Here is a 144179-nt window from a genome sequence, read left to right as displayed (position 1 = left end):
CCTTCGAATCGTTCGATTCGAAGGATTTAATTGTTCGATCGAACGAAAAATCCTTCGATCGATCGATCGCAGGATTAGCGCTAAATCCTTCGACTTCGATATTCGAAGTCGAAGGATTTCAATTCGAGGGCCGAATTTCGAAGTATTTTTAACTTCGAAATTCGACCCTTAATGAATCTGCCCCTTAATGTTCAAAAGAATGAGTTGCTAGGGCTGTCTATACTATATAAATAAATAAAATATCTTAATGATAAAAAGATATATATGGTTGTAAACTCTAGCAATACTTTATTACGAACTGCAGTTTTCCCAAAGAGTTTGCACCAACCCGTATTTATATGTATTTTGAAGATGTACTGAGTGTCACGGATAGAAAAATAATTGGCAATAGAAAGTCAAAAATAGTTGAGAAGCATATCAACAAATAAACTCAAAGAATTTTACCCATGTGTCAACCGTTACTACAAATAACAGCACATATCCAGTCAATGTTTTATGAAATGCATTATTATATAGGAGCAACACTTCACTAATTCTTCTTGACGAAATTCTAGTGGCTAAAAATGTGTGTTACTCACTCACCTAAGCATTATTCCAATTGATAATTCAACTGATTTGACTTGTATTTATTAATGTGTTAAAATAGCAGCACCCTTTCCAGAGAGAAACATTATATCTCCTGAAACAACTATATCTCCTGAACAATGTACAGTAGGTCTATATAAAAATATATTGCATAAAACAGCTCATATGTAAAACCCTGCTTCATGTAAATAAACCATTTTCATAATAATATATTTTTAGTAGTATGTGCTATTGGGTAATCATAAATGGAAAATTGTCATTTTATAAAATAAGGGCCGCCTCCTGGGATCCTAGAATTTACGGTGTACACAAAAAAACCATATATGTTAGGTCACATGAGCCAATTAACAGACAGAGTCCTGTCTTTTGCTTCCACACTTCTTCCTGTTACAGTTAGAGTTGCAGTATTTCTGGTCAGGTGATCTCTGACGCAGCACACAGACCACGAAATGTTGGTTCAAGGAAGATGTAAAAGGGCAATATTTACTTAAATATATACCACTTAATTTGACATAAACTGTTGCTTAAGTATTAATTTTGGGGGTATAGTTTTCCTTTAATACCTTAACCATTTGCCTTAATGTCATGATTGGCACCCTATACCCAAAACTAATTGGCACCCTACACCCAAAACTAACATCAAACTCCTGGTGGTCTCAGGCCCTCTTCTCGGCTCACTTTTCTGCCTATAGCAGCTGCATTTGGCTTCGTGAGCAGCCCTCAGCTATTCAGATGCCACAAGGACTTAGTGTAAGAAGAACAGGACGAGAGTTCTGGAAAAGCAAAGGGAGCCAAACTGTACCAAATAGCAAAACAGGAGAAGACACCAGTTAGCCAGAGAGACAATGGTTCAATAGTAGCATAGGAGGAGGGAGCAATGGTCAGTCCAGGCAGAGATCAAACACAGTCAAATTACAGGCAAGGGTCAGTCCAGGCAAAGTTCACTCACAGTCAGTAACAGGCAAGGGTCAGTCCAGGCGGAGTACAAGCAGGGTCAGATAACAGGCAAAGTCAGTAACAGAACAATCCAGAAGTGCACCCAGTATCTAGGAAACACAGGAAACAAAATAACAAATGAGAGCACCAATAGTGTAGGTTACAAAAACATGTTAAGAATGTTATTCATTAAAATACTACTAACAAGTGTGATTTTTTTTTAAAAAAAAAAAAGCATATCAGGCAAATAGCCTTTTCCTTGGTATGCAGGAACCAAGCTGCTGGATCAGGTTACATTGCACGTGGACATTAATTAGAATTCATCTTGAGTCCTGCAAAAGTAGCCAATATGTAATCCTTTCTCCTCCACTGTGCATCTGTACTATGAAACATAGACCTACAATGAGCCCTGAATCTCTGTTGGAGTTGGTTCAGATATTCAAATTTCTCCCCAATGTGCCACGTGCACCATATTGCTATGTTGTTGCCCAGTTATGGGTGCATAGACGCACTGAAGCGGCTGTAGGCATATTCCCGTGATTGCAGTGGTTGACATCCTCGCCGCTGTCCCACTAGACCACTACTGCAGCTCTCAGAATAACAGTAAACATGAATCCGCAAAACAAGGTAATACGCACATGGAACAGACGTGATAATTAGTGCACATATTTACACTTTGCACCTGGTTTGTTATTGATGTTTTGTTTATATTATTTTGTACATAGTTTAAAGCTATGTTAGTTTTGTCTAGAAAAATCATTAAACTAGACATGTAAACGTCACATTATAATGAGCCATATAATGATAGGGATCAAGTCCTGATTTAGGAGAAGAAACTTCGCATATTAGTGAATTGGCGTAGTCGTAGAGCATTTGCGTCTGCCGAAGCGGAGACTGGTGAAAATTTGTCCGGTAGTGAATCTACACCCAAGACTTGAACATTCCTTATAAGAAGGAAGCACTATAAAAAGTTATCAGAGGTTAAACAAAATGAAAACAAAGCTTTAAACATGGTGTGAAAGAAAATTATGTTGACAATATTACTGAATATGGTTGAGATCAGTTGAATATTCTATTATTTTTTCACAGACATATAATTGTTCATCTTTAGACCTTATTCCTACTTGCATAGGCACAGCGAATTAGCATAAATAATTGATGATTTGAAAACAGCAAAATACATTACTCATCTCTATTTACCTACAGTATTGATAATTCAATAAGAAATACAGTAAATGTATTGAAGTTCAACATCTCTAAACCAGCCATTACAATAAGTGTTCATATTTATTTCAAGTATTAAAGACCCAGAGATCAAGTACAGGCTAAATGGATCTTTAGTATGTACAATAAAGAAAGTGGTGCATAACATGTTAAAAGGAGAACTAAACCCTGAAAACAAATATGGCTAGAAATGCTGTAGTTTACAGTAAATACTGAACTTAAAGCACCAGCCTAAAGTTTCGGAATCTCTATAACAGTGATGATCCAGCTTCTTGGATTTTGTTAGGAGAGTCAGAGGCTCAGGGCCACCATTGAAAAGCTAAGCTAAGGGGTCATCACAAATCATCAAGCTGAAAATAAGTCATATAAGCTGATGCTACAGGGCTGATTATTAAATTCAGATGCTAATTTTCTTAACCTTAATTTAATTACTAATCAACCTTGCATTGTGATGTTTATATTTCAAATATTCAGTGCATTTGGGGAGCCAGAAGCATAACTAGAGTGTGCCGGGCCCCCCTGAAGAAAAATATTCAGAGGGGCCCAGCACACTCCGATCCCCATCCTAATTGTTGAGACTGGGCCCTTGCAACTACTTGAGCCAAAACATTGGTAAATGAAATACCAATGTAAATAAAAAAAAATTTCCACGCTGGCAGACCACAAAAAAACTGCCTATATTTTACATATCTTTGAAACAGATATTGGTTGGTTAAATGTCATTTTATAAAACATTCTAGTATTCATTACAAGCCTTATAATGGTATTATTTTCACATACCTACTCATATTTAAACGCTGTGCAGTTATATGAATATACTAAAATGTCTGATCAGTAATCTGATCAGTAAGTGTAAATCTACTAAAGAATCAGCAGAATATAGAATTCATTCATGGTGCAGCCCCTGGGTATGTCACAAGAATGTCTGGGGAAAATCACTCAACACTTAAATAGTTTGTTTTAAACCATTCTCTTTACATAAATTTATACCTAAAGGTGAATGAATCCTGCTAAAGTAGAAATGTTTTACCAACAGAGCATTAGGCTAGAAATGATCAACTTTATGCAGAAGAAATTCAGCAGGAACCCATAACAATGACATCTATGCTTGTGATTTTGCCACATAGCTATCTATCTCTTCTCTCTCATTAATTCTCATCCATGTGCCCAGTCACCTTGCAAATGATCAGTTGCCCTGATTTCCTGAATGTGTTTAATGGGGCAATATCTGGCTAAGCAGATAGTGACATTTAATCTGTCATATCTATCATTACGATGTTTGTGAGTAAAGCCCAATACTATTGTTGTTCCTTTAATAGAATTGAACTTCACTTGTTAGCAAGACCAAAGCAGGGTTTCATAGCAAAATAGCAGGATAGCTTAGAAGCCCTAAGTAAAAAAAAAAAAGCCAAAGTCAGGGATAAGCATGTGCAGCAATGAGTAAAGAATGCCAATGCCATTTAAGATTTCTCTTTTTCTCCTCTGTAATGTCTTTGTATTCTTGAGTATAGAGGCACAATCAATCACAGAGCAAGCAATACTCTTTACTGAACCTTATATGCAAGGAGAAAACCAGAATCTTTATGAAAAGTTTTACAATTCCACTGTCCACCCACGCTAACTTGATGTTAATTGTTGTGCTGTGGTTGAAACATTGGAAACACATCTTGAGAAAGGTTTCAGACCACAACCGAAACGTCGATGTGAACCAAATGTATAATTTGTACTCAACTTAAATAAATTATTGGAGAAAAAGATATCCTGAGTGTGTGCTACCTTTTGCTTTTGTATATATACGTATATATATCAACAGTGGCAAATTAATAAGGTGTGATTCCCCTAGCCTACATCCACAGGCCACTGGGTCTAGATGCATCAGAAGTGTTTGGAGGTGCGTGACCATAAACTGAGCCTGCCCCTTCTCCATTCCTGTGCTGGACTCCCCAATAGCCATTTCATCTGTTGTATGCAGACACATGTGTTGAAAAATATGAAGTGTTTGAAGATGCATGGCCATAGACTGATCCTGGTGTTACAGCGTTTGGGACATGTCTGGGCTTGAGGCACATTTACTCTATGATGGAATTCAACTAAGTAACACCAAATTGTGATATTTTTGTGCCTAATAAGTTACTTTGGGGCTTGGATACACCATAATGGATAGCTCTACTTATTTATATGCTGCATAGATTGACTTTAATGCCAGTTTTTTGCAGTACTCCTCCTGGGAACTCTTCCTTAAAGGTGTATTATGATTTTAAATCCCAATACCAATAACTTCACCAGCTGCAACTATTAAAACAAAAAATTTATAATTTTCCAAGACCTTTTGAACTGGCCATATATGGGAATATGATACATAAATCCGCTCATCAAGAAAAAAATACATGTGAAAAGAATTGCAAAATGCAGAAGAGAGAAAAAGACATACAGAAATATGAAATAAATATGATTAATGTAACAGTATTCTTGATTTAACTATTAAGGTAAGATATAGATTACAGTAATGCATCTAGCCATACATATATTTCAGTAAGATCCAGTGGATATTGTTATATATATTATGCATATTATAATGATATAAATGGAAATATGAAAGAATAAATATTCCCTAATGCTCCTTTAGGCTCTCCAGGGAAGGAAATGTTGGTGCTATTGTATATAGATGTAAAAATTCTTCTAATAATCCAATCATTTTCTTTGCTGAAACATGTTTTATTCAGAAGTGTTAGATTAACCTTCCCTGAATCAAGAAAGAAAGAAGTGGAGGAACAGATCTCTGTAGCACTGAAAGGGTTAAGATAAATATTTCCTGTGATGTATTGTTTAACTTAAAACCAGTTTCACTTACACACTATCAAACTGAAATAATTCTCCTCTTTGTCCACTGCAGCTTCATTTCTTTTAATACGTTAAAAGATTTAATTAAGTTCTCAAATTAATCGTACTTCAATTGGTGTATTGCATACTAATTACACTGTAATAAAATTAACATTGTAAGAAATATTTCTAGCCAACACTTTGTTCAGTAGACGTGTTACAATTTAATTGGGAGTCTGTGGGTTAAGTTTGCAATGCTTCTTTAAAAGTAAGTAGGATGATGTATATGGAGTGTAAATTAGGTAGGTCCATACTTTTCTCTATATACTTTTAGTGGGGACATATACTGTCATATTCATCATAAGTCAAGGAACAAGAGGAATGGAAAGGGTGATTATTGTCGGGAATTTCAGTTACTGGAGACCACAGAAGTGAAAAATAGTGATGGGCGAATTTATTTCGGCAGGCGCGAATTCCCGCCGAATTTGCGCGATTCGCCGCCAGCGAATAAATTCGCAAAACGCCCGCGAAAATTTGTCAAAAAACGGCCGCTGGCATCAAAAAAACTAAATTCATGAAACGGCACCAGCGTCTCGTTTTTGATGCCGGCGCAGTTTCGCGCGAAGCAAAACGGCGCAAATTCGCCCATCACTAGTGAAAAACGTTTATTTTGACATAAGCATTATGGATTCTGAACTCACAGAGAATCAGAACCCCCAAGCAAAGGAATTACAGAGTTTTTATAGACTTTATAAAAAGAGGGTTAGTGGAGAGATATCCTTCACAGTACAGAAAAATCAAATAAATGCTCTTACAGCAAACCAGATGGCACTGCTCTCAAGGCCAGGGTACTATTGACCAAGGCTAGCTTGAGAACAGAATCCATCCAAGTCAGGGAGGCTCACGGTGGAATCTACATACACAAATGCAATCATTTTGCCTGCTTGTATTATTAACCCTCTTCATTTATACTTATGAATTTGACAGTGTGACATTTGGGAGTCATTTATTTAGCCGTGGGGGAATAAAATGGAGAAAACATGCAAGTTATTCTTAAAAAAAGAGATCTTTTAACAAGAGCCAGATCCAGTTCTACAGTCATAGTTAATTAAAACAATAGCATTTCCACAAAATATAAAGCAAACAGGATTACCTTGTATGGATTGTGCCTTTACCCTTTTCCTTTGTCTGCTCCCCACTTTGGGGCAAATTCACTAAGAATCGAAGTTGCGCCAGGCGCAACTTCGCCGCACTTCGCCAGGCGAATTTTCGCCAGCGCTCCGCAAATTCACTAAAATGCGAAGTTGCGCACAGGGGTAGCGTAAGTTTGCGAAGTTGCGCTAGCGTTGTTTCGCTATATAAAGCGAAGTTGCGCTAGCGAAGGCTAATTTGCATACGGCGCGAAATTCAAATTTCAATGGAGGAATACGTATCTGCACTACAAATGCCTAGAAAACCTTCAAATCTGCAAATAAAAATTTTATTTTGCCCTACACATGTGCCCACTGTCTAGGTAAGTTGCCATGAGTCAGGAAAAGTAGGGGGGAGGAAGGGGAGCCCCAAAAAATGTTCGATCTTTTTCAGCCTATCAGCCATCATGTAGAAAACACGCCAGCGTTTTTTGGGACTTAGAAAAAATTTTGACTTTTTTTTAAACAATCCCTATCTACTCTATTGCGCTTCGCCAGGTCTGAGGTGGCGAAGGAAGTCTAGCGTAAAAGGTAGCGTTCGCTACACTGCGCAAGTTAGTGAATTTGCGTAGTTTCGTCGCTAGCGAAAATTCGCCTGGCGTAAGGTTGCGAAGTAACACTAGCGAAACTACGCCAGCATTCGTTAGTGAATTTGCGCAGTAGCGAAAATGGCAATCGCTAGCGAAAAAACGCTAGCGTTCGGCGCTTGGCGCCTTAGTGAATTTGCCCCGCTGTTTTTACCTATTTTATCTCTTTGCAGTAACCACTGCTGCCAACTGTTTATTCTATCAACTCTTCCCATTAGATGGTGATACATTAAAACTTGTGTTGTGTTGTGTTGTATGAAAACCGTTTTTAAGGAAGACAAAATTGTTAAAATGGGTTTAAAGGGCATGTAAAGTCTGAAATAGAATAGTGCTAGAAATGCTGTATTTTGTATACAAAATATAAACATGAACTTACTGCACTACAAGCCTAATCAAACAAATAATTTATGCTTTCAAAGTTGGCTACAGGGGGTCAGCATCTTGTAACTTTGTTAAACATCTTTGCAAGACTAAGACTGTGCACATGCTCAGTGTGGTCTGGGCTGCTTAGGGAGCGCCATAAACAAAGCTGCTTGAGTTCTGGCTGGGAAGTAAGGCGGGGGCTCCCCCTGCTGTTCATAAGTATGATTGTTTCCCTGCAGAGCAGTTAGGGACCGTCTGCCAATTCCTTTCCACAGCAGTAAATGAAGGGAGAATTTCACTGCATACAGTCAGGTTTCTTATAAAAACAGTACACATTTCTTAATTAAAGTATATTGGTGAAGAGTTTCTTTTTCATTAAAGAAAGTAAAAATGGGATTTTATTTTTTTGCCTTTACATGCCCTTTAATATTATCCATTTGGCTCTTTCATACACACAGCTTTTGGTGATCCCTTTTGATCAACACAATTCTTCCTATGAAAAGCAGGGGGATCCTTTCACAACATTAGATCTACAGACATTACTAAGCTCAAGTGTGTTCTAACGGTCAGACTAAAACAGGCTGCAATAAGCTAGATGTCTTTGGTCTGAATGATGCATTTAAACAAGATATAGCAGAGTGGGTGTTCCAGCACCACAGTGGCTACACTAGACTCTTATATTGGTCAGGCTATTAAACAGCATGATAATGTGCTTGGATTGCAGCCTAATAGATTTTTTTTATCTACCATAATTGAGGTTCCTGATGAAAGGCTTCAAAATTCACGACACTGTGGGTTACAATCAATAGCAATAGTATGTGGCATCTCAACAATATAAGTCAAATAATGTGAGACTACTGTTTAAATTTGTTTAACTTGTATTACACATAAATCGTTCAGAGCTCTATACGGCTGCTGTGCATAATTAGCGGGATGCATCTTCACAAATACTTCTAACCTTTGGGCTCCCACAAAAGCACTATCAACAAACAAACCATACTGTGAAGCCTACCTCAGTTGAAGTATCGTTCATTAGTCATAATCATGCTCTTTATCGAAATCTCTAATCCCACCGTGCTTCATTTCCCAATCTATTATCGGATCATCGTCCGCTTGTGTTTTAAGTCATTCGTGTGTAGATACTTCAAAGTCCTATCAAACCAAGTCAAAAGTTCAAAAACAACAATAAAACAACGGGCAACCGTAAACAACTTTAGTCTGCACTATCCTATTTGCTACATTTGAAATCTGCATTAATAAAATCACTGGAGGAATTGTACTAAAAAAATATGTTTTATACTCAAACTTGCAAACTATTAAAATAATGGTGATTCTACTCACTTTATAGACAGAATATTTTATTGCCGCTTCTAGTAAGCATCTGCATGCATGATTCACTGGAGTCATCCCTCTGCCTGCACATGCATGGGACAATATCACTTATACACAGGAGTTTTGTTAGTGCCCTTTTGGTTTGACTTGGTTTTGACTGATGCTTTTACATTACTGATCCAATTCCCCATGTTGCTCTATGAGAGGACTGCCATATTTGTGCAGCAGAAGTCTGTTAGTATTAGTGTGAGAAGGGACAGTGAGATTGGCAAAACAGTTTAGGAACTTCAAGTACCAGTTGCTTACAAAAGCAGACCTATCAGTGAAAGAGGATCAATGTGACCACCTATAGGTAACTTGTACATTAATATTTCAAAGAGTATTTGTTTTAGCGTCAGTGTCACTTTAAGACACTTAAAACACCACCAAGATCCTTGAATTATGAAGGATGAATAATAATTATGAAATATGTATACTGTACACATACTACTTATTATTGAATTAGAAAGCCTGTTTTGTGAGGCTTTTGTTGAGTAAAACAATTACACTTCCGTATCAGAGAGAAGCCTTGTTCAAGAGCGACTAGAAAAGCCTCCAGGCACACAGGAAAAAAGACAAATCTGCTCACTTGGAAAAGCAAAATGTACCCTGGTGGCTTCAGCTGTAAAACAAGGCATTTCAGTGTTTATATGTAAATTAAAATTATAATGAATTTTGAAGATTTTAAGGAGCAAAACCACAGTACCTTGTCAAAATTCAAAATTGTATACCAAGATTTGTTATGAAATTAAACAAAGAGGTATCTAACTACAGACTTCCTTATCACTTCCCAAATTCCCTCAGTAGTGTGAGACTCTCCATACAAAAGCCAGCTGGGACTAGCCCAAATGCCTAATACTGTGGAAAAGACCAATAAAAAAATCAGAAGGAACAACCTTGTAGGTTTTCTATAAAGTGCACAGAAAGATACCAAATATCTTTAATAGGTAGTTGGCATGGTTGTATTATACAGCTGTATTATTATTTAACTTAATTTCTATTCAATTCCTCTCCTATTCTTATTCCAGTCTCTTGTTTAAAGCACTGCATGGTTGCTAAAGTAAACAAGACTCTAACAACCAGCTGCTGAGATTCCAGACTGGAGAGCTGCTGAACAAAAAAAAGCTAAATAACTCAAAAGCCACAGACTGTTATAGAATATAAATATCGATGTCATGCTATATTTTAATTGAAAGGTGAACCACCCCTTCAAATAAAAAAAAGGTTTGCAAATTGTCTGAAATCGCTTTAAAAAAAGCTTTACTTTTAAGCTTCCTTCCTGCAATTACCAGTTTTTCACCATTTTAACACTCAAATGGTTACAGAGCTCTTAATACTGAGTTGTGTTTTATTTAGTGCTCAGTGAGGTTGGCAGAGCCACTGCTGATACAGTAATATTTGTTTTTTGTCTCATTGCCCAAAGAAAAGCTCTTTAAGACTTTCAAGAACTTTCATTGTACAAGTGATGGGTAGCTGAGACAATTTACTTGACATCCTTTCTTTTGTGATCTGTTAGCTGATGTGGATTGGCTGAGGGTTATTAAATTATACTGATTATCAGAAGTAAATGTTGACCATAGCACCCTCAAAAGCATTTCCCAAAAACTCATTCATGTGGACCTCCTGCCAAATATTAACACTGGGAATGATACATAAATGTTAATATCCAGTTTTTCTGTCATGTGAAAAATTAATCATATAAAAATTACATAAACTGCCATCTGAAATATTTATACCATTATCTCTATGTATCCAATGTCTGACATGAAATCAATATGCTTGGTCTTTTCTACAGTTATTAGCCCTGCCTCTGGTTTTGCTGCACAATATATGGCACAGCTAATTGGCATGCATTTATTTTTTGTTATTGCAATATCAGATTTAACCCTATGAATTAATGTTCACAAAAAATGTCTGCATATAGGTAGCATAAGTCATAATATTGCCATCAGACTGCAGATATGCCAAACATGTAAGTTGCAATTCATCTTAAAGCACCTGTGATGAAAAAGCATTCTCTTAATTTTCATTGCTATGTTACAGCCACCATGGCAACTATTCTCACAATTCCATAAGGACCCCTGTCATTGAGAAACACAGAATTTATCATGAGATTGTATGAGGCACTCCCGCACCCAACCTGATTTCAATAATAGACCTTTTTTTTTGTTATTATTCTAAACGCAATTTTGGCTTCTAGAATTTAGTTCCCTGTCTTAAAACCCAGGAACAACAATACAACCAGAAACAATCCACACTATAGGGTGACGTGTACCCCCTAAATAATGGCAATACAAATAACTATTCACAACATTTTCTAAATATTTTTTCAAATTTAAAGGTGAAGGAAATTTATATATCATATATTATTCTACTGCTCACACGCCTGCCCTGAAATATTTGAAGAGCGAAGAAGGGGATCACTCCATGGTGCTCGCTGGCAGAACCCTGGGTTGGTGAAGTTTTCTGCTGATAGAGCACCGACTCGGGATATGAACAAGTCTTTTAAAGAAATGTATAACTGCAGTTTACATTCCTTTAATTTTCCTGTACTATAGTGTATATTGTATATGTTCAGTAAACTTAGGTTATTGTCTAAAGGACATTATTGTATTTCCCATGATTGTTAGACGCCATACTGTTCCCCATACTAGCAACCAATGAAGTCTTAGCTACAAACTAAAAAATATTAAAAAAATTAAAAAAATATTTGAAAAATATTATTAAAAGGTAGAACTCTTGGCCAATCCTGTACAGTCTAAGCTGTAATTTGAACTGTGAACAAGGTTACCTAAGTGCTTCCCTATCTTTAACTCTATATTCTGTAAATATGTACGGTAAGTAAACACTGTATAGTGAATATCTATGCTATAAATACATTGTGTTAAGTTGAGTTTGATAATTAAGGCACGGAGTGGCAGATTTATCAACGGTCGAATTGAAAATTTAAATTTTCTAAATTTTTTATGGTCCATACTGTCAAATTCAACTACGGAGTTGTACAAATTCGAGTAAAATTTTTATTTGATTTCAAGATTTATCATACTCTGGTCTGGTCCTTTAAGAACTTGAATTCAACTAATTGCCACCTAAAACTTGCCAAATTGATGTTTAAGTGAATGAGTTCCAGGGATAAATTTGGAGTTGCTTGCAGCCTTCCAGACATGGAGAAAAAAATGGAATCAAATTTGATTTGAATTTAATTAGAATTTTTGGGTCATTTCAATTTGTATGAGTATAAATTTGATTTTATCAATAAATTTCGACTGGTCGAATTTCAAACTTATGGGAGTTTAGAGGAGTTTTTAAAAACCTTTGATAAATGTGCCTCTTATATGTTAAATAATTAATTTATCATTTCACTGTATATAATCAAACACAGATATGCACTTCTTAAAAGGTATTTTCAATTGCCTTTATAGACTTTTATCAAGAGTTTCTTTATTAAATTTGTGCTGATATTGTGCTTTTAGGGAAGGGTACATTTGTAAAGGTTTCTGCTTATTTCTTTCCCATTCCTAAGCCAATTACATTGAGAGCGTGTTCATTGGGAGTAACTGATTGTGTATTAAGCTCCCACTCATTCTTACAGGTGTTTAGACAGACCAGATGGAAATTGTAGATCATAGTTCTGTAATTAATATTTAAATATGTGGGGGGGGGAACACATTCCTATGTTCGGGATAATGAAATACCTTCAGGGAACAATCATTAAATGCAGAATAATTGCAGTTTGAAGTTTTAAATGCATTGTTTTTACCTAAAAGCATTTTAATGTACATGATTAAGCTATTTTCACAGCCCTTGTAATTACAATGCTTTTTATTCCTAAACAGGGAGTTATCCATCTACTATAGTCACTAATTAATCCCAAACACTTAAACAGTAAGACAATTACATCTGCAGATCAATAGATATTTGTGCCAGTACTAATAGATCATAGCACGTCCTGCTGCTGTCACTGGTGACATGTCAGTAAGAGCTATGCGCCAGCTGAGGAGGAGAATAACTGCAGCTACTGGAATTATTATGTGCGCAATGCATTCCCTGCTTTTACCCTTGCAAAGTGCTGAACATCAGAACTCTTCATTTGGCATTGATGTTTTTTTAATCAGTGTTCTCACTTAATTCTCCAAGCAATACAGGAAAGATTCTGATGATTCCTCATATCTTTTTAATTATCCTAGCTTAAAATACAATTGGAAAATGTTTCCTAAAGGAGAAGTATCACACACTTATACATGCCTGAGTTCATCCCTACTTTCCTACTTCAGTGCTACTGACACTGACAGGCCTCTTTGCTAAGTTTGAAACCAAAAAATATAGTTCCTATTGTAATGACATTTACTGCTATATTCACTTTTTTACTACAGGTATGGGATCTGTTATCTGGAAAACCATTATCCAGAAAGTTTAGAATTACAAACTAAGATATACTGTAACTTATCATTATTGGAAGCAAAACCTGCCTGTTGGGTTTAACTAATGTTTTCTAGTAGACTATGGGAGTTATTTACTAAACTCCTAATTCCAAAAACCCGAAAAAAATGTGTTTTTTTAAGTATAAAATCCGAATTTTTAGTAGGAAAAAAAATCTAAAATTTTCATGAATTTATCATACCCTGAGGATGGAAAAAGTCCAAATCCGAAAATCCGACATCTCAGACCTTCTGAGGTTGCATATAAGTTGCATATAAGGCGAAGTCTCAAAGATTTGCATGATCTGTGCTGGATTTCGTGCAATAAATTGAGTTTTCGGGTGGACATTCCGAAATATTCTTAAAATTTGCATTTTTCAACATTTTTTCGGATTGTTTCCCACAAATAAAATTTTCAGGGGAAAGTGTATTAAGAAAAAACCTGTGTGGATTTGGTCTGAGTTTTCTTCAGAAAATATTGAGATAAATTCTGACTTTGATAAATAACCCCCTATGGGTATGAAGATCCAAATTACAGAACGATCCATTATATGGAAAGCGCAGGTCCCAAGCATTCTGGATAATAGGTCCCGTACCTGTATTTACTGATGGCCTGAGGTTCATCTTTTCTTTGTCCCTATGATTTTCTAGACATGCATGTTCTTGCATGCTTGGACATGATGTTAATTATTGTATGTTATAGGAATATTGTTGCCATTCTAAACACAAATTTAGCCAGCCCAATGTAGCCAGTCCATTAAAATTCAACAATGGCAAGCAAGGGAGCCAGACATATGTAAAAAGAAGCAAGACAGAGGAAAAAAAACAGATTTTGAAAGCTGGCGGAACTCAGTTCAACAGTAGCAAAAACACAAGCAGCATTGCCTGGAGAGAACTATCCTAGAACAGGACTGGAAAATAAGATTACAAAAATGTATAAGAAAAATAAAATTATGAAACAAAAAGTGCAGCTTTCTAACAGAGTATGTAGATTTTAGTAGGACAAGTGTTGTCCTAGTAAAAGCTAGACAATCAAGACCCAGGGCAGAAGTGTACTTCCCCTTAGTGTTCATGGACAGACCACATCTGCCCTGAATAGCACTCTGCACTTTTGTGCTGGATAAAAAAAAATTGTCTTGAGCTGCTGAGTGCAAAAAAACTCACATACTGGTTTTTTTTATAAACACTGGGTAAATTTGCACCAGGGCAGTAACCCATGGAAACAAATCAGATGATTGCTTTCAGTGTTCAGCCTGCAGCTGGCTAAAAGAAGCTAATCACTGATTGATTGCTATGGGATACTGCCCAGTGTTTATAAATGAGCCCCACTTTGAAACCTGCCTTTCATTTGGTTAATTAACCCCAAAAAGGACACCAGTGAATATGACATTTGTGATTATTTCGCACCATCATACAGTAAATGGTGAAGTTGCCTATATGTTGTGTTGCTTGATTTTCTGTTTGGGCCTCCTTTATTCCCATTTTATTCCTTAATATTATGGTAAACTTAATCTCACACAATTCCTGCTTATGTGATAACCCAGTGCAGGGTGTTGTGAAACTGGAAGAATGCAAGCAGAGATGCCAGACTGCAGGGTAGGAGCCAGCTTTATTCCTGGCTCTTCTCGCCACACTTTCTGCTCCTCCCCTTTCACTTCCTCTTCCTGTGTCCCACATGGTGTCATTACTCCACCCAGTGCAAAGCTGCTAATGTATTGATCCATAAGGTTAAGTTCCCCTATGGTGTTAAATTCCTACATGTTTGGAAATTCTCTAGTATGGCCAGCTAAACATTGGACCTAAATTGGATAAGGGAGTGAGTCCTTTGTCCCTGTGCAGTGTGCCTTGGCAGATTCTGGTTTTGACTAAAAGGTATCTCCATTTCTTCATAAATCTGAGCTGCCATGTGCTCAGGGTCATTCTACTTTCTGATTTCACTCCAGTCAGGAGTGCAGGGACTGTAGCCAAGATGTAAGGGGTCTAAAGAGTTTGAATGGCCCTGGAGGGCTTGGGGTACTGAGCCCCAAGTTTGAGTGAGCTCAACCATGGAGGGTTTAGAGCTTGGAGGTAGTGGAGAGTCTGTGACAGCAGCTGCCTGTGGATGGATGTGGATTTGAAAGGGAGCTTCTGAGGTGCTCGCACTGCAGATAGTGCTAGGAGCTGTGCCCTGAAGAATAAAGTAGGATGTCATGCTGAGCTAGGATTAGTTTGGGAGCCAGCCTGAGGATTGAGTCGCTGTGGATGCCTGACCCATCTGTGTCCTGAGTCCTTAGATATTTGTGCCTGAGGGAGGGTAATGAAAGGCTCCAGTGTGTTCCCTGTATGAGAACAGGCATTGTAGGTGTGCCTGCTATGTGGGAGAAACTATCTCTGTCCAGCAGGAGAGGTATTTGGACAGGTAGCTCTACCTGGGGAAAGTTTAAGATCTCTTGGGGGAAACAGGACTGTGACTCTCTTTATCCACCAGGAGTGGCGTGTGGGACAATGTTGCCAGATTTCCATTTCAAAAACCAGCCAAAGACTATGAAAAAAAAACTAGCCAAAAAGTAGTGAAAAAACATTTTAAAAGTAGCCCAAAAATAGCCCAATTTGTACACTGAACAATCAATATGACAACTAAAGATAACTGCTAACTATAGTTCTATTTGTATGGCAAAAGTGATTATCACATACCAGATGCAGCGGGCTGCAGGCTGTACTACAGACAGGTTAGGACTGATAGGCTACAGCTGCAGAAAATAGAGATAGAAAAGGGAGTTGCTTTCTATACCTTTCTACTTCTATTGCATTCTGGGTATTAACATTAAACTTGGCTATAGGCATTTTCTAAATAAAAAGTATATTACCCAACATGCTTTGAGATGGCGCACTAGGGGGGCTAGTTTTCAAAGTACAAACCTGCCAAGGCTCCAAAAACTAGTCCAAATCCATACCTTGGCTAGTTTGTTCTGTGGAAACCCAGCCCAATTTGGTTGTAAAACCGCCAACCTTGCAACCCTGGTGAGGGACTGCGCCTGGTAAGGACTGCGCCAGGGTTGGACTACCACACGGTTCACCCAGGACAGGGGTTATTGATATGTGATTGTATTTTTCTCTGCACTTTTCCTTCTTATGTAAAGTTCTATTTATTTTACTGCAATGGTGTGGTTAATCATTTCTTCCTAGTGGGGCCATCCATAGGTGTATCTCCGGATCCCACTAGGTGGAGTCACTGCCGTGGAGAGAAATTCCGAGTACCCTTTCATTTAGCAAAGGGGATTCAGGACCTGTGGATGGTAAAATAAATAATGGTGTATATACTGTGGCCCAGGGTGTGGCCAAGATGGGTTACACATATTAAAATGATCATTTAACATTCTTACAGAAATGAATGGAACAACATAACAGCTTACAGCAAAATCATGCTATGAAGGGGCAAGGAAATTCAGAAAATGTTGTCATTCTGCACAGCCTTGGCACCTCATTGATTATGACAGCAACCCACAAGCAAGGTCTTTTGGCCTGCTTTCCCTCTGTATTATGTATATTACTGTTCTTTTGCATTAGTTCTGGGGAACTCGCATTTAGAACAATAATGACCCGTCACCCTATGCAAAAAAAAAGAAATGTCTGTACAGAAAAGAGAACAAAAGGACCCTGCATCAAAGATGACACAAATGGTAAGTGCTGAGTCCTTGTTTCTCCTCTCCGACCCCAACCTCGCTAATGCTGCCGTGGCTGAATGGATGTAAATCCTGCAAACAAAATTTGAACTATCTAGTAATGTTAAATTAGCTAACACAAATATGGAGATTTTAACCAAATGTAGGGTTTCATATATTTCAACATGACCAATTTATTTTATTTTATAAGGGTAAATGCTATTGTGTATAGATAATTTAAGGTAGCCTTTTTATTCCTTTAAAAGAAGATTAATATAAAGAATTCTCCTGTTTTGCTGGTTAATATGCAGCTTCCTTACAAACAGCATCCAAGGTGGATTTGAACGCAGGACCTCCCTCATGGCTGTAAGGAAGCAGTGTTAACCATGATTTATTTGTTTTTGTTTAAAAAATATATTAAATGCTTTTTTTTTATCCCATTAATTATTAATTGTTAAAATTGAATTGTGTACTGGCAGGTACATACAGAGATCATGCTTACAGACATTTGGGCCCTGATCTATAGAATAATTATTCTTTTAAAAGTCTGCCAAGAACATTGAGACAGTGTTCCAACTTATAGCATTTGTACTGGTTTTCCATGTGTGTGCTGATGTCAAAACCCAGTCTTGATTATCCCAGCTTTCAGTCTGCCTTAAATTGTTTGCCTCTCTTAGCTGAAAACACTTTTGGCTGATGGCCTTCTACCTGCTTGTCCTTTATTAAGTGTAATATGCACCCAGCCCATTCTCCCTGCAAGTTATCTATAACGTGCACCTTTTGTTGCCACCAATTTCTTGCTTGATGACTTGACAGGTTACTGTAAACTGAGCAAAAATTGATCTGTGCTATTTTCTATTTAGTTGTAGCTCTATATTATGTATTTTCTCTGTGTATTGCTATGATTGCTTATTTATGGAGCTTTGTGTACATTTTAATAAAGGAAATAGATGTTTGTGAATGCATTGTCTCCCTTTTAATCTCTGATTATTTTGCCTTCTGAATGCATACAAAGAATATTAGAGGCCCGGCGTATTAGAATACTAATACTGCTGCTTCTTCGTGAAAAAGACTGATTTTATGTATATTCTTTGTCTCTTTTCCAAATTTTCTGTCATTCTGTGCTGGTGGTTTTTTTTTTAAAGGGCATTAGAATTTAATGATGACTCCAAGCAAAGTACAGATGTGAGCTCATGTTTTGTTATACAGACAACAGACAACGTGAGAACAAGATTGCCTGGGTATATTGTTTTGTCTCTAAAACTAAAAGATATCACAAGTTTCTTAATCAGCTTAAGAGCAGTCTGAAAGGCACTGGCAGCTTCTGTACATCAATCACCACATTAGTCTATCCATTAGCACTTAACGTGTGCCCATTTCAGTCTTCACACAAAAGCCTCTGCTTTCTAAAGAGAAACTATCTTAGGGAAAAAGTTTTTATCACTCCAAATTAAAACCTCAGACACCACTGGCTGTACCACAAATTTGCACATTGCTATTGGAGAAAATGGTCATGCCTTGTTAATATGCATGCGGATTTTGTGAAATAAAGGGAAACTAAATATACTATACTATATTTATACTAGGGATGCACCGTATCCACTTTATTGGTAAAAGATTCGGCCAAATAGCGAACCGAATTCGAATCCTAATTTGCATATGCAAATTAGGGGCAGGAAAGGAAAAAGTATGCAAATTAGGATTTGGATTCGGTTCGGCCAGGCACAAGGATTCGGAGGAATATGAATCCTACTGAAAAAGGCAGAATCCTGGCCGAATACCGAACCAAATCCTGGATTCGGTGCATCCCTAATTTATACTAAATAAAGTATTCCTATAGTTCTATGTCATAGGACTGGAGAACCTTCTTGGAAATGCAGTGGATATTTGGCCATTAAACCATTCTCAAATTTGGTACGTATACCTAATGGGCTTGCTTAACTTAGCTAGGCATCAACATAGAAATCAAATCTGGCTCCTCTGCTCCAAAAACCTGAACATGTCGCTCCCTATACAGCTTTCCTAGATGGACCAGTGAACAATTTTACACATTCGTTGATAAACTTAACAACAACAACATTAATTTAAAGGTGACAGCACAAATACACAAAGAAATGGTAAACTTTTTAGATATTAAAATTTTTCGTGACCAACAGGGCAACCTAGCAACAACCCTATACAGGAAGGAGACGGCGACTAACAGTTTACTTCATGCAAGCAGTCAACACCCTCAAAAAACCATCACAGGGATTCCAGTGGGACAGTATTTGAGAATCAGACGAATATGTAGCAACCAGGATGATTTCAAGATTGAGGCCAAAAAGCTATATGAGCGGTTTCGAGAGAGGGGATATAGCCACAATTCTTTAAAAAAAGCCTACAAAAAGGCTTTAGATACGAACAGACAATCTCTTCTGGTTTCTAAAGATTCCAACAGTAAAGTGAATAGGCGGAATGGTAATGACAATACTAAACAATTCAGATTGATTGGCGATTACAGTGCAGAACACAATACAATTAAACACATAGTGAATAAACACTGGTATATATTGCAGCAAGATTCACAACTAAGAGAAGTGATTGGTGAGTCACCGCTAATAACTTTTAGACGGAGCAAAAACTTGAGAGATAAACTCACAAGAAGTCACTATACTCAAGCCTCAAGGACTACTTGGCTAACATCTAAAATGAAGGGCTGTTACAAATGTGGCGATTGTTTAGCCTGTCCTTTAGTGGCAAAAACTCATAATGTTATGCAATCACGGGATAACGTAGATTATACGATAAAGAACTACATGAATTGCAAAAGCACATGTGTAGTATACTTAATGCAATGTGCATGCGGAAAAGTATATGTAGGTAAAACGCTACGTGAATTCCGCATGAGGATTTTGGAGCATGTGGGGGATGTAAAACATAAGCGAAATACTTCGATAGCAGTACATATAAATGAATGTCATAATGGCAACATTAAAGTAATGCAGTTCTCGGCAGTAGAACAATTAAAACAAACGTCAAGAATAGGAGATGTGAACAAAAAATTACTGCAAGCCGAAGCTAGATGGATTTATGCCATGAATAGCAAATCCCCCAACGGTCTCAATGAAGGATTTACTTTTTCACCTTTTTTGTGACTTTGTGGAGTAGTTTATTGAATGGCTCCTGTGTGTATATACTTACCTTATTTCCCCACGTATAAATTTATATACAGTAATTTTTATTATACTTTATTCTAACTTCACAGTTAGTTATATTACTGACAGGGTAATATGCTGGACAATGCATACCAAGCGGTTCATTGATTTATTTATATACATATATCCCGGGCCGGAGTAGTCTCTTCATGACTAATAGATGCTCCTGGTAATTCTCGGGATATTTGCGCCGAGCACGCATGCGTAGTAGCATCTGCATTATGGTGGATCATAGAGGTGACTGGCGCGGTACACGCATGCGCAGTGGGATCGCAACCAAGCTGAACCGCACTTCCGCTAATGACGTAACACAGCGGAAGTTCCCCTAGGAGATACCGGCAAGATGGTATTTAAACTGCGACTCCACGACTGCAACTCACTTATGCCCCTGAGGAAGCCGGTGACGCGGCGAAACGCGTAGGGCAAGGCGGCATAGGTGGAGGATGGTGAGAGCAGCTCCTATCTCTCCCTACGTAGACAGGCAGGCGTCCAGCATGGGATTGGAAGGGAGGAAGGGAGGGGCAAATTAATACGGCTGGTTACTTACCTGAGCATTTTGCATGGCACTGCTTAGCCTAACTGTTTGGAATCAAACTAAGCTCTTTCCATCTGTCCACCTTTTGCGGTGTTTTAATTGTGTGTTTTATGGACATGGTCCAGCACTGTGTAAATGTATACAGTGAGTTTGTCAGTGCGGTGGTGGGGTGTTTTGGGGTTTACGCATGATGCGTCTATATAAAAAGAATTTTAATGGAAATAATAAACGTTATATTTTAGTAAGCATTGTCAGTATACTGGATCATAGCAGGTGTCCTGAACTGGGTTGCTGGGGGGCGGGACCTGATGTACTTGGCTAGCTGAGTGCACGGCTCCAACTCCACTGTTTCTATTTCAAATTGTTTCCTAGATGGAACCAAGAAAAAGAGAAGGCATGTGTTCATCAGTTAGGCATTTTCATGTAAATTAAATAACTTACAGTGTTAAAAGCCGTTTAATATCTAAATTTTATCACTGTCACACTGAATAATTCATTAGAATGATATTTTAAGGCTGCTGCTCAAGTCATCCTTGTATAGCAGGGATGTACATCTCTAATCACATAATTTGTCGTGGTGGATGAAAATTACAGCTTGGGGGGGCTACATGGCAAGAGAAATTCCACCATAGCAAAAAAATCGTAATTGACTTTACAGTCAAGGCATAGGGTATGTGTGTGTAACGTAAATGAATTAAATGTTAACTATTGAATAAAGTGGCATGGTTGTAGCTTCTAGGAAGCAATCATTTTCTTTTTGGTTTTGCAATTTCAGCGTGGATTCAAAATAATAGGCAGCTTTAGAACTACGATTTTGTTTGTATATTCCAGTCACCTTTCGATGAGCTGGAACAGCATTATAGCCGGGCCTGTGTATTTTCTAGCTATCCATAGAAGGAGTAACATTGCCACCTCATGGCATTTTACTGTATGTAAGTACAGGGTGCAGCCGTCTACCAGAAAAAAGGAATGTATTTTATTTTGTTTCATATATATATTTTCCAGTAAGATTAATCTTGGTTGGCCTTTCAAGTGAAGCTATGTTGCAAACTAAAATGCTTCATGATTTTCACTTTGTACAAAAAGTGTTCATCTAGTCTAAACTGCATAATTTAGAAAAGGAAAATCTCATCATAATTCAGCATCCATATAATTGGCTGAAAGCAGGCTTCCAACTGTGACGACTAGACATGAAGGGAAAGTGAAAAAAAAATATATGAAAGTGCTAACGGAGATTGTTGTGGAATTTAATGTGATGCCCATACACCACTTGCTGCGATGGAGAGACAGACAGCTGTGCCCAAAGAGATACTGATCAGTATTATAATCATGACGATAATCGTATGCAGGGACAGATAAACAATGTGCAGTTTGAATTGGACATCTTTTTTTTATTTAAATCATAGCTTTGAACTTTTTAGGTTAAAGCCATTTGCAGTACAAAATAGATTCAGGACACTTTAATAAGGTTAAGGGAATAAATCTGTATGTATGCCATATATGCACTTCCCAACCCCTGCTCAAGTCTTTTCTAGGGACGCACACAAGTGAGCTTCCGCCTCCTTGCCGGATCCAAGGAGGCAGAAGCACCTGAGCAGATTGGGGGCCAAGAATAACCATAAAATGCCCCCTGTTGACCGATGCTATTGTGGATGCTAGTGTCAGTGGTGAAGGGATGCTTGTAAGGCAACTCATGGGAGCATCTCAGTGCATAAACAACCATTAGAAAGATACTGGCAGCAATTTAAACAAGTGTCCCTTTAGGCGGAAGTAAAGTCTAAAATAGAATAAGGCTAGAAATGCTGTATTTTGTATACTAAACATAAACATTAACTTATGGCACCACAAGCCTAATCAAACAAATGATTTATGCTTTCAAAGTTGGCCACAGGGGGTCCCCATCTTGTAACTTTGTTATAAATCTTTGCAAGACCAAGACTACGCACATGCTCAGTGTGGTCTGGGCTGCTTAGAGATTGTAATGAATTATCAAAACAGCACAAGTCAAATAATATCTGTAAGCTGATACAACAAGACTGATTAATAATCAGAATATGCAGACTGCACTTGGTCATTTGTTGTCATGTAATCAAATGGGAATTTTGTAGTTTTTGTATTGTTTAATACAAACTTTCTCCAACTCTGCAGAACCAGTGGCAGTGGCAAAATAATTCTCCAAATAGAATCCCGGTTTACCTGTTTAAGGGGCATGTTTACTAATGTTACCCATAGCAACCAATCAGATCTTTGCTTTTGTTTTGTAACTTATAGATGACTGTTTAACTGTAATTGCTGATTGGTTGCCATGGGCAATATCTCTAGAAATCTCTCCAGATCTTTATCTCCAATGTTAGTAAAAATCTAGCGCCATGATCTTTTGTCCCTGCAGCTGGAGTTGGAACCAGTAGAGGGGATGTAAAGGCAAAAATAAAATCCAATACAAATCTCTACAGTTGCTGACTGCTCAACAGGGAAACAAACAAAGCTGCTTCAGTTCTGCATGGCTGGGAAGTAAGACCCCCCAGCTGTACATAAGTATGATTATTTCCCTGCAGAGCAGTTAGGGACAGCAGTAAATTAAAGGAAAATTTCACTGCATGCAGTCAGGTTTCTTATAAAAACGGTACACATTTTTTAATTAAAGTATATTGGAGATAGGTTTCTTTTTCATTAAAGAAAGTAAAAATGGGATTTAAATTTTTTGCCTTTACATGCCCTTTAAGAAGGGAAAATTGTATTCTAAAGTCTAAACTATGCCTTTAGTTACGAGTCTTCAGTCATCTGTGATGTTAAATAGACTTTGTTATAGCAGGCACCACGTCCCCATGTGCAGGTATTGTTCTGCTGTGTTAGAAAACTCATTTTCTTATATAAAGCTTACTGTTATTGCTATATCTGTTTTAGTACTACTATTTATTTTTCTGTTGTGTTATCAACATATACAGTTTAAACCAGGGCCGGAAATAGGGGTAGGCAGAAGAGGCAGCTGCCTAGGGTGCAACGATTGGGGGCGCTGGCAGCTACATCTTCTGCCTACCCCTAGACCGGACTCACCTGGAACTTAGCGTATTCAATGCGCCCCAAACGATACTGCGCATGCGCACCAGCGCCGTTACTGCGCATGCGCACCATCGCTGTTACTGCACATGCGCGTGTGACAGGGGAAGGCCCGGCTTGCCTGGCCCGCCTCTGGTTTAAACATTCCCTACAAGCCTACTTGTCTCATTCACAATCAAAGCAAAAAATACTGGACAATATGGCATCCTTGGGTAGAATCTATGAAGGCGTTAAGTTAGCTGTTATGTGAAGTTTTAGCCTCAATTATAGTGGCAGCCATTACAATGGATATACTTTGTCACCTTGCATATTTTCTTTTTCCCTTCTGTATACTTCCCCCCCTTCCTTTTCATTTAAAAAAGTGAAAATAAAGAATTAATAAACATAAATAAATAAATAAATAATGAGAAAAAAAAAACATTCCCTACAAGCCACTGCCAAGAATGGGTTAAAGCTTTATAACAAAGGGAAGACTACACAGTTGCACATCAATGCAATAAATGTAACATTATTTGACACAACAGATACACAACATGCATCAATCAGCTTTATTTTATTGTTGTTTTTAAACAGAATGTCCCCAAGTTACCTCATTGCCTATCCAAATTGCCTTGGAACCTCATTGCGGCACAGCTCAAAATGATGTATTTCCAGGATCACAACTAGAAATCCAACATTGTTAATGCAGGTCTACACGAGGTCAGCACAGCCGTTAGTCCCACAGACCTCAATATAAACAGTGTAAGAGGGAGCAGCTAAACCTGTCACTGTATGTTTACCAAGAAATAACACGATAGGATTAAAACAGAATACGTTACGTGCATTGATGAGAGTACTGTACATGTACTGGTGAGAAAGTAAATCAATCCTATGCACATTAATGTATATGAACCACTGAGAGGGCAAGACTGATCTGGACTGATCTGCTTATCCACTGGCAAGATTGCTTTAAAAACATTGCTTGCTAAGATCAATATATAATATATATCTTAAGCTGTTTCTGTCTGCATTGAGCTCAGAATTAGGTCTGAAGCAACTACAATCAGTTAGACAGCAATGCAAAGAGAAGCTAAAGTAGAAGTAAAACTTAAAAATGAATATGGCTAAATGCTTTATATAAAGTGAAATTAAAGTTCCAGAGGTTCTGCAGCCCTGTAACAGTAATAATCCAGGCCTTCATCTTGGGTTTTGTTAGGCCATCTTTTGAATGTAAAGTGACATTGCACATGCTCAGTACGGTCTTCATAATTGTTGAGAAGCTAAGCTGAGGGGTTGTTGTAATTTAGGTTTGTCATAGACGCTGATCCGAGAGCATGTGCTGTGAATCTATAGAAAAGATGGGGAGCTATTAGGACACGCACCTTCTTTAAGCATTAATGTTGGAATGATGAAAATTAATTATTTAGAGGTACATAAATACACTAACAATGACGACAGTGACACAAAAAGGGACTAAGTTTTACCTGTAACTTACTAGCTGCTTTCAAAATAAAACTCCCAAACAACAGTTTTAGTTTCTGTCTTAAATATATTGTTAATGGGTTGAGTGCAGAGGACTCTTGTATTTGTCTATATGTATTTTGTGGTCACAGCCTCATTGCACCCCCGCCTAATGGTTTAAAAATTAGTGGTGAGCACAACTTTCACTTGTTTGTTATAATTTATACAGGAGCAGTGGCCAGCTCCATGTTATAGCTCCCACCCTTTCCAGCTTTAGTCAGGTGATCCCAGTGGTGGCCAGTAAAAGGGCAACCATGTTTGGGAGATTTAACCTTGAAAGCAGCAAGTAAGTTGCAGGTAAAACTTAGTCCCTGTGTAAAATGTCTAATGAAGCAATAGAATTACTAATGAATCCAAAGCAAGTTGAGTGTAGGACTGGGCAGACCAGAGATGACTTTGAAGTAGTTGGCCAGCTTAAATATATTGCAATATATGAACAAACAATCCCAGTTTTGTTTAAAGAACATGGCATTTTTTAGTAGCTTTATGCACAAAATGTCTCAATGTCTTAAATATATTGATAATAAGTTGAGTGCAGAGGACTCTTGTATTTGGCCATTTCACTTTAGGCCAGTCAATGTGTTCTTTGGCAAATTATAACCTCTACAGCACGTCTTTTTTTCAACAATGGGATTCTTGCCAAGTCTTAATTTTGGCATATTCTAATTTTAACAGTACTCACAGGTAACGTAAGACCTTCTTTGGTCTCCCTGGAGTTGATCATTGTCTGTTTTTTTGCCATTTTGACTATTTTGCTATCCATTTGACTGGTAGTTTTCCTTTTTCTTCCACGTCTTTCAGGTTTGGTTGCCATTTTAAAGCATTTGAGATCATTTTAGCCAAGCAGCCTATCATTTTTGGCACTTCTTTATATGTTTTCCCATCTCCAATCAACTTTTTAATAAAAGCACATTGTTCTGAACAATGTGTGGAATGATCCACTATAACCAGAATGCACATTTTCTGCCTTCCGTCCTTATAAAGGGCCGTAATTGACACCTGTTTTTTCACAGAATGAATAACCTCACAAATTGAACTCCACACTGCTATTATTTTGAACAAGCTATGAAGAGTTTGAATACTGCTATAATTTTGAACAAGTCTCAATTAATGATCCATTACACAGAATCAGCAGCATGCATGTCATGACTGTTCGGTCTGTTGGCTTTCTATTACTCTACTCACCTAATAGTAAATTATTTGCCATGTAGAAATAGAATTTCTACCAAAAACAGATCAGGTTAGTGATGTTGCACTGCTATTATTCTGAACTGTAGTTAGAATATGGGTAGCCACCAATAATTATACAGAGAAATCTACTGTAAGTAAAACACAAAATATTGTTTAAGGCATATTTATTGGAGACATGCACTGATGGAGACAACACTCTGTTCTTCAGGGCATCACTTTCTTTTCTCTGCACCACAGCTGCATTTAGAACTATCCTACTAAAAGCCACATTCTATCCAACCACCCTGAGAAGGCACTTTGTCCCAATTTGGCCTTAAATTCAGAGATCAATAGGGCTGTGTAGTAAAGGTGCAGTGTTTGTTCTAATCATCAGTTACAACCAATCAGCAGGTAGCATTTAATAGTCACCTGTCACCTCAACACAAACAGCCTATTGGATGCTTTGGGTTACTGCATCTGAGCAAACTTTATTCCTTTTGCTACATACGGGGTAAAAAGTTAGCAGCGGTAGAGGTTCTCTGGGGAGGTTAAACTTCTCTGAATATTTACAGAAAACAAACAAAAGGAAAGAAGTACATGCAATATCCCCAAATAAAACATCCATTTTAAAGAAAACTTTGATTTGCCTTTAATTTATGGATATACTGTATTTTTTGGGAACCGGGTTTACTTATCATACTGTTAATCCTTGCATAAAAATGAATTCACTAACTAGATTCAAGTGCTGAATAAATTAATTAATTATGTCTCAAGTCACTCCTGGCCTTATTGTCTTTCAAATGTTCTTGTTTTCTCTGTGTGTTTTTCAGGTACATGCTGTGTATAAATGCAAGCAGCATTTGGCTACTTTGGAATACGTCTCATTTCTCAAGCATAATTTGTTTCTGGTACTAATAAAAAAAAATGCAAGGAAACATTAAAGTAGTTAAAAAAACAGGAGTATAATATGAGCTGTATGGGCACCATGAGAGGTTGAATTTCCTAGAGCCATTGTAGGAGCAGCATGGCCAGACACTTTCTACTCTATGCAGTTAGCGAGAAGCTGCGATGATCTGTCTGTTCTGACACCAGCTGTGGGGTTATACTGTGGGGTTATACTATTTCAGCTACACTATTGTTATATAGAAGTATTAAATGTGACCTCTGATTCCAGCCCAGCTTTAGCTAATATCTTAATTCCATGCTGCAGTCATTTAGGAGCAGCCAATCAGAGTGTTTTGTTGATCGGTATGCTCAAGGCGAATGACTATTACTATAATCTGATGTCATGCAGCATCCAGCATATGGTTCATTTTAAGCTTGCTTTGTAATGGAGCAAAAAACCACAGGATGAGAAGATCCATTTCAGGCTTAAGCAGAGGGCAAGAAAAACAGAAATAGATATTTAATGTTTTAATCCAACAGAAAGACCTTTGACAAATAATATAATCGATATTCCATTTATGATACTATCAAGGGCGATTTTACTTTGTGCTAACTGCATGGTTCAAAAATGAATACTATAGTCAATGCCAGAGATATGCAACAACCCAGGCCTTTCCAGCCTCTGCTACACAATAGATTTCCACAATTAAATTGGGTTGGGGAAAGTTGTTATAGCTAATGCTTTTTATGTTCATGAACACAGTGACCACTTGGTTAAGGCAATGAATGGTTTTTCAGGACTCTCTAATTTCATCTGAATTAGTTTTTTTTACCATACCAGGCAATTACTCAGTATGCTTGGAATTTATTGGCAGCTATGTTGTTCCCCCAGGGCAACGATTGGACTTAACTATGCAAAGAAACTACAACCTACCTATTATAAAGATTCCAGAATCTTTACCATAGGAAGCGAGACTAGATTATATGCTTTCCTTGCTATGTATTTTTCTGCTTGGTGAGAACAAGATAAAGGATGGAATTTCACTATAAAGAAACTGCTGGTGATTTTCCAACAAGTGTATATTGTTAGATGTAATGAGGGGTTTATGCACTACCTATTCCAGCCTTTTCAGCTTTCCTTTTAGCAGCAAGAGAGAACACATTCTTTTTCATAACATACCAAGCTGATTGCGAACATAAAGATATATGAGAGATTATGTCTGCTTAACAACCAAACAACATTTCAGAGTTAAAAAACCAGTATGATGCCTGATTTTTGGAAGCCGATATGTCCAATTTTCTTTCACCCATTTCAGTACTAGGTAATACTTTATATTTGTGTATAGCAGTCATGAGGAGCAGGGTAAATTATGTTAGGTAAATACTGTCAATTCTAGTTCAGCCATGAGGTTGCACTGAGTTGGGAAATCACTAGAAGGTATAAGGGAGCATGCAGGGCATCACTTGCTCTTTGGCCAATGAAAAGCAAGAGTGCATGATGGCAAGGAGCCTGTGGTAGAGCACCTCAGAGAAGGTTAGGTCAGTAGTAAGGTAAATTTGTTGGAGCTCAATGTACTGTAGGTTGTGAGAGTCAGCAGCATGCTAATCAGCAGTTTGATAATATAGTTTACATTGTGTTTTACATACAACAAGAGCTTCTTGAATCCGGCCTAACTGATGTGCAGTGGTTTCTAGAAATTCGTTTATCTTCCACAAAATGCTCTACACTGGGAAACATGATGATGATGATTTACCTAGCAAAAGAACAGTTTGTAATAAACAGATTACTTGTAATGGCACATTATTAAATCACCACAAACACATCCAATCTCTGTAAATACGTTCACGATGCAAATCTGATGAGGAAGAAAATATATTGTCATTATCTTGGTAAGATTTTCATACTGATATAATAAACGCCATGGAAAAGGCGGATAATTCTAGTTTTTGATGACCAAACGCCTGCTGCACTGTAATAAGAGCGCAACTGGTAGGTGAGATTTGAATCTTCTGCAAAACGAAAATGCCAATAAATCCAGCATAAAGGCATTAGCAAGAAGACTGAAATTCAATCAAAGCTGCATAGGTCAAATAAATAATGTGCACTCTTAGGGGCAGATTTATCAAGGGAAGTGAAAATTCGAAGTAAAAAATTCGAATTTCGAGCTATTTTTGTGTACTACTATCGAATAGACCAAAATTAGATTTGAATTTGAAAAAATTTTGACTATTCGAATATCGAAATGTATCATGTAATGTCTCTTTAAAGCTTCGACTTCGACCATTCACCATCTAAAACCTGCCGAATTGCTATTGGGGACCTCCTAGAACTCTTATTTGGAGTCATTTGGTGGACTTTGAAAAATCAGAGTTTTTTGGGGCAAATACTTCATTTCAAATTTGTTCTAATGCGCTATAACTTTGTTTCGAATGATTCGAATACAGCCTATTCACCCAAAGTTAAAAACTGCAATTTTTTAAATACATTTCTATTTCAGTGTGTTAAAAAACATTTCCAAGGGTTAATGCACAGTTACATTTTATTTCACCAACTTTAAACACTTAGAAGAAATAAAAGTGTAAATGTGGTACGTGCCAAAGTTGTTCATTGATAAACATTGCTTTCTCAAGTCCCTGACCCCAATTACCTCATTAACAACCATTAGGAGTTGTCACTGATTTGAAAACATCATGGAAGAGTCATCTGATGATCTTTTAAGCTGTGATCTGTGCCAAAGTGGGTGTTACTAAACACTATTTTACTAGAGTTCAAACCTTTGCACACACCACAATTACTACAGTGAATCTCAAATGAAATCTCTTTACATACCCTGAATTTAAGTTTCCCTGCACTTTACACCATTATTTAGTGGTCCCACCATGATTTATAATGTGTTTTTGCATCATGTTTTCCAGGATTTTACATAAACATTTTGTCCTAATGTTCCCAAAAATGTCTTTGTCCTCAATAAATGTTGTTATTATTGAAATAGAGGTTTAAAATACTTCCAGATGCATATTTTGCCATGCTTCTGTCTATAAATAGTGATTTCCAATTAGTCAGAAAATACATACAGTCATGCACAATCAGTTATTGCTTTAGGTTGTGTATGTGACAGTCAGAGAGGTCTTGCACAAGCCCGCCAATACTGTAACATTAATGCTGCAATGCTTAATTCATTAGCACAGTAAATATTGTATTGACTCCTGTGCTTATTTCCTTTGAGTGTATTTACTGGAAGAATAAGTTGTTTTAACACACTTCCATGATTTTACATTTCCCCAGATTTTACTCTTATGTAACTAATTTTCTCTTACAATATTATCCAAATATGTAACTTGGCAAGGGGTACCCAGACTTTTGCTTCATACAATGTTAAATGGTGGCACGGAAAATCGGCTGAAGTTTCTCTAACCCAGCTTTCATCCAACATGGCATCACAGGAAGGAAAGAATGGAATACAAGCTCAGCTAGAAGGACTATTCTATAACCTTTTGTTTTATGAACAGAAAATTCTGTACCAATGAAGTATGCATTATATGTCTACATATATATATATATATATATATATATATATATATATATATTTATATTTATATCATAAAAAAACGCATCCACACAGAGGAGGTAACAGGGAACTACTATTACTTAGAAGAGAATCGATGTGGATATTCAAACTGGACACTTTTGCCCAAAAGGGTTAAATAAAAACACTCCCAATGTCTCCATTCTACTAAAGAACTTTTATTGATTTTTTTACAAAATGGAAAAAGATTCTTTCTTTGAATACAATGTATCAGACTGATAGAACTCTATTCATTTATTTCACTTTAATTCACTTTAATTTCACTTTAATGTTGTTACATTTATAGATACAAAATACCCTGATATAGTATCATCCTCATATTAAATTGTTACATGATGAGGTCAGATATCAAATCCTCCTGTTGGCTATAGGCTCATTGGGTTTGAACGATAATAGTGACGGACAAACTAAGTCGTCTTGTTTTTACACATTTTTTTAACCCCAATTCAGAGTTGTGCACAGTGGTTTCGGCCCTGCCTAGGTTAACGTACCAGCATGCCAGGGACCTCCGTTGTGGGATGAGATGTGAGTCCATTGAAGCGATATGCAAATTACACCCTAGTATGGCACAAACTGACAGTTCAAGCTATTCACATTTTCCCCTGGACCACACACTGATCACCGTCAGTAGAGCCGCAATTGACCATATGATGGGATAAAGAACAGAGTGACGTACGTGAGTGCCAGTTGGTACCTTGGATACATGCCTGTAGGATCCCAATTTGGTGGCAGACAGCTCAGGTGAAATGGGTAAACGCGGAGGCATGGTGCTCGGATGTAAATTGACTATATAGTGGAGCACAGATCGGAGTGCTGATTGGGTCCAAGAAGGACGGGGGGTGTCTAGTAAGTGGACATCATGACATATCTACGAATGTACTGCCAGAGGTTGATAAGCACTGAAGGTAATATTACCACACACCCTGGGTGGTTCCTGACGGCTCTTGCTGGTATGTCCCGAATATTATGAATACAGATACAAATGTGAAACACACTCCATGGGGTTAGGGGCTCCGAAGTTGGGGCTCCGGATGTAGGATAGGGAGATGCCCTTATTATCTCTGTTTTATAATGTTTATACACGTACTTCACAGCGGACACACAGACACGCACACTTGAGATTGTTCTATAGATAACAACACACATTTTAATAGTATCTTTATTTAGAATTGTGGCATGTGAAGCAACATCTCTATACCTTATACACAAAAAATGTTTTTGACATACTTACACTATTTATATGTACACTATTCATAGACACACCCACTGATGAGGTCACTAATGAGGTGTAGTGTTTATACAAATGGCCTGTAGATGTCACTGTGCTCAGACTTATACAGTGCATACTTCCTGTCAGTTTAAAAGTGAAAGTGAAAGTTTCTGTTGTGTAATGCCTGCATGAGTCTCTGCTAATAAAAGCACTGTTATACTCTACTCATCCTCGGTTACCCAAAACATAACAGATTGGCGACACGATGGCTCTTCTACCTCTGCAGCAGCCTGCACTTTTTCTTTTTTTCTTTCAAACCCTGGTGAGCCTACCATACATTTTACTGCTTGGATCCGTATGTTTGAAAATTACATTATTGCTGCTGTGAATCCCCAGGGTAAGAAGTGCCCCAGGGAGGGTAGAAAAAGAGAGGATCCAGGATGGAGCGTTTGCTTGCGCTCCTCTTCAGAAACGGCGACAGGGCGACGGTCCATCGTGTGGCGCTCGATTTCTCCTCCCTGGCTATCTCCTATAGAAGGCAGGGAGGAGAAATTGAACGAAATTGAACTATAAATCCATAGTATTTATTGATGAACCACAGCAGAATGGTGACAGGTTAGATCTCTCTGGGGAGAATATAAAGAAAATGTAAATTGACTGAATTTAAAAAAAAAAAGAAAAAAATATTACGAATGTGTGAGGTTCTTCGCCACAATATTTAGTTGCTCTCCAAACAAAATATCAAAGTTCATTTCATTAGCTCTTAAACAAATATAATGGCAACATGACAATGATGGCTAAATTCCATTTTTACTCAATAACCGAGCCCTGGTTTGTGAGGATAAATCACACTGCTTTGTTATAGCAAATCACTCAATTAATCTATGGCTACAAATCAAACAACACACAACTCCCAATAGCTTCACACAGACAATAATCATATCACAGGTACTGCACACAAACTAAAAGCACACTGAGATATGAGTAGAGATATGAGCAGCTTAACGCAACAAGGGACTCTGTAGATTATACTTTGCAAGTGAATCTGAAATCAAAAACACCCTGCTAGCATCTTTGCATTTCCCTAATGTTCTTCCAGAATAATCACAGTACATTACCTATTTCTGCAATAAAATAAGTTCAGCAGTGAAGATATTCTACAGATAAGAAATCACCGTTTTTTAATACATATTTTGTTCAATAACTTGCCTGAAAAGGCTTCATTTGAAAGGAAAAGTCACTGTCAACAAAGTTGATAACAGCAAATAATGAAATGGAGGCTTCCACATGCAATTCTTAGGAGTACTGAGATATATTTTATGAGCACGTTAACAACAGAAGTGTCCACAAGGAATTATTCAGAAATGTAATGCTGTTGAATAATAATTTTAAGAAAGCCTGGCAGCCACTTAAAGTTGTACTTGCAGGAGAAATATGATAACTTTGATCATGTTACAGTTTAGCTCAGTCTTACAATAAACCTTATAAAACTGCTGTGACTTTTGTTTCTGTAATGTATCAGTTTATTTAGCTAAAGGAAAATTTTACCCCCTTAGCTTTAAACCGCAGGCGATATTAAAAAGTAAAAAGAAGCTTTCACTATCTGCCAATTAATATGGTAGGTATACAAACAATTTATGTATATACAGTAAGGGTATGTACACACAGCTTGTCCTTATGGTAAGCAGGGGAAACTTTTTGGAAGCATTAACCACCTCAAGTGGCAAGTGGATACTACTTGTAACAATCAACTATAGGTGATTTCGACCATATTTGGGACTAAAATTTGAAAGAACATGTGCACATTAACTGAAGCTCCTATAGTGCTTTATGCCAGGACCAGGGCAGCCATCAGGGGGGGGGACAGGGGGGAGAGTTGTAGGGGGCCCTGAGGGTAAGGGGGGCCAGGCCACGCCACACTTACTTGATTAGCTGGGCCCCCCATCTTTCTAAGAGCTGCTGACTTCGGGAAGGCATGGACGTTTAAGGACCACCAATTTTCTTATAATGAGGGGGATGGGCCCTGGCCACCAATTTTTTTTTCTCATTTGAGGTCCTAGCCACCAATATTTTTTTTAATATGTGTGTACATATTGCATGTGGAAGCCTCCATTTCATTATTTGCTGTTATCAACTTTGTTGACAGTGACTTTTCCTTTCAAATGAAGCCTTTTCAGGCAAGTTATTGAACAAAATACAGTATGTATTAAAAAACAAATGGTTTTTATGGGGGGCCCTGACCACCTATATCTTTTTATTTTCTATTAACATGTGGGAATCCTAGCCACCAATATTTTTGTTTTTTTACTGTGTGGTGGGGAGGGCGGACCTGTAGGTGGGGCTTGCGGTGGGCACAGCCCAGGGGGCCCAGGAAATTTTGTCATATGCGGCCCTGCGATTTCTGATGGCGGTCCTGGCCAGGACAGTAATGCTGACTAATTCAGACTGTTGGATTGTCAAGCCCAAAATGCATTTCCATCCATCTAGCGTTATGGTCATCTTAAGGGTGGAGAGACTAAAATATAGCAAACTCAATGGATAAAAGTAGTGTGCTGACCCATGTACACAGCTGTGGAAGTTACAGATGGGTGGAAAAGTTACAGAGGAGTCTTGGCAATCCAAAATGACTCTCAGCAAACCAAGATGGGTGCACAGGTTCTCAACTAATGTGTCGAGTCACTGTTCTCCCACTCAAAAAACCTTGTACCATAGGGATGGGTGTTAATAAATACTAAATACATCTCCTTTTCCACTCTAAAATATTTTTTTTTAAAAATGCCGATAGTACTGAGCATAAAGTGCAGTACTACCAGCTTCTATTTCACAACATATGTTCTACACATTACTTGGGGGCAGAGCGGAGCTGGGTGGTGGGGGAATCGTTTGTGTGATATGCCTGGTTAACTGGCCTGGGGAGAACACAGAGTTTTCCAGATTAATAGCAATAAAAATGAACACAAGCTTAGTAGCTCCTTCATGCTTAAGGATGTAAAATACAACCTTGTTCTTGTCCAGTGCAACATTAATTTATTGGAGAATAATAAGAGGGTAAGATATCTTTTTGGTGCCCAATCAAAAGGGAGAGCAATTTTGCTTTTAAACAAAATGGAAGGCAAGAAACAAATAGTGAAACACTACTCCTTACTAAGTAGGTGCATAGGGAGAGAAAAAAAAATATAGAGATTAAAGTCACCAGGGCTTCCCACTAAATTAGTATTGAAGATGAGTTGTGGCTTCTCTTCACTTCCTCCTCCGCCCACGTACTGGCCGAAGATGCTTCAACAAATTAGGCTTTCAAACTTGCTGGCAGTCAGCATCGACGGCTCAGCACACATGCACAATAATCATACAAAACTAATTGTATGTGTGTGTCTATACCCTGATTAACTGTGCTGCATCATAACACACAGGCAGCAGACCTTTGAAGCTGAAATGATACTCCTCTGATTTTCTTCAGCTCTACCTTTCTGGTGCTGCTGATCTGGAGACTTCCTTTCCTTTACCCCTGGCATGTACAACAGAATGTAGGGGGTACCCAAATGACCAGATGATGCAAAATACTGTGAAATTAACCCCTACAGAAAGATCTGTATTGTGTGGGGGAATGACAAGCTGAAAGCCTCCCACAAAAATTGTACCATAGAAGAAAAGAAAGAAAGTATCCCCGTCTTTTTGATCAGAAAAAACACACAAAAGTTATATATTGTCACTGTGTAATTTGATTTCAACTAAACCATTTAATCTCGTGATTCTATATCTGTTGGTTCCCCCCCCTTTTTTTTTTTTTTAATAATTCGTCCCAGTGCTAGTGCTAGTGCTTAACCTCAATTAAATAGCATTAAATAGAGTAAAACTAAGACACAATTGATTTTTCTTCTAAATATTGTATATGCTTGTAATTTCTAACTCATGAACAATTCATTTAGCATTAATTGATTATTGAAATACTAAAAACCAACTAAAACACCAATAAGGGTGATAAAGTGCCACCAGATTGTGATCAATTCACTTATGAATTAATTAAAGTGCAATTGTTAATATCTCTGATTCCAAGAAAAGGTAAGAAAAGGAAATTGGTAGAAGGGTAGAGAAGTCCCGTATTTTCTAGCTGATTGTTTTACTAACTGCGGGACCCCACAAAGAAAGAGAAGTCAGTGCTTCTGGAACTGTGGTCTCAATTCTATTTTAACTAACTGGATTGAGAAGCTATCTTTTCTAAAAAACACACAAATTCCAGAGCACTTATAGTGAAAACAGTAAAACAAGAATGCAGATATGGAATCTCCTTAATCTGGGCTAAGAGAAGCGCCCAGATCACTATAAAAAGTTTTTTAAAAAAGAACCCCCCAAGGTTTTATCTAAAATGGTATAAACCAGTGAGAATTAGCAAACCAACGCGCGTTTCGCAAAATTGCTTTTTCAAGGAAAATACGGGACTTCTCCACCCTTCTACCAATTTCCTTTTCTTAGAAGAAAAATCAATTGTGTCTTAGTTTTACTCTATTTAATGCTATTTAATTGAGGTTAAGCACTAGCACTTTGTGGGACGAATTATTAAAAAAAAAAAATAAAAAAAGGGGGGAACCAACAGATATAGAATCACGAGATTAAATAGTTTAGTTGAAATCAAAATACACAGTGACAATATAAAAATTTTGTGTGTTTTTTCTGATCAAAAAGACGGGGATACTTTCTTTCTTTTCTTCTATACAAAAATTGAATACTGACAGAAGTCAGATCCCCTCCTTTTAATCATTTTTATACATCTGAAGTTAGATCATTCCTTTTCATTGAAAAATTGTACCATAGCCAAGAAGATACTCTTCCATTTCAGACAATTTTCAGGTCTAAAAAAACTTATATTTTACTTGGCTGACTACAACACTATATGCAACAAGCTTTATGGTTTCCAGAAACTGCAAGAGTGATCAAGTGGCCCTAAATTAATCAGGACCAATTATTCTTTAGTATAACTGCACAAAAGTTGATTAATGAAACACACAACAATTCCATTTGATTCAGCAATCAGTGGGCTCACTGGCTGGAAGAGAAATGTACAGGCTGCAGGTCCATTTTGTCAACCATCGGCCAAGTCACCTGGTGTAATGTGGCCAAACATACCAGAATCCAACATGTACTATATTTGACTTATTACCCACCATATAGTTACAGAATATTTCATCCCTAACCATGAGGCTACCTTTATACTACAAAAAAGGGAGAAAAAACAAGCCAGAAGAGTCCAGCAAGATCAGTGATCCTCTATCTTAGAGTAGGTGTTGCATATTGTGTTACTAAAATGTAGTCTGAGAAGACAACATACAATACCAAAATAAATTATGTATGGAAAAATCATCTAGAACAGGTCAGAACTCTTATGACAATTGACAAAACTATACTTCTAATAATCTCTCTAAAACAGCCTTCTCATGGTATTTATCTGAGAAAAATTACCAAAACAGGTTTACATCACAACTGTCACAGTGATTTCAGGTGGCATAAGACAGAGGCAAGGCAAATCACATGTGACCACCTGATCATAATGTACAAAGTAAAAGCATTCATTAAACACAACTGTGGTGAGGAACAGGAACCATAGAAATTTAAGAGAAAAGGCAAAGGTTTATAAACTAAAAAGTTAAACTGGAAATAGAAAGAATAGAAATACGTAGATATTCCAAAACATCATGCAGAGAGTAAAGTGAATCAGTTATCTAACCATAGGGGGCACAGGCACAGCTGAAACCATTCCATTTGAATTTAGTTTTGTAAAGGGCACCAAATTTGGCTAAATTGTTTATAAATGCCCATGGATTGCTTGTTAGCACTAAAATATAGATTATATGGTGTAGTGGATTCACAGGGAGACCTTTAACAGGTTTATTAAGAAGAGCTGTCCAGGGTTCCTGGCTGAGGTAACCCCAAGTAAGCTATCAGAAATCATTTAACATGTATCTGCTGCAATGAAGTGATAGAAGAGAAGATATTTTAATTTGAACATTTCTAATCCAGTTAGACTGAGACCTGACAGAATACCATTAATGGAAAGAAGTATTTTATACACGAAAAAAAATGCAATCCAAATACAAGCCAAAGCATTAATCGATAGCCAACTGGTCAACAGGTAGCATTTACTAGTTACCTGTTCAAAAGCAAGCATCTTATAAGTTGTTTAGGATTAATGCACCTGGGTAAACTAAGTGCCTTTTATTACTCAAGAGGGTTAGTTCTCAGTGTCATTTGGCCAGATATGGATGCTAAAACAAAGGACAAATCACATCTTTTAATGGCTGCTATCACATAAAGAGAATTAACTGAGGATTTGCACAGAGTAGAGATGAGAGCTAAAAAAAAATTAATGTAGTTCTGGACAATTCATATTTTAAAACAACCTGATTATTAAAAGAAACCATTGGTAAATAAATGCATTTGTGGCATTTTCACCATGAAAGGTCACAAAGCACATGTTAGCCGAATAAAATACATAAACATTTACGCCTTTACAACTGAGACATAATTCATAATAATTCTTTGAGCAATGCTTCATCTTCTGAAAAAGTTCGTCTTCTGGGTCACCATCTTCCTCTGTTACCTTAATCTGGTTATCGCCCACTGCATCAGATTGCATTTTACAATCTGCATCTTGAGCAATGCCCTTAGTTTCACTCCTTATTTTTTTGCAGCTGCTCCTGCATTGCTTTACAAGCCTAGTGTATGTATAAGTAGAACAAATTAACAAAACAGTGAACATTTCATCATTTACTTTAGAAAGAAACTATAACCTACCAACTATAAAGTGATGATTGCTATCTCTTAGATGTGATGTACATGTCTACTCTGAAGCTAAAGTATTACTCTGGCATTAAAATTACCTATTCCAATTGCAGTGTACATCTTTCATTGCACAACATGATACCCACTTCTTTGCTGTACAAGTGCTGTAGAAGTTTGGTGTAAATACACGAGTTTGAGCATAAATGGTCACTGTACATTTAAATGTAAATTGTGAATTTACTTGGTAATCTCTAGTACTCCAAAAAGTCTACCTACCTAGTTTCCTCCTTTCTTAGGGGAAGTTCCACACTTATAATATATACTTTTGATTGACATTTGTAAGTTGTTTCTTCACAGCAGAAACCAACTTTCTGAATGCGCTGAATAAAGTCAGAAAGGCTTATCTTCTCTCCAGCATCTAAACATAAATCAAAAACAATTCATAACAAGCAAGCTTTACAGATGATTTTGTAGATAACAACCTTCCGAACTGATGCCAAATTCAGAAACCTACAAACTGGCCTCTGTCCTCTCTGCAAACTTAGAACAAAAAAATTGTGCATGATTAATAAATTAATAAAAGCAGCCTGATCCTTAGATACCATTTATGAAGTCCATATTTAACTGTACACTTTTTGTCCAGGGATGAGTTAGCATCCAACAATCTCTGGTACATCACTGTCCTCCTGCTACAAAGAAACAATATTTACATTATCACAGTGCTACAAAGATATACTGAGAGGCGGAAAGTGGATTCACTTGTTTTGCAGCTTCCATAAGTCCCATTTCCAGGATCCAGTTAGTCAGTGTCATAACATATGAATTATGAGGTACACAAATATTTTTAGATCCAGTACAGATCTGTCGAAGTCTATTAAGTCAGTGATGTCAAACTGTGCCCCTAAAGCAGCTGTACCTGCAAATTCAGGCATCTACCAACTAATGAGGAATACAAGAGGTCCACAAGTTGGACATCACTTTTTTTTTATTAGTACCTCTCTTCTATTAAGTATTTTATGTAGACCACATCTCACCAAACACTATTGGCAGGCTTTGAGTAGGGTCTATTAGCTGCACTTTCATACCACACAGCTTGCAAATAAATCACAACAACAACCAATCCACATCATGTATCCTTAAAAGCCATTTCCCCTTGCAAAATTCACTATACACAAAAACAAACAGTTGTTTCACCCTAGTGTAACCCACCTAAAATATGAATAATTACAAATATAAGGAAGCATCTCTGCGGTCTTACCTCATCTTCACTGGCATTAACAGGATATTCAGGAACAAACAAGTAATCTTCTTCACTCATTTTGGCCGATGTTTGTATACTGTAAGTGTTAAAAACTTAGGTCACTGATTGGAAGACCACATATAATTACTAACGTTTTATGAGAACATGCCATAGATAGGTCCACAAACCTTGAACAGAGCTAATTATAAAACAGAAAGAAATCAGGGGCTGGTTTGCTAAACTACACTGGTGCAAGATATTAAGATGAATAATGATATCAAATACATTAGGTAAAACAGTATAATTTTAAAGGTGACATAAACATTCCATTAGAGTATTGCTCTACTCACATATTGCTAGACTACACTACCAGCATACTACAATATACTATTAAAGGTTAAATCAGCTGGAATGTTGCCTACCAACATGTTAGCCAGATTCTTATAGCAACACTCTTTAATAAAAAAAAATGAAAAAGGCACTTTTAGTCTCTCTGGAGGTTCTTTTTTTTAATTAATTAATCACTGGAGGAGGCATTGGGACATATTTCCTTTAGGTCCAGATACCTAAAAACATTATGATTGCTATGGGTCACTGGATTTCAGTAATTATCCATATTACAAAGTATTGCCTGGTTATCTGAGGCTTGTCTTGTACAACATTATGTTACCAATGTTATGTAATATCACTTAATATCAATTTCTTTCTTTATTTAAGGGTGGCATATCTAAAACCATCTTTTGGTACTGGATCTATGGGTTTTCCCTGGGTACAAATTTTACCGTTTAGGTTAGATTTATCAACCTTACCCTTAAACTTCATTCTGTATACTACACCTTGTGGTTTTAAAATATTTTATTGGCAGCTCTTTCCAGTGTTGGACTGCCCTGGCGGTAGTTCAACTATGGCTCTTGCACACCCTTAGTAAATTAGAGTAACAACACCTGGTGCACGAAGGTAGAGGATCGGCCACCTCCCAAACAGTCCAGCAGAAAGAATCCCAAGGCACACAGGATAATTGCAAGCAAGCTGCCTTGCCTGTTTATTGCGAAGTGCAATGTTTCGGGGTCACGCTTGAGAAAGGGGCATGACCCCGAAACACGCAAGGCAGCTTGCTTGCAATTATCCTGTGTGCCTTGGGATTCTTTCTGCTGGACTGCCCTGGCGGGACACCGGGAAAAGACCTGGTGGGCCCCCATGCTAATGGGCCCCCGCCGGGCCAGACCCCCTCTCCTGATGCTGTTTTTTTTTTTTTTTTTTTTTTTTTAAAGGATTTTTGCAACGAGCAGCGTAGTATGCACATGTGCGCCTATGGGGCGCCTTGTGCACATGCGTGCCGAGGGGGCCGCCGTTTGCGTCACAGTAGGGGGGCTGGGGGCCTGTCCGACCCTGGTCAGTAATAGCATTGTTGGATGGTGTTGCAGCGTTGATACGACGTGACACAACTGTCGGATGCAGACGCTACACGCTGCTCCCTAAGTCTCCTCTCTCTTACCTCTGTCCACATCCAAGTCTGTGTTCTCTGTGGGTTCATGCAAGATGGTCTCTTTAAGATTTAAGAAACTATCTCCCATATTTCATAGTTCTTTTCACCTCAGTTAAATCAGCCTCCTCCATCTCTCCTAGGCCCATAACCAGTTGCTCAATCTTACGTGGGCTTGCAGCTCTTTTTCAGACAGAGGAGAAACTGCCACCATGCTTCTCTTTCTTCAAATTTTTTTTATTAACACTGCATTAGCAGACAAAGATCGTGTCACATAACACTGTATCAGTATGAGACCTATATGAGAGCACACCCATTGAAACACATCTTAACATTTTACTTTCCAAAATAAGTTCTCATATTTCAGTGCATGCAGCAGGAGCCACATGTCATGAGGTCTGTTATTAATTTTATGCATGCAGCAGGGGCTACAAGGCTGGGGTCTGCTATTCATATCAGTGTTTGCAGATGGAGATACGGGTCTTTCAGACGCCAGGAGGTATGATACTCTGCATAAACATTATGTTACAGGGAGTAGGCATATAAAATTATCCATTATTTATACATGATTAATTCTTCAAACTGTAGTAAGCAACATGAATCACAGGAAGATGGTTTTTAGCTGGTGTTTTATTGTTATCTAACAGCCCATTAAGGAACACATATAAATTGCTTCTCTGCCATATTTTCAACTGCAGCACAAAATCGTAGCAGAGAGGGATAAAACTAGGTCTATACACAAGTAATCACTCACTGATCTGTAGTTGCTACATAATATGATCCTGTCAAGGAGGGACTCCATGGTGCAACTCGAGCTAACACGTCGCCATGCGGAGAAACGCATGCAACGTCGGATGTTCTGAAGATACAGGAAGTGAAGGAAAAATCGCAGGTAAGAACTACATTTATCTGACTGTTGGGTGAAAACGCAGCATGCAAGGTGCTCGAGCCGCACTGTGGAGTTCCTCCCTTATTTCTGTCCAAAATGTCATATTTCAAATGAGCTTCAGCTGCCAGTAGTGAAGTGCTTGGAAAAGATAAGCAATACTTAAAGTTCCCAGCAGGTGTCCCTACATTCTTTCTAATCTCATGTAGTCTGTCACATTTTCAACATACTGAATATCATTAGTGTGGCCCATATAAAGGTTCCAAGTAGGATTGTTTGTTGCTTCTGTACTTTCTGAGGTGTTTTTGAAAGTAGGAATTGCCTATTTATAAAGTGGGAAAAGTTGCTTTCAGATAATAAGGAAAATGAAACAGACCAAATAAGAAAGGAAAAGTCACACTGAAATGGTGAAATGTTATTGTGTTCCTGTTACTGGTACGGTAGTTCTGTGGCATAATCTCTCACCTGGTGACAAACTTCTTCTCATGGTGCTATAGTTCTTGTGGGGCCCTGGCCTCATTAACTCTCTTAGCCCATTCTTCTCTTTTTGATGGATTCAGCCTCTCACCCATCTTAACTCAGTTGAGATCTTCCATTACATTTCTGCAATCCTTTCATGGCCCAAAACATGCTTTCTAATGACCGTGGAACAGAGCATAGTTACAGTATGGTCCTCTCTTTCAGGAAAGGTACTAAAGGTGCAAGCTAAAGATTTCTAAAGATTTCACACAGTTTTTAACTTTACCATGAGAGACATTGTGGAGGATTCCTTGGGTCTCCATACTTGAAACTAGAGTTGGACTCCTTCTGCCCCACCACAGTGTTAAAGGAGCCAGTCCATCAATCACATTGACATTTTGATGTAAAGTCTCTTAGCTCCCTGGTGACTTCTGCTTCACAATTTTGACAAAACGAAACAATAGTTTTCTTTCCACTTCTCGCCAGATGTGCCTGCTCAGAGATACAGTACCTGTAGCATCCACCACTTGTGAATGAGTTAAGTTTAGCAGAGGAATCATGAAAACTCTGCTTTGGTGCAACAGCTGTCCACACCAAATATTGTTCCAAACATTATGGTAGTGTAGTAGCTTCCTGGCCTGCTTTTCTGGAACTTGAACGGCAAATGTTTCCCATGAAATCTTGCTCAATTTAGTTGATGGACAGTATTGCAAATCAATAGGAAGCCAGGCAAAAACCTCAGAAGCTCAAAGCCATGGCCAGTTACTATACTCTTTTTGCAAACCCTCAGGATGCCAGAAAATTTACTTGCATGCTTTACCCTTTGTGGCCTATATGACACATGTAACCCTTTATTTGCCAAAAACAAAGTTTCTAGCTACTTTGAAGCAGATCACAGTTAAACTCTGAACTTTACACTCAGCTGGACTCTCCCGCTGTGTGAAGGTAGGGAGTGGTGTTGTTGAACAAGGTAATAGAGACCAAAGGTTCGTAACCATGCAAAACAGGTAGTAGCATGTGTGTTGTAATAGAGGTAGGATGTAGCAATATTAATTTTCAAGGCAACATTACTCTGGTGAAACCCACAGGGAAAAGTTCTAGCTTGAGTCCATTGCCTTACTGTGGCCTCTTCACAGAGTATCACATGGGAGTGCTACCTCCAATCTATCAATTCTGTGCTGAGGCTCAATGCAGTGCTTTCTAGCTGGCCTTTCTGTGTTACACTATATCTTTAACTACCACTGTCTGAATACCTTGATTACTGTGTCTCTGTTCCCTGAGTAACTCTAAAGAGATGGTTCTTTAGATCCCAGCTCCCCAGTCACATCCACCCTCTTCAGCAAATGGAGGCCAAAAAAGAAGAACCGTGTGCCCTCACCTATGTTATTAAAAATTTACAGGAACTGGTTATTACATCCCTGGACCAATAGGGGAAAACATCCCACTAAAGGGTATAGGTTACCAATTCCTTAGCTAGTAGGCGAATTCCCACACCAGTAGGGGATTTATGCCTATGGTTCCCTACATCACATCGGTGACCCTAATGCCACTGAAGGGTGCCAAATTGTAAGGGGAATCCAGAGAATCTTGGGATAATAAAAGAATATGTTAGCACAGCACTCATCAAGCCATACCCCCAAGGAGGACTAGCCTGTGGTAGTAGGCAAGATAGTAATATCACAGTGTCTGCCTAACAACTTGTCACCTCTTTGTCACCTTTTCTTTTTACTAGGGGTGCCTTTTTGCTGCTCAAAAATGAAGTGCAGGCAGAGGCTAGATTTTCACCTTGTTTCATTGCAATAACACCCTCTCAACATGTCTAAACCATATTAAAGCACAAGAAAAAGCCAACCCCAGGCCAGTGCTCCTCATTGATAAAAAGTATGCCATCACAGGTTATTATCAAAGTAAATACTGCACCACCATCTTCATTTCTGTCCCTGGCATCCTTGCTGCTATCCTTGGCTATGAACATGAGCAGTTGAGCAAAAGTTCCATCTTAGCATCCAAGTTCTGATTTTACTGTGCATGTACACCACCCAGACCAGCCACAAGGGATCAAGATGGCAGCACTCCTGGGTCAGTGTTTTTTTCTTAGCAAAGAGGTCTGATGCAAGTGATTAAAATCGCTGGGGGTGCCAATCAAACCAGCCTTTGATTTCTCCTTTATCTTTTTTCAGCTGCTATCTCAAGGTCTTTGTTTTAATTAATGAAATCGAACATCTATAATTCTTCCAGTCGTCCTGTACAAAGCTTAAACGTGGACAAACAGCAAAAGGGCATGGAACTACTGAGAATAGGATGGGGAAGATATATATGTATACAAGTCATCAATGTAGAAAAGGATGGAGATATTTTCAGTTATATTTTCATCAAAAAGGGTCTACATAAATAGATCAATATTAAAGATGAGTTGTCCGTATGTTTTCAATTCTGTGTCACTGTGTTCATCAACAGGTTGCAGCCCCCATGTCAGGATGCTGAAATTCCAAGTAGCAATAAAGTATTACCTGGAGAGCATGTGTTCTATTCAAATAGTCATTCTGTTTTTATTGCAGGAAAAACATGCACAACATGTTTCAGCACATTCGCCTTCATCAGGTGCATACAAAAATGGCACAGCAAGCAAATATTTAACCCTTCACCCCACCAACAAGTTGCACCAGCTCCATGATGTGGCCAGGTACTTAAAAAACAACAGAACATAATGTATGGTATTCTAATACTGAACTGCGTAGGTGCAATTTGTGAGTAGGCCACAAGATGGCTCTTATGTTCTGTTGTTTTTTAAGTTTTTTGTATGCACCTAATGAAGGCAAATGTTCCGAAAGCATTTTTTTCCTTGCAATAAAAACAGAATGACTATTTGAATACAACACATTCTCTCCGGGTAATACTTTATGTCTACATAAATAGCATAGAATGAGAAGAAATAGTCAAAATAGAAAGGTCTACAAAAAATGTATAAACTGTATAAAGTGGTGTCACTGTTTACTGTAGTCATAGGTAATCTGAGTCAGTGTTTAGCATCTCTTTTCTAGGGTGGTACAGCTATCAAAATAAATTCCAGTTTGAACAGTAATGAACTATTAAGGTACAGCACCAGTTCAGTTAATGATTATTAAGGGCATAGCCATCTAATTTGCTCTATAGATTGCAGGAAGGCAAGATTAGTGCAAAGGCCAAGGGTGTGGCAAAATCAGTACATTTCCAAAGATTATGACATGCAACAAATTGACATTGTAGCAGACGCACAAGAGAGAGCCAAAGTGACAAATAGAACATAAATTGGGAGATTTTGTTTGTTCCTTAGGAATAAATTCATTCCACTGTAAACAAGCATAGTGTTAGTTAATAAAGTTAATAAAGGGCTAAATACTGTGATAAAAGTATTGTGCTAAGCCAATAGAGAGGGTGTCCTCCTTCTATATAGGGCTTCATCCCCCCCAACAAAGAAGAATCAACTTTTTCAAAGGATTGCTTCCCAGACATAAACTGGAGTTGTAAAATACTAACATAACTTCTAACCTTGAGCCATTCTGATTTAGAAGCTCTTTCTATTTATCTTTTTCTAAAATATTTGTTCTTATGTATATGTCTATGCATACATGTGTATTAGAACACATCTGAGTGTTCATAACACTTGCTAGCCATAGTTTATGAGCCATTGTTTGAAGGTATCTGATAAGGAGCATAGACTTACACCCCAAACTTATGTAGTAATAGTATTCACACACTATTCTAGGAACCGATACATACACCTCTGTGCACTAAATATGTTGTAAATTAAATATGAACATATACTGGCATGAATAACAACTACCCGTATGTTGTTGGGGTTTAGATACAGCATGAATTCAAATTCCTTAAAAGTCTTCTCAGCCATACTGGAAAGGACACTACTTAGGTAACAACTACTGTACCTAATTTATATGAGAGTGAACATGTGTTAGACTGCCTGAACGATGCATGTGGGAAATTATATGTACAGACACTAGGGGGTATATTTATGTAAAGTTAATAGTGAAGTTCCGCCACAAGAGTGAAATTCCGCCACTTTCCATTAATTTCTATGGGATTTTTAAAGGCGTATTTATCAAATGGTGAACTTTCACTTTCACCCATTGATAAATATGCCTTTCAAAATCCCATAGAAATGAATTGTGAGCTGCGGAATTTCACTCTAGTGGCTGAACTTCACTCTTTTTACCCCATGGGGTCAGGGATGCTACTGGTTTGGGAATTCCCTTGCTGGCTGAGCAGGTTCCAGTATCTGTAACCAATGTTTCCGGGAAGGATGTTATGACCAGTTCTTGTTATGTTTAATAATATAGAAGGGAGCATGTGGCTCTTTCTTTTTGGATTCCATCTGCTGTGTATAGTGGATGCCGTAGAGCTTGGAGGATAAGGCCCCAGTAAAGGATATTGTCCTAAGGGAACTAAACCCTTAGTGATGGTAAGGGGACATGGACCATGTGAACAAACTAATTATAGGATAATTGGTGATAGGATAGCACCTGTAACATTTTTTACGTCAGAAATGTAACATAAGTAGAACGAGCACCATCCATTATTTATGTCTACTTCTGAAATTTCTTCAGCCATAGTTTATATCAGTACTGCACCCTTTCAGGTTTTTGTTCCACACCTATAGTCCCACATTTCTGCTGAAGCAGGAGACATGATGGAACCTGACATGGAGAAATAACTGGGGCTGTACTTCTAATAGACTAGAGAGGTGAAGGGTTCTAAAGTGATACCAGTTCTTTCCTTCAAAAACCTGGATGCCCAAGTATTACTTTAAAGAGGAAATGTACACCAATATGACTATGAAGATTTTCATCCATCCAGGTCATGGTATATCTAGTATAGGTAAATCTAAAACAACTGGATTACTCAGCAAGTCCAGTTGTTTTAGATTTACCTATACTACATAAATGTACACCAAGTTTTCAGCATGAGTCGCATTAATAGGGCTTTCTTTAAAAATGCATTTATTGTATTGATTATCACTTTAATCAGTAAATCTTTTGGGCTGCAGCCTAGCTAGCTGATGAGCCTAGTAGAAGAAAAATGGGTCAATTGAGGAAGCATAAATAATACGCTTCAGTCTTTTATGGCTCATTCCAGCAGGCACCAAGGTATTATTCTTTGCTTTCTGTATGTAATTCGGCATCATTTGGCTTTAAATCACTGCAATTGCAAAGTGACACATAGTATGAATCCGTTTCCCAGAAGGCTGGTCCTTTAGAAGCTAAAACAGAATTCCAGGATCTGTTACATTAAACTGATTGTGGATTAACAGTTATTTTTACTTTTACAGTGAGTTTATTTAATTGAAGATTATCAGTTTTGGCAGAAATCAACATGAACCAGTCCTGAGCTTTTATCTATACTGTGAGGAAAATCATGGAATCACTTCATGTTCCATCAAGTCACTATGTATTTTACATCATTCATTATTATACGCTTGCAGTTAGTATTGTTGTTTCTGCCATTATGTTGCTCTATGTCTATTATATTGTATACCTATAAATGGAGGTTACAACATGGATATTAAAGAATAATGTATTCACATAATGAAACCCCTTTTATTATTTCACCAAATGTTTTTTTTTTCAGACAGTACAAAGACTTTACTGTTGTTTTAAAGTAGATACTCCTGTATCTAATGTAGATGGTAACAATTATCAGTATTATTTCTAGCACTACAGTGACTGCATCCCTTTAAGTTTCATGCATTAATGAAAATACTGAAAATACCAATAAACTGAGTTATTGTTGCTTATATACTGTATGTATACTGTATATACTATGGTTGAGTTTTGTTCTTTTATTGCATCATCTTTATGTGCTATTCCATATTTCAATTGCATAGGATAAGTCTGTACTATATTGGATTTAGAATACAGTAATTTATACTAAACTCATTTGCACAGTTTCAATGTAAGTCTGTGGATGAGAGTACTCACTGTCCCTGGGAGCACAAGCATCCACTTTTATATGTAAGCAGTCAGACCAATTGTTGTACCTAATAAAACACAAACAAGCAACAGACCTGCATTTAGTTCTTAAAAAGCAGTAGATGTAGCACACATCTCTGCATGTGTCTATATCACTTTATCAATACAAAAAAACATTGGGTTGTAAACTAATTTTAATTAAGGGAATGTATAAATAAATAAAATGTATTCTCCAGAATATCATATACCAACATTATTTACAGAACATTTATAGAGAGTGTAGGTTTGATTTCTGCTTCAGTCCTAACTGCAGAGTTTTGTTTCATACATGCTTTTGCAAGGATTATGTTCCATTTGTGTGTGTGTTTATTCATATTTCAACACCCAATTATCCTTCACTCCTCTTATTATTCCCTAGGTAAGATAAAGGAAAGATAATTATTCATTGCTGCTATGTGTTTTCATTGAATATTTTGACCAATTTATTAAAAAAAGTTTAACTGTAATCCGTGAAGCAAATACCTAATAAAACATATTAATGAATAAATTATCAGGAAATGTTTGTGTAATAGTTACCAATTGGCAATATTTTATTTATCTCCAAAATGATAATAGGTTCAGTTTAATAATGTGCATGTATATTGCATAAGCATAATAAATACAGCAAATTAAGGGACACTGAAGAAATACCAACAAATGTTTCTATTTGTTGTTGCAATTGCTCATATAATCACTCATATAGAGGTATGTTCCAGGCCAACATTACTTAATTTAACCAGTAACCTTCTGTGTGGCACTGTATCAAATGCTTTTGCAAAGTCTAAGTGAATCACATCCACTGCCATCCCAGATGTGTTGCAATAGCCTTGGATATTTGCCCCTGTACTAGTAAATATGTCCCTTCAATTCAGATTTAAATGAGAAGAGAGTGGGGCTGGAAACAGAAGATGGAGCTGAGATAAATGTTTGTAGTTAGGTAGTCCTTAAAAACATTTACAGTAAACCAGAGTCGTACAGTGTGTTAAAGAGACTTTTAGAGATGAATTCAAATTCAAGTCATATGGGATGGTTAATAAGGTAGGACCTATATAAAACATTACAAATACATAAGAAAATCATGGGTGCATGAGAGGGCAAGATTGTATTCAAAAATAGGGACGTTTTTTGGACCTTTCACAGAGCAGGTTATAGGCAGTTGTTACGGCAAGTAATGTATAGAAGCCAGTAAACTGCCAGAACCTATCCCTTATGTGAAATAGGAAAGCCCTACCAACCATAGTCTTCAACGATGCCCTGCTGTGGAGCGGGCAGGGATCCTACTCATGCCCAAAGGTAGTTCAGAAGTGCAGTACCAAATGGATTAGGCAAGGTCGAAGTCATAATCAGGCGTGGGTCAGTGGTGGGCAGCAAGATTCAGGAGTCAAACACCAGGCAAGAAGTCAAACACCAATAGAAACAATGAATTAAGGCTTGAGCGGAATCAGGGGAACTGAAAACCAACTTGGGCAAATTTTTGAATTTCCGCGCCAACTATGATGTCAGCAAGCGACTTGACACAGCGCGCGTGCACTTGGACTCATCGCTATCATTATTGTACATGTGTGCGTCCAGACGCGCATGTGCATGGAAGACCGGGGACCAAGGCGCTTCAAAATAAAAACGCATGTCGGTCTCCCAGAGCGCCTAACAGTAGCTTTCCTTGGTGAGTCACCTATAGCTTAAAAAAACAGATTGTTTATGCAATATGCATTTTTAGGCATTTGCTCAAAGGTTTTCAGTTAGTTTAGAACTGATACATGGGGCATTTAGTTAGGGGTTTTTTATTTTTTTATTGCATATATACTGAATTACTTATGAGACAGGGGACCAGAGAATGTGAATTGATTAATTGGCCAAATCAGTAGCACTTCCATTGTACTTAAATATATTTTAACTTAGCCTTTGAGTGCTCCCACAACCCCCCTTTTTTCCATACATACACACTCACACTGACCCTCCATGGGGTCAGTTCCACGTGGGACTTTTATGTTTGTCTATGGGAAGGGTCATGCATGTGGATTACTTCTGCCGTATTCAACAGGTTTCACGGGCTTCACCCTTAAAGGCAAAGTTAATCTAGAGTTAATTAGAGTCCTTACTAAAATGTAATCTTTTGCTCCCCTTAGCTCATCAAAAGGAGGCATCCCAAACTTAGTTGCAGCTGATTTTCTTTGTATTTGCTTTTTTTTAATTATTTGTTTTGTTTGGCACATGATAACCACAAAAAAAATGAATCTTAAACCAGATTTCTATTGCTATTATTATTGTTATGACTTCAATTTCTATTTAGAACCACTAACACTGATTTACAAGCCATTTATATTATTTCCTGGTTCCTGGGGTCAGTGGGGCAAAAGCAACTACAGAAAAAACCTCAAATTTAAAGGGATACAGTCATGCGGTTTATGGTGTAGTTTTTATTTCTAAATTACATTGTGTACACTGCAAGTAATAATATAAAATTGTATTCCTGAACCAACAAGTTGATATTTTTTTTACTTTTATAATTGGTGTGTAGGCAGCCATCTTAGGTCATTGTGCATGTTCATATGCTTGCAGAAAGAGCCAGCACTTTATAAGGTAACTGCTTACAGGTAGGCTATTGTTTCTCCTACTCAATGTAACTGAAGGAGTTGCAATGGGGATTTTCAGTACTAGGGGGCATATTTATCAAGGGTCAAATTTCGAATTTGAAAAACTTTGAAATACTAATTTAAAAAGACCAACCAAAATTAAGTCTAAGGGTTTTTTGGCTGAATAGGTCCGTTTTCGATCGAATGGGTCCGATTGGATCAAAGTTTTTCCCCAAAAAAACTTACATTTTTCAAAGTCAACCGCTTGACTCCAAATAGGTTCTAGGAGGTCCCCCATAGGCTAAAACAGCAATTCGAAAAATTTAGAATTTTTTAAATTCGAAAATTCACCTCGACCTTTGATAAATCTGCCCCTGAGTGTAGGCCCGGATTTGTGGCAAGGCCACAACGACCCAGACCTAAGGCGGCAAAATATTAGGGGCGGCATGCCGTCCAGGCGCTTTATGAGGAGCACTGAGGACGTGCAGCTCCCCAGTGCTCAGGTGCATAAGAAAATCTGTCTTTTGAAAAACGGATTTCAGTGCAGAAGTCTGCTGGAGCAGCATTATTAACTGATATTTTGAAAAATAACATGTTTTCCCATGACAGAACCCCTTTAAGTGTTCTCTAATTTTATATCCCCAACTATATAAACTATATTGCATAATATATTTCCCTGATTTTACTTTTTCCAGGATTTCCAGGATCTGGTCCCCTGAAAAACATAAAATGGGGGTTCTACTGTAGCTCATTTAAACTCCAAATGAAGATTATCAGAACAATCCAAAACCTATACAAGAACACCATTGGCAATTTGTCTTAAAATAATAGTTTCTACAGTAAATTCATTTTATGGTGAACAATACTCCTTGTATTTTCTGTAATTGGTGAGTGAAATATAGTCTTAATATTTTTTGGCAAAATGTATTTTTAAAACCTATACTATCAATTCATCTATTTTAAGAGCACTAGAAAGCATTCATAAATATATTTGTACACTCTTTGTTGAGGACAATATTTTTTTTTCACAATATATTTTGCTTTGTAACCTTTCAACATATAAATTTCAATTCACATGACAGGCTTTGGATAGAAAGTGCTGCAGCTGCTGCCATCACATTCTGTTGAACTCAGTATAATGTAGGACCTAGTTATGTATAGGACCCAGTATAATGTAGGACCTAGAAGCAGCACAGAGGTTGTACTGCCGGCACAAACATTAACCAATCACAGTGTGGGCAGGGCAACCCAGGACCCAACAGAATCTGCAAGTGAAGGGATAGAGTGTTCCACTGAATCTTTACCTAGATTGTATTTGGTTGCACAGAGACTGCTCAAATGCTTTTCATGAACCCAGAAGTTGTCCTAAATATAAGTTGTCCACCTCAAAATACTATACATTTTATTACAGCACAGTGCTCATTTTTAAAATAAAAATACTTTCTCTTGATTGTTCACTTTACTATTTCCTAGGGTGCCTCAATGCCTAATTTTTATATATAATTTTACCCTTAATAAAAAGGTTAAAAGGGCTAGTGGGCAACTCAGCAGAACCTTAACTATGGAACAAAAACACACTATTACTATAATATTAATTAGGCATGATTTCTTCTTTCAAGGGACCTCGGCAGGTTTGAGATGGAGAATTTTTGAATTTGGATTTTTAGCAGTCTCAGGGTATAACAGATCTTGAAAAATTTGAAGGTTTTTTTCCTCACAAAAAAAATCAAATGTTTTCCCTTTAAAAACCGACCAGAAAAAAATGGGTTTTTAGTAAATAACCCTCTAAATGTTTCACAGCTTTTAAGTTTTAAAAGCCCTACAATCAACATAACAATATTTTTAATGTTTTGAAGGGTTAAATTTATTTTCTTGAAGACTGAGAATGTAGGTGGCCATGTCTGCTACCTTTATAATGTTTTTTATTTGTATTCAAATGTGTTCCCAAGGATCTGATGAAGAGCTCTCCTCTAATTACATTCCATCCTGCTCACATTTTCCAGTTATTTTTGCAGATTTTCATAGTGCTATTTAATCACAATGACCACACTTTGTCTTGCCTAATATGCAAATGCACACTATAAACTGACAGGACCCAATTTATTCTGACATTGCAGCTTGCATCATGTCACTTCTAGCAAGATGGCTACTGCTGGTTCTCTCCACCTATAGTTACCCTTTTGTATTTTACTTCTCCCTTATGCCAAGGGAATGGAAAAGAATGGAAGGATAATAAGGTAACCTCTAGCAAGAAAACAATTGGAAACACTAATTTAATTTGTGCTATTCACAGGAGCCAAGTGGAGACAGGGTTTTGTTATACAGTAGTTTATCAGTTTATTGTTATTCTTTACATATTGATTTATTTTTTATTGATTCTACTTGAACTCAATTCATATTTATACCATACTTTATTTGTGCTGTCTTTTATGCCCAAAGTGCCCAGGTCATAAGCCTCGTTTACAAACACAACCACCTTTGCTGTGTACAAAAATGGACAAACAGTTTAGTGTGTGTGTCAATCAATCGAAAAACAAATGGCCAATATTCGAGTATGTTCTCAATCCCCACTGGCTTAAACTTGTTTGATTGTATTCATCAATGGCATTATTACAAAGAAAAACTAAATCAATTGAAAAAAAAAAATTATTTCCTTAAAATGGTCTTTGTGAGAAGGCCTTCTCATAATTCTCAGCTTTCTGGATAACCGGCTCCCAGATAAGAGATCCCTGACCTGTCTGTAATTTATTAGTTTATTAGATATCAAGATTTATCTAATGCTGCCCCAAAGGAGAAAAGATTGTTTTCTAATCTCTCCATTGCAGGACCAGTGTCTTCTCGCTCTGTATGCTACTCTTGTGCACAATAGTGATATGCAGGTGGACCCAAAACCCACAGGTTCAGCATGTTCAGGTTGAAATTTAGGCCACCATTGCGGGTTAGGGTTGGATGTGGGTCAGACTGGGGAAGTGCACGCTTCCTCTGCTCTCAAAGATTCCTTGTCTTCAGAGGCACACACAGAAAAAGACGAGTGAGCGGATACTGGTATGGGTTATGCCAGGGGTCAGCAACCTTTACTATCAAAAGAGCCATTTTGCTTCCACTAAAGAAAAACATGACACAGCTTATAAACTTTTAAAAGTTTTAACCTTTTTTAATTTAAACTGTTACAACAACAGAATACAACAAATATAAGTGCATGTGTAGGCCTACTTTGAAATAAATTAAACACTGAATAGCCCTATTAAATGCTAGTGTTCTCATCTGTTTAAAGGCGAGGGCTATAGACGTCATTAAAATATCCGTCACATCCATGTCTATAGCCCTCGCACCTGCTGCAACTGGCAGGCCCGGATTTGTGGAAAGGCCACCTAGGCCCGGGCCTAGGGTGGCAGGATTTTAGGGGGGCGGCATGCTGCCCAATCACTCCCACATTGGTTCAAAAACACTGGGGATGCGCTGGAGATACAATAATATTTTACATTTTCCGTGCGCCAATTCCCATTGCTCCTGTCCTCCAGGAGGAGACAGGGGCGATGAACGGTTGTGGGCCTAGGGGCGCCCACTATGTAAATCCGGCCCTGGCAACTGGACTCTGGAGGCTTCTCCCTTGTCTTGAGTGTGTGACCGCAGTAAGGACCATGAATCATCTTGCTACGACTCGGTCTTGCCTGTCACTCCTGGGACGTCTATACAGCCCACACACCTGCTGGCGGCTTTCTGAATGTGCGACCGTGGTAAGCTAACCGTTAGCTTACCGTGGTCACAAACTCAAGAAGCCGTCAGCAGGTGCGAGGGCTGTATAGATGTCCCAGGAGTGACAGGCAAAGCGCAAGACAGAGCCACAGCAAGCAGGATGAAGAGCCGCGTGAGGCTCCGGAGCTGCAGGTTGCCTACCCCTGGGTTAGGCATTAGTAATGGGCACGCTGACACTTGCACAAAATGTTCAGGTCGAGGCAGGTTTGGCCCAAGCCCTATCTTTGCCCCACTTGCGCATCAGGCAGCGTCTATTTATACGGTAGAAAAGTAGACTTTCACAGTAGGCCAGGTCAGGTGCAGAAAAGGAAAGTTTGGATGCAAGTCGACACTTTGTCAACCCACATATCACTATTGGGCAGGGGTCCCACAGTGGCAACATTTTGTGAGTTAGGATTGTGTTTTTTCTGGTCTATGAGCACCGAGAAGTGCACATCCCCAGGCTGACCCTCAGCCAACACTAACCTAACAGGTAAATTTGTGTGGTACTGTGCGCTACAATAGACTCCAGTAGAAACTATTGGGCTGCTGTCAGCACCCACCAAAACAAACGAAACTTGGCTTTTTTGTTCCTTGGCACACTTATGAGTTCCAGTTAGCTGAGACAACAAAGAATTACTTAGAAGTGGCCAAATGAGGGACCGAGGCTCTGGTGGCAACGGGCATGGCAGACACAAGAAGAAAAGTCAAAGTCTATTTTATTCTCTCACAAAAGCAGGATACGCTTGTAGAGTGGAAACAAAAATATTGTAAGCGGACAGTACACCCAATGCCTGTCGTGCCCACCACAGCACCGCGGTTTGTGTTAACCAGAGCTGCTCTATCCTTCCCCTTCACTCTCCAAAGGCGGCTACGTGCCGCGTCACTACAGTTATATAGGTGCAGTCGTGACGCCACAGTCTAGCGAGATGAGACTTGTGACGTCGGGAGTAGCTGTCCGGCAGAAGCCTAGGAGCTTGACATTAAGCGATCCGGGACTTCGGGCTGTGCTCACTAAATCGGGAGTGTTGGGCGGTATGTGCTTAGAGGGTAAGGAAGTGTGTGGGACTGCAGTGCTGGGAGGCACCGTGTGTGAGGGGAGCTCGCTTTCCTGCACAAAGCATGTTCGATGTGACAAAGAAATTGGGGTGGGGTGCTGCATGCCTTTATACACTACACCGCCCCCCCTAGAGCGGGGATCGTCTCTTCCTGGACACCCCTGTATCTCTTAGCAATAGATTCTCCCTAATCTATCAGCAAATCATCCCTCCCCACAATTGTGGGCAAATGTGATTTAACCCATGTGTAGTGGTGGGAGGGCCCACTCCATGCGTAGGGGAGAGAAGAGGGCATGCTTGATATTGAGGGTCTCTGTACCTGTCTTAGTGAACAGCAGGGAGGAGTCTTTGCCTGTACTGTATGGATTTCCTAGCGGCTTCTGTACAACAATAGAGGACTTGGGAGCAGGCATGGTCTTCATCCTTATGCAGTAGGAGGGACCCGTATAGACTGATGTGATGCTGTACATTGGTATGGATGGACTTTATCTATGTCTCTATCGTTTTATTGCAGGAAAGCGATGCAAATGCTTTTCACAGGGTAATAATAGCTCTTGTGTGGCAGAGCTACTGTTCCATTGTCTTTTTTTATATGGATATATATATATCTTTTCTACAAATATGGGATGGTACTGTATGTGTCAGTGTGTGTATGTGATCTCTATCTATCAATCTATACATCTATATATGTATATTAGTGTGTGGGTGTGTGTATGCATGCTTTTTTTAGCATATACACTGTGGGGCAACTTAACTAAGGTTCGAAGTGAATTTTCGAAGTTAAGAACGTAGAATTTCGAACTATTTTTTGGGTACTTCGACCATCGAATAGGCCTGACTTTGACTTCCATTCAAATTGAAAATACTTTGAATATTCAACCATTCGATAATCAAAGTACTGTCTCTTTAAAAAAAACGTCGACTTCGACACTTCGCCATCTTAAACCTGCGAATTGCTATGTTAGCCTATTTGGACCTCCTAGATCCTAGAAGTTTTTAGAAGTCAAATCGATCGATCGATGAAATTGTTTGATTAGAAGGATTTCATTGTACGATCGAACGATTTGACTTCGACCGAAAACGGCCAAATTCGATTAAAAAAAACGTTGTCATTTGAAGTCGAAGTAATCCAATTGGATGGTCGAATTTCTAAGTATTTTCCACTTCGAAATTCGACCCTTGATAAACCTGCCCCTGGGTGTGATGTATACACACTCTGCTCAGCAAAGTTGCCAGGTCTAATTTTCAAAACCAGCCGAAAGCGACTACTAAACCAGCTCAAAACTAGCCAAGAGACACTTCAAAAGTAGCCCAAAAATAGCACAATATGCGCAGTGAAAAACAGTCTAAAATGGATTTATGTGTAAATACGCCTTTTTAAAATTTTCACGGTTTGGCAAATTTGTCCATGAAGCAAAATGGGACAGTCACCTGTCACCAGCAGTATTATTACAGAGGGGGTATAGGGGCCCCAATATATATATATATATACTCTTTCAATAAATATTTGTAAAACGGGTCAACCTCTAGACATTTTGGTGGCCAGCAGATTTTTGCCCCAAAATTGAGTAAAGTCACCAGAAAACACTAGAATGCTTAAGATGGACAGGAGACTGGGGTACAGAGCCCAAAATCTGGTAACTCCCGACTTCTATACAAGTCAGCCCCATTGCATGCTGGGTATTGTAGTCTTACATTAAAGTTGGCAAATTGTTGAACAAAAACTCAATTATGCATTGGGAGACACAGGCTTTGCCGATTAGGGCAAGAAAAAACTTTGGCTGGTTTCCAAACTACAAATCAGCCAACAGCTGAAAAAGTAGCCCAAATCTGTACCTTGACTAGTTTGTACTTTCAAAAACAGCCTGGGCTTTAAATTAGTAGCCCAATTTGGCTGGAAAACCGCCAACCTGGAACCCTAGTGCTCAGTCCAGTATGTAAAATGATACAGTGTGTATGCAGCTGATTTTGAATGTAGAGCATGTGTTCCAGCCCCCCCCCCCATGTGTTTCTTAATAAATGTTTGAATGCCCTGCTTTCTCAGTGGGCACATCTCTCTCTCTCTCGCTGCAGATTGTATATTGCCAGGGCAGGCTTTCATTATTTGCAGCCATAAAAGTTCCTCTGTATTTGATGTGTTTTATTATTCCCTAGATTTCTCATTTTCAATCTAGTAATGTGTTGCTTGATGTAATGGTCTTGGAGAAGTGCAATTTGTAATAACCTAAGGTCTTGGCATTCTTTATGGGAACATATTGTAGATTTGGGGGTAATCCAGGCTGTCCCTGTATCATGAGAATGCACAGTTTAAAGAACAGCATATTTTCCCTTGATTAGTTTTGGCCGTTTCAAGGAAAATTTTGGTGTACAGAATACAGCTAAAAATAGACTGCTGTAGCAAACCAGAATTGCAGCTTCCAGCCATCAAAATATTGACATTACAGCCTTTACTAAGAAAAGAGAATAAGATCAACATTTTTAAGAAATAGCATCCATTTTTCTAGAATATGGCTTGCTATTCCTGTTTCAAGGGTTTGCAGACAATGCGTCACTGTTGGCAGGTTTTTCCCATAAACAGCAAAATATACTGAGCAGGATACTTCTTGCTTCCTTGGGCAGTAGACTAATATGTAGAGGCATGCACATTCACCTTTACTGCAAGTATCATCTTCGGACACTTGCTGCCGGTTCTTTTAAGTGATACAGGTCCTTTTTACTGGCCACACACTTGAAGACCAGCTTAACTGGTGAGGTCTCCAAACAAGCAGATCTTTAACCTGATCCCATTGTTTGGCCCTTGGGCCAATGATCGGATCAAAATTACAGCTACGCATGCCATTGGATCAAGGACTGCATCAATTCGCAGATGTAATCCTTGATCCTAGACAACGTCAAACCTTGTCCTAACTAGGGATGCACCAAATCCAGGATTCGGTTTGGAATCCTTCTGCCCTTCTGAATCCTAATTTGCATATTCAAATTAGGGACAGGATGGGAAATTGCATGAGTTTTTGTCACAAAACAAGGAAGTAAAAATGTTTTCCCCTTCCCACCCCTAATTTGCATATGCAAATTCAGGTTTGGTTCGGTATTCGGGCGAATCTTTTGCAAAGGATTCAGAGGTTTGGCCAAATCCAAAATAGTGGATTCAGTGCATCCCTAGTCCTAACAATATCAGCTGATTATCAGCCAGATATCCGTTTGATAGGCTGCCAATTTAAGGGTATATTCATCTAAGAGCAAAGTTACAGATGTCCACAGTCCACTAAAGTGAAATTCCACCGCTCTCCATTAATTTCTATGGTATTTTTACTAAAGTATTTATCAATTGGCGAAATACACCTTTCAAAATCCCATCTAAATTAATGGAGGTTGGCGGAATTTCATTCAAGTGGTCTGTGGAGATCTCTAACTTCACTCTTTGATAAATATACCCCCTAGTCTAAAGCCAAATCAGCAGCTCAAATCTGCTTACATATCGGATTTAGTCACGACAAATTATCCTCAAGTGTTTTTAATTACAAGATATGCAAACCATTGTCAGCATCCAGGTTCAGGTTGAGAGAAATCTGGCTTCTATTACATGTTTCAACATTCACAATCGGCAGAGCAGGAAATCGAAAGGGACAGACAAATTCTACTTTCTGTAGCAATAACCTTTACAAATAAATAAATATAAAAAGAATTGAACATTTTAAATTAATGTATACTGGAAATACCATATCACTTCTGTAATAAAGTGTTTGTGCACAGGGACAGACAACAGAGCACACATTAATATGGTATTTTCAGATTCATTTTTAAATGATTCATTGGTTAGTTGGTTGATCTGATGGTGACTTGATTCTTGGGGTTTGTGTAATGGTTCTGAAATGTTGGCGACACTAGGTTTACACATGGACCCCCCTAGAGTGTCGAACTATGTTTGTGTTTATGGTGTGAGTATGGTTCATAAATATTCGTTAAAAATAACTAATACACTACACTTTCTTCACTGTTTGCTTTCTTGTCTGCTCCCCTTGTATTTGAGCCGATGGAGAGAATTTTACTTAGATTGTAAACTCTACAGGACAGGGTATTCCTTTCAACTGTCTCTCATACCACATGGCACTTAATCTCTGTATATTTAAATTTGCATATTTATAAATCATACAGCACTGTGTATCCTAGTAGCACTAGAAATGCATGTATACATACATTTCTAAACATAATGCCTGAGATTTGGCTTTGTGTGGCCATCCTCTTTGATAGTATCAAAAAAAAATCGTTTGACTATTCGACCATTCGATAATCGAAGTACTGTCGAACTTTGACTTCAATACTTCGCCAACTTAAATCTGCCGAAGTGCTATGTTAGCCTTTGGGGACCTTCCAGAGCAATTTTCTATATAAAAAGTTTTTTATAATCAAAGGAAAATTGTACGATAAAATTTTTCGGATCGTACGATCGGAATACGATCATACGATGAATAAAATCATTCGAATGTTGGAGGATTCTATTCGATGGTCGGAGTATTTTCCACTTCGAAATTCGACCCTTGATAAATCTGCCCCTAAGTGTAAGGGGGTGCTATTCGCAAACCTGGTCATAGATAGAAGTTTAATTATTGCATTACCTTGTAATTAGCAAGTCAGTTGACGCAAATAATCAATACTTTTGGACAAATTGCTCAAGATTTAGGAAAAACAGCTGGTTTGGTCTGCTTAAGCCATAGCTTGTCAATAATGTCAGTCAGGAAATGGCTTCTGCTGCAAAAATATACATCTAAAGTAAGGACTCTTAGACACAATCTTTTTTTTGTTTGTTTTCAAATATATGATATGCAGGCCACAATGCATATTTTGTATTTATTTATCTTTATGCAGCTTGGGGCATTTTTTTGTGAATACTGTATTGTATTATCAATATGTAGTAAACACATAAAAGATAAAATGTAACACAGATGTTCTAAGATCTATTTATTCTGCTTGGTTTTCCCCACCAGCATTCAGACAGAATTAATGAATTGTATAGGAATGTTATGGGGAATATAATAAGTCATTAATGGAAAAAATATGAATAATTTGAAAAGCTTATTTAAAAAACAGAAAACACAGGTTTGGATGGACAAACACTCTGGTGCATTCCATGCAAAAAAAATCTTGCTTTTTTAGCCTCAAACATATTGTTCCACTTTTGTCTCAAAAAAAAAAACTTGCTTCACTATAGCTCAAAATTTAGTGTCTCTCAAAATAAAGTCCTATATATAGTGAATAAGATACCCCCTGTTGTACTATATTAGGATGTTGTAAGTCATAGAGGAGTTCCTCGACCTTATAAAAAGGTAATGGAACCCCAAAGTGACTTCTAATAATACACAATAATAATACACAAATTTAAGTTTGTCAGATAAGCTAAATTATATCACTAAGCACCGATTACAATTTATGACATCACAAAGAACAGTTTATAAGAATGGAATTTACAGGATATTCATGGCTATATACAAAACAATGGGGGGGGGGCTTTCTCTCTTGATGATGAGCTAGTAGTGGTTACACAGGGAGATGCCACAATCTCATTAGATTATTTGATTTGCTCAATAGTATGATGATCAGGTTTTGTTGACTGTATGGCTTTAACATTATTATGAATGCTGTTTCCAAGGCCCAGCCAGCAATATTTATGATTGAGCGTTGCAGCTCACTCCTTTATGTACATTCCTTGGAGGGAAATAAAGTTGGTTCTGTCAGATCAGGACACTTTTGAACTTGAGGGCTGATTTACAAACATGATTGCTACTGACAACTTCAGACCTGTGGGTCTTTGCTTTTATTTTTCAGTTTGCAGTAGAATGTTGCAAAACGAATTTTTGATTGCTAGTTGCATATGCAATTTAGGCCATTGGTCTTTTATTTAGAATTCCAGGGGCAGTTGTGGTTAATGGTAAAGTATGCACCTAAAACACTATTGCAAAAAATGTGCATAATAAATAATAGGAATGGTATTTTTTTTTTTTTTTTTTTTTTTTTTTAAAAATACCTCCTTTTCAAAGTGTTGCAATTATGAAGTGTGGTAATTTCTTTTTCACTGACCTTTCTACCCCTCTACACTTTTCTCCCCCACTCCCCTTATAACAGGGTAATTTGTTCAGAGCTCCTTATCTTCCTCTGGACACGCAAACCCCTCCCTTTCCTAAACTGCTGTATCATAGCTCTTCTTAGTGGGCAGGTAATTCGATTTATCAATTTATCTTCTGCTCGGCAGATCCAGGAAGTACTAGATTGAAATTGGCATAATATTCTTGTTTAGAAAAAACGAACCATAGATATTAATTAACAGTAGGCAGAATACCTTTTCCGTGGTCTGGACATTCTTCATATACTATAGCTTCTGTAATAATTATTGTTTTTGCTATGACCCTAATCACTTTTTGGCGCTGGCTGATAAATGAATGTATGCTTTATTGTACAGTATCCTGCAGTCTTTCCTGCCTTTTCATTTTGGCTGTTTCTGAACTATGACCATTATTCCATTATCTAATGCCAACACAATTTGATAGCTGTAGCACAGAACCAAAGATTGCAGATAGTAAAATATAACATGTGAGGTGATGTGAAAAAGTAGTTTATTTTGAGGATATGCAGTGATGAGGGAAAGCAGTATTGATCATTAGATTGTGTTTGACAGACACCAACTCGATATTGGAATGTGGAAGGTTGAATGGCAGTATTTTTCCACATATTTTCACACGGCAACTGAAGTGCCTTTGAAGTGATCTATTCTCAGTTTACATTGTTAGATGTATTTGCTATAAGTGTGCGTGTTCCTTAGGTTGGTGTGTTTTAATATGTATGTGTTTCTGTGTCTTGCCAGGGGGGAAAAATACACTTTTTTTGGCATGAGTCTGTTGGTCTATTTAAAAAAAAAAAAAAGCTGCATAAACCCAATCTGCGCTGCCAATAGTAAACTTGATTGTTATTATTTATACAACATACATAATTCCTCAGACTGAGAGGAAACCATCATAGTCGCTGATTTGCAGATTCCATTGCTCCCTAACCACCGTAGGCTGGCAAGGTCATTCAACCCCTCACCTTGCTTCATGCTAAAATGATGGATTCATGGGATTGATGACCTATTGCTTTCCAAAGAATTTGTATACCTCCCACCATGGAGGAAATACATATCTATATTGCCTATCAATGCATGAATCTTTCTGTATTCTCGGCAGTCCTCTTGTCTGTGTGCATAAGATATGTCTAAAATTGCTGTGTGCCATCACCCTTAGGCTAATGGTACATGTGGTGTTTTGGTCACCAGTTAAAGTGAAAATGCTAACTTTTCTGGGTGGCAATCAGCTTGTTTCAGCCACATTTCCTACATTTCACTTTGAGAAGTGGTGAAAGTTGTACCAGGACTGGAGGTGTAAAGCCCCATGTGCAGTAAGCCAGAAGGAAAAAAATATATATGTTCCCTTCTGTTTCTGCCTATATGCTTTTATAGTCTATAGAGTACCCTGAGGAAACCAACACACTCATGAAGACAACACAAAAATGCATCTACATCTGGTTAAAACTGCACCCTAGACAAGTGCTACAGAGTAGCAGTGCTAACCACTACAGCATCATGGCACCCTTTAGGTTTTTTTTTTGGAGGGGGGGACAAAATACCAGTTCGTCTTTCCAGTATATGTCATGCAAATCCAAGGCCTTACCAGTTGTAACACTGATGTTTGTTAGAGTGTAAGCTTTTTTGGACAGGACTATTGTATTGGTTGCTTTTTTATGTATTTGTGTATCTTTAGTGTATACACCAAGTATTACTGTTTTCTCGACAAGTCTGTATTTCCTATGTACAGCTATATATGCATCCTCCATCTTAAATTGCTTCCTTAGTATTAACTGAGAGCCAGATTTACCAAATGAGATTAGCAATTGAAAACTAGATTTAATTAATCCTTCCACCCAAGATAGTCCTGTGATCTGAAAGTTCCATTCTGTCCCCACCAGAGTTCTCTCATCCTTCTTATTCTGCCATTTGCTGAATGCCCATGGGCAATCAATTCCTGAAGCAGTGGGGAAAATGTGCCAGATTCAATTCTTTTTTCACATAATAAATATTCTCAGCAGCGAGTGCTCATTTTTGGCCACTTTTCTCTGCGCATTACCTCTTTGACTTCCAAGTGCATATTTTATATTGTTGCCAACTGACAGGATATTTATTAAGCATTTTTAAAGAGGATTGAAAATTGTGCATCAGTAATAACAATGCAACATCGGTAAAAAAAATGATCATGATCACAACACTACAATACACTTCATACAAACAGTGGCTCTGGGGCTGTGTAACTTTTTATAACTGAATCATCTTGAGCTTTGAGTTCTTTTCTCTAGGAAACATCAAAGCAGGCTGGCACAAGCCTGGACCACACCAAGTAGAAGAGCCGAAGTCAGATGATAAAGGTTAAAATGTTACATTTTATTTTCCATAGGCCTGATGCATTTCGTGTCTACCAAGGACATTTAGAGCCTATGACTAAGTGTCCTTGGTAGACACAACACCTTTATCATCTGACTTCGGCTCTTCTTCTTGGTGAGGTCCAGGCTTGTGCCAGTCTCCTTTGATGTTTCCTGGTGATTGCTCCCTTTGCTGAAGGTCTGGGGCATGCACCCGGGCCCACCATGTACAGTGTTAAACCTCTCTTGATGTACTCCATACACTGGTTCTTTATGTTTTATATTTGTGTATTTTTCAGTTCTTTTCTCTGCTTGACATTAGTGTAGCTTTTACATACTGGGAAGTATAATGGTGGTCGTCTGTGGTTTTTTGTTTTTTTTTTAAAAAAAAGTCCATAAACAAATATATGTGAGGGTTACTGGTCACAGTGTTGTGGTGGTATGCATCGTAACATATAGAGTATACATGAGCATTAATGCTGATCAAATAAATTGTGCATAGTGGCTGCTCATGTTTCTGTGCTGCCAGGTTCTCAGGCTAATTTTGCAAACCAAGAATTTGTGTGTGTCATGTTTCATTTCACCATGGAATACATGAGAACCTTGTTCAATAAGAAAAATAACTCAAGAAATTCATAAATAAAGACAAATTAGTCATTGCAGAGTTTAGAGAATGGTTCTTGTGGTCCTGAGAGCACATGGTTTTACTGACCCAGTGTTTGTACAGTTTTGAGAGATGGAATAAAGTGCAGTTTTCTGTACACTTTATAAAAAGGGTGCACTGCATTTTGCTTTCTGTTCTAGACAAAGTAAATTGATTGTTTTATACAGTAAATAGAATGTATATCTTATTATTAAAGTAGGTTCTATTCTGCACAGATTACAAATCTGAATTTTTGTGTTATGTGTATGTTCCTGATGTTTTTGGAGCCAAGGGAATCATATCCACAGATTGCATGCTAGAGAATGTGTTACGCCCATTGTAAACTACAGGCCTTTATACTTTGCTATAATGGATAAATCTTCAATGATACCTACGGTGGTATCCTCCTTTTTTTTTTTTTTTTTCATTTTGTTTTTAAAGTCTGCTTTATCTTTAGCCATTTGTGTAATCAAAAACGCAATAGTAGAAAAAAAACCCACTAAGTTCCAGAATAGAAATTCCCCAAGATTCCACGCTCCTTCACCAAGACCATCAAGTAATTTCAGTTGTTCCGACTGGAAGGCAGCTCATGCGCATTTAAAACTCATGCACTGTTGAAGTTAGAACAGCGCATAAGCTTTTTAGACATGCTCTCGTCCAGGGGGAGAAACTGTTTTGACATATGTGCAGTTAGTTAGCCGACGCCATGTTTATTACGTCTGTGAAAAGAAAAACGTTGGTGCTGAGAACAGAGCAATACCAATACTTTCCAGAGGGCACTGCAGTAAAAAAGGATCAGTTTTTTGAAAAAACATTTTAGCAATCAAGTAAACGCTGGGGCATGATGAGGATATAGATTAGAAAAAACTTTCCTTGTCCTGTAACATTTGTTGAGTCATAGATTGCATAACCTTGTGATGTGACTAAATTGCACCACTGCAGTTCCCAGTAGCAACCAATCAGCTGAGTTTGCTACAAGTGAGCTAAACAGAGCACTGGATTAGATGTGTGCTCTTAGTTTGTGACACAAGCTGTAAATTGCATTGGTATAGTAAAGTAGCCCTGATCTATGCTATGGTGTAGTATGGGGTTTTGACAGCATAACCAGATGTAGTTTCTTATTTCACATTTTCGAACAGCTGACCACTAATACACATGTGCTTTCAAATACTAAGACTAAGATGTGAATGGGTAGGAGATGTTTAGAAGCATTTTGTCCCCAGCACACAGAGCTGTTCATTGACTGGGTGGAAAACCTTTTGGAATTTCCCTGCATGCCATTGCATGCATTGCAAGAGGATTCCTTCACACTGTGTCTATTTATAAAAAACAGCTTTAATTACTTTATTGCCATTTTTTTAGTTATATAACAGATAAGCTTGTCACTGGATAAACAGGGCATCTATCCATGTTTTAGAAAGTCTGACCTCAAGAAAAGCCTTTGCTTTGATTGCTGTTCTCTGGCAAGCCTATAAGGAGTCTAACTGATATTCTATGTACCGTATATACTCGAGTATAAGCCGAGTTTTTCAGCACACAAAATCTGTTGAAAAAGTCTACCTCGGCTTATACTCGAGTCAGTATGCTTGGTACGTGTGAATCCACTTCCCCCTTTCCCGGCCGGATCTTCCCCTAGCTGCCCCGTCCTCCCTCAGTCGCAGTGCGCCACTACCCGGTCCTGGACTGTCTGGACAGTGACTGTAACTCACCTTCCGCAGCTCGCAGCAAGAGAGTTGATTTTACTGGCCAAGTTCTCCGCCTCCTCGCTGCAAAGTGCAGCCATCTGAGTAACAAATGAATCCTGCATGTACGGAGAGCAGACACTGCGCCATCCCAGGCCCAAGCACCCGCAAAGATTCCCTTCTTCCTGTCACATGTCTATAAGCAACACGCGCTGGAGCTCCGGTTCATGGCACAAAAGGGACACAAAGCAGCATGACAAGCACAGGAGCTGTACAGGATATGTAGCAAATGTATGAGCTTGTCTGTCCTGTGCTTATAACTGCTCACTCTGGGGCTGCTGCTGCTTCTTCTTCCTCTCTGACAAACTCCGCCCGGTCCCATCAGCCGGTGCGGGTGGTCACGTGACTTCCGCGTCAGTCATCGCCAGAGTTCTGTAGATAGGGTGCAGGCACAGCGCGAGGTTGGGCATTTATTGGTGAGTTGCACACATCTTGGAAAGCTTAAAAATGCAGTGTGTATTGGGCAAATTTGTGGCAGCATTTTTTGGAAGACGAGGGTGTGACTTTTGTGCAGTAGCAATATTCTTACATTAGGGTGTCATTAGTGGGTAGGGCTTTCAGCCCAGGTGAGTGTTGGGCTAATACTTGATGATGTTTTAATTTAACATATTTTTATTTATATAAATTTTGCCTATTTGAAGCCCCACTGAAAGTCTGTTATGGTTCATTATGCACCATGTTGGCATTATGTGGTATGTGCATGAATTGTCAACGAAACAAATAATTGAGTAAAATTATGCAATGGAACAGGTTGATCTGTCATTTTTCACCATAGGCTTATACTCGAGTCAATACGTTTTCCTTCTTGAAATTAGGTACTTCGGCTTATACACGGGTCGGCTTATACTCGAGTATATACAGTATATTAGACATACTGTGGTGCACTACTGCACTTATGTATGAGCTCAGGTTTTGTGCAAAACCACTTTTTTGTCCGGGCTGATAGGAAACTGTGTTTCAAGGTACTCAGATTTTGAAGGGGTTCGGTCACATCACACTGCCCTAAGCCTAGAGAAACTGGCAGATTTTAGTCCCCTGAGTAACGTATTGCAGTGCCTGTAGCTGCAGGTAAAGGAAAACGTAGGCATTCCCCTTTTAAATGCTTTTTTTCCTTTTGTTGTATTTAACATGGTGGTATCCATGTATTACTTTATGATCTGTCTTTCGACGGGATACTTGCAAACTTGGAGGGATTTTGAATTCCTATTCAGTACCATAAACCAGAGTTGTTGGGTTCAAGCCTACTTTGTGATGCAATATTTCTTTCCCCCTGACCTCCCTCCTTGTAAAAAATTTTTTAAAACAATCAATCCCTTCACCGACCAACTGGATGTTACGGTTACTAGCCTGCAACAGTCAGAATAGTGAAAACAATAATTTGATGAAGTAAAAATGAAGAATGATAGATGAAAGCAGCTTTACCCTTAAAATTAATAATTGCAATACTTTTCTCCCCTTTGCATGCCCCTGTTAAATATAAGGCATATAAAATGAATACAAAAGCTGCAATGCAATGACGGTTGTAAAGGCACTGTTTTTAGTCTATTATGTAGCATATCTAGATTGGTCAATAAGCCCTAAGAATATTCACTAGCGCAGTACAAAAATGCATTCATATTTAAAAAAAAAAAAAAGTGTCACAGTAGTGATGGGCAAATCTGTCCTGTTTCACTTTGTCGAAATACATTGAAGTCAATGGGCATCAAAATTATTTTGATGCATGACAATTTTGATGCATGCAATTTTTCTCCGCAAAACTCTTTTGTCCAAATGCATTAAAGTAAATGGGCGTCTGAATAATTTTGACGCGTGCCAATTTCTATGCTTGCGCCAATTCTGATACACAACATTTTTTTTTCAAAGCAAATTTTTCCACTGCAAATTTTCGCAGCAGTTTCTCGATAACATTTGAGGGTTGCAAAGTGCGGAAATCCACCACAAATCCATGCCTGCCGAATAAATTCGCCCAGCGCTAGTCATAGGAGTTTATGACACTTGGTCTGTTTGGCCGAAAATATCCTACTGTATGAGACCATTGTGGGCTGCCAGCCTCTTAGTAGTAGTCCCTTATGTCCAGCCAAGTGTTTTAGAGGAGGGCAGTATGTTCACATATAAATATAGTTAGTATGTACGAAAACTTTCACCAGCTGATCTTAGCTACACTTGGAGAGCTATTTCAGGGGGGTTTACAAAGAGGCTCCATTAATGAAACCTCATTCATTACTAGTTCTGGTAGTAGGACATTGCCAGATCTTCCCATCAGAATAAGGAGCTGGCAGAATGTAATGTATATTACCAGAAACATAGATAATTGCATTGTGCTATTGGGTTAAAACAAGCATGTCAGCCTTTCCTTTTAATTGTTTTCTCTAATTAGTATTTCATATCATCACATTCCCTGTGGCATTTATTTATTTCTGTTCTGGATGCATGCGATTCTCAGTTGGCCAGACTACTGATTGCAGGTAATGAGGGAAATGCTGTGAGAACTTTCCATTCCCAGACGGGTTTGGCAGTTTAGGACTTCACAGTTAAACAAAGCACAATAAGTGGATAATTCTTCTGCTATTTATTAAAGTTATATTAATAGATAAACTATTTACATATACTCGTTACATTTTTGTCATAATTTGTGTACACTGCTTGAGACACCAAAAAAGTGGGGATCACTAGTCTGAGATTATGAATATTTGTAGTTTTAGTTATTTGGAAATGTTAAATTAAGGGTGTAACTAGAAGATACCCTATTTTTTAATACACAATAGTATTTGGAGCAAGACTACATAAAAACCATGGTAATTCTTTTCATTTTTAATGTTACTTATTTTAGTTATTTTTTCCTTTTTGTGTAAGCTATGGAACTAATTGCTGTAGAGCACTTCCTACTTGTTCCATAGGGGAGTCACATACAGCCTGTAGGATTCCAGCTAAATGGCCTTGTTGACAAACAAAACACAGTTGGACATAACTTGAATTGTTGTTAAGGGCTCTTACACATGAGCGTTTTTACCTGCGCTCCCCAGCGTTCCGTTTTTCGGCGTTCAGCCGCAGGGGAGCACAGGAATAGACACATTTAATTATTTCAAATGGGGCTGTACTCACACAGGCGCATGTAGGCGCCGAACGCAGGAAAAATGCAGCATGTTGCGTCTCAACCTGCGTTCGGCGCCTACATGCGCCTGTGTGAGTACAGCCCCATTTGAAATAATTAAATGCGTCTATTCCTGCGCTCACCTGCGGCTGAACGCCGAAAAACGGAACGCTGGGGAGCGCAGGTAAAAACGCTCATGTGTAAGAGCCCTAAGAGATGACTGAAGTTGCACTTTAGTAGAGCCACAAGATGTTTATCCCTGCTGCAGTTCAGATCATGAGGAGCAATCATATGAAACTACAATGGACAAGAGAGGAAAAACTAGTTACAACTAGCTCCTTCTCTATAGAGCTACAGTATTTATAGGGTTTCCATTTTTCCCACTGAATACAGTGAAAGTCTTTTAAAAATAGTTCCTCACATGCCTCCTGCTTCACACAGCCTTAAGCTGGCCATAGATGTTGAGATTTTTAAAAGATCAGATCCTGATCGTGAGACCAATATCTTCTCAGAACGATCGTACGATCGTACGAATTTACCATCAACTAAAAAGACCAATTTGGCAGGAAAACAAAGGGGAGCTGCCTGCTTGGCCCTGCAAACATAGAGAGATTGCACTGGGGCCGACAAAGATTTTTTGACCTGGCCGATCAATTTCCCGACAGATGTCGGGCGAAAAATCGTAAGATGTACGATCGTTCGAATACCACTAACCGCACGATAATTTCGAAGGATTGGTCGGACTTCCCTAAAATCGGTCGTTCGGCAAGAAGAATCGTCGCGTCTATGGGGACTTTTAGTCTCAAGACAAAAACTAAAGGTTTTAATCCTCATTTAAAGATGCAGATTAATCTCTTGTGGCCAACAGTGCATTACTAGCACAGACACAGCCGTAATATTCAGGGCCATTAATAACCTTGTAGATGTAAATACATAAGTTAGCATGCCTCCACTTATCATTTCCTTTGTGTTTTGTAAGAGGCATATGAATGCCTTCTGTGTTAAGGTTTATCAGTATTTTAACAACCGTGGCAGGCTTTCCAGCTCCTTTTGCCTCACCACACCCTGACTTCTGTGGTCCTACAATTTATTGGTCCACCTCTTCTGTTAACATGGGCTTGTTGAGTTTTCCCTTGAGATAACATGCAAAAGGTGTATATTCTAAATTATGCATTATTTTGTTTTTCACATTTCATTGTGAAAAGGATTGCTCAAGCAATATTAACTACATCAACTCTCCTTGCCCATTGCATTTTTCCACAAGCTTAAAGGGATCCTGTCATCGGAAAACATGTTTTTTTCAAAACGCATCAGTTAATAGTGCTACTCCAGCAGAATTCTGCACTGAAATCCATTACTCAAAAGAGCAAACAGATTTTTTTATATTCAATTTTGAAATCTCACATGGGGCTAGACATTTTGTCAATTTTCCAGCTGCCCCTGGTCATGTGACTTGTGCCTGCACTGTAGGAGAGAAATGCTTTCTGGCAGGCTGCTGTTTTTCCTTCTCAATGTAACTGAATGTGTCTCAGTGAGACATGGGTTTTTACTATTGAGTGTTGTTCTTACATCTACCAGGCAGCTGTTATCTTGTGTTAGGGAGCTGTTATCTGGTTACCTTCCCATTGTTCTTTTGTTTGGCTGCTGGTAGGGAAAAGGGAGGGGGGTGATATCACTCCAACTTGCAGTACAGCAGTAAAGAGTGATTGAAGTTTATCAGAGCACAAGTCACATGACTTGGGGCAGCTGGGAAATTGACAATATGTCTAGCCCCATGTCAGATTTCAAAATTGAATATAAAGAAATCTGTTTGCTCTTTTGAGAAATGGATTTCAGTGCAGAATCTGCTGGAGCAGCACTATTAACTGATTCATTTTGAAACATTTTATTTTCCATGACGGTAAGATCTAGCTAGAACTTAGGCTGTCCAACTTTTTCATTTCAATCTCTAACGTTTGGTCATGTCCATCCTCCTCAATTTGTAGCTTAAAGGGCACCTATCACGATTTTTTGTGGTGTAACTTTCACATAGTGTCTTTACTTAGTAAATGGTTTTAGTTATGATTGGGGCCCTTTAAAGGGATTCTGTCATGATTTTTAACATAGGCTGTCCAACGTTTGGTCATGGCCATTCTCCGCAATTTGTAGCTTAAAGGGATTTTATGGTGTCGTTTTTATTTCTAAATTACACTGTTTACACTGCAAATAATTCACTCTACCATGTAAGATTTCATTTCTGAACCAAGAAATATATTTTTTAAAGTTGTAATATTGGTTTGTAGGCAGCCATCTCAGGACATTTTGCCTGGTCTTGTGCTTCCAGAAAGATCCAGTGCTGCACTATGGAACTGCTTTCTGGCAGGCTATTGGTTCTCCTACTCAATGTAACTGAAGGAATCGCAGTGGGACTTATCTGGTTACCTTGCCATTGTTCTGCTGCTGCGGGGGGGGGAGAGAGGGGTGATATCACTCCAACTTGCAGTACAGCAGTAAAGATTGACTGAAGTTTATCAGAGCACAAGTCACATGACTGGGGGCATCTGAAAAACTGACAATATGTCTAGCCCCATGTCAGATTTCAAAGTTAAATATAAAAAATTCTGTTTGCTCTTTTGAAAAACAGTTCAGTGCAGAAGTCTGCTGGAGCAGCGCTATTAACTGATTTGTTTTGAAAAGAACACATTTTCTCATGGCAGTATACCTTTAACTGGTCCACATTTTGGGAAACACTGCTTTAGATATATATACTATCAATTTTTGTCTGGCATGTGAAGATCAAATGCTTTATACTAAAATCTGCACCTAAGGATCTTTGTCATAGGAAATGTTTGGATCCCATTAGCTGGTGGCCAAATCCAGATAGTGAGTCCCTGAAGGCTGAACAAATGACCACATCAGTTTTTGTCATGTACAGCCACTATTTTTTTATAGGCTCCACAAATATACAGTTTTCTTGTAATCATATATAAAATAGTAGAAAAAAATGTATCATTTAAATATCTTAATAATCACTAATAAGGCTTTTTATGTACGCTTGCTTCATCTTCATGCATTTGAGACTTCTGACAAATCTGTTTTTCCTTTTCCACAGGACTGCATTTGGCTCTAACATGATGCCCGGTATACCTTGGATATTGTGGGAGAAACTTGGATAGCATAAGCACAGAATAGGACGCGTGTGAAGGGCTGCACCTGGCAGCATTTCTACATAGGTGCTGGAACCATGTCTGCCATGATGCTGAGGAAAAAAGTCACTCGGAAATGGGAGAAACTACCTGGGAAGAACACATTCTGCTGCGATGGTCGGGTGATGATGGCTAGACAAAAAGGCATATTTTACCTAACCCTGATACTCATCTTGGGCACTTGTTCCCTCTTCTTTGCTTTTGAGTAAGTCCTACATTCCATTCTTTTAACTTCATTATTAAGTCTTGAGCTTTTCTGTCTAAGGGCAGAGACTGACGAGGCGATTCGGGGAGATTAGTCGCCCCGGCAATAAAACGCCTATTCTTTGTGCGACTAATCTCCCAGAACTGCCTCCCCGCCGGCTAGAAACGAAATCGCCGACGGGATGTTAGTTTCCTCGTGGGGCAACTTCGGAAAACAAAGTGCTTCGAGTGCCATCCCGCCTGCGATTTCGATTCTAGTCAACTGGGAGGCAGTTCGGGGAGATAAGTCACCCAAAGAAAAGGCGATTTGTTGCCAGGCGACTAAATCGACCCGAATCTTCTCGTCTGTCTCTGCCCTAAGGACTGTGATCTTTTAAAATACTTTGCATCACAGGGATGTGGCAAGATCCAGCAGAACTGGCAGTGCCATAGAGCAGGAAATAAAAGACAAGACAGATCCCCATAAGTTGCTAATAGCTGCCATATTGTGCACATCCACATGATAACCACAGAAGTGCGGCCACTCCTTATTCTTACCTCATTTTCCCATACACAATAGTGTGTTCAAATTCGTTAGATTTTCACGGTTGTTGGCTGTTTGCCCTCCTAATCTTTGAACACAGAGTCATATCTACAAGCCAACATTTCCTTCTGTTAAGTAAAAACGTAATTGAATAATGTAGTTCTGGTAGACATAACCTTCCATATGTCACTTTTAAAAGTGCAGACCTGATAAATATTATGGTTACTTTAACTTTATATTTGGTTGTCCTGTTGCAAAAAACACCACTAAAAATCAGAATGTAATATCACAATCTTCATTTTATATGAAGTGAATCTACCAACCCAGCATTAAAATATATCTATTAAATAAATCGGTGTTAAAATATATGCTAACACTTTTACTCTAATAAAACCTTGCCTTTACTTCAGGTATGAAAGACTACACTCCAAACATATGGTTACAATGCCACGTGTCGTATGTGAGGCGAATTTCGCAGAGGAGACTTTATTGGTGTATAAAGTTGTGGTTTTTTTTTTGTTTTTTTTTTAATGTGCATTGATTTCCCAGTTTTATGCGGCACAAGCAATTATAGATCTTGCCATCTAGGTCAGAATTTATAAAGGGGGCAGTTCCCTTTCTAAACATTCTCTTCAGTTCAGTTTTTTAATCAGTACACCAAAAATAATGACTTTTCAGATGGTTTCTATTTTTTATGTTTTTCCATTTTTCTAAAAAGTTTAAAGTTTCATTTTCTTCCCTCTGGTGTTTCCTAGTAGCATCTCTGTAAACAAGGTTGATAGTTGATACTTTTAGTATCAGAGAAATTAAAAATAGAAAATAATGTTGCTAACCCTCAAACTGTTCAAATGTTTCCTGGAGGAACACTCTGCAATAATGCCAATCTAGCCAAGTATGCTAACAATTCTGACACTGAAGGAAGGCTCACTGTAATTGGCTACGTCACAAAAGATCTGGAGTTCTGGAGAATTCTTGGGATATGGCCCTTGTTGCTTTCCCCATATAGTGACTGCAAAGCATTTTGCTAGGCTCCTTCGCTGGCTGCACATAACACTATATTGACTGAAAGGATATGTTCCCTAATAGCTCAGCTCTAAAATGTATACAAACAAAAAGGAAAACTGATCTGGTATAATGTTTACTTTAACTGTAAAATGACCTTGAGTTTTTTTTTTCTTCCCTGCCTGTTAATTGATGTTGAATTCCATACAACCTTAGTTTTCCCTTTATGGTACTAGTAATATACAAGACTGTATAGCCTACAGTGCGCTTGTTTATGGGAGAATAGAGTCCAGGTTACTATATGGATTTCTGTGGATTCTGTCATAGGTGTAACAGTGAACAACACTTGTTCATGAATACACGCAGTAGGTAATATGTATTTGGTGCCTGCAAAATGCCAGCTGTTTCAGCCAGTTGCAGGAAGAAGAATGAAAGCAAAAATTTGCCCAGTGTCGATAAATAAGCCCCACTGTTTAATTTACTTTGTTTATTTGTAAGCAACCAAGCACAATGAATCTGCTTGTGTCCGCTTCCCAGTCCCTACTTTGACGAGCCTCCTCTAATCATAGCACTTAAAGGAAGGAGTCTGCTCTGTGGGAGACTAATGTTAATTTTGTTTACCTCTTGGCTCTGGATGGTTGGATACCTATAGAGAAATTAAAGTCACGATCAAGGACTGCTTGTTACACTGTGATTGAAAAATTAAGTTCACAGGTACCTCTGTAACCCAGAAGTATTTAAATAATGCAGAAGATTGTAGTTTAGTGAAGATAATAGGCACATGGAGCAGATTCCTAGACACATGAAAGAGGACAGAGTTAACACTTCCACTTCCATTTGATGGTTTCTATTTCTTAGGTTAATTAATAATTAATACTCTGTTTTGTACTGCCAACAGCAGCTTATAAATGTCATCTACAAGTAATGTCAGTATAGTTTGTTTGTAAAATTGTCACTCTCTCTAGTAAGCACTGGAAGTGGGTAGAATTCCTATAATATAATAATGCAACCACAGAGTACATCCTTTGATGTGTAACCATGTTTTCTTTCATATGCAGGTGTCGCTACCTGGCTGTGCACCTCTCTCCAGCAATACCTGTCTTTGCAGCAGTACTTTTTCTATTTGCCATAGCTACACTCTTACGCACAAGTTTCAGTGACCCTGGAGTCATACCACGGGCATTGCCTGATGAGGCAGCTTTCATAGAAATGGAAATAGGTGAGTTGTTCATTGGAGTGCGCATTTCTTCATATGAACTGCACTGAACATTCTTGCATCAGATGTTTTGCACAGGGTGTTGCAGAACTGAAACCTCTCTATGTAACTGATACCTAGGGGTTTATTTACTAAACTCTGGTCTGGCTTTTTGGGGCAAAACTTAAATTTTTTGGGATTTATTAAAGCCCGATGCTGCAAAATGTCTGAATCCGAAAATCCGCCATCTCTGACCTGCCGAGGTTGTATATGTCGGTGGGAGAGGTCCATATCCCAATTTGAAGTTATCATGGTCTGCATTGTGTTTAGCCCGAATATCCAATTATTCCGGCTTTTTGGGCAAAAACCCGAAAAAATCAAATGATTCGGGGGAAAGTGCAAAAAATCGTACAATACGATTTTTCGCATTTTTTTCTGGGGTTTTCCCCGAACTGATTAATTTGAGCTTTTTAAATAATAAATACAGTCAAATCATGGATTCTAGTTTGGTCAAACCTTTTTTTATTTAGAAAATCTGAAAAATTTGGATTTTGATAAATAACCCCCTTAGTCCAAGGAGTAGTAAAGCATATGACTATATAGACTCCTCTTACAAAGAGATTTGTTTTTTCCTTTTATTTCTTTAAGCTGTAGGTAAGCTGCCCACACAGGTAGATTTGATTGACTTCATTTTTGTAATATACTGGCTCTTTCTATTTTTAGATGGTAACGGTAGAACAAGTTATACTAGCTTTCATATACTTTATATGACATTTCAACATAAGGAACAGGAAAGTGTAGCAACCCACAATTACATGTCATTCCTATGTGCAATGATTGGCAACAGGGAAAGGTGTTTAACCATTTAAGCGTCACAAGTTTTTGTTAAAGGAAAAGGAATGTGTAAATCACTTTGGGGGTCAAAAAGTAGCCACACACCCCCAGCGATTGTGATCACTTACCCGATACCCCAGGTCGGTGTGCCTGTTATCAGAAAGCTCCACCAGCCTGGGGTACTTTTCCATTTCAGCATCAAGTTTTCTGTTTGTTTAAACATTTCATTCCCGGAATTGGAGGTAGAGTCAGTTTAGGGTTTATTTTATTTTTTCCACTGTGCATATTAGTATGCTTTCTACTCTTAGTAGAGGTATTTGATTTACATGTGCCAGAGACACTTCAAAGATTCTCTGAAAATAAAGCCAGAATCAGACTTTCAGATCCAGACAGCAATGCACAGGCCGAGCCTTTAGGCTTGTTTCTGTGGTGAGTATGTTTGACAGAAGCTGCCCATTGCTGGAACAACGTCATAGAATATGCCATAAGCAATTTTGCTGAATGTAAGCTTGCTGTGTTGTTCTGATAACATTGGCAGCTCTGTGATTCTGCTATGAGCACTGCAGAGCATGGGATTCTGCCATTTCTTTCAGTCCATTCATTTTTTTTCTGAAACATTGTGCTATGTTTTAGAAATAGAAAGTGTAAAGGGGCAAAATATTTATTTTTTGTGAGACTGCTGTTCGGATAAATGCATCTAAATAAAGGCACTGAATATTTTAGTCCTAGAAAAATAGAAAATCTGTTGGTTTTTTTTTTTTTTATATTTTTAGTTATGTATTTTTGTGTTCGCTGCAATTCTGTTTTTCATCAAGCAGTTATAGAAATTCAATCCATAGACTCCAGTTCAGCGGTGTCCATCTAGTGGGCTTATTGGTCCATGAATGTGTTAGAATGTTTCCTTAAAATGCAACGCTATTACTGAATTTAGCAGGGAATGTGAGCTCACCACAGCAAGAGCAGTTCTATTTACAATTGATCAGGAAAACGTGCTTTTAAATGATTGCCAACTTTCATTTTTTTTATACCCAGATAGGATTTTTCACAATATATATGGTGTCCGTTTGTGCATATAAAATGCTTTCCCTTATGACCAGTCTTATTTTTAAAGGCTCCTTAAATTCTTGGTATCCTTTTTGCAATCATGTTTTTAAGTCAATCATTTCTACTTCAGATGATGACATTCGCTATATCAGTGCTGTAAAGTCTATATAAAGAGTTGCTCAGACTCCCTTTTCTATCTGAACAGGCCAGGTAGGGGGAATGCTCTTATTTTGTTTCAGAGAAACCATAATTAAGGTCTCTTTGTGTGCAGGGATATAAAAGGAATGTGACTAATGAATAAATGTAGCCTGAAGTGTTAATGACAAGGTATCCGTTAGTCTATAGGGCAGGGGTGGGATATATACAAATAGCAGCAACAGTTCTAGAGGCTCTGCACCATTATAAATATTTCAGCAAGCTGATCTGAATATGCAGGGCAACTATAGCTACTCTGAACTCCCCTACAGTCTCTGTACCTGCCAAAAATATGCATAATTATATAATTGAACAAATTGATCTATTAAACATATTCATAAATAACTGAAAAATAGGGATGGGCGAAAATGGTGCAAAAATGACACCCATAGACTTGTAATTCGCCAAAAAATTTCACCGGCCGCGAATTTTTGACGAAATGGGTCAAATTTGCCCATCCCTATTGAAAAACTCAAAATGAAATAATTGTGTTAATTCTAACTAACAATTTTTACACAATTTAAATCTAAAGTTGAGTGTTCCGGTCTTTGGTTTTTCAGTCTGGCAGCTCAGTAATCCAGAAAACCATTGGAAACATGCTTTAGAAAAACATAAGAAGGTGAAAATGAAGCATTAAACGTCCGTATTAGAAAAACTGTCACAAGTAGGCGATAGAAAGTAATTGAAAAAATGTCTTTTATTTCTGGTGAAATAAATGAAAACAATTGAATTGAAAAAATTGTTTTGGAATGTGAAAAACCCCTTTAAGGCATTATATTTTAATCAGAACTTAATTTCCTACAAGGTGCAGACTTGATAAGCAGATCTTGTATTTCTTCCTATTCCTTTTTTTTTTTTTTTGTCTTACTCAGAGGCAGCCAATGGAAATGTGCCACAGGGACAGCGGCCACCGCCCCGTATAAAAAATGTTCAAATTAACAATCAGATTGTGAAGCTGAAATACTGCTACACATGCAAAATCTTTCGCCCTCCTCGAGCCTCGCACTGCAGTATCTGTGATAACTGTGTCGGTAAGTCAAATACCACATTAGTGTAGACCTTTTCCAACTCAGCCAGTCCAACAATATTCTGATTGAAACCAAAACAAACCTACCGCAATTCGATAATTACAAACGTCTATGGGGTATATTTATCAAAGAGTGAAGTTAGAGTTCGCCACAGTCCTCTAGAGAGAAATTCCACCACTTTCCATTAATTTCTATGGGATTTTTAAGAGTATTTATCAATGGGTGAAAGTTCATCATTTGATAAGTACTCCTTTCAAAATCCCATAGAAATGAATGGAGAATGGTGGAATTTCACTCTAGAGGACTGTGGCGATCTCTAACTTCACTCTTTGATAAATATACCCCTATGTTTTGGTGTCATTCAAGCATGAATTAAGTAAATGGCAGTTGTCCTGTTGACATTTTGAAGATATCCTGGTCTGCACTGGGTTTCATTCAATAATTCAAAAATGTTGTGGTTTTGGGCATTAAATCTGAAAGTTGCAGATTTTGGTGACAAATCAACAAATTGTACACAATTTTATCAAGATTTTTTTTCGTGAAAATTTCTTGATAAATATGGGTGAAAAGTCCCATACAGATTTGATCAGAGTGGATTTCAGAAGATAGTGAGGATTTTGAAATAAATAATCCTCGTAGTGTTGCTATAGGTTAGCAGACCTATACAAACACTTGACCAAGAAATTCTACACACATTAGAGGCTATTGTTTGCAACTTTTATTAAATTGCCTTTTTTCAAAGCCATGCCTACATGTGGAGGCCACGGCTCTAATGCCACATTTTTAAAAAAAAATCTACCATTTTAATCAAATAATTCACATTTGATGTGTACTGCAGGGATGTACCTGACCCCCTGAACTTTTATTAGATAGTCCAAACCTGAATTTAAATTTGCTTTAACAATGTTATATTTTTTTTTTTACTATTGTCGTGAATTTTGTGGATTTTACAAAGATGGAAACGCGTTAAAAGTGGTGCTCCACTTACTTCGGTAATGTTACGTTTATCTGTTCACAGAGCGCTTTGATCATCACTGTCCATGGGTGGGAAACTGTGTTGGAAAGAGGAATTACCGTTACTTCTACCTCTTTATACTATCTTTGTCCTTTCTTACAATCTACATCTTTGCCTTCAACATTGTCTACGTTGCTTTAAGTAAGTTGCCTCATTTTTTCAGTATATTTGAACTAGGGATGCACCGAATCCACTATTTTGGATTCGGGCAAATCCTTTGTGAAAGATTCGGCCGAATACGATCTGAATCCTAATTTGCATATGCAAATTAGGGCTGGGAATGGGAAAACATTTTTTACTTCCTGGTTTTGTGAATAAAAGTCACACGATTTCCCTCCCCACCCCTAATTTGCAAATTCGGATTCGGTTCGCCCGGGCAGAAGGATTCAGCCGAATCCTGCTGAAAAAGAGCGAATCCTGGCCCAATCCCGAACTGAATCCTGGATTCGGTGCACCCCTAGCTTGAACATTGCTCTGACCTATTTCAGTTGCAAACTTCATTGTGACCAGTGAAAAAAATAGTATATGATATTCAAGTCATATATGCAGACAAATAATGCTCCTTGTGGAGAATTGCCTATAGAAACTTTATAGGAAATGTGAACTCTCCAACATAATAGTGTATATTCGTAAAACTTATTAACATGGGCATAAAAATAGAAACAATTGACCGGGTAGGCAGTAACTGTAGTTATACCGCTGCTTGTAAAGAATGACTTTATTTTTATTTAAAGGGGTTGTTCACCTTCAAACACATTTTCCAGTTGTTTTCAGATTGTTCAACAGAAATAAAGACTTTTTGCAAATACTTTTCTATTAGATCATTTTTCTAATATTGAGATGTAAAGTGTTATTTTCCACCTTCTAAACTAGCTGTAACTCTGTAACTGATCTAAATTGATATATTTAGTTGATACATTTCTTATCTTTGTCCCTGCTGAGCAGAATCCCTGACTTTCATTACAGCCAGCTGTTAGAATTGATACAATAGTTGCTAATACTCCGCAGATGCTGCTGAGAAATGGATCAACTAATGTAGGAAATTGTAACAGTTCAGAATGCTCCTGGATCACTGAGCTGCCAGACTGAGACACTAGAGACACGAACATTAAACTTTAAACTTCAATTTTGAAAAAAAACGATGAATGGAAACCAATTGAAAAAAGTCCTTTATTTCTAGTGACAAATCTGAAAACAACTAAACTGAAAAAAGTATTTGAAAGGTGAACAGCCCCTTTAATAGTGCTGTCATTTTAGAGGTTTTCAATGCTTTCTTGTTTGTAATTTGTTGGTGTGGGTTTTTCTTTTGTCCAGCAGATGGAGCTCCTGCTATAGTGCTGTCTGTAACAATGCCTGTTCTCCTGTTAAAATGCTGCTATAAATCCATTCATGTCTCTAACAAAGGCAGCTCCCTATCTGTCTGGAGAAACAACAGATAGGAGAGCTGCTTATATATGCTTTTCCTAACCAACTGGAATTTATCATGGGATTAATACAAACTTATTTTTTCTGTTCATCGTTAAATGTTGCAGCATGCATATAGCTATAAATATAATATCATGGGTGAAGCTTGCTATCAGAGTATCTATTTCTAGAGCTGATGTGCACTTAAAGAAGAAGGAACGATTAAAACTAAGTAAAGTCTTTATATACACTGAATACACTAGTAAACCCACAAAGTAATGCTACTCTGAGTCCTCTGTCAAAAGAAACACTGCATTTCTTTCCTCCTATTGTGTACACATGGGCTTCTGTATCAGACTTCCTTCTAACATCTTAAACCTCCAGGGCTTGGGCTTGAGCATGCTCAGTTTGCTCCTCCCCTCTCTGCTGTAATCTGAATTCACAGCTATGAGCAAGCAGGGAGAGACTTTGGCAGGAAGTGATGTCCACAGCAAGCTAATTGGGCATCTGCTATCCTAAACAAACACAGTGTCTAGAGCTGATTACTCAGGTATGGAAAAGCATTCTAAAGAATAAAAAATGCCGTTCTAGCTTGCACTGCCATGGTGGCTTTCCTTCTCCTTTAAAACTGTATGCCAGCTTTATGCAAACTAGTTTTTTTATGGTTCTCAGCTCCTCTTCCCCAGCCAAGATTGTGATGTCAGAAACATGCACAAGATGGGCTTATGCTCCAGGGCATATTTAAAAACCAATAAGATCTCTGAGTGGGTACTTTATGTGGAATCTGAGATTAAACATGTGCTTTTATTTGTTACTATGCCTTGATTTTATTTTACCTCTGAACTAACAGCATGGTGATTATTGTATTTTGTGGGTTTTTTTCCAGACTCCTTAAGCATTGGCTTCCTTAACACACTGAAAGAAAGCCCAGGGACATATCCTTTTATGCCTGCAGTTGTGTTTTTGTTTCACTAACATTTCTGTAGCTACTGTTTTGAATGCTGCTACATTGTTGTATTAATCACCTTAGATATGTAATACTGTGAAAATATATGTAAAGCTGCTTTGGGCCTAGGAATACGTATTAGCAAATGAGCTATAAATGTATTGAGTAGTTTTACATTTTGTTGTAACTAGCCTTTGAAATCTGCCTAATTAACTTTTGGCAGTTTTACGTTTTTTTGTGCCCAGCTACTCAATCGTGCGAAATGTAATGATTGCATTTACTTTTCCTGTGTGCCTATGTATAGATGCACCTATTTATTTATATATATATATATATATATATATATATATATATATATATATATATATATATATATATATTGAGTCCTTTAGTCAATAAACATTTTTATTTTTTAAGACATGAGAGTGCGGACCTTCTTTGTGGATGGATATATATATATATATACACACACACGTAACCAGTTTCTCTTGGCACTAGGGATGCACCGAATCCAGGATCGGCCAGGATTCAACCTTTTTCAATAGGATTCTGACTAGGCCAAATCCTCCTGCCTGGCCGAACCGAATCCTTATTTGCATATGCAAATTATGACTGGGAGTGATATCGCATGACAAAACAAGGAAGTAAATGTTTGCCCCTTCCCACCCCTAATTTGCATATGCTAATTAGGATTCCGTTTGGTATAAGGCCGAATCTTTCGCGAAGGGTTCAGCCGAATCCAAAATGTGGATTCGCTGCATCCCTACTTGGCACACTGATGGTATCCAACTTGGGTGCACATGCAAATTATGTGCATAGTCTGATTCGATTCATGATAAATATTAATTTTGTAGCATAAGTATGTATGGAAGGCTGCAGTACATCATTTATTTATTACAGTATTTCAACTACACATGTCACTACATGTCCAAAAGAGTATTAATCACTCGGGCATCAAGTAACCATTGAACCAATTACAGTGGAGAGTTGTCTTGCCTGATGGTAGATTTAATATTGGCAAAGGTACAAGTTGATTAGGTTCCTTAACGCAGTGACTACTGTTTTGGAAGTGTTTATCTGCTTCTTTACCCTGTGGTCTGTTGTGGGATTAACTGGTTTTCACTCATTTCTGGTGTCCCTTAACCAGACGACCAATGAAGATGTGAGTATATCGAATATATATATAAATATTAAATTCCTTTTAATAAAAACCTGTTTAGCTAAATGTATGGGCCAGATTCCAAGAAAAAGCTGTGTATTTAATGGTAACTCACAGTTCATAGAGACTTAGGGGCAAATTTACTAAAGGGCAAAGAGACTAGCGCTGGGAAAATTTGCCAGTGTGGCGTCATTTTGGTACTTCGCTGATTTACTAACGAGCGCAGACGTAACTTCGCTAACGAAAGAGACTGATGCTGGCGCTCATTCCTACTCAATCGCCAGACGAAGTTGCACTGTGGCGAAGGGACGTACCTACGCAAATTCACTAAGATGCGGATTTTACTGGACGTTACCTTTGGCGCCCTGCACACAACTTCGCATGTTAGTGAGTTAGCGTTGTCTGAAGGAATTATCGCTTGCCGAATTGTTGCATTGCCTGTGAAGCCCCTTAAAATAAAAGCACCAAGGGCTATGTAGTTTAGTAAACATGCCATCCACTATCGGAAGAGTTTATCCCGTAGTCATATACAGGCAAGTTAAAGCTTATTCCACATACTAATACTGAACAACTTTAAAAATGATTTTTGAATTCCAGTCTTCTTTCTTGCTGGTACTTAAATTAAAAGGGCCCCAGACTCTGAAACAAACTTATTTAAAAGTGGTGCTGGGCCATTTCTTATGTTATGCATCTTTATGTAACAAAAGTTCAAGCCCCCCAATGGGAGGACTCTGAGCTTTGGCTGGGAGATCCAATCTCAAGGCCAGTTAGGGATATATTTGGTTTGAATGTCTATTTATTGTTTAGGTACAACTGAAAGCAAAGCAATATTTTGGCTGCATATTTGATGTCCTATATATTTATGGAATCTTTTATAATTCCTTTTGACCGGGAGCGTCCATAAATAAATGTATAAGCTTAAAGGGGTGGTTCACCTTTAAGTTAACTTTTAGCTTGTTATAGAATGGTCAAACTTTTCAATTGGCCTTCATTATTTATTTTTTATAGTTTTTAAATGATTTGCCTCCTTTGTCAAACTCTTCCCAGCTCTCAAATGGGGAGTCACTGACTTCATCTAAAAACAAATGTAAGACTACAAATGTATTGTTCTAGCTACTTTTTATTACTCATCTTTCTATTCAGACCTTTCCTATTCATATTCCTGCCTCTAATTCAAATCAATGCATGATTGCTAGGGTAATTTGGACCTTGGCAACCAGATTGCTGAAATTTCAAATTGGAGAGCTGCTGAATAAAACGCTAAATAACGCAAAAACCACAAATAATAACAAATGAGAACCGATTGCAAATTGTATCAGAATATATTTTAGTACATCATACTAAAAGTTACAAAGGTGCACAACGCCTTTAATGTAGTAAGTTTGCACAAAGGCTAGCAACAAATCAGGTGTTTGCTGATCTGTAGATGCCTCCATGTAGTATATGTACTTTAGGTTACAAGAACTGAAGCAGCCTTAGTACCTGTGAATTCATTATCCTATTAATGGCATAACTTATTTGTACAATTTTTTTATTTTTAAACAATAATTCTTAGATGAATTCATAGCAACATACCATTAAAATTATTTTACTAGCCTTTTTTTAATCACTGATTCAACAACATAATTGTTTTTCTCCTTTTTTTTTTTTTTTTTAAAGATAAAAGGATCCTGGACTGGTAAAAACCGTGTTCAAAATCCATACAGTTATGGCAATCCTGTAAAGAACTGTTGTGAAGTGTTGTGTGGGCCTGTGCAGCCAAGGTAAGCTACCATTTCATTCAATAATTCTTTATACTTTTGAGCTCTGAACCTGTGGAACATTGAACTTCCTTCCAAGTTGGTGGGGGGGTCTGCAAGCCCCTTATTTATTTTTTTTACTTGTAACATTTGCATTGACACTGTCATACATATAGAGGCACATTTATCAAGGGTCGCATTTCAAATTCATGTGATTTTTTTTAACCCCACTAAATTCGAAATTTGTCAAATCGAAATGTGTTATTTAAATTCAAATTTTTTGAAGTCAGACGAATTGAAATGACCCGAAAACTCAAATTGAATTTGATCAAACTCAATTTCAGTTTTTTCTCTGAAAAAGACTCGAATGTCAGGAAGGCTGCAAACATCTCCAAATTGATCCCTGAACATCTCCCACAGCAATTCGGCAGGTTTTAGGTTGGGAATAGTCAAATTTGAATTCTTAAAGGGCCAGAGTATGATCAATCTTGAAAATCAAATTTGAATTTGGATGACTGTAGTTGAATTTGAGAGTTTTTGACCATAAAAGAATTTAGAAAATTCGAGTTTTCACTTCGACCCTTGATAAATCTGCCCCATAATGTATAATGTTTTTTCTGTTTCCCATTGTAGCATTCTTGATAGGAGAGGCATTTTGAAGGAACAGGCTGGGGAACTGGGACAAAATGAGCAGGCAAATGGGAATCCACAGCAGGATCCGGTAAGTTTTCTTTTAAGCTAAACCAAGCAGGATTAACCTTTCTCTTGTTACCACCTCTAAATTTTTTATTTTGGGGTGTTAACAGCCAACAATAAGTAAAGCTAAGGAATGTTTTTGTTAGAAGTGGTGTAGCTAGACGTTACTGGTGCCACAACAGAATAATTTTAAGGCCTCCCTAAACTTTAGGGATACAATTTTTTATAGTGGTTATCACTATACCACAGATTGTTGCAGGTTCTGCCTCTTCTGTGAGTAAGTTTAAAAAAAAAAAAACTTTGCAGGTCTCCAATTGGCTATCATCTTGTGCCTTTTAAAAGATCAGTTCAGTGTAAAAATAAAAACTGGATAAATAGATAGGCTGTGCAAAATAAAAAAATGTTTCTAATATAGTTAGTTAGCCAAAAATGTAATGTATAAAGGCTGGAGTGACTGGATGTCTAACATAATAGCCAGAACACTACTTACTGCTTTTCAGTTCTATAACTCTGAGTTAGTCAGTGACTTGAAGGGGGACCACATGGGACATAACTGTTCAGTGAGTTTGTAATTGATCCTCAGCATTCAGCTCAGATTCAAAAGCAAACAGTTATGGCCCATGTGGCCCCCCTCAAGTCACTGATTGGTTACTGCTTGGTCACCAGGGTAACCAGTCAGTGTAAACCAAGAGAGCTGCAAAGCAGGAAATAGTGTTCTGTCTATTATATTACACATCCAGCCTTTATACATTACATTTTTGGCTAACTAACTATATTAGAAACATTTATTATTTTGCACAGCCTATCTATTTATCCAGTTTTTATTTTTATACTGAACAATTCCTTTAAGATGTATCTGCAAGCATTTAAAGCCATAAGGCTAAAGCAACAGTGTAGCCTTGGAACAGAGAAAACTCTCAGAATCCAGCATCACAAGATTTGGCCTCAGTAAAAAAAAAAGGACAAATAATTTTAAAAAAGAACAAAACAGAACTGGTCATAATTATAATATAAGGGCATATCCATGTAAAGTGGTCTTCAATAGCATATAAAGCATCCATTATCTCTCTCTTTCATCCCCCTTCAACTTTTCCAGTCTAAATTATGTAAAAACCTTTAAAAATAATTGTGTGTTGATGCTATCCCTACTTTTTTTTCCTCTTGTACAAACTAATTGAATAGCACTGAAGTCTAATTCTCTTTGCCCATTCAAGGTTTCTGCTGCTCCTTTAATGTCCACCGAATCATCAGAGAATCCTGCATCGCCAGGGAAAGGCATACAAACTAATGCTATGGAGATGTCTGTTCAGCACCCCAAACAATCAGATGGGACAAAAATCTAGGAAAGGAAAGATTGAAAACTTTTTTTTTTCCATTGAAAAAGGCTAATATTCCAGATGAGACCATCAGGAGGATCCTATATGCCATTTTACTTTAGTATTTTGCTTGTATTGATTATGAAGGTGATGTCGTTTTGAAAGGAAAATTATCATAGCCTGGGAAACTGCTCATTTAAACAGATGTCAGGTGCTATTTGAATATGCCAATAACCTAATTTGGGAGAGATTGTCACAGCAAGAAGTCAGCCGGACTGGTCTGCTATTTTCTTCCCTCGGGAGCTGTTCTTCACATTGCATCTGAATTCTCTGCCCCTCTGGAGAGCAGTGAACATTGACAATGTCTCTGGCTGGCCAGACCATCAGAGTGGTGTCTACAATAGAGGGACTGGATGTGTCCAACAGCTGGATACCTGTTTCTTCCCCAATCCTACAGTGGCAACGCTGGTTCCTGTAATGGATAATCTAAAATATGCACACATTTATTTTGCTTGCCAAGCCTAACTGCAAGATGCTGGAAAAACAAAGCTCCTGGTTGATGCACAGTAGTTTCCAATAACACCAGGTCTAGTGCAATATTTTACTGCAGTATGGACTGTCGTGGGTCATTATTACTGCAGTTTGGCTTTATATAACTCCAGCCCCAGTACACACAAACACACACACTCTTACACACATTATTTCTTAATTTATCTCTTCTAAACGGTCATGCTATAGTCTCATTTTGATGTATGTTTTATTCATTAAAACCCCAAAACAGCACCTTGTCAGATATACAGTAGTAGCTCTGCAGATGTAAAGAAAGCTGGCTAACTATGAACGTCAATCAAATGGCAATATTTGAGTTTTCATTGATTTTTTTTTTTTTTTTTTAATGGCCGGAGGCATCCACTAAGATACAGGATTTTACCTTTCTAGTATTCCAGCCTTCTTTAATAATTTTGTGCTACAGATAGTGTTAAAATAATTTATTCTTAATACAGTATTTTGTTTTGTCTTAATTGCAGAAGTTCTCCCTTTTTGAATGCTATTAATGATTTACTTGCTCAAGAGTTCCTCTTGGATGTAAGGTATTTAACTAAGAAGATAATCATTAGTCTAATTATGCACCTCCTTATAAGCACTACAGGTTCTTTGTAGTTAAAGGGAAAGGGTAATGAGCAGGTCATGGGCCATAATTCTCACCTAGAATGAGAGGTTTTTTTAGGTAATAACCAAGAAGCTGTAGGCTTTTCATGAGATTTTAAGGGTTTTATTCTGCATCATGTGTCCATAGCCCTGTGCTGTTGAATTAGCTGGAACCTCTGCATTCTTTGATGGTTTTTCACTTGTCAGAGAATGCTGGGAGCCAAGTCGGCAATATGTGAAGAGTCTTTGTTAAGTCCTTGGAAAGGAATTCCTATGGTAAGCTAATGCGTTTCCCTTGTATAAGTGATAACTGGTAGTGTTTCAGATTAATAATTATATTTTATGGTTGGATCCATTGGTTTATTCCATTTGATTTTGACAATTTCCCCAGTGAAAACATGTCTCCTTGGAGCACTAAGATATTTAGGGTGCTCAGTGTTGCAGTGAATTACACTTTAATGTATTTACCAAACCAATAGTTTATGCCACATTTTGGTCTGATAACCATGCTACTGTGTTTATTTTAAACTCGAGTGAATACAAAAGACAGAACACAGTAGAATCCGGATAGAAATTGTAGTAAAATCACGAATTATTCAAAACATTAAAATCTCCAGCATTAGAGCAGCATATCTCAAAAATTGGCTGCCCGCTTGATGAATCGGCGGGGTGCCATGAAACGAGTCAAGTGGGCAGACAATTTTTGAGATATGCTTCGTGATTTTACTACAATTTCTAACTAGATTCTACTCTGCTCCGTCTTTTGTATTCACTTGAGATTTGAACGCATTGCATGGGATGGCGGTGGACATGCAGCACGCACATGTAAGCCGTTTATGGTCTTGTAAGTGCTCTCACTTAAATTTTTGTGTGGGACTGTGTTTATTTTAAGGTTGGCTTGTTTTTTTTTACCCCCCTTTAAACATCTAGTGAATGTGTCAGCCATAGTGGATTTCAATGTATCACTTGGGATTTATACAAAAATCTGCCATTATAGGTCTTTTCATTTGCTGCTTCTGTCTCCATTGTCAAAAACAAACACTGTTCTCACTAAAGCACACCATTCAGGTGTAACTTGGTATAAGCAGTAATATCTTTAGATGATATGTCAAAGTGCAAAGAATCAGTGGTAAATTGGTTTGTGCTAATGGTTTCTGTGCTCTGTCCTGTTTAGGAGATGTCTATGAATAATGAAATATAAATTTCAAATACTGACACTATAACGTTGTTAGAAATTCAGATACAAATAGCCTCCAGTTCCTGATTGGCCCTCATAGTAGGTGCATTTCTTTGTTCTCTTGTCTCAGGTATTGAGTTCCATGAGTTGATGTTAAATATTTATGGAGCACTTTTTATAATTCAGGTTTTCCTCCATCCGGGGGGGTTAAGTGACAAAATATAATGTGTTACATGCTTCCCAGAAGTTGTCCCTCTTGTCGCGCTCATAACCTGAATAAATAAAGGGCTTTGCATGACTATCAATCTTTACATTTATATACTGTAAATCCTTCCACAAAACATGTGGCTTGGCCATCAATTCCATTAGATTAAACCAACATACGATCGTCTTTAAAAGCCATCTGAACATGTGAAAACAGACTGAGCCATAAATGTGTATTTGTTGTGTCCATGTGACTGCTCAGTATGGTTTTTGATTGGTAATGTGTTGTAAGTTCCAGAGGCAGTGGGGCTCATTTATCAACACTGGGCAAATTTGCCCATGGGCTGTTACGTATAGCAACCAATCAGTGATTAGCTTTTTAAAGCCAGCTGCAGGAAGAACAATGAATGCAGCAATCTGATTGGTTGCCATGGGTTACAGCCCATAGGCAAATTTGCCCAGTGTTAATAAATGACTTCCAGTATTTTTTACTTAACTAATAATCCATACTGTATTTGTTGAACTGATGTACAGCCAGGCTGTGTTATGCTTTAGGACTGGAATATCAAACTCTTGTGGTGTGTTAGGAGTTACAGCTCAACCCCTACTGATGAGCCTCGAGTAGGATATTCCAATTTTAGGATATTGTTCTTGATTTAATTAGTGGAATCTTTATTCTGTGACTAATTCTGTCAGTTGTAGTGCAGCCACAGTTTTACATCTGTTTATTATGTCGTTTACCAGAAAATGAACTATGCCCTAAACACATCAGGAAACCACTATCCCTACAATTTTCCCCTACTTAGATACTTTTCACACACACTTTAGCCAGTGCTTAGTAAAAATATACGTTTATTTCATTTTGCTAGACTTCTATGTAAATTTGTACCCCTTCCTTGTGTTTATTTTTTACCTTCCAGATGTTTGGCACACTGTGGTCTATTTGCTTTTTGTACATATATTAAATGTAAATGTTGATAGAGGATACATGCATGGCATCGACCCCAGCCTTAATGGACAATAACTTATTTAAACGAAGATAAAATGCCAAGTTGATAGTTTTAAGGATATGCAGTTAATACTGGACATGTTTACACATGGTGCATCATATTGATGATGTATAATGTGTCCCGTGACATGATACGTCATAGAACTTAAGATGTATATGTGGGGTTTTTTTTTAGACCTTTGAGGGAACAAATATTTATAGCAATCCTTCCTCCCTCAGCATTCAATGAAAATATACTGTTCTAGTTTGTATAAGTGCTAAACTTCCTTTGGTGCTCCAGCTTTTTGCAGATCCACAACTTCCAGGGCTTTCTGGCTAGTGGGGTACATAGTAGACACAATGAAATATCAAGGTTTGAATCTGAATTCAAATTTTTTTTGCACAAAAACCTCACGAATTCTAATTATTTTCAAAAACTTGATCTGTTAAGTAAAAAAAATCGAATACTCGGATGTAAAAAGTCGGCATCTAAAATCTGGCCAGTTCATGTAAAAGTCAATGGGAGTTGTCCTAGGCTACATTTTTTTTTTTTAAGTCTTTATTGTACTTTTTTTATTAACTGGGGATACAGAAGGAAGAAAATGGGGAGGGGTAAATTAAAATATTACATAAGTCGTCAAAATATTATATACAAATTGTCTACGTAATGTTCAGTAGATTATATTGCATTACTTCCACATTTGTTTCCATCACTGTTTATTTATTAAGTCGTAGTTTCATGACTTTTAGTTTTACATGTTGTTAGCTATCTGTTTCTACTGAGCATTGAATAGGGTTGGGAGTGGGGGAGAAGAGAAAGAGTGGTTAGAGCAGGGGTGTAGAAGGGGGGTATGGAGGGGGAGTATGTCCTAGGCTAAATTTCCTCGCCGGTAAGAATACAAATCGCAGGTGGCATACGAATTGCTTCACAAGGAAACTTCGGGGCCACTTTGGGAATACAAAGCGATTCGTATGCCATCCTGCAGGCTATTTGTGTTCTTGCCAGCGGGAAGGCATTTTGTGGAGAGTAATCGCCTAAAGTAGCGAAGATTTGTCGCTAGGCGACTAATATCCATTTCTGCCCCCTTATATTCCCTTAAAACTGGATAAGATGCTGTGGTTTTGGCCACAAGTGGATGACCAGATTGTTTTGATTGATCAACCAACATGAAAAGGCAGGTACAGGTATGGGATTCGGTAGCCGGAAACCTGTTATCCAGAAAGTTCCGAATTACGGAATGGCTGTCTCCCATAGACTTCATTTTATCCAAATAATTCAAATTTTTATAAATGATTTCCTTTTTCTTTGTAATAACAAAACAATACCTTGTTCTTGATCCCAACTAAGATATAATTAATCCTTATGGGAAGCAAAATCAGCCTATTGGGTTTATTTAATGTTTACATGATTTTCTAGTAAACTTAAGGTATGAAGATCCAAATTACAGAAAGATCAGTTATCCGGAAAGCCTCAGGTCCCGAGCATTCTGGATAATAGGTCCCATATCTGTAAAGCCAATTTGCTGAATAGTTACTAATCTTTTTTGTAACCAAGGGTTCTGCAGACACAAACAGACTTGCACGGTGTGCCCAGCTTTATGGTGTCAATCTGCCTGTCATGATGCAGCGTATCAATATTGCAGAGATTAGGGCTTCAGGATGATACCAGGAGTATTTAAAAAAAAAAATGCTACGTCGTTGGAACAGTCGTTTTTAAACCAGAATATATTGTATAGCAAAGCTAATTCTAAAACAGTCAGTCCCCTTCCTGCAGAGGCTCCACTTCCCACAATGCCATGCATGATCTGTGATTAAAAGACCTGTAAAGAAGGACAGTCACTATAAGGGGGCACGCAGTGTAAATTCATTTTTTTTTCCTTTCTGGGAAAGCCACTATTAGAAGTCTTTCCCTTAAATTAAGGTGGCCATACACAATAAGATCTGCTCATCAAATGTTATTGGGACAATGGGATTACAAGAAGAGAATGGACGCAGACGGGATGAGGACTAGCCGCTTCGGTCCTCAATTGCCGAAAAAAAAATGAAACCTCCCCGCTCTATATCTTGTCCAGGTCTCAATCAGGGAGATCAGTTGGAAGCCCCCATACACTGGCAGATAAGCTGCTGATATCGGCAGCTTTAATCTGCCAGTGTATGGCCACCTTTAGCCTTTTATATGAATATACAGCAGAACTCTGGCAGGCTAAAATTACAAATAACAGGTGAGAGCTACTTTTTTTTAAAATTTAAAATTGTATTGGTTTTCTTGAGAAAAAGGGATAAAGACAATACAATTACAGTATCTCTGTGTCACAAAAATTAAACAGAAATACTGTAGTAACACGGAGAGCTACTTCTTTCAACAGTCGTTTTACAAATAACTTGATATTTGTTATGAATCGAGAACAAAACCACTATACATAACTTTGATGCCCAGCAGAGGCCTCCCTTGCCAACTCTGTTATGTTCCCCAATATGTTCTCTCTACCATTGTGATCTCTGGCTGTTTGACCTCTCCCAGGCTCTTTGGCAGTGATCATTGACCACAACCATGGACAGTTTAATCCAGGACTAGATCAGTTTGACTAAATCTGCTCAGATGCTAGGATTGCCACCGGTAAAAATGATGGTTGATCCCAATGTTATTAATATTTAAAAAAGATAAATATATAGGAAGGCCAGTGGTTTTTTTTCCAGAAAAGGTGGCAACCCTATCAGCTGTGCATGTTCCTGGATGCTGAACAGCCTGGAAGGTGAAGTCAAGCATATAGTCCTTTTCAGCATTAAGCCTAAGGTATGCAGAATACAATTAGTAATGCCCTAATATGCAAATTAGTGTGAACTTGATACAGCTTTATGATTGCAACATTTTCCTTATAGCTGTGTATAAGAAATATTGCATCTTCAACAAAACAAGTCTTGAAGTAAATGCCACTTGCTTTAATCCAGATCACCTGTTCATATTGTCTTTGCTTTGACCAATACACTTGTATTATAGCAAATTATGAACCTTTTAATGTGGCTACTGAATTGTCTGATTTGAGCTGGGCCTACAAACTATGTATTATTCTTGGGATTGTCTTGGCATAGGGAGTGGCAGTGATAAAATGCTCCAAGTGCCATTGTCCTTAACTATAATGAGGTATGCAACGCGTTTTCCATATTTTTTATGTTGCAGTGTGGCCTTTCTCTCAAGTGCATCTTTTACTTCAGAATTTTACAACAGTGCTGAAAGGAATCTGGAATTCTACACTATATTGGTATTTTGGGTTATTATTCAGTTTGGGATAGGATTCGGTTTCATCTTTTCTCAGCAGGAAGTCAGATCTATGCTGGATGTTGCATTCTCCCCAGTAGGCCGACCTGTGCATCCATGAGAGTATTAAATGCAGCAAAATATAGGGCGGCTTCTGTGTATCACAAATGACCAGGAAAGTGTTACATGAAAAACATTTTTAATGGGGGGGGGAGCACTGTTCAGTCTTGATACAGCAGCATTGCAACGAAAATGTCAATGTTTATGAATGAAGTGTGTTGCACAAGTGTGTTCCCTGCATAAACCAATGGATAAGCTACGCATCTGTCACTGGAAGGGAATGGCTAAGGATCCCCACTCCCAGAATCAAGTGCTACTTCCCATCACATGTATTTGCTTCCACAGTTCAAGTCCTCAAACATTCTGAATTCATTTAAGATTAATTCCATTAATATTACTATGAAGCCATTGTGCTAGGGGTAGAATTGAGAACCAAATGAATGAGGAGTATTATGCTTCACATATCCCTTGGGAGTAAAACATATATAATGCCATACTGTGTCTGTGACTGATTTGACTTTTATATATTTCAATCCTGTGTTTACATCTTGTCCTTGCACTCTTGGGAAAGCACTTCCTCCAGTTTAATATCCTTCTATTTAATAGCCATTGTGTTTATTCAGGAACACTTTGTCGCCGATACTTTTTATTAATTGGAAACAACACAGGGAGGCCCATTTATCAAAGCCCGAATTTATCTCAATATTTTCTGGAAAAAAACAGACCAAATCAGCATGGGTTTTTTCACCTTATTTATTAATACACTTTCCCGAAAATTTTGTTTGCGGGGAAAAAAAGCCTTACGAATTTTTCAGATTTCCACCTGAAAATACTGATTTTTTTTTTTTTTTTTTGCCTGAAAATTTTGGATTATTGCGTGACTTCTCCCATTGACTTATATGCAACCTCGGCAGGTCTGAAATGCCGGATTTTCGGATTCTGACTTTTTTTCATCCTCGGTGTATAATAAATTCCAAAAAAAAATTATTTTATGTTTTTTTTATATTCCATTTTTATACTAAAAATAAAACACACATTTTTCAGCATTCTGAGTTAAGTAAATAACCCCCAAAATGTGGATTAATTTCTGAGAACAGCCAGTTGTCTAGTTGTTCTCTTCTGCCAAAAACTTTAAATTGCAAGCCCCCCAAGCAGAATAAAGGACCCTGATTCCCTTGAAAATCATTCAGCTGGAACAGTCATTTTTTTTGTGTTAATCTGTTATCTGATACAGTTTTAGTCTAACACTTCCCCTATATGCTACTGACCAAATTCTTGTACCTTGCAAAAAATGTGTATTTTTATTTAATTGTATTGTGTATAAATATGCACTTTCATTTGAACTTCATTACCTGGTATTTTTTTTTCCATACTGAAAAATTAAACTATTTATTTGCCTGTGGTAATTTTATTCAATTCCCTACATTGTTGCTCAGTTGCACAAATGGGTGTAAGAAATGAAAAGAGGGTTCCATCCGGTGTACCAAACTTTATTGCGTCTACAATACTGAACAACCAAAAACACATACATAAAACACATACATATTTTACAGAATATCAATACAGTGTACCAAGTATTTGTGCATTAGCAAATGTAGGCCTTTCCAAATTCCAGGGAATGCTTTTTTTGGGGGTCTCTGCTGCTAAAGGCTACCCAAAAAGTACCTGTAAATGTCTTGATCTTGGGTTGTTTGACTAGTTTTAAGAAACAAACTAGGGCTTCTGCAGTGATAACAGATGGCAAAATGCTAATGAGGCATCTATACTACAGCTGAAAAAGGTGTAGAAAACCAGAAATGTAATGCCTGCCTATTAATACTGAATAATGCCTCTTATTGGCATAAAACATAGTGATTTAAACCTCATTTAGAATAACTTCTGAAGCACATCCCTTTATCCACCTTTAATGAAAAGACCTCTTTATCGCTTATATGAATGATCTTCCTCAATCTCCTTGGGCCTCAGGATTAAGAGCAATTGCAAACAGGGACGTTCTTGACATCTTGATGCCAACGTGGTTCTAGCTCAATGCCACATTACTAAGGGATAATGCTGCTAGTGATCCAGCAGGATCCATGCAAATTGCTGTAAAACTTGTGGGCAGATTTAAAAAAAAAAAAAGCTTTTCCGCTTTCATACTTAGCAGCATAGAAAAGGTGTCATTGATTGCCAATGCAATGCACAAATGCATTTAATGATAGTGTCTCTTAAACTAGCTGCAAAAGCAACAAATGTTGTGTCTGAAGAAATACTTGCCCCAACACTAGCTTGGGGGACGAAAAGACGCAATGAGTCCTTCAGTTTCTCTTAACTTTAGACAAGTTATTTAACCTCTCTGTTTCTCACACCAGTGTAGAATCCTTTTACCTGAATAAAACGGCATAGTGCTGGTACAGTTAAGGCTATGTAAAAATGTAAACAACAAAAAGAAAATACATGTAAAAACCAAGTGACCCGAGTATGCACAACAAACATAACTACAGCAAAAAGAACAGTAATATATATATATATATTTATTAGAAAAAAATAACAGGAGCAAAGATGGAGGAGTTGGTCCTTAATCCACTTACAATATTCCACTGATTAACCTAAACATAGAATAGCTCCAGAAAATGGTTGTGTCTTGATAACTAGGTGTTTTAATAGGAAAACCCTTAGAATTAACTTCATAAGGGCTACAAATCGTTTTTCAGTGTCTCTTAATGGGTTTGAAAATAGACTTTCTTTGTAAATGGCTGTTATGGTGAGTTGATCCAATACACAAATTCAATGTTTATGACCAGGAATTCTCCAGTCTTTTGATTTTTGTTATTAGTTCATGAATAACGGCATTCCAAAGCAATTCCATTAGATCCAAATGTAGTACCAACAGAGCAGAATGTAGATCAGTGATCCCCAACCAGTAGCTCATGAGCAACATATTGCTAACCAACCCCTTGGATGTTGCTCTCCGTGTCCTCAAAGCAGATGCTTATTTTTGAATTCCAGGCTTGGAAGCACATTTTAATTGCATAAAAACTAAGTATAGTGCCACACAGAGTGTCTTGTAGGCTGCCAGTCCACATAGGGGCTACTAAACCCCACGCAAATTTTTCATGCTTGTGTTGCTCCCCAACTCTTTTTACATTTGAATGTGGCTCACGGGTAAAAAAGGTTGGAGACCCCTGTAGACCATCAGCCTTCCTTACAGGTTGTATCCCCAGGTATCGACTGTTCAGTCTCTGCATGTTTCACCCCAGTGGATTCAACTAAGGACAGGTTTTTAATGTCTTCATCTATGCTGATTATCTCCATATCATCCCGAATGTTCTCTAGATTATCTGAGCCCTCATAGCAGCCAGAGTCACGGGGAATGTGAATACTGTGGTCCATAGAACTTGAGTCTGTCATGTCTTCAGTTTCACTGCCAGCTACAATAAAAACATGAATAAATGGTTGTAAGCACATAGCAAAAAAATCAGCTTTTCTACAGTCAGAAAACACGTTTTAGCTTTTATACCCAATGTGAATGCTGCTTACATTCATTCAGCTTTCTCATTTGGTCACAAAACATCTGAGGTCATTACTGATGAGGTTACATGTTACAATGCTAGAGAGTAATGGGGTTATTTATTAAATTATGTGAATTTTTTTCAACTAATAAATTCGAACGTACTTACAACTCCAACGGGAGGTTATTTATGAAAAAGACTTGAACGTATTTGATCGAATACAAACAACCCGAAAATTTAAATCGAGTTTTCCTCCGAGAAAAAACTAGACTGACAGGAAGGCAATGAACATCTTCAAATTGTTCCACTGACCTCTGCCATTGACTTCTACATGATCTCGGCAGGTTTAAGATGGAAAATATTCGGATTAGAACTGTTTCCAAGGTCGGGGTGGGATAAATCTCACATTTAAATTCAAATTGGGGAATTAAAGTTCAAATTTGAGAGTTTTGACCCCAAAAATTCAAATTCAGATTTTCCATTCTAACCTTAATAAATCTGCCCCTAAAATGTGCATTTTTGTTATCTGCACAACACACATTCTATACAAATCATACAATTTATGTGTGAGTTTATAGGGGAATTATCGCGAAAATAATAAATTTATATAAGCTTCAGCATACTGAAATAAGAAATTTTCTAAATAGAATCAATTAAAAATTCTGCATTGTTTCTGAAATAATCAAGTTTCTATTCACTATTCCTCTCTCAGCATCTGTTTCTCTTCATTCTGTCTTCATGCAGCAGTTAGGTGTCAGATGAATGATCCAATATATTTTATGGGGGGGGCTCCCTTTCCTAACAGATGTATTAGAGCTCACTCAAATAAAGGATTCCAGTACAAACAAAATCTAACAAAATAAATGACTTTTGCTCAAATTCTGCATGTAGAGAGACATGATGTTTGGTGATTTTAATAGAGTGAGCTCTAATACATCTAGGCAAAAGGAGCCCCCCTATAAGATATATTGGATCTAACTGTCAATGATTATCTGACACCCAACTGCTGCATGAAGAGAGAATGCAGAGAAACAGATGCTGAGAGAGGAATAGTGAATATGAACTTGATTATTTTAGAAACAATGCAGAAATTTTAATTGATTGTGTTTAGAAAATGTGTTATTTAAGTATGCTGAAGCTTATATTAAATTTTAATTTTCGCGAAAGTTCCCCTTTAAGCAAAGTGATGTTGCTCAAATATGAAAAGCTGTTTAGCTGGCCGTGTATGTACAGAAATCCCATATGGATGTAATGATTTCTCCCCCCACTCACAAAAGAATTTTTAGGTCAACCCAACTGTTGATTAGACAAAATATAATGGTGCTAGCCAATGACCCCCGTATACTATCTATTTCAGTTTGTTGGCTGAACCAGAACTACAAGGGCTTGTATGACTATTCTTCTACAAAGTAATGTGTAATCTCCATCCACATAAAATGAGTCAAATGAGAATGAACTCAGTGCCTATGCATTAACAGTAATGGATAATAAAAAAAAATCTTGCATGAACTGTTTGTACCAAACACATAAAGGTGGTACAAAAAAAAGGCATCACATAAGTTATCATAGCAATATTTTCTGAATAACGGAGAGGCTTCCATTAGGTTGACCTTCATAAATATCTGTGCCTTTAACATTAAATTGCAGTTGTGAAATTGTTGCCATATACAAATAAACCGTAATAAATCTTGAGGGTGTAACTTTCTTACTGTCATAATCCAGCAGGAATTCAGCAGCCGTGAGAAGCTTGACCCTGTGCTGAGGATCCGTGATGTTTAACTCAATCAGGTGGTTTTCACTCAGGTCCTTGAAATCCTCTATTGTCTCGTAGCCATTCAATAGAAGGGTTGGAATATGTTCCTGTAAAGAAAACACAGTTGACTAACAGGAAATGTTTGAAATTTGCAGCATCCTGCTGTTTATGTTAATCATATTCAGAATAAAAAGTACAGTATACTTGAAGTTGCAGTTTTATGTCAAAGTGCCAGAACCAAGAACTCACTATAAGGTTGATTTGCGAGTTTGGGTTCCAGAAAAGGGAAAAGAACGTGATGTGCAGACAAGTTAGGCCCTTTTAAAACATACAGTATGTACATCTTTATCTAACCTCCAGCATTTACTAAACTGCATTTTCTTGGATGTCGTAGGATAGGCAGGCCTTTTGTAAATGCTAAAATATTTCATTTGTACTATTACTAGTAGCAATTGTCTACTTTGCTAAGGACAAGTTTAAACCCAAATACATAAGAAGTGTAGCACCTAAATATGAGGGCTCATTTATAAATGCAGTGCAGTGTACAAAATACACTCAATGCAAATCCACATTTTGAGATAGAGTCACTAAAGGACGAAGTGGCTAACGCTACAATTCACCAGTGTTACTACCCTCAGGGGCATCGCCAATTCACTAGCAGACGCTAATTCGATAGTGAAAGAGACTGTCGCTAACGTTTGTTCGCACTCTATCGCCAGGTGACTTTTTGCTCTGGCGAAAGGTCGCTAGTCCGCAAATTTAGTAAAGTGCGGATTTTACTGAACGTAACTCTCGCCAGAGTTGACTTTGCCACCAGGCAAAGTGCTAAAAAGAAGCTAGATCTTCCTCAATCCTCTGTCACTTACATATCCTGTGTGCCAAAAATGCATTAAAGTTCCAAAAACGCTGGCGACTTTTCCTTTTTTGAAGCGGGGTTGCCTGCAAGCGGTTTTCTCCAGACATTTTATTACATATTGAACATTCATTTTACAGTGGGCTCATGTGTAGGGCATTATATTAACTCTCTTGTCTTTATTAAGGTTCCCTGGACATTTGTAATAAAAAGTGGTAACTTCAAGCATTTGCACCAACATTTATAATAAAGACGTCCATACAACTTTAAATTACACGCCCTATGCAAATTGACCTAAGCGCAAGATCACTAGCGAATTTTCACTAGGCACAAACGAACACTAGAGAATCTTTGCTAAGAAACGCTTGCACTGCCGAAGTAATGCTAGCGAAAAGTCGCCAGCGTTCGGCGCCCAGGACAAAACTCTGCATATTAGTGAATTGTCGTAGTCGTAGCGCATTTGTGCCTGGTGATCTGTGCAAAGGTGACGCTAGAGAAAATTTGCCTGTTAGTGAATCTACCCCTTTAACTCAATATTGAACAGCATTGTGACAAACCACCAATATAAAAAGGCGGTGGCACTATCAGCAACCAACAGCATAGTAAATCCCTTTCACATTTCAGCATAGCATAACAACAGTGTAACTCCCATCAACACCCACTATGAGACAGCACTGTGACTCCCAGCATACAAAATGGCACACTCATTTTATGCTGTGAACTGCAATTTTATGCTAGGCTATGCTGTAAGACACAATGCCTAGACCCTGGGCCTCTGGTTATGCCTCTGGAAATCAACTCTGCTATAAGATGGGGTAGTATCTAACCTCCATGTTAATTCGTTCCAACAGCTCCAGTACAGTCTTAGGCTTCTGTCGTTTGCTCCTTGTTTTAGTTTTAGTCTTTTTGGGGATTTCAGTTTCTTCCAGCACAAGGTCGACATAGATGAATTTAAAAGTTCCCATCTTGTTTCTTAGCATCCCTGTCCAGGTACCAACAGGCGGCTTTTCAATGATGTCAATGAGGTCTCCTTTCTGTAGATAATTAATATTGTTATAGACTCTAGCACTTCTAACTAAGCCAACATAGCAGTGGAGGATGCAATACCGATATAAGAAATATGTGTAACTCTTTGTATTAAAGGGCCACTGAATCTAAACCACAGGTTGATCTTATATACTGCATACATACTGTATGAGTATACAAGTACGGGATCCGCTATCTGGAAACCCGTTATCCAGAAAGCTCGGATGGCTGTCTCCCATAGACTTAATTTTATCTATATAATCCAAATTTTAAAAAATGATTTCCTTTTTCTCTGTAATAATAAAACAGTATCTTGTACTTGATCCAAACTACGATATAATTAATTCTTATTGGAAGCAAAACCAGCCTATTGGGTTTATTTAATGTTTAATGGATTTTCTAGCAAACTTAAATTATGAAGATCCAAATTACGAAAAGATCTGTAACCTGGAAGACCCCACGTCCCGCGCATTCTGCATAACCTGTATAAGATCCTGTCTCATGAATAGTTGATATTCAGCTATCACAATCATATACGGTGATTTAGGGAGAAGAATTACTTATATTGTATTCCTACTAATGAATCTACATGTGAATGAAGATGAGCATGGCCTTACTTTAAGTTTGAGAGAATCCCCATCATACGGGCTTGGTGTGAAGTCTGTGTGAACTTTAGCTTTTCCACAGAATGGCCCATTATATGGTGGAGGGAGGTTTTCCAGATTATTGCTATCTCGGTTGTTGATCATATATGATGGACTGAAGACCTCACTGCCTGAAAGGAGAATGCTAACAATGGATAATAGGGAACCACATTATTTCTTTTTAAGCACATTTGCTATTCCTGACGACGGTCCGGAAACATCAAAGAAAACCTTCATTTTGCATTTTATACAAACCCTGAGTATGCCAGTTTTTACATTTTTCTTTACACACACACACACATATAAATATGTATATCCAGTATGCAAGTTGTAACACCAGTGCATTAAAAAATTTAGTTTGCACAAATATAGTTAAGATCATTCAAATCAACCTACAGTATTTGCTCTGTTCACATGAAATAGAAATCTCTAGATGGATAATTACTGGGTGACCTTTCTCTAATAATTTAATATAATAATATACCAAAATTAAAGATGCACATGTCACTCGCATGAACTTACCACTAGAGGTTTGGTGGCTGACGGGTGAGTGTAGATTTTCTTCAGGATCTAAAGACTTCCTATGCAGCCCATCACTGCTTCCATCATTTGATATTGGAGATAAAGAGTGGGGATCTGTCGATTCTCCCTGCATAAATGCCAAGAAAGGAGACACAATGATTGTTATACAATAACAATAGGTAATCATTTTGGGTTTATACCTGTGCTACTTGCATAGTAAGTACTCATTGTTGACTATGTGCAAATGGCCCTTGCTTTCCAAGGACCCGCTATAGCTGCAACCTTCTAATCTAACCTTTCATCACTACTGAACTTTATGTGCAACATTCCCCCGAGCAGAACTCACCAGGGGCAGGTTAAGCACCAATCTCACCAATAGTGACTCATCTGCCCACATGCCCCAAATGGATTAGAAAAAATAAATATATTTGGAAACTAAGGTCTAAGGGGCTTGTCCAAAAGGGCCCATGGTTTCTGGGATAAAGCCCCCAGTTCAAAAGGGTATATTAGTCCAAAACCAAAAAAGATATTCCAAAACCCTATATTATATTAAAAGGCGGAATACCATGTTGTCTGTATCCCAATCTTTTTAACATGATTTTTGAAAAAAGACATATTTTTAATATAATATAGAGTTTTGGGATAACTATTTTGATTTTGGAACAAATGGATTAAATCCTGATTATCATAGCCAAAATTGTGCACATATTGGTAAAAAAATATAACCTATGTCTGGCACCTGTCCATGTGTTTCTGGGAAAGCAGATTTCTGATTCAATATTTCAAATAGAATCGCGCAGACTCTGAAGACTTATGTAAATTCTTCCAACTAGTCACCTCATCAATCACTGTCTAAAGTAATTTACTGACTCTCACGTGGGATCAGGTTGTTTGGGTAAAGGTGGATCTGGCACTGTTTGTGTAGACAACTCGGGATAGCTCTGTAATAAAATAGGTTGCTAATAATGTAGTTTTTTACACTAAGGGGGTTATTTACGATTTACGATTGCCAAAAACCCCAAAAATTCTGAATTTATTATACCCTGCGGGTGGAAACAGTCCGAATCTGAAAATCCAGCATCGCAGACCTGCCGAGGTTGTATATAAATCAATGGAAGACTTTTTGATCTGCGCTGGGTTTCGTGCAATAATCTGAAGTTTTCAGGGGGTTTTGGGCAAAAATCCCAAAAAAACTTTTCGGTGGAAATTCAGAAAAATTTGTAAAATTCGTATTTTTATAAGTAAGCCGAAGAAACCCCTGCGTATTTGGTTTCTGTTTTTCAGAAAATATTGAGATAAATTCGGACTTTGATAAATAACCCCCTAAGACGCCTGGTGACGTGTGGTGTATTATGCCACTGTTTTTTACACAGCATAATAAATATTCTCCTATTTGTACTGTAATTTAAATATACAGGAATTAATGAATAGAAACGCACAGAAATCTCAGTCACATAGAGCATCATTTTTAGGTGTGTTTTATTCTTTTTTGTGCTAGACTTATTCATGAGTGGCGAGATTTAGGGTATAAATTTGTCTGTATTGGGACTAGTGGGACTAGTGGCCAACTATTGTTAGGTGTAGTTATCCTGCTGAAAATGTCATGTGTGTTGCCCAGCTCTTATCATATTGTACAATTTAAGATGGTGCTGTTATTAACTCCACAAAAGGGAGAATACAAAAGGTACAGTTACCCTTGCAGAGAAAAAAGTGGGGATTACAGGAAGTGGTGCACTTATCTGTTCTTACCATTTCATGAGCCATTGCTTTCATAACCTCCTTTCCCATTTTTCTGTTCATTGTGCGAGAAATGACAGCTCTCCATTTCTTACTGAGATTGCCTGAGCTGTGTTTACTCTCATCCACCGTTACTCCTGATTCATCTTCAAGAATCTACAAGAAGAATGACAATGAGCAGTGTTAGGTTACATGAAAGAGAACACAAGAGGAGAAATAAGTTAAATAGTACAAGTAGTACAACTTTAAAGAGCAATTATCGCAACATTGAAAATATAAAATAAGCTTCATCTCATGGATATAAGAATCTTTATAAATATAATTTTTTTTTTTTTAAAAAACTACCATTTTTAAAAAAACTGTGAAGGAGATGGAGTCAGTTTTTTTTATTCACAGGTTTAAAAAATCCTTTTTGGGTCTCTCTTTGCCTTAAAGGGGAAGTAAAGTCTAAAATAGCATAAGGCTACAAATGCTGTATTTTGTATACTAAACATAAACATGAACTTACTGCACCACAAGCCTAATTAAACAAATGATTTATACTGTCAAAGTTGACAAACAAGGGGGTCACCATCGTGTAACTTTGCTAAACATCTTTGCATGACTACGGAGCACATTTACTTTGCTCGAGTGAAGGAATAGAAAAAAAAACGTCGAAATTCGAAGGTCGAATTTTTTGAAGTACTGTCTCTTTAAAACTTTGACTTCGACCATTCGCCACCTAAAAGCTGCCGAAGTGCTGTTTTAGCCTATGGGGGATCTCCTAGAACCTGTATGGAGGCAATTGGGGGAGTTTGAGCGATCGAAGGTTGAAGTAAAAAAAAACCCATGTTGTAACCTTGTCTAGTCAGTGCAACAGTATGTGGGAATCTTTGAGCAACACATTGAAAAATCAGACTGACACGGAAATTGAGGTGTGCGTGATTCACTTCAGTTGGCCCATAATAAAAGTGTGGTACGTTTTTTTTTGTGCTGACAAAGTAAAACAGATTAACTCAAATGCACCAGGGAGGCATAAGCTCATCTAGTATCCACCCATTCATCTGGGTTAAGTTAAGTTTAGGATATGTTAAAAGGGCACTTATCTGGGCATGAGGCAGATTTAGCCTGTGATGAAATTCAGCTAAGTAACATCAAATTATGATATTTTTGTGCCTAATAAGTTGGTTTGGGGCTTGGATACACCGTAATGTATTCTACTTAATTATATGCTACAATTTTTATAGTCTCGCGTCTGCTCACCTTGCCCCTTTTGTGACGTCATTGTGACGTCATCGGCGGTGCGGCACGGGTCTATAAAAGGACCCCGGAACTGCAGGTGCGGGCGGGCCCAGGCTGGAGCAGGGTGGGTTAGGGTCGTGTGCGGGTCAGGAAAACCCTGACCCGCACATCACTAATGCTACACGGATTGACTTAAATGCCAGTAATCCTCCTGGGAACTCTCTTTTAAAGGTGTATTATGCTTTTAAGCGATATGAAACCCAATTCCAACTAATAACTCCACAATAACAGCTGTAGCTAGGATTTGGTGGTTTCCCCAGGCCTTTAAACAGGCCATATATGGGAATATGAAATATAATGGGACCCTCAAATTACTGTGTTTTGTTTCTATGGGATAGGGTATTTTAAAGGGGAACTCCGTCTTCCAAACCAAAATTTGATAATGAGGCCCACATAACACAGAAACCCCTAATATACTAATCACAGTTACCTGTTTCTTCAAAAAGTATGAATACATGCCATTTATATGCTGAAATCCAGCTGTTTAACAGTTTATCTCTTTCTGCATCATTTGAAATCCTGGCAGGGAAGGAGGGACTAAAACACTGATGTTACAAATTGTAACAACTTCTCCACAGTTTACAGACAGCATGAAGGAACAACGTAACCCACAATGCATTGCACTATGATGTTCTGTTTGTTATTGAAATCACGTGTGCAGAGAATTGTGGGGTTTGGAGGCTATGCAGTATGCAGTATGCAGGCTGAGGACAGATGGCTGCTGTTACAAAGTAACAGTAGTCAGCCAGATCAGCAAAGTAGTCAGGAAGATCAGCAGGAGAGAAGGGGGCTAGGCTTAGGGAACTGTTCCAAACCATTAAAAATCATGAAAAGTCTGCATATTTTTTAATTCATGTATATTGCAAAGTTGCTTGAAATTATGTTTACTTTTCAAAAAGCTTAAGTTATGTTTGTGTGGAGTTCCCCTTTAACAAGAGTGGTGTTTAAATAAACTCTGTATTATATCTTGGTGGTTTGGTGCTTATAATCAATTACTATGCTAAGATTTTCAAGAGGGGAGTTGTAGTTCATCTTCAGTGCTGTTTTAGAGTTTTGTAAGGAAACTTGAACCCAACACTTTTTTTAATGTAATGTAGATATCATGAGTGATTTTAATTATAGTGTAAAAATACAATAGTTATCCTTATTTTACAGTATATTCTATTTAATTTTCACTTGCTATCTGGTTGAATTGGAAAATGAAGCCCTAAAATATGGGTGAGCCATGATACCTGGATGTAGCTGAACAGATACAAATCTAGGCAGACTATAGAAGTAGTCTGTATTCAGCAGAACAATTTACTTAACCCCATATGTGCTAAGAGCCAGCAGTAATCCCCTAATCTATTGACAATTCCTAGGCTCAAGATTCAGTTCTATAGCATTACAATTGTATGATGGTTTATAAATGGTTTATTCTGCGGTTTTGAGACAAAACACATGACATAAAGATGATGGGTCTTTTAAATGTTTGGACCAAGACCCAGAAAGAGTACAAAAATGTTATAGAATGAATGAACTCACATCTTTCCCCAGATTAAACTCCCTTTCACTCACGACAGGTGAACTTGGCTTCGACTTTCCAAAATCCTTGAAGCTGCTGGAACGCTGCAGTGAAAGCTGGAAGTTTATAGCAATATTATTAATAGGATCAGGCTTTCCAATCAATCTGCACAATGTTCATGAGTGTAGACATTTTTTTCCAGTGTGATTTATGACAGGTGAATGAATTATAATCTTTCTAGAAGGCTAATGGTCACAGCTCCCTGTGTAATGGCCATTTCTGTATTGGCAGATTTCACCCACAGCATTATTCCATATCTACCCAGGTTACTCCCTATTCCACTCAACTATATCTGATTAATTATTGTAAATTAAAATGACCAACTTTTAACCTATATGGGGTATTTTGAGCAGAGTCAAGCAAGAAAGCTGACATCATTCATTATTTAACATACAGGGGTTATTTACTAAAATATGAATATTTCTTATTTTTTTATTAAAACCACTTCTACCAAACTCATTTTTACCATATTTAGCAATAAATGAACTTGAAAAAATCTGGTGCTGCAAAAAACTTTTGTTTTCCCCTTTAGAACGCCGACCACAAAACTGCAGACTTCAGTACTCCACAGTGTAACAAACCATTCACTTGATTAGTTAACTACAGATAATTACATTTTATATACTAAAGTCCAAATTTTTCTGGTCAGAGTATTGAAGGTGAAAACATTTTTTCGTAAAGAAAAAAAACTTGAATTTATCGAGATTTATTTTATCCAGAGGCTGCTAAAAGTCTGAATTAAAAAAGTACTCCATCTCAAACCTGCCAAGGTCACGTAGAAGTCAATGGCAGGTGTCCCGTTTGCAATTGGAAGATTTCATGATCTGCGCTGGGTTTCATACGATTTTCATACAATTATTTCTAGTCTTTTCCAGCACCAGTTGTAAATTTACAATTGGAAGATTTGTGCTGGGTTTTGTACAATAATCTGAATAATTCATGGTTTTTGGGCATCAAATATGAAAAAAAGTCCGATTCTGATTTTTTCCCACACCAGATTTTTTTCAGTTCATTTTTTGATAAATTAGGTAAAAATGTGGGTGGGAGTTTGGTTGAATTGGTTTTAATAAAAATAATGAGAAATATTTGGATTTTAGTAAATAACGCCCCTAATGTGACTGCACATTTTCAAAATTTCACAATTTATACTGGTTTATAAGAGATGACATTTTTTATTTAAATATATATTATAACAGTGTTTATATAAAGCAAAGCTTGTAAAAGAAAGTACGGGACCAAATGTATAGCTCTATGTTGGGTTATACATGGTAACAGAGTAATGGTTAGTTTATATAATACACCAGTTATCTCTTCCACTACTGTATAGAGGGAAGACTGTATATATATATATATATATATATATATATATATATATATATATATATATATATATATATATATATATATATATATATATATATATATATATATATATATATAGATATATATAGATATATTAAATTTGTATTTTATTTATTCAGTTATCCCCAATTCCCTCTCTTAATCTTCATGGAGTCTATGTACTTTCTCCATGCAGCACTTTTTTCACACTGTAGGAATAAGTGGTAAGTGAGGATGAAGCAGGCATCACATCCTGGCCATTATACAATTTATAATGATGATGTGGATGCAACATTTATAGTCCGTTTGTACATGAAAAATAGTATAGATGTGACCTACATGTGGGATATTTCTTTACTTATTGTAGTTTTGATAAACAATGGCCACTGTTACAGAACTGCTTAACTCATAACTGCTTTGTTCTTAACAACAAATTCTTCCTGGGAAAAACCGGAACAGTCATAGGCCACACATTTGTTCCAGATTACATCATGCTCCAAGCAAATAGTTGCTTGGAACCATTATATATAGAACCTATCTATGATCTTGAAAGGCCCACTGTAGACTATGCAACAATTATTGCGTCTTTTCTGATTTACAGTTTACTTTGCTTTATGCCTGCTCCTTCTGTATGATTTTTTATGTTCAGTGTTAAAGGTAGTGTGTCAACCATATTTAACTTGAATACTATACTAATAAGAAAAGCAATAAGAATGCTTTTTACAATGGGGCAGGAAAGTTTTAGGGGGTTATTTATTGATGTCTGAATGCTGAAAATTCTAGTTTTTTTACTATAAAATCTGAACTTTTAGTGGGAAAAAAATCAAAATTTTTGAGATTTATTATACCCAAGGTTGCAAGAAGTCCAAATCCGAAAATCTGCCATCTCAGACCTGGCGAGGTTGTAAATAAGTCAATGGGAGAGGTCCCTATCCTATCTGGAAGTTCCTGTAGTCTGCAATGGAATTAGCCCGAAAATCCAACTATTTCGGCCTTTTCGGACAAAAACATGAAAAATTTGGGTTATCGGGAAAAAGTAAAAAAAAAAAATATAGCAATTTGTGAAAAAAATCTGAAAAAATCATACAATTACGTTTTTTGCTCAATTCTATTAAGTTTTTCCTCAATCCGATTAAATCAAGCTTTTTAAATAATAAATAAGGTTAAATTGTGGATTCTAGTTTGTTCTAACTTTTTTAATTAAATAATCAGAAAAATTTGGATTTCGATAAATAACCCCCTTAGTGTATACATTAAAAAATAAGCTAAAAAGAAGTATAATTTTGTTTTTTAGTTATTTTGTCTTAATCATTTTCCTGGAATTAATAAATAAACCAGTTGTTGCACAAGAACAAGAATCTGTACTATATTTATTGCTCTAAGTATAACTGTGCATACCTTAAAAATATAACTTCTAGGTTATAAAATATATAGATTGTATATAAATGGAAAATTGAAAAAAAAACAAGTAATCTACTGAGTGCAATATTTCAAAACAAAGATTTACAATTAGAAAATATATATTCACACACAGAGTGAGTTTGTTTTACACAAAAACAACCCCTGCATGGTTGTCACTTCCTCATCTAGAATTTACATACTAAGGGGCAGATTTATCAAGGGTCGAATTTCGAAGAAAAAAATACTTCGAAATTCGACCATCGAATTAAAATACTTCGACTTCGAATATTGAAGTCGAAGGATTTTTTACCGAATTTGGCAATCGAACGATCAAACGATTCGATCGATTTCAGTGATCGATTGAATGATTTTCCTTCGACCTCTAAAGACTTGGAAAACTGCTCTAGAAGGTCCCCATAGGCTAACATAGCACTTCGGCAGGTTTAAGTTGGCAAATTTTTTTTAGAGAGACAGTACTTTATCGAATGGTCGAATATTCGAACGATTTTTACTTCGAATCGAAGTCGAACTAAATTCGAAGTCGCAGTATCCTATTCAATGGTCGAAGTATCCAAAAAATTACTTTGAATTTCGAATTTTTTTTACTTAGAAAATTCCCTCGAATTCACTTTATAAATCTGCCCCTTAAACTTCATAGCACACAGACTTCACTAAAGGGCAAATTGTCGCCAGCAACCGATTTACACACATCACACCACTTCGCCAGGCGCAAATTCGCTACCACTACACTAATTCACGGATATGCGAGGTTGCTCTAGCGTTACTTCGGGAGTGCAAGCATTTCATAGCAAAGACGCGCTAGTGTTCGTTTGTGTATAACAAAAATTCGCTAGTGATCTTGCGGTTAGGTCAATTTGCACAGGACAGGTAATTTAAAGTTGTATGTAGGTCTTTATTACAAAATGTTGGTGCAAATGCTTGAAGTTACCACTTTTTATTACAAATATCCAGGGAACCTTAATATATTATTAATATAATGCCCTACACATTAGCCCACTGTAAAATTAATGTTCCATATGTTAGGAAATGTCTGGAGAAAACCAGTTACCCAAAATAAGTTGTTAGGACTTTTTCAGGCAATCCCGCTTAAAAAAAGGAAAAGTCTCCAGCGTTTTTTGAACTTTAATGCATTTTCGGCACACAGGATATGATGTAAGTTACAGAAGATTTAAGAAGATCTAGCTTCTTTTTAGCACTTCGTCTGGTCTGAGGTGGCGAAGTCAAATCTGGCAAAAGAGGTAACGTTCAGTAAAATCCGCACTTTACTGAATTTGCAGAGTAACGACCAGTAGCCTGGCGACGGAATGCGAACGAACTCTAGCGACCATCTTTCGCTAGCAAATTTGCGCCTGTTAGTGAATTGGCGATGTTCCTGCGGATGTGATTTCTGGTGAAAAGTCGCTAGCGTTAGCCACTTCACCCTTTGGTAAATCTGCCCCATAGAATTATGTCACCAGGGAAAGAAGTTCCTGAAAGTGACTTGTAATACTATTTTATATGATGATGGGAAAAATTCTCTTCTCGTAATAATTTGAAAATAGTAATGTTTCTTCCATGTATGGTGTTGTTATATGTTATAGTATTGTCATTATATTATATTGGTGTTTATTTTATACATCAAAGATGGTTGTGATGCCTTGTGTTTGGGCAGGGCTGAATTGTGTCTGTGGTGCTACTGCATGGTGCTTATTTGTGACCAATCATATTGATTTGGAACTGAATGTAACATCCAGTCCAGTCAGCTGATGAAGTAGAAGTCTTCACAAGGAAGTAGAAGCTACTGTGTTTGAGCAGTGCTGAATAGGATAACCATCCTTTAACATGCCTGTAGTGCTACTGTATGGTACTTCTGTGTGATGAATGGTCTGCCATACTGATTTGGAATTCAATGTACAATGCTGTCAGCTGATGACCCCCATCATCATGTATAGAATGGGATAAATCAACAGAAAGTAGAAGCCTTTATTGTGAATTTTATGCAATCCTACAGAATACAATCCAGTCAGTGCAACTTGGCTATCCACACAAAATTCTGATCATCTGAATCTGTAGCGATTTAAAAAGCATGTGACTACTTTAGTGTCACCAAATAGGGAAGAGACATACAGTACCCACTGTACCTTGTTATTGACTTTCTCATTCCCAGACTGTGTACACTGCTAAGATAAGACACCAAGCTAGTTCATACATTTTGGTTTTGAAAGGAACATGGCAAAAGTAAAATAAGCAGCAGGACTAGCATGTTAGTCAAGGAGTTCCACAATTTAGATACAGGGATGTTACAATGATCATATGTACCAGATCCTAGTGCCAATGTAAAACACTTTTTAAGCAGCATTTAAAAAAGATAAAACTGGTTGGTAAAGAACTTCAGTAGTTACCTGTTACAAATTAGTCTAAAATGTATACCACATCCGCATGCTATGCAGCAACTTCAGCACAAAATGTGCATGCTCGTAAATCAAAAGAAAGTCTTTTACTCAAAACATTCTGGAAATATTTGAGTTGGCCACGGCAGTAAACGTATGTGCCCCTGAATTCCAAGTGCAGAATAAAGTTCAGGGTTTCTTCTTCTCAGAGAAGAAACAGGGGGAGTAAGTGAAGGAATTCTTATTGCAAATTTATAAAATCCAGAATTAACTTGGAAATTTGCTGCCCTTTTTGTAGGATGTGGACATATTTTTTTGTGTTTAACCAAAGAAAATAAGAACCCAAAATGTCTGGACAATGAAAACTTTTTGTACACAGATATTCATTTTTTTTTTACATTTTGGTCAGATATAAATATGCAAATAAGTGTTGACATTTGGTTCAGATAACTCTTTTATGGGGGATTTGATTTTCATTCAATAACAAAAATGATGGGCTTAGTTTATGCTTAAAGCTTAGCTTAGTGTGCGGGTGTAAAAACACTAGCCAGGGAAACAGATCTATGTGAGCGTGCAGACCTCATGCCTTTACACAGATCATAGAACGCTGAGGTAATACTCCATATGAAGTATTTTTTCTCAAAATAGGTGGCAAGATCTACAGGCTTTTCTGCCCAAAGAATGTATCCAGTAGTAGCTGATACCCAGCAGTGATGCACAGTAGGCCTGGCATTCCATACCAAGTAAATACATTCTGAGCACCTTAATCTGAAAAGCACATTCTGGCAACGTGATGGAAACATTGTTCTGTATGCAACATTGTTATAAAATGTGGTTTCTTTGTTATTTGCATGCAGAAAATCTCTCACTTTGGGCAGGATGCATAACCCTCACATTCTCTGATAGTAGATAGAGTTTGAGATATGCACATTAACCCGTTTCTTACTGTAGGGGGAATGTGTAAATGTCTGCAAGAGGAAAAGCTGACAGGAAATAATTTCACACCTGACTAGCTGAAAGGAAGTTTCACTCTTCAAGTTGACTGTAAAACAAAGACAAGCAAATGAGAACTGGGAAAAGCCAAAAATGTTCATTACCGCCTACCCCCTTAAATATCTTGAAAACTCTATTAAATAATATTGGCACCTTTGTTCCTGCTTTGGTCATTTTAGGACTGCCCAAATGTCCAGACTATGGGCATATATCGTCATGTTCTCATGTAAGGTGCCAGCAATAATTACTCTTGCCCCTACCATCACAGATATGGAACCACTCAGCCAATAACAACAAGCACCACTCTCTCCAATCAATACTGTTGGTTCATAAACAATTCATATTTTATTAAAACAATGCATCTTCCAATGTGATGATGTTAAGGGCACATTCAGAATGACACAAGCTTGCATGCAAACTAAATTTGTGTTACTGCTCTCTATTTACATCTGGTTTCAATGGTTAACATCCTCTTCCCTGGTCCCGGCATATATTTCCTGGTATTGTGTCCTAGGAAACGTCTCTAACAAAGGGACACATTTATCAAAGGGTGAACAGAGAGTCCATCAGAGGGGAACTCTAAGGGGTAAATTTACTAATCGACAAAAATACACCAGCGACAGCTTTGCAGCCATCGCAACACTTTTCCAGGTGAAAATTCACTCAGACAATGCTAATTTACTAAAATACAAAGTTGCGTCCAGAGCGCCGTACGCTGGAGAATTTTCGCCAGCGTTACTTCGGAAATCAAAAATAAGATGGGCTAGCGTTCAATTATACAATAATATTATACAATAGAGGTCTTCGCTCAGGCTAATTTGCATACAACGGGAAATTATAAAGTTGAATGCACGTATATGTTGCAACAAATACATTACATTACACAAGTCCAGGGAACCTTAATAAAGAAAATAGAGTTGTTATATTGCCCTACACATGAGCCCACTGTATAGTAAATGTTCCATATGTTAGAAAATGTATGGGAAAATGTAAGGACTTTTGCAGGCTATGGGGCAAATTTACTAACCTCTGAAAATTTGCCAGCGACAGCTTCGTTCACAGTGCAACACTTCGCCAGGCGTAGATTCCCCAGGACAGCGCTAATTCACTAAAATCTAAAGTTGCGTCCAGGGGCTGAACACTGGCAAAGTTGCTCTAGCGTTACTGTGCCAAGCAAAGCGAAGTTGCACTAGTGTTGGCTAATTTGCATACAGCGGGAAGTTAAAGTTCAAAAAGTATATGTTGCAGCAAATACATTACATTACTCAAGACAGGGAAACCTTAATAAAATAAAATAGAGTTGTTATATTGCCCTACACATGAGTCCAGTGTATAGTTCATGTGCCATATGTTAGGAAATGTAGGGGGAAGCAGGTTACCCCAAAAAAATTATGCAGCCTATCACCCTGAAAAAAGAAGCTAGCATTTTTTAGGACTTAGAAAAATTTTCAACTATTTATTGAGGAACTCCTATCTACTCTATTGCCCTTTGCCAGTTCTGAGGTGGTGAAGGCAAGTCTGGCGCAAGAGGTAACCGTTAGTAAATCGGCAAAGTTCCAAAATGACATCATGCTGGTGAACCAACGTTAGTCACTTCGCCCTTTAGTAAATTTGCCCCTATCACTCTGAAAAAAGGAAAAATGGTTTGTTTGTTTTTTCCGCTAAAATATGATGTAAGTAACAGGAGATTGAGGAAGATACAGTATATTCACTCCAAAAAATGCACTTCGCCTGGTCTGAGCTGGTGAAGGCAAGTCTGGCGAAAGAGGTAACGTTCAGTAAAATCCGCATCTTTGTGAATTTGCGGAGTAACATCCATTCGCCAGAGCGAAAATTTGCCTGGCGATAGAGTGCAAGTAACCGCTAGCATCTGTCTCTTTTGCTAGCGAAGTTACGCCTGCGCCCTTTAGTAAATCTGCCCCTAAAAATCAAGTGTAATTGAACAGAGCTGTGCAGTTTTATTCAAAATAGTAAAAACCTCCATATGTGTTGCTGTTTTTTCTATTTCAATACATATAAAAAAATGTCATGGTTTTACAAGCGCACCCACAAAAATGTCACAAGAAAACAATCACTGGGCTAGTGCAATAGAAAACATTTTTTGCTAGAATAGTATTTTTGGCCAGCAAAATAATTTTCTTTAATACAGCCAACAAAAACACTTCAATGACCTGGGTATTCTACAATATGTCCAGGTTGTGGGTCATCTCTTGTGGTTATACTTCCTGTTCCAGTAGTTTAGTAGAAACATATCTGACTTTTATCTGACAAATTCTGAAAAGGTAAAATTTACTACTTAATCGGAACTCAGCTTGTTGATCGCTAGGTATAAAGACATCCAGCATAAACACTTTGGGGCAGATTTAGCAAGGGTCGAAGTGAACGTTCAAATTCGAATTTTCGCGTTTTTGTGTGGAATTCGAGAATAGTTAAAATTTGATTTGAGTTTTTAAAAAAATTTGAATTTGATTTTCGAAATGTATCATGTACTGGCCCTTTAAGAATTCGATTTGCGACTATTCGCCACCTTAAACCTGCCGAATTGCTGTTTTAGCCGGTGGGGGGACGTCCTGGGAGTTGTTTGCAGCCTTCCTGAAAAATCAAGTTATTTCTATTCTATTCGAGGTTTCAGGTCGATACCATTCACCCGAGTTTGAAAAATTAGAATTTTTTTTTAAATTGTAAGCTCTAATAAGCAGGGCCATCTTTACCTCCTGCATGTGTCACTATTTGTATGTAAACTATATGTTTCATGGATATGCCCTTATATTGTACAGGGCTGTGGAATATGTTGGTGCTTTATAGAAGCTTGCTAATGAAAAATAACATACAGTTATACTGTGGATATTCACTTGGTTGCAATAATGTGGCAATTGCTTGATTGAGTATAAAACATGTTTGTGTATAAGCAGCAGTCTTGTATTTAGAACTGCTTTTATTTTACATGGAATTTCCTGTTCATACATACAGTACTCAATCATCACATTCACCACTATCACCCTATATGGACTGTATCAAAATATCAGGTCAGTTTGGCGCAACTGACTAAACCACAGAGTAAGATACTAGAAATAAATAAGGCTCTGAGTAATCTATGTCCTACCCCACATCAATATGTTGTTTATTCCTAAATGGTTTAAAATGAAGGCAGAAAAGGCTAATCCGAATGTTATTATGTTTTTATTCATTAAAATGCACCAAATCCAGGAATAGGCTTGGGATTCAGACGATTCGTAGGACTTTGCATGATTTGGATTTGACCGTCAAAATGCCAAACTGAAATGAACCCTTGGGGGCCGATTCATGAAGCTCGAGTGAAGGATTCGAAGTAAAAAAACTTCGAATTTCGAAGTGTTTTTTGGGCTACTTCGACCATCGAATGGGCTACTTCGACCTTCGACTACGACTATCGAAGGATTCGAAGTAAAAATCGTTTGACTATTTGACCATTCGATAGTCGAAGTACTGTCTCTTTAAAAAAAACTTCGACCCCCTAGTTCGCCATCTAAAAGCTACCGAAGTCAATGTTAGCCTATGGGGAAGGTCCCCATAGGCTTGGCTAACTTTTTTTGATCGAAGGATATTCCTTCGATCGTTGGATTTAAATCCTTCGAATCGTTCGATTCGAAGGATTTAATCGTTCGATCGAAGGAATTATCCTTCGATCGTTCGATCGCAGCATTTGCGCTAAATCCTTCGATATTCGAAGTCGAAGGATTTTAGTTCCTAGTCGAATATCGAGGGTTAATTAACCCTCGATATTCGACTCTTGATGAATCGGCCCCTAGAAGTCATGTGATTTTAAAGCTTTGGAAAATGGAATGCAACAATGTTTTGTTCAAAATGGATGGAATGTTTTTTTTCCTTAAATCTGGATATGCAAATTAGGGTTTGGATTCTGTTTGGTACTTGGCTGAATCTATTGTGAAGGATTCTATATGGATTTGTAGCAACCGTAGTATGAAATCCAGTGTAGGTTTCATAAATGAAGTCTGAAAAAAGTTAGTAACCAATACCATAGATATACATTACTAACAATATTGACAAGGCTCAGCCAGGAAACATTGTTGAACATTGTTAGAGATAATCCATTCTGCTTGCTTTAGTAGTAAGAGCCACTGTATTATCAGTGATGATGTTGTATATATGTCTAAAGCCAAACAATAGAAATTAATGATCTGTGCATGAATACATTACAGTACAAAAATGGGGGGGGGGGGGTTGTTGTGGGTGCACACCTGAGGCCAATTTCAAAACGTTTAGAGCCCTGTCTAAATGATTCAAGTAAATATGCAAGTGCATGTCATTTTGAAACAGGGTTTTTTCAAAATGATAAGCCACCATACCACATCAAGGAAAAACCCCACATGATGGTCCCTAACTTATTTACCTCTAATCATAGTAAAAAAGGAATTTTACATCTCTGTTTAGTGACAATTCTTTATGTAAACATCTCCTGTGCCTTGGTTTAAAACTGTGTGCTAAATCCTCCCCCAAGCCAATTTGCAAAAACCGCACACCCCGGCAACCACCCAGTCAAGGTGCATAGGAGAATCACCGGCACACAGGAGTTTAGTTAAGCAGGGCAAGCCCTTGCAATTTTATTAAATGCAGTGCAACGTTGCTCCCCCGCCAACTGCTGAGCGGCTTTTAAGAGGGAGAGACTGCCTTGCATTTTTACTTGAATCATTGAGACAGGGCTCTAAACATTTTGAAATTGGCCTCAGGTGTGCACCCACAACCCCCCCAATACATAACAGTACGTTCAATGTGATGGTTCACCTTTAAGTTAACTTTTAGTATATAATAGAATGACTAAGACAAAACATCTTTTCGATACCTCTTAGTTGTTTAGCTTAATAGTTTTTTAATTACTTGCCTCATTCCAGCATTTAAATGGGGGGGCCACTGACCCCAGCAGCCAAAAAACGATTGTTCTGTGAGGCTACAAATTTGTTGTTATTGTTACTTAACTTATTTTTCTGCTCGTGTACCAGTCTTTCTTTCAAACCACTTCCTGGTTTCTAGCACCCTAGCACCAAGATAGCTGCTGATACTACAAACTGGACAACTCTTGATCAAGAAGTGAAATAATTAAACACAAATAATAAAAAGAAAACTGCTAATTGTACCAATCTCATACATTATATAAAAAGTTAACTCAAAGGCGAACAACCCCTGTAAAGTGCCAGCACATATAAAAATATACTTTATAGGCACTTTGATTGTTTTTGTCTCTTCAGCAGCTGCATAAATAAAGCAATTCTGAGCTGCAGTAGCCAAGTACTGTAGTAGAATTGTTATTTGCTATTTGTGTGCAGACACTAAAAACTAATATTGCATTAAAAATTAATTACTAAAACCAACTGTTGTTCTAAAAGGCTGTTTGATATGCAAAGTTTACCCTAAAGTCTTGTATGGTTGACTTCATTGTCACTGCCAACAAAACTGACATACACACTAACATACTGTATGCTGATTTAATGAGGTTGCCAAATGATCTAAACTTTGCACATTTTTGTCACATGAGTGGATATGGTTCAATCTTTTGCCTCCAGGCCAATGATTAAATTACATTATGGACCTGCACATAGCTTTCAGGAGATACAGTATTTGTAACTGCCGCAGAGCTCCCTGCCTGATAATATTGTTTGAGACAGCTCTCAGAGTTCCATGACTTTATGCTAATGCTATTTCAAGTCATGACTTTATAATTTGACATAGCATTAGCTGGGTTTCCAAGGCTTTTCCTCTTTAATGGGTGCCTTGTATTTAAAAAGAACTTCAGCCACCCTAACTGCTGTTGATCCATGGTTATGTGACAAATACATAGGAGACCGCTGTAACTGAAATATATCATTCAGTCCCATGTACTAAGCAATAAAATTGAGATTTAAAAAAAAATCATGATATTTGCTCAATAAGCTTACCTTCTTTTTTTGGTTTGAGTCCTTGTCTGATGCATTGGATGGCTTCCGTCGCAACATCTCTGTTATCTCTGGGCTTCAGTGCACGGAATAAACATTAAGGCTGGCACTATCTTCACTAAAACTTGTCTTTCAATTCAAAAGGAGAGAACTTACAGGAAGCCAGGTCACATGACCTGCCCAAATTGCAGTTCTGGCTCGTTGTTGCAGCAGAACTTGATGACAGGGGACCTGCGAACAAGGAAGGAAACCACAGCACCAGCCGGCAGCTGAACTCCCTAGAGACAATTTCAGAGTTAATCAGTGCTGAGGAGGCCTGCAGTCTCATTCCTGTCAATTGCAGTAACCCCTTGATGACCAAGCACATACTTGTATATATCATAACTGGAATTCTCATTTCATGAAATGACTTCAGAATTACTACTGTACTCCCCTGGAAAAACTGACTCCTTAAATGACCCTTCACTAAACAATATACATAACATAATTGGTGGCAATGGATAGTATTTAGGGAATGGCCTTTTCAACATAAAAATGCTCCAGCTGGAGTACTTAGTCCAAAGGAAATGTTTTAAGCTTTTTCTCCCTGGATGGGATTTCCTTTAAAACAAGTCTTCACAGGAAGGATTAGCTTTACTGAGCAACTTCAGTGACCCATGCTTCAAATATTCTGTATATATAAATTAATTTTATTAGAATTAGGCAATGCTTCTCTCTGTGCCCGTCCACCGACTTAAACCCTCTACCACATTGTGTAAGCAGGCAGGCTGGGGCACCTAAGGGGGTGGGGGGACCCCAAGGGACCCCAGTCCAACCCTGAGGGAAATTAAAGGCACTCAATGTTTGCTGCTTAGATTACAAGTATAGAACAGCTCCCTTCCCCCTTTGTGATTGTTTTGTTATTAAAGGGATACTGTCATGGTAAAAAAATTCTAAATGAATCAGTTAATAGTGCTGTGCCAGCAGAATTCTGCACTGAAATCCATTTCTCAAAAGAGCAAACAGATTTTTTTATATTCAATTTTGAAATCTGAATCTGGGGCTAGACATATTGTCAATTTCCCAGCTGCCCCAAGTTATGTGACTTGTGCTCTGATAAACTTCAATCACTCTTTACTGCTGTACTGCAAGTTAGAGTGATATCACCCTCCCTTTCCCTCCCCAGCAGCCAAACAAAAGAACAATGGGAAGGTAACCAGATAACAGCTCCCTAACACAAGATAACAGCTGCCTGGTAGATCTAAGAACAGCACTCAATAGTAAAAACCCATGTCCCACTGAGACTCCTTCAGTTACATTGAGAAGGAAACAGCAGCCTGCCAGAAAGCATTTCTCTCCTAAAGTGCAGGCACAAGTCACATGACCAGGGGCAGCTGGGAAATTGACAAAATGCTAGCCCCATGTCAGATTTCAAAATTGAATATGAAAAAATCTGTTTGCTCTTTTGAGAAATGGATTTCAGTGCAGAAGTCTGCTGGAGTAGCACTATTAACGTTTTGAAAAAAAACGTGTTTTCTGATTACAGGATCCCTTTAAGATGCTGTTTTGCAGGGGGGGTTGTCTGTGCACTGGTAAGAAAAAACCTAAAGACTAGGGGTACATTTAACTCTTTTGAAATTTAGTAATATGTGCATATGTAAGGTACTTGGAATCAGCATTGCCCTGGATGTGTTGAAAGGATGGATTTGTGGGACCACAAATTAAATCTTTGCCCTGAGCCCATATTAAAACAATCCTGCAGTGAGCTGTGATACAACCTATCTTCATTGGCAACCGTGATATGACATTTATTCTGGCCAGGCGTGTAATGGCATTTTTTTCTATGTCACTCCACACTTTTACAGCTTTTGAATACACTAAGGAAACCTAAGGAAAGGGAGCAGAATTAATTTTTCTTTAAAGGGGTTGTTCACCTTTAAATAAACTTTTTGTATGATGTAGAGAGTGATATTCTAAAACCATTTGCAATTGGTTTTCATTTTTTATTGTTTGTGGGGTTTGAGTCATTTAGCTTTTTATTCAGCAGCTCTCCAGTTTGCAATTTCAGCCATCTGGTTGCTGGGGTCCAAATTACCGTTGCAACCATGCACTGATTTGAATAAGAGGCTGGGAAATGAATAGGAGAGGACCTGAATAGAAAGATGAGTAATAAAAAGTAGCAATAACAATACATTTGTAGCCTTAGAGAGCATTTGTTTTTAGATGGGGTCAGTGAAACCCGTTTCAAAGCTGGAAAGAATCAGAAGAAGAAAAAGGGAAATAATTTAAAAACTATAAAAAATAAATAATGAAGACCAATTGAAAATGTGTTTAGAATTGCCCATTCTATAACATACTAAAAGTTAAGTGAAAGGTGAACCACCCCATTAACATTTACAGATTTTCATAGAATTTTCCATTACTAATATGAGATATGACTAATCTTCCACAGAGCAGCAGAGTAAGGTGTAAATGTCCATCACAAATCAGATTGCGAGGATTGACATTTGTAATCCAATTTTCAGAAACATTAGGTAGAATATAAACACATATATGAATGATTATAGCTGGGTTAGTGCTGTGGTTACCATATGTGGTGAGTGGGCGAATTAGAAAGGAGAAGAAAGACAAAGCCTGAAGTATAAAAAAATGTTACATATTACAGACGCTTACTCTCCTTCTAGTATTAAAAATGTGCAGATATCAGAGCTGTGTTTTATGTATAAGGTTATCTTGAAAATCTAACAGCACTAAAGTAACAATAACTATTCTATTTCACTAGACTAGACAGTTCAAATTACAACATACAAAGGGAAACTATGTACAACAAAAAGTAAATGCACATTCATAACATTTTAATTAAACAACTCGAGTGTTGCTTTAGCAGTATGCTCGGGTCATTGTCCTGCTGGAAGGTGAACCTCCGTCCCAGTCTCAAATCACAGGCAGACTGACACAGGTTTTGCTCAAGAATATCCTTGTATTTAGCACCATCCATCTTTTCCTCAACTCGGACCAGTTTCCCAGTCCCTGCTGCTGAAAAACATTCGCACAGCATGATGCTGCCACCACCATGTTTCACTGTGGCGATGGTGTTTTTTTTGGGGTGATGGGATGTGTTGGGTTTGTGCCATTTTCCTTGGTGGCCGAAAAGTGAAATTTTAGTCTCATCTGACCAGAGCATCATCCTCCATACATTTGGGGAGTCGCCCACAATGCCTTTTGGCAAACTTAAAACGTGCCTACTTTAAAGGAAAACTATACCCCCAAAATGAATACTTAAGCAACAGATAGTTTATATCAAATTGAATGACATATTAAAGAATCTTACCAAACTGGAATATATATTTACATAAATATTGCCCTTTTACCTCTCTTGCCTTGAACCACCATTTCGTGACTCTATCTGTGCTGCCTCAGAGATCACCTGACCAGAAATACTACAACACTAACTGTAACAGGAAGAAGTGAGGAAGCAAAAGGCAGAACTCTGTCTGTTAATTGGCTCATGTGACCTTACATGTGGTTTGTATGTGAGTACAGTGAATCTTACGATCTCAGGGGGCGGCCCTTTTTTTTTAAAATGGCAATTTTCTATTTATGATTACCCAATGGCACATACTACTAAAAAAGTATATTATTATGATAATGGTTCATTTACATGAAGCAGGGTTTTACACATGAGCTGTTTTACTCAGTATCTTTTAATAGAGACCTACATTGTTTGGGGGGTATAGTTTTCCTTTAAGTAATGGCTTTTTTTCTGGCCACTCTTCCATAAAGCCAAGCTCTATAGACTGTACGGCTTATTGTGGTCCTATAGACAGATACTCCAGTCTCTGCTGTGGAACTCTGCAACTCCTTCAGGGTTACCTTTGGTCTCTGTGCTGCCTCTCTGATTAATGCCCTCCTTGCCCGGTCTGTGAGTTTTGGTGGGTGACCCTCTCTTGGCAGATTTGTTGTGGTACCATGTTGTAGCCTCTGGGGCCTTTCAGAAAAGTTGTGTTTATACTGACAGATCATGTGACACTTGCACACAGCTGGACTTTATCTCACTAATTATGTGACTTTTGAAGGTAATTGGTTGCACCAGGATTTTTTAGGGGCTTCATGGCAAAGGAGGTGAATACATATGCACATGCCAATTTTCAGTATTTTAATTTTTTTATATATGTTATATGTGACTGTATAATGTTCAGTTCTGTGACCATATAAAAGCACAGGGCTTCAGGCTGAGTTATATAAGTAACTCTGTGTCACATTTATTTTATGCGATAATATCCGTCTTCTGTAAATGATAAGGATATTAGAAGTCACTGAGGGGTTCTGTGACCATATAAAAGCAAAATGCTGCAGGCTGAGTTATACATTAGAGTGAGATTGGGGCACCTCTCATATCTGAAAGCAGGAGTAGCATTTCTTCGTATAAGACCCATGTAAACACTTCAATGAGATGTGATATATGACTTCAGTAAGCACTGTTTATATCCAGTGACATCACTAGGATACTTATTACAGGTAATTGATGACTTTTTTTGCATTATAAAGCCCTTTTATGCAACAGCAACTAGCAGACCTTCCTTGCACTGCTAGTTCTGACTCCTGACACAACGTAGCAGAAGCTGATTAACATGCCTGAACTGCTATATTGCTTCAAGGGTCAGAACCACAAAGCAGAAAAGGGTGAGCAAATATTGCTTTAAAAATGTTAGTTTGTTTTAAACTGATCTATGCATGACATCTTTTCTATTGGTCTATATTTTTTTATGTAGATGGAATACAATTTTTTTCCAGAGTGCTGTATCTCAGAGTTTAGATGTACAATCCACCACATGCAACTGGATCACAGGATCTCTCAACTTACAGCAGAGCAGAAGGTGCAAAGGTTATACGGAGCAGTACATTTGAAGAACTTTCTCCTGTGAGTATAATTTAAATGTGCTGACTAAGAGGGCTTACAGAACCAATGGGGCTTCACTATTGTACCTTTCCTTACTGTATTTATCCAGCGACTCAGTTGTTTATAAATTGGGGACTGAACCCTCAATATCTATGTGTTAGTTTAGCCGCCACATCGTGTAAGTAGGAATGATTGTGAAGGGAAATGTAATACCCACAGATGCAAGCTTACGAGTGGAACACAGAAGGAGATGCGGTTTATTTTACCAGTCCGAGAGATACAGATTATTTGAGAACACAGAACAGGGAAAGTATCACGACCATCACCCAACTGACCATCAGTTGTTCCGGAACCTACTGCTGCTGGCTACAGATTCCTGGTTGGTTCAATGACCAGAAGATGGGAATACAAGTCAGTGTAAATGAAGGTGAGAATTTCTTTCTGCTTCAGCCACATTTTCATGTTCCCATTCAGAACAGTAGGAAACTAAAAGTCAAGAGAAAGTGTTGCTTGAGTTATTAGAGACAATTCAATAGATCTATGGCAGCACAGGTATTCCTGTGTACTAAGCACAGTTGAGCAGGAACATCCCCTAATTTTGTTCATAGCCTGTAAAGAGAGATACCATAAAACTATGGCAGCATAAGTATCCCCCTGTATTAAGCACAATTCAGCAGGAACATCCCCCTAAGTTTGCTCATAGCCTGTACAGAGAAATACCATGAAACTATAGCAGCATAGATATCCCCCTGTACTAAGCATAGTTCAGCAGGAACATCCCCTAAGTTTGTTCATAGCCTGTAAAGAGAGATACCAAAAAACTATGGCAGCATAGGTATCCCCCTGTATTAAACACAATTCAGCAGGAAGAGCCGCCTAAGTTTGCTCATAGCCTGTCCAGAGAAATACCATAAAACTATGGCAGCATAGGTATTCCCCTGTATTAAGCAGAATTCAGCAGGAACAGTCCCTAAGTTTGCTCATTGCCTGTACAGAGAGATCCCATAAAACTATGGCAGCATAGGTATTCCCCTGTATTAAGCAGAATTCAGCAGGAACAGTCCCTATGTTTGCTCATAGCCTGTACAGAGAGATCCCATAAAACTATGGCAGCATAGGTATCCCCCTGTATTATGCACAATTCAGCAGGAACATCCCCCTAAGTTTGCTCATAGCCTGTACAGAGAAATACCATGAAACTATAGCGGCATAGATATCCCCCTGTACTAAGCATAGTTCAGCAGGAACATCCCCTAAGTTTGTTCATAGCCTGTAAAGAGAGATCCCATAAAACTATGGCAGCATAGGTATTCCCCTGTATTAAGCAGAATTCAGCAGGAACAGTCCCTAAGTTTGCTCATAGCCTGTACAGAGAGATCCCATAAAACTATGGCAGCATAGGTATCGCCCTGTATTATGCACAATTCAGCAGGAACATCCCCCTAAGTTTGCTCATAGCCTGTACAGAGAAATACCATGAAACTATAGCGGCATAGATATCCCCCTGTACTAAGCATAGTTCAGCAGGAACATCCCCTAAGTTTGTTCATAGCCTGTAAAGAGAGATACCAAAAAACTATGGCAGCATAGGTATCCCCCTGTATTAAGCACAATTCAGCAGGAAGAGCCGCCTAAGTTTGCTCATAGCCTATCCAGAGAAATACCATAAAACTATGGCAGCATAGGTATTCCCCTGTATTAAGCAGAATTCAGCAGGAACAGTCCCTAAGTTTTCTCATAGCCTGTACAGAGAGATAGATCCCATAAAACTATGGCAGCATAGGTATTCCCCTGTATTAAGCAGAATTCAGCAGGAACAGTCCCTACGTTTGCTCATAGCCTGTACAGAGAGATCCCATAAAACTATGGCAGCATAGGTATTCCCCTGTATTAAGCAGAATTCAGCAGGAACAGTCCCTAAATTTGCTCATAGCCTGTACAGAGAGATCCCATAAAACTATGGCAGCATAGGTATTCCCCTGTATTAAGCACAATTAGTAATTTTATGTAGAATACTGGGACTGTTTATGAGTATTGGGACTTACACATGAGCCCACTGTATAGTTTATGTGCCATATGTTAGGAAATGTAGGGGGAGGCCAATTACCCCAAAAAAAATGTACGCTCTTTTTCAGCCTATCACCCTGAAAAAAAGAAAAGACGCCAGCGTTTTTTGGGACTTTCCAACAATTTTTTTAGGAAGTCCTATCTACTCTATTGCACTTCGTCTGGACTGAGGTGGCGAAGGCAAGTCTGGCGCAAGAGTTAAAGTTCAGTAAAATCCGTATCTTAGTGAATTTGCGTAGTTGCGTCCATTCGCCAGAGCGACAGGCGTTAGGGAGCGAAGTACCAGTAGAGTCTAACTCCTTTGCTAGCGAAGTTACGACAGCGACCGTAAGTAAATCCGCGAAGTACAGAAAGGACGTCACGCCGCCGAATTTTCGCCCTCGTTAGTTACTTTGCCTTTTAGTAAATTTGCCCCTTATGTGCAGTGTTTCTGGCTTGTTTCTTTGTTAAAGGAACAGTAACATCAATAAACTGAATTGTTTTAAAGTAATAAAAATATAATGCAGTGTTGCCCTGCACTGGTAAAACTGTTGTATTTGCTTTAGAAACACTATGGAGAATATCCGGATACAGACGCACACCCTGGCCCTCCAAAGCAACAAAACCCTGGTGCCCAGTGAAATAGGTATCGGCCACCTATCCAAATATACTAATAAAGCAGCATGCAACGTTTCGGGGGCGACCCCCTTTATCAAGCATGCTGATGCTCACCCCCGAAACGTTGCATGCTGCATTAAATAAATTTAAAGCAAGGGTTTCACCCTGCCAGCATTACCTGTGTGCCAGTGAATCTCTTGCAGTGCTTTAGAAACACTACTATAGTTTATATAAATAAGCTGCTGTTTAGCAATGGGGCAGCCATTCAAAGAAGAAAAGGCTCAGGTTACACAGCTGATAGCAAATAAGCTCTGCAGAACATAATGGTGTTATGTTATCCTCTATTTAACCAGTGCCATATAGCCTATTTTCTATTTCCACCATTGCTACACAGCAGCTTGTTTACAGTATATGAACTATAGTAGTGTTTCTGAAGCAAACACATCAGATTTACCAGTAAAGGGGAACAGTACATTATATTTTGATTACTTTAAAACATGTTCATTTTTTGTGATTAAAGCCATAGACAAAAAAATTGTAGTCCTGGAGAGGCCTCCCTCACCCCTTCTGATTCTCACTAGTGCATCCCCATCCCATATACTGCCCCATTTTCGATACCTGTTGAAAAACTGGAGCACCTCCGTGAGGTTGAGGTTCTTGCACCAACTAATATTGGATTCTATGTCCAGTTCTGGAAGGCCTTCAACTGCATCACAGTTGTAAAGGTGTTTTGCACACTGCGTTCACCCTGAGACAGGATGCACTGTACAATGTACATTGAGCGGCAGCCACTTTTGATATTACAATATGTAATATCAGTAAGTGTGTTATGTACACATCAAAAGCATGCTACTTTATAAATATTCACAATACTTTTCTGTTGTCTGTGCAGCTGAGCCACCAGTCTCATCAGTAGCACAGGTAATATCAATAACTACATTATCCTAGAAAATATGTTCTTGTAGCTGAAATATAAAGGAGATGCAGCCAGGACAAAATTATGTGTGATCAGATACATTCTCCTTTACATGGGCTTCAACACAGACAATGTATTCTACATGTGCTAAAACATGCTAATTTATGTTTATTCTTTCCTTTCAACAGATGGGGTCACAGTGGGTATAACGGATTGATACAGACAGTTAAAGGAGAAGGAAAGGTTAAAACTAAGTAAACCTTATCAGAAAGGTCCATCTTAACATACCAGTAAACCCCCAAAGTAATGTTGCTCTGAGTCCCCTGTCAAAAGAAACACTGCATTTCTTTTCCTTCTGTACACATGGGCTTCTGTATCAGACTTCCTGCCTTCAGCTTAAACCTCATTGCCCTGGGCAAGAGCATGCTCAATTTGCTCCTCTCCCCCCACCCCTCCCTTCTCTAGTGTAATCTGAGCCCAGAGCAGGGAGAGACTCAGGCAGGAAGTGATGTCACACCACATTAATACTGCAGCTCCTACCCTAAACAAACAGAGAGTTTCTAGAGCTTTTTACTCAGGTATGGTAAAACATTCTACAGAATAAATATAGCATTCTAGCTTGCACTATTGCAGCTAATCTATTGGCAATAAAATGCCGCCATAGCTTTCCTTCTCCTTTAAATTCTGAAAGTTAGCCCTTGATTTACTTTACTTTATTCTCTATTCTAGTCACCCATAACAACCAAACAGCTGGTAGGATTTGATGGTAGCATGTTTAAAAAAAAAAAGACATCTTTTTGGTTGCTGTTAGTTACTGCACGTGGGCAAGCGTTGTGCCTTTTATTACATATAGGGGGTTAGAGTCCGAAAGGGAATATACACTCTCCTTGTTTTCAGTTGGGCTTATGTAGATAGTTGCCACCCCCTCCTCATCGTGAGACGTGAAGGATTCCAAGGCTATCACTGTGAAAACAGAGGGCCTTCAATTCCCAGAATCCATAGCTTTGCAGTTGAACAAGGGAAGAAGCATTATACAATGAACCAAATGTATATTTTTTGGAAGTTTATTGTTTATGCACATTTTCTATTTATTCTTGTGTCAAAACGGGGTATGTTATCCCTTTAAAACTTTGACATTGCAGCATTTTTGAGTAATCTAGATTTAGTTTTAGATATAATTCATAGCCTCCACTAGAGGGTGCTATCTCTAGTAATGTTAAATACATGTACTGTATGTGTCAGGTTAAAACCTCAAAGCATTTGAACATATAATCAGGGCAAAAAAAAATGTAATTCCACCAGCGGAGTAGAAAAAATCCATAAAAATAATTTAAATAGGCAAGAGAAACTAACTGATATATACTGTAATAGGGCTAAAATGAAATATTTTTAATTTTTCTGCTGTCTCAGAAGTGCAATATACTGTTTTTTCCTTCTCACGATTCTACTCTTCCAACAGCTCCATTTATTCCATTATTGCAGAAAAAAAGGGATAATTTTTCAAAATCTGGATTAAATGGTGTCTATGGGAGACGGCCTTCTCGTAATAGGAAGCCCTCTGAATAACGGGTTTCCGGATAATGGATCCCATACTTGTAGTGTATTTGGAAAGTCATTATATGGAGAGAATCCTTGACTTTTTCTGTTGTGTGTTGTATTGTTCACATTTGTGAAGCATTGTTTGGTGAGATCATTCAGTATTCAGAGTAAGAAGCAAACGATAAGAGGGGACCAACAATATTGTGAGATTACAGTGCAATTATCCAAATCTGCTGCTCTTCCGTTTACTTATAAATATGCAAAAGAGCGGTATAATGAATTATTGCTTTCAGAATGTGAGGCAGATTTAACACTTCATTGCAAAAACCTAGTTTATTAAGCACCCAGTGTTTTCTATCAGGGTGACAGTCAAGTGAGGAGATGTAAATTAAGACATCTTTTTTATAATTGCCTTATTAACATGGTACACAGGTCTCCTTTTATTAAATGTTTAGTTCCAACTTTAATATATTAATTAAACTTTTCACATACTTCTTTATTCTGAACTTCTTCCAGCCATTGTGTGTGACCACTTTTAGGGCTTTAGAGCTACCACTTGCACTCCAGCATTCACCAGTGTGGGAAGCAATATATATGCCTTTCAAGAAGTATTATTTTGTGTGTGTTTGAAATGAGCATTTGCTGGTCCCTGCTGTGCATCATGCTGTATCTACTATTGTAAAGATTAAGTGTAAACTAGGAAATTTACTTTACTTTATCCCTAGGAGGTTGGGGGGAGCAGGTAAAAGAAAGTAGGCTAGATATGCCTTAGATATTAGCAAGACTACCTATCAGTGTTTAGTATGCTCTATTATGGTAGAATGACTTGCAGTCACGTTTCTGTTTTTTAGAAAGTCTCTATCTGCCATTTGAGATGTTTTAACTTTTCATTTGCCAGCACTGTTTTGGATTGTTTTTGTTATAATTCCTTTGCTTTACAATTTTCTGTAACTACTCCTGCTTTGAAAAATCCAACTTTTTTTCCAAACTTCTGAGCTAGCATTTCCTTATGTCACTTGAAAGTTAATGATCAAGGAGGTGCCAAGTAATAAAAGTCTTTCCAAATCGAATATTCAAGTTTTTATGTGTTTTTGTACCCATTCTCCTTCCTAAAATATTGAAGGATAAAGTAGCCCGTGTTATTTTGGTCCATTCGACATACCGTATGAAATCAGAGATATAAGGGTTTGTTTACTAACAGAGGTGATACATGCATTTCCCAATACTCAACAATTAGCAACTTGTATTACAAAATATATGGTTTTTACAGGCACTGGTGAAATTTAGGCAACATGACAAATTTTCATCAGGCAATTTTTTTTTTACCAGTGGAGGCAAAAAGCTGCTCAGGGTAACTTTACTGTGCTAAAACATTTACATTTTTTAATCGCTCAAATATGCATACAATGGCATTTTTAAGTGATTATATGATTTAAGTGTTTAAGGAGAGACAATTCTCATTATTATCTATGGCAGAGTATTTTGTGGCATTTAATAGCAGCAACAAACTCTGAGCGACAAATAGCACTGTGTCATTGCCCTAATATTTTAACCTTTTAAATGCCACAGATCGTAGAATCTACGTTCTGTGGCAAAGGTACTTGAAATGCCACAGAACGTAGATTCTACGTTCTGCAGCATTTCCCTCCCTGCAGAAAGCGGTGCGCATTTAAAAGCTGCGCACCGCTTCTATTCCGTGCAGAACCCCCTAGGCAACGAGCAAAGAAGGTCATACTTACCGATCCGGTAAGCGATCGGTTTTGGGCAGCCAATAGGAGCAGTGGAGACGCAAGGAGCACAGTGATGACGTCTCCACTGCTCCCCCCATAAATTACACCCGGAAACGCCGCCCCTTCCACTCCTGCTGCGCATCTGCTACAGTTGGAGCCCCCCTGCTGCCATTCTGCTGGTTTCCTGCCGAGTTGGTCGCTTTGATTGCCTGGATTCGACTGAGTGAGCTCAACTACACCTCTCTACACCCTTTGTTTCTGTTTATTTCTGTTTATAACTGTCTAAAAAAAAATTTTTTTCTTTTTTTTTTTTTTTCTTTGGTCTTAGTACACTTTTGCACTCAAACACACTTACAGGCAACTTTGCCAAGCACACACTCACACTCACACTTACTCTTACTTTTTTTCTCTATACTTTTTATCTTTTCTTTTTTTCTTTGCTTTCTTTAGTAGTTTTTCTTTATTTGTTCTTCAAACTTTATTTCTGATCTTGTATTACAATTATTTGATTGCTTTTTACTGTTTTTTGCCATTTTATCATTGGTTTGTGTTTTTTATTGCTCTTATTGGTTTATTTCCCCTTTGCATTGTTCTTTACTGCTGGTTTAGTTCCCCTTTGCATTGTTCTTTACTGCTGGTTTCCCTTTGCCGTAATACTGGTGGATCTATAGTTCAGACCACCGATTTCACCCCAAAAACGTAATTTTCATTACTTTTGGTGATTTTATTAGTTTATTCTTTGCATTGTTCTTTACTGCTGGTTTCCCCTTTGCATTGTCCTTTACTGCTGATTTAGTTCCCTAGAAAAGTTTCCCTTTGCAGTGACGCTGGTGGATCTATAGTCCAGACCACTGATTTCACTCCAATAACTGTTCATTTTCATTGCTTTTGGTGATTTTTTTAGTTTATTCTTTGCATTGTTCTTTACTGCTGGTTTAGTTCCCTAGAAAAGTTTCCCTTTGCAGTGACGCTGGTGGATCTATAGTTCTGACCACCAGTTTCACTCCAATAACAGTAATTTTGCTGCATCTTGTTGATTATATTCAGTTTTTCCCTTGCATTTTTTACTACTTGCTTAGCTCCCCAAAAAAGGTTTACTTTGCAGGGACACTAGTGCATCTAGGACCCTTGACCACTGATTTCAGTCCAATCGTTGTTGTTTTATTGCTTTGGGTAGTGTTATTGCATTTTAGTGATTGTATTCAAGAGTTTTCTTTGCACTGTTCTTTATTGCTTGTTTAGTGCCCCTAAAAAACGTTCCCTTTGCTGTGACTTAGTTTTAGTAGTCTTATTCTGCTTCATTCAGCTGATTGTCCCAGAAATTTGCTGGCTTGTGTTTTTTTTTTTTGTTCTGGTGGTTTATATTAGCAGGGGTTAATTCTTGGTCATCTTGCTGGCTTGGTTTTTTTTTTTATTCTGGTTGTTTATATTAGCAGGGGTTAATTCTTGGTCATCTTGCTGGCTTAGGTTTTTTTTTTTTGTTCTGGTTGTTTATATTGGGAGGGGTTAACTTTTGGTCATCTTGCTAGCTTGTGTTTTTTTTGTTCTGGTTGTTTGTATTAGCAGTGCTTGGTCATATTTTGCTGGCTTTTTATTATTCTCATATTTCAAGTAGGAGCTGTCTTGCTTTCTCATTTGTTTGACTGCCTATTGATTCATAGCTTTGCAATTGTCTGTATATTTCTGGCACAATGGCCAAACGGTTTTATACCGCTGAGGAAGCGGCTAGGTTTTGCATGGACCCCAGCTCAGAGGAATTTAGCGATTCAGATTCTGAGTATGTCCCATCTGATGCCTCTACTGAGGAATCAGAGGTTGGTGATAGCAGCACTATTAGCGCAGAGGCTAGTAGTGGCGGCACGCTTACTGCTGAAGAGTCAGAGGATGGTGGCAGTGTGCCAGATGCACCCATGGAGGTAGAAGAGGGTGAGGGTAGTGGTGATGCAGCAGTTGGAGCGCCTGTGTGGGGGCCTCCCTGTAATTATGCCCCAGAAATTCCCCCATTCACTGCAGTCGCGGGCGTCAAGGTGGACACCACTAACTTTCAAATCATAGATTTCTTCAATCAATTTATTACAGAGGCCATCCTACAGGACATGGTCCATTTTACAAATTTATACGCTGAGCAGTATCTTGCCAGCCACCCTTTACCAGGGTATTCAAGAGCCCATGCGTGGTATCCCACTAATGTCAGTGAAATCAAAAGATTCCTGGCACTCACATTGGCAATGGGACTCGTAGAACGTAACACCTTAGCCTCATACTGGGATACCACTACAGTCCTTTCCATCCCTCTTTTTTCAGCCGTTATGCCAAGAAACCATTACCAAATTTTACTGCGGTTTCTTCACTTTAACGACAACGCAGCGGCTGTTCCCCCTAATGAGCCCGGTCATGGCAGGCTTTACAAATTGAGGCCCCTTATAGATAGCCTGTCTCAGCGCTTCGCAGAGGTCTACACCCCCTCCCAAAATATATGTGTGGACGAGTCCCTTTTGCTCTTCAAAGGGCGCCTAAGATTTCGCCAATACATCCCTAGTAAGCGGGCTCGCTATGGGATGAAATTTTACAAACTCTGCGAAAGCAGCACGGGCTATACTAGTTTTTTCATGTTCTATGAAGGAAAGGACTCTAATTTGGACCCCCCCGGTTGTCCCCTTGATTTGACTGCCAGTGGTAAAATTGTCTGGGAGCTCATAACTCCACTGTTGGGCCGAGGTTACCACTTATACGTGGATAACTTTTACACGAGCATCCTCTTATTTAGAACACTTTATTGTTTGGACACCCTTGCCTGTGGCACCGTTAGGCAAAACCGCAAAGGACTGCCTAAGGAACTGGTGGACAAGAAATTGAAACGTGGAGAAGTAAATGCTCTAAGAAGCGAATGAGCTCCTGGCCCTAAAATTTGCAGACACAAAAAATGTTTTTATGCTTACTACTATCCACAATGAGAGTGTAGTTGTCCAACACAGACGTGGCAGGCCCGCAAAATCAAAGCCACTCTGTTGTAAAGAATATAGTAAGCATATGGGTGGCGTCGATAAAACAGACCAAATTCAAACTTACTATGACGCCATCCGAAAAAACCAGGGCCTGGTACAAAAAAGCAGCAATTTACATGATTCAAATGGCCCTCTATAATTCTTATGTCGTTTACAAGGCGGCAGTACCAGGCCCCAAATTGTCTTATTACAATTTTCTGCTGCAACGGCTCCCTGCCCTTTTGTTTGGAGATGTACAGGAGGTTCCAGAAATGCCTGGCAATGACAATGTTGCCCGAATGGTGGGTAAGCATTTCATTGACCAAATTCCACCAACACCTAATAAAAGATATGCTCAGAGAGCTTGTAAGGTTTGTCGTTCCAGGGGTGTTAGAAAAGATGTGCGGTATTTTTGTCCCAAGTGTCCTAGCAAGCCTGCTTTGTGTTTCCAACCCTGTTTTGAGGTGTACCATACTGTGGTGCACTTCGAGAGGACTTGAATTCTGTATTGTGTTGGTAGGTTAGGGCTCTCTGGGTTTGTTGGTGGTAAAAGGATTTAGTAAATCTGTATAGTAAGCTTGGCATTCTCTGTTTAGGTGGTTAGGTGTGCTGGCAAAGTGATGCACTTTTTTTTTGTGTTTTGTGCAGTGGTTTTTCAGATTCAAGCCCCCCATTGAGATCTAACATTTCACGCTCTAGGTTTTTGTGCACACACTAGCAGTAACTGGTTAGGTGTGCTGTCAAAGTGAAGCTTTTTTTGTGTTTTTTGTGCAGTGGTTTTTTAGATTCAAGCCCCCAATTGAGATCATTTTGGCAGGTCCCTTCTTCACTTATAAATAGGTTATAGATATGGGTAATGAAAAAAAAAGTTTGACAAGATAAAAGTTGGCAGTTTTTTTTCTGTATAGTAATGATCTTTGATTTATGGTGTAGGATTTGGCACAGGGTGTGCAATTTTTTTGTGCTGTGTAGCAGTAAAAACAGTTGTGTGTATATAGGTTTGTTATTAGTCTATGCATTCAGCTTTTGTGTTGAGCTACGGTGCTTTAGGCCAGTTGTAGTGTTATGGATAGCATTTGTATTGCGCTGGTGCCATAGCGAACTGAGGTGCTGGTTGGTCGAGAGGGCGCACGATAGAACTTGTGGTGCGTGATGAATACGTGGGATGATGTGCATCTCTAATGCTGATGCCACAAGTCTTTTTTTTTTTACTGGCACCTCAAAAGCTCATCTATCAGCGCAGTTATCTATAGTTTTGTCTGTATTTCTGGGCAACATTTGCATTTGTTTTTGTAGATTTAGGCATCTCTGGATTTGTTCGTAGCATGTCTTCAGTTTTCTTGAATAGCAAAGGTTTTTGAGCACAGGGTGACCGAAACACTATGGTCTATCGTTTAGATTTGTTCTTAGTGTATGCATTCAGCATATTTTTCCTGATAAGTTGTGGTTGGAATAATCCATTTTTTTGTACTTATAGCACAAAGTGAATATATATGCAGTGTTTAGGTTAGACTAAGTTGCAGTGCTCTCTGAATACTAAGGGCTGGGACACACTGGGCAATTTGGGGAGATTTAGTCACCTGGCGACTAATCGCCGCGACTTTTCTCCCCGAATGCCTCCCCTCGCTCTGCGCCTGGCTAAAATGAAAAATCGCCTGCGCTAATCACACGCGGCGATTCGTTTTCCGAAGTCGCCCGAAGTTTCCTCGTGAGGCAACTTCGGGCGACTTTGGAAAACGAATCGCCGCATGTGATTAGCGCCGGCGATTTTTCATTTTAGCCAGGTGCAGAGCGAGGGGAGGCATTCGGGGAGAAAAGTCGCGGCGATTAGTCGCCAGGCGACTAAATCTCCCCAAATCGCCCAGTGTGTCCCAGCCCTAATAGCACTTTGCCATGCCTGTTACCAGTGGGGCACCAGCTTTCTACAAACTTCTGCTGCTGGGCATAATTTTATCTCCGCTGCTAATGTCCCAATCCTTATTGTTGCCACCTAAATTCCTAAACTTCTTAGGACACTTGCATAATTTATGGGCCAAATTTACTATGGATTTTGTTGGTAAATATATCTGCAAATGTGGTACAGATTTTGTCATTGCTGAAATAGTGTAGGAAGAAGAAAACAAATTGGTATTGTAACACCACAGGACAGATGAAACTCAAAGACGCTCCACTGAATCCAAAATGGTGAGTGAAATATGTTTTGGGGTTAATATGGGGTAGTAGCAACCATAAACAGATCCACAGAGTAGCCCCAAAATTCTCTAGGAGAATTCTTGGGGATAAATCTAACTTTGTACATTGTATTTTCCTTTATTTCAGACCAAAGCACAGAGTTTTACAATGGAATGCAACCACAATTCTCCACGTAGTAAAGCAAGAATGGCATCTCTGAATAGTTGAAGGTGTTTATTTTCAAGAAATCTATAGTTTTTGTGGGTTATTTCATTGGTAAGGGACAGTTTAGGATGAAATATGGATACTTGCACATAAATTCACAGAACCAATATTAGACATTGTGCCTGTTTTGGGGTGTTTGGTGGCTGCGTATCTATGTCTATTTATACATATGGGGTATCGTTTTATTCAGGGGAATGTGCAGATTGTTATTGAGCAGGTTTTTGTCAGTTGCCATGGAAACTTAGAGAAAAATATAACTTTTTATGTCTTTTTTCCTTTATTTCAGACCAAATTGCTGACTTCTATGAATGACTGCAGCCACAATTCTCTGTGTAGAAAAGCGAGAATGGCATCTTTGAATAGCTGAAGAAGTGTACTTTTCAGATATATATGGTTTATGGGGGTTATTTTACAGGTAAGGGGCAGTTTATGATGAAAAAACTTGAGAACTGTACATAAATTCGCAGCCCCAATATTACGCATTGTGCCTGATTGGGGTGTTTGGGGGCTGTGTCTCTATGTGTATCCATACATATGGGGTATTGTTTTATTCAGGGGAACTTGCAGATTGTTGTTGAGCAGGCTTTTGTTAGTTGCCATGGAAACTTTGGGAGAAATCTAACTTTGGAACTCTTTTTTCCTTTATTTCAGACCAAATCGCTGACTTCTAAGAATGACTGCGGCCACAATTCTCCGTGTAGAAAAGCAAGAATGGCATCTTTGAATAGCTGAAGAAGTGTACTTTTCAGACATATAAGGTTTGTGGGGGTTATTTCACAGTTTGGGGGGTGTTTAGACTGAAAAACTGCAAGTAGTACACATAGAGCGTAGCCCCCAGATTTTCAACTGCAATTGCCCTTATGCGTTGCTCCTGTTTTGGGGTGTTTGGTGGCTGCGTCTCTATGTGTATCCATACATATGGGGTATTGTTCTATTCAGGGGAACTTGCAGATTGTTGTTGAACAGGTTTTTGTTAGTTGCCATGGAAACTTTGGGAGAAATCTAACTTTGGAACTCTTTTTTCCTTTATTTTAGACCAAATTGCTGACTTCTAAGTATGACTGCGGCCACAATTCTCTGTGTAGAAAAGCAAGAATGGCATCTTTGAATAGCTGAAGAAGTGTACTTTTCGGGCATATAAGGTTTGTGGGGGGTTATTTCACAGTTTGGGGGTGTTTAGACTGAAAAACTGCAAGTAGTACACATAGAGCGCAGCCCCCAGATTTTCAACTGCAATTGCCCTTATGCGTTGCTCCTGTTTTGGGGTGTTTGGTGGCTGCGTCTCTATGTGTATCCATACATATGGGGTATTGTTCTATTCAGGGGAACTTGCAGATTGTTGTTGAGCAGGTTTTTGTTAGTTGCCATGGAAACTTTGGGAGAAATCTAACTTTGGAACTCTTTTTTCCTTTATTTCAGACCAAATCTCTGACTTCTAAGAATGACTGCGGCCACAATTCTCTGTGTAGAAAAGCAAGAATGGCATCTTTGAATAGCTGAAGAAGTGTACTTTTCGGACATATAAGGTTTGTGGGGGTTATTTCACAGTTTGGGGGTGTTTAGACTGAAAAACTGCAAGTAGTACACATAGAGCGCAGCCCCCAGATTTTCAACTGCAATTGCCCTTATGCGTTACTCCTGTTTTGGGGTGTTTGGTGGCTGCGTCTCTATGTGTATCCATACATATGGGGTATCGTTTTGTTCAGGAGAAGTTTGTCTTTCAAATTGTCTGTAATTATAACATTTATAACGGTGTTATTTTGTCAGATTTACATTTATTCCTGCGTCTAAGTTTGCATTTTAGAAAAAAACTAAAAATGCAACAAAAAAGCTCTAAATATCACAACGCACTGGTAAAATGTATTTGAATTTTGAGTGAAAACTACAGCACCCCTAGAAACCTGAAGGTCTGTAGTTTCTAAAAATACCAAACTTGAAGGGATAATTTAGATTTACATATAAGTTATGCTGCATCAACTGTCACGTGTGCTTATCCAATTTGTTCTGGTGTAAAATTCTACAAAATGCTGTTTTAGTTTGGGGGTTACTCCTGGACAAAAAAAGTGGGTTACTGATACATATTGGGTATCGTTGGACTTGGCAGGATTAGGGCTTTTACATACACAAAAAAAATTCATGTAAAATTAACTTTTCTGTGGAAAAAAAACTCAAGATATACATAATTTTTTAACAATTTTATTTTTTTTTTTTTACATATTTCACCCAAAATTCACATTAAATCCCCAGAAAAGTCACAAAATTCCGCTTGCACATCAAAGCCCATTTTACGAAAAAAACAATATATAATTTTCCTAGTTTCATGAAGGTTTTTCTACAATAAAACCTTGTTAAACTGAACAAGTACAAAATGCTTAAAAACGGCTGGCATTTCGCGTAACCAAAATGGGAAATTCTGCTGGCACTTAAAGGGTTAAGCTTGGTAGTGATAGATTTATTTATTATTCCCCGTATGCTAACAGACTAGCAACATATAAAACAGATGATCATTTTATATGGGAAGTGGCTGTGAGAAACATTTATAGGCTAATTGCTATGCATCCTAAAATATTCCACATCATTTGAAAATAGCAAATTACACTCACATTACCAACAGGGAATACTGTGCAGTATCTTTAGAGAGAATGTACTCTATCATTCAAAGAATAAAAGCAAACCACAATAAACAGATAGTTCCCTCTTTCTTAAAGCAGTAGTAACAGCAAAAAACAAAAGTGTTTAGATATTACTGTTCATTTAATCTTGCTTCCCCAGTTGTAGCTGGATAATAGTTCTCAGAATGTTCCAATATAGTAATGTGTTGGGAATAGTTCTTCAGCAAAATTACAAGGGTCTTAATGTAAATAATCAGGCATAGCTGCTTTGGGAAGATTGTCTGTCCCCTTTCCTGCAGTTTAGTAGTTAATAAAATTGATTAGGTAAAGAAAACAGTGTCATGGTGGGTAGCAATAGCAAATATGAGAAATTAATGGGTAAAAGTATTTTAAGGATATTTAAAAAAACGAGTATGATGTATAATGGCAATGCGTTCCATTGGTATTTAAGCAATATTTAAACTGGAAGGGCAGCAGGAGGAACCAAATTACACTAGTATGCATAGGAATATCCTGACTACAATTTTAAGATATAATACCCAATCAACTCATTTGTTCAGATCCCAGCAGACACAATAAGAATAATGTTTTTTAATGTTCCAGTCTGGGTTGTACCAATAACTTATTAGGGCTCATTTATCAGTGTGCAAATGCAGTATGCAAAGCACAATTTTGGAAGCAAGTCACCATGTATTTTACCCATAATGCCACATACATGTGCCCAATTGTCTGGCTCCAATGTGAAGGTCTAGAGCTCTGTAGGTGCTAATTTAGAGCAAAGCCCTTTGGGGTCACAGGCTTGCTGTGATGACACCTACAAAGACTAGTAACAATCTAAATGCCAAGCAAAAGTGTCAGAATACAGGGCAGGGTCAGGGCAGGCAGCAATCAAGTCTGTAATATAGAGAAAGGGGTTAAATAACAGAAAAATCCATCAGAGCAATATAAGGGGATTGAGCATGGGTTGTAATAGCACAGACACCAGTGCAATTGTGTAAGAAGTATTCACTTTAAATGCAAAACCAGAATTATTTTATGACCAATTTATTAATTTGGTCAATAGGGGTACAATCTAATTAAGGGTGAGATTTTGGAGAAACAGAAAAAAACATATGCTCTTGTGTTTGCAGCGAAAAAAAATGCTCTTGGGCACAGCAGCATGGTCATGTTTGGGGATTTTGTGACTATTAATTGTTTTTATTGACATGTTTATCAAGGAAGGGCTCTGTAAAAAGGTGTCTTCTCTGACTCCAAGATCATTACAATTGCCCAGTGTGCCATAGAGTCATACCTGGCATATTTGTAGAAAGGCTGTACTTCTTTTATTCCTTTTGTTTTTTACAAAATGTTGCTAGAGACACTGACCCTAGTTGCACTCACCATTTTGCTCCTGTAAAACAATAGTACAGTTTCTCTACACAGCTTTTAATGTGCATTTGCAAGGAAATGTTCACTCCATTGATCTAGTTCTGTAACGTGTATAGATTGTATACAAAGTAAATGTATCTATTTGTATCTCATTTTACTTCTGTATTCTTTTTTTATATTGTTTTAAAAAAAGCCAAATGGACATTGCCACCTTTATAGGTCCCTGTCCACAGTTCCATATAATTATCATGAATTTTTAGAAACTGGCAGCGTCAGCCCATTTTTAGCAGAAAGCAACACTTAGGGGCCGATTCACTAAGCTCGAGTGAAGGATTCGAATGAAAAATACTTCGAATTTCGAAGTATTTTTTGGGTACTTCGACCATCGAATGGGCTACTTCGACCTTCGACTACGACCTTCGACTTCGATTCGAACGAAAAATCGTTCGACTATTCGACCATTCGATAGTCGAAGTACTTTCCCTTTAAAAAAAACTTCGACCCCCTACTTCGGCAGATAAAACCTACCGAAGTCAATGTTAGCCTATGGGGAAGGTCCCCATAGGCTTGCTAAACTTTTTTTGATCGAAGGATTTTCCTTCGATCGTTGGATTAAAATCCTTCGAATCGTTCGATTCGAAGGATTTAATCGTTCGATCGAGGGTCGAATTTCGAGGTATTTTTTACTTCGAAATTCGACCCTTAGTGAATCTGCCCCTTAGCTGACATTTTGCATTTCAAATGTATTGGAAAGGAAAACTGTAAACTGAAATAACACACAATACATTGTATTTTTGTTATAACTGGAAGACATAATAGAAGACTTCTGCTAGACTGATTATTGTTGCCTGGGATTTGCCCATCAAGGCTTCTATGTATTTAAGAGCTGTCCATATTGTAAAAAATGAATCAATCCCATCTCCATTATATGTACAGGTCAGAAATTCATGATTAAGAGATTGCATTTGCTCATGCTCTGTACAGAAATGAAGATGTTTAAAAAATCCATAATGCATATTTGTGTAAGGTTATCTTTGCTGATTTTTAATAAGATAGTATAAATAACAAAGACATAAAGGAAGAGAAGAAGAGAGAAATAGAATACAGAGATTCAGGGGCATTTCGGGGGATTCTGCCGCTGTGATGACACCTATAAAGACTAGTAAAAATCTAAATACCAATCAAAAGTGCCAGGATACAGGTCAGGACCAGAGCAGGCAGCCATCAAGTCAATAAAATAGATAAAGGGGTTAAATAATGGAAGAATCCATCAGAGCAATATAAGAGGTGTGAGCATGGGCTGTAACACAGACTCATGTGTTATTGCGTAGGAAGTACTCACTTTAAATGCAAAACCAGAATTATTTTATTGTTCTGGCCATTCATTTATTAATTTGGTCATTTGGGGTACAGTCTCTGTATAGAAACAAAGAAAGACTCTGTTTAAAAAATCCATAATGCATATTTTTGTAAAGTTATCTTTATTGATTTTTAATAAGATAGCATGAGTAACAAAGAAGAAAAGGAAGAGAAAAAGAGTGAAAGAGAGGTACAGAGATGGGCATTCAGGGGTGTTTCTGGGGTTTTCACTGCCTGAGGTAGCCTTTCAGCCACCTCCCCGCTCACACCCGGTGCTTACCTTTCCGAGCGCCAGAGTGGGGAGTGGCTTTATGCTGCCCCTGGTAACCTGAGGGCTGCTGCCACCTGAGCTGAATTTCTCAAATTGCCTCATGCCAGCAACACCCCGTGGGCATTCCTGTCATACAATTACACGTAAACATAAAAACACATACTAATTACACGTACTAGTTAGAAACTGTCAGTTTATGTTAGAGAGCTGCAGTACCTGTAGATCAGCAAGGCATCGGTTCCATATTCACCTTAATTAGTCCGGACAACCTTGTGCCACATATATCAGTTTTTGGCTCGAAAGGTTATCATCAATCATTTTCATCCAAAATGCAAGGGTAGGAAGCTCCAAGACATTTCATGTAGTAAGCAAAATAGCTTTTTTTCCCATAATGTAAAAGCTGTTGGAGGCACAATGTATCACTAAATGATAAAGTGAGTCCCTCTAGATGTCCCAGTAGGCAAAATACAGGTGTCTATAAAGTATTACAGTCCAGGATTGCTGGATTTTAGGTTAATCCCAGAACACATGAATATAACGGCACTATCAAGGTTACATTTAACATTTAATTCATAACTAAACTAAAAGATGCCAACAAAAAAGGCCAGTGCTCCTAAAAAAACAAAACATTGAATTATGGAGCTGTCTTACTGATGGTAAGTTATGTGGTACAAGTCATTGAATTTTCATTTTCTTTAGCAGCGAGTCCCTTCAATATGGAGGAATTGTTTTTTTTACCCTGTTGAGGATCCACCTCCACAATAGAGTTTCATGAGCATCTGCATAGCTCTGAAGTTTTTTTGTTTCTTTTAGATTTGTAAAAGTTACAGTCCAACACAAACTGATGCAGCACTTGCAAATATCTTAACCACATTACACAATATCAGTTACAAGAATAACTCCTCTAACATTTGACAGAAAGTCTGTTGTGCAGATGTGGTTCACAAACAAAACAATATGCAGAGGTTTCAGGCAGAGTGGTAGAATATCTGCAGTATGAGTCACTGTATCCAAACCACAATATCAAAAGCTTTGTACTGTTATACGTCTCAGGCAGTTAATGCTGATACTGTGTCATTGTAATGTTCATGACATTAGAGACACTATTAGTAACATTTCTCGCCTCACTTTAAAACCACCGCAAGTTTAGGTTTCATACATAACCCTAGGCTTTTAGTTGTGGCATACCCACTCACTATACACAAGCTCCGCTTTCATAAAAAAAACATTATAGATATTAAAGATATGGAATCACATAAAGTTCAGTACACTAAAACACTTGTGAGCTAAGAAGATTTCAAGTGGATGTTTTCTTTTAACTTTCCCATACACCATTACGACCATCAGTAACTTCTCATTCCCCAAAATGCATTGCTTCATTATGTTGGTGTAATTATATAAAAGTAATGCAGCAGGGGACAACTAAGGATGAGATACCTGTACTGTGCTACAGGTAATGAAGCAGTGACATCGTTTTTGCCATCTTGAAAACGCAGAGTATTTCAGCCATGAGCGGTAGTTACCATTGTATTTGCATTGCAAACTCATAGCAAGTTAATGCCATTTTTCAGCAGACATAAAAATTGCATTGTTTGGTGTTTTTTGACCATCAAAAACGTTTGCCATTTAACAGATTATTTTCAATTGGAATGCATTATTGGTATAATTATGATGCAGAGAGGGTAGAAATGCTGACATTGGTCTAAGACACCTTCTCTGAACCAAGACCATAAATAGGTGCCTGGATTTATATATGATTAGTGTGTTTGTTTTTTTAAATATGAAGACAAAGAAGTAATGGAACTAAAGAGAGTACATGT

The 144179-nt window shown here is 38.0% G+C and overlaps 3 protein-coding genes across 5 annotated transcripts; 2 read left to right on the top strand and 1 right to left on the bottom strand.

Annotated features, from left to right (window-relative positions):
* The first annotated feature begins 56330 nt into the window (after positions 1-56330).
* Positions 56331-92013, top strand: LOC108700144 (palmitoyltransferase ZDHHC9). Of its 3 annotated transcripts, none has more exons than XM_018233053.2 (10): positions 56331-56475; positions 73490-73788; positions 76371-76531; positions 79453-79611; positions 80627-80764; positions 82914-82962; positions 84033-84135; positions 85792-85895; positions 86505-86592; positions 87782-92013. In XM_018233053.2, exons 2-10 carry the CDS (start codon positions 73622-73624, stop codon positions 87908-87910), a joined length of 1098 nt encoding a protein of 365 aa, XP_018088542.1. In that variant the 5' UTR covers positions 56331-56475; positions 73490-73621; the 3' UTR covers positions 87911-92013. The 3 variants fall into 3 exon arrangements, with proteins under 3 accessions (XP_018088542.1, XP_018088543.1, XP_018088544.1); XM_018233054.2 differs by having other exon boundaries at positions 56336-56460; XM_018233055.2 differs by lacking the exon at positions 56331-56475 and adding an exon at positions 56522-56955.
* A 5799-nt stretch (positions 92014-97812) lies between these two features.
* On the bottom strand, positions 97813-120294 carry sash3.S (SAM and SH3 domain containing 3 S homeolog). The gene is made up of 8 exons (XM_018233052.2): positions 119644-120294; positions 107549-107644; positions 104756-104899; positions 103007-103133; positions 102458-102615; positions 101642-101848; positions 99918-100068; positions 97813-98127 (listed from the first exon to the last, which is right to left on the bottom strand). Exons 1-8 carry the CDS (start codon positions 119698-119700, stop codon positions 97892-97894), a joined length of 1176 nt encoding a protein of 391 aa, XP_018088541.1. The 5' UTR covers positions 119701-120294; the 3' UTR covers positions 97813-97891.
* A 4080-nt stretch (positions 120295-124374) lies between these two features.
* LOC108700549 (hepatitis A virus cellular receptor 1 homolog) lies at positions 124375-127211 on the top strand. The gene is made up of 3 exons (XM_018233744.2): positions 124375-124540; positions 124739-124946; positions 127132-127211. The coding sequence occupies exons 1-3, from the start codon at positions 124436-124438 to the stop codon at positions 127209-127211; spliced, it is 393 nt and encodes a 130-aa protein (XP_018089233.1). The 5' UTR covers positions 124375-124435.
* The last annotated feature ends 16968 nt before the right edge of the window (positions 127212-144179 follow it).

The sequence above is a fragment of the Xenopus laevis genome, chromosome 8S, assembly GCF_017654675.1.
Source record: "Xenopus laevis strain J_2021 chromosome 8S, Xenopus_laevis_v10.1, whole genome shotgun sequence".
NCBI classification, from domain to species: domain Eukaryota; kingdom Metazoa; phylum Chordata; class Amphibia; order Anura; family Pipidae; genus Xenopus; species Xenopus laevis.
The sequence above is the reverse complement of the archived record's forward strand: the minus strand, read 5'-3'. Positions and strand labels throughout refer to the sequence as shown.

What these genes read in the sequence shown, in the direction of transcription:
- LOC108700144 (XM_018233053.2), top strand. Translation starts at nt 73,622, where the DNA reads ATGTCTGCCATGATGCTGAGGAAAAAAGTCACTCGGAAATGGGAGAAA. An exon ending in TATCTGTGATAACTGTGTCG is followed by an intron (nt 79,612 to 80,626) that starts GTAAGTCAAATA and finishes ATCTGTTCACAG; the next exon opens with AGCGCTTTGATCATCACTGT. An exon ending in GGAATCCACAGCAGGATCCG is followed by an intron (nt 86,593 to 87,781) that starts GTAAGTTTTCTT and finishes TGCCCATTCAAG; the next exon opens with GTTTCTGCTGCTCCTTTAAT.
- sash3.S (XM_018233052.2), bottom strand. Translation starts at nt 119,700, where the DNA reads ATGTTGCGACGGAAGCCATCCAATGCATCAGACAAGGACTCAAACCAA. An exon ending in AAGCAATGGCTCATGAAATG is followed by an intron (nt 103,134 to 104,755) that starts GTAAGAACAGAT and finishes GCATTTATGCAG; the next exon opens with GGAGAATCGACAGATCCCCA. An exon ending in CAGCCACCAAACCTCTAGTG is followed by an intron (nt 102,616 to 103,006) that starts GTAAGTTCATGC and finishes TTCTCCTTTCAG; the next exon opens with GCAGTGAGGTCTTCAGTCCA.
- LOC108700549 (XM_018233744.2), top strand. Translation starts at nt 124,436, where the DNA reads ATGTACAATCCACCACATGCAACTGGATCACAGGATCTCTCAACTTAC. An exon ending in CATTTGAAGAACTTTCTCCT is followed by an intron (nt 124,541 to 124,738) that starts GTGAGTATAATT and finishes TAATACCCACAG; the next exon opens with ATGCAAGCTTACGAGTGGAA. An exon ending in ACAAGTCAGTGTAAATGAAG is followed by an intron (nt 124,947 to 127,131) that starts GTGAGAATTTCT and finishes TATTTGCTTTAG; the next exon opens with AAACACTATGGAGAATATCC.